Here is a 103,548-nt window from a genome sequence, read left to right as displayed (position 1 = left end):
ATCCATGGGGATCGTGGGCACGCTGTCTGCTTACTGTTGCTGGCAGCATTGGGGCCTAATATAATATCAGTACTTTGCACTTGAATGCACCTTTTGTCTAAGCCCATGTGGTTGTGGGTGAAGGGAGAATGTGAATGTGTCAAGATTGAAAAGTTGTATGCCAGGAAGATGTGATGTGAGCATCACAAGGAAGGGGGACTTTTCTGTGCGTGTGAGGGACAGAGCATGTGTGTGTACAAGCTGAGACCCCAGTATGCTTTCACAGATTTTGATCCCATTTCTTTTAAAGGAAAGGGAAGAACTAGGTAACTTATTTATTTAATGGCTCTGTGGTGTGATTTTTTTTTTTGACAGAAATGTCTTTTATTTTAAGTTCTTGGAAATACCATTCCAGATCACATTTCCAAATAACAGTAAGCAATCCTCCTGTACCCAGCTGACGTGCAGGGGAGTGTAAGCTCCAAAAGCTTTGGTATCTCTACGTCACACTAGCGCTCCTGGGACCTCTGATAGCTTCATTCCCAGTGTCCCTGTTGTGTGAGATGTGGCAGGGGCAGGTTCCCTGTTTTGTTTTTGTTTGTTTCTTTGCTGATTTTTTGGGTAATTGTTTTGTTTTCCTGAAGGGCAGAAAGGAAGACACTTCATCTTGAATCATAGAATCATCGAATTGCTCAGGTTGGAAAAGACCTTAAAGATCACCAAGTCCAACCACAGCCTAACCATACTACCCTAACTCTAACAACCCATGGCTAAATGATGTCTCTGAGCACCACGTCCAAGTGGTTTTTAAACGCATCCAGGGATGGTGACTCAACCACCTCCTGGGGGAGCCTATTCCAGTGCTTAACAACCCTTTCTGTAAAGGAGTTTTTCCTGATATCCAAACTAAATCTTCCCTGGTGCAACTTAAGGCCATTTCCCCTCGTCCTGTCACCTGTCACCAGTGAGAAGAGACCAACCCCACTCTCAGATATTGGAAGAGAGCAATAATGTCTCCCCTCAGCCTCCTGTTCCCCAGACTAAACAGCCCCAGTTCCTTCGGTCTCTCCTTGTAGAACATGTTCTCCAAGCCCTTCACAAGCCTTGTTGCTGTTCTTTGGACCTGCTCCAGCACCTCCATGTCCTTTCTGTACTGAGGTGCCCCAAACTGAACACAGTACTCGAGGTGAGGCCTCACCAGTGCTGAGTACAGGGCAGGATTACTTCCCTAGTCCTACTCACCACTCCATTCCTGATACAAGCCAGGATGCCATTGGCCTTCTTGGCCACCTGGTCATACTGCTGGCTCATATTCAATACTCATAATACTCATATTGAAGAATAGGAGGCCCAAAGAGGTAGCTGAAAGTTTATTCAAAGCTGGACTGCCGAGGCCCCATTTTTGCCAAGTCCTTTTTTTTTCAGGAAAGAAAAGAACCTTTAGCATAAAACAGAATTGGGCTGTCTGTAGTTAGCTGGTAATGTCTCATTCTTGTAACCCAGGGTCTGGTGTTTTCCCACAAAGCCAACTAAAATGGTTCTGTTTCAAATGGGGTATCACCACCTAATTCAGATGGGGCTTATCTTTAGGACACTAAATGTGGGTGGTGGTGCTTCATTTTTTTTTTGTGTTTAGTGCAAATATTTGATGGAATATTTATTTCACTTCAAAGCAAGCCTGCTTTTCTTCCAAACAGCAGTGATTGCAGTTGCATTAGCAACAACCACTGGTCCTTGACTCTGACCGAGCAAAATGTGACCCTGATTTTTGTCTGGTTGGACTCTTGGGCCGTGCTGGTCTCCTTGATGCTGTAGATCCCAAATAGGGTGCCATAAGGGAGCGCAAGGATATCCATAATGCTGAGTGGCTCCAGGGGTTACGGATGATTATGTCAGGAGGACTGAATCAGCAGCTGCATGTTGTATTATGTGGTCTTCTGTACAGAGGAATGTAGAAGTGCCATTCTTACTCCTCACTCATTTGTTACTTGCATTGGTTTCCTTTGCTGGGAAGGCTCCAGCACTTTGGGCTGTTTGTCAAAGCTGCAGGGAGCCTGTAAGGTTGCATGGGTATATTTATTCCTTCTGTTTGGTTTGACTATAAATTTCACCGGTGTTATATTAAGGTAAATGTGATCTTGAGCATTCACAACAGAACATGTTGGAAGTGTTGGCTTTTTTGTATTTATTTTTTATGTTGTAAATCGATTTTTGAACAGGCAGTAAGTTTCATATTCCCCTTTTCTGTTTACAAAGGTGACCAAAAAGCAATTGTACTCATAGGATAGCTTTAGTGCAGGCAGTTACCATTCAGTCATGTTAGTGACACAAAGACTGTGTGATTTTGCAGGAGCTGCACAGTTTTGAGGTGTATGGCTCGAAGTTCATTACCACGTGACCATTCTCCTCCAGAGGAATGTACCTTACATTGTTTTTATGGGGTGTGGTAGTTCCTATGTAATCACTGTGCCTCTCTGGACTTTTGATGGAAACTACCAAGACCAGGATGGACACCACTCCATCACCCCAACTGAATAGGACAGTTGCTGTTGAAGTTCAACCACAGGCCAATGTGAGTCTTTTTATATGCCATAAATGATGCTAAGTGTTCTCGATGGCATTTGTTTAGGATGAAAGGAAATGTAGGAAGACCTAGCTGCAAGAGATTCACATGAAGGCATTTGTCAAATTCTATTTATTCCCCAATTCTATTATTCTCACAGCTGACTGGCATTTAAATCAATTAATTAAAAGAAAAATTGGCTCTAGTATGTAGTCTATCTCGTGGCATCGTTCACAGTTCAAGATTGTCCTTGCTGAGCCTGGCCAGGTGCCCCGGTTTGGGGTGATTATGCTTTTACCAGATTGTTTCTCACATGCTGGTGCTCTTGAACAGCTGATGGAATGGGTATTTTGCATTAAAAGAGAAGAAGTGAGATGTCAGGTACTTTCTGTTGTTTTTTAATTATGGAATTGCTTTTGTTTTCTTCTTCACTGCAAGCTAATTACCCCTGTCTCTTCATTCTACAAGTAGAACTGCATTTTCTTTGGCAAAATTCTGCAATGCAACAAGAATTCCTCGTCAATCTTTTAAAGATGTATTTGGAAAAGATTTAATTGCCATTTGTTATCCTGAGAGTGGAATTGTCTCTTCCGTAACGGTTTCATAGTATCTTTCTGGAAGGTTTGCTTTGTGTTTGAAGAGACATGAGCTCCACGCTGCTTCATTTAGCAAAAGAAGTAGCAAAAGGGAGTGGTTCAGAACTACCTCTGGGGTGGGACTGCTGCAGTCAATGAGCACTGGGGAGCTGTGGCCTCCAGCTTGTCTTAAACGTGTGCAGCAAACAATTGCAAATGGCCTAGGGATGAATTGCATGTACTTCAACGTAAAGTAATCAATTAATCCCTTATGAAAACTAGGAGAATGTGAGCAGAATCAGACTGAGTTGACAGCAGGCAACAAACTGGTTCTGTATGAGCATTCTCACTGGTTTCACTGAGAGCAAGGGGCTCATCAAAGTGCAGCTCCCAGGAATGGTTTAAGCCACACTGGGATGTGTTTGACAGCCCGGCTGCCGTCAGGGGAGCGCCTCCGAATTAAAGATGCAGTGCTAGCACAGGGCCTCTGACATTTTGCACAGGTTTCCTACGCACTTTAAAGCTGCACTGCCACTGTGGTTAGTGACTGGTTTTTGGTGCAGAAAACACATCATTTGGCAGGGCAAAGTGCAGGGCAAAATGCAAAGGTGTTTCCAGTAACAAGCATCATTTCGTTACTTCTCCTCAGAGAAGTAGGTACTCACACAGCCCTGCTCACAAACCCGTGCTGCCCTCTGCTTCTGGATGGCCATAGTCAGATGCATGGAGAGATGTGATCATGCCTTATTTCCCACACAATTATAATGCTTGTCACTTCAGTAATAATCCCACCTTGACTTGGAAAGAAAGAGTAGAACTGAATTTATTCATACTGAAATGATCAAATTTGCGTTGTTGGGTTTTCCTGTGTGTTTGCTTTTGAACAGAGCAGTGTAAGCAGCTCCATCTACTTCCATCAGCCAGTCTGCATTCACTTCTGCTCCTTTTCCCTTCTGCCCAGTCCAGCAGTGCTCCACGGCTGAGCACACATAGGAGGAGGATGGCACTGTCAACCCTTAAGAGCACCGCCACTGCTGTCCTTACAGTACAGCTCAGTTAAAGCACCCACACTTTACCTCCACATGTTGTACTGCTAGCCAATTATTCTGTGAATGGTGAAAGACTTCCAGAAATGTTTGGTCGTGATGGTAAAGAACCATTTTCTCTTTGCTGACGGTCCTCACTTGGTTACACAAAAGCCATTCTTAAGTTGCAAGATAATTTCCAAAAAACAGCATATTCTTCTTTAAAGTTGCTGACCCTTACCTTAGCAGCAAATTTTTGTATTACAAAAAGCATTTCCTGCTTTCTCATCAAACTGCATTTTTACAAGCAGGTTTCAAGTCTGCGATATGATTTGCTGTTTCAGCAATCAGAAATGCAAAATGAGACAGCAGTAGGCTGTCCCCACATTCCTGCCTGCTCACTGTGAGAAGGAAAGCAAAGATGGATTTTGCCACGGGAGATTATTCAGAGATGCTGTTGCCCTCCACAATGTAAATTATTTATATTCAGCCCAGAATCAGCTGCTGTGCTCCTGTTTTATCCAGCTGTCAATTACTTGGATACAGCCCCAGTGTAAAGCCCTTCTTATTTTGTAATGAAGAAAGGAAATCTGCAGTAGAAGAATATAATGAACGAAGAGGAACATCGTCTTGCAACTGTAAATAAGATCTTGTTCTGTTTATTTTGACATCTTTTTACAAATGTGTCGTATTCAGGTGTAAATATCTCAACCCACGATCTTGTTCAGAGCTCTGAGATTTCTATTGTTATATGTAATACTTTGTTTAATAGTTGTAATAATTATTTGTATAGATATGAACACAATAGTATTTTATTAAAAAAAGGAAAATGTTCTTCAAAGTCTGTGTTCTGTTCAGTACAGCTTCTTTCCCTGTGTGAAAGAAAAGGGAGGTGTGGGGCTCTCTATATATAAAGCTGAAGAATCATAGAAGGTTTTGGGCTGGAAGGGACCTCAAAGATCATCGAGCTCCAAGCCCCCTGTCGCAGGCAGGGCCGCCCACTTCCACATTTAATACTACATCAGGCTGCCCATCCAACCTGGTCTCAAACCCCTCCAGGGATGGAACCTCCTGCCGCTTTCAAGAGGAGAAACTGCAGCTTTCCAAAGGCTGAGGAATGACACCACTCTGCAGCCCTCACCGCTCCTGCAGATCCCAGTTCCAGCACAGCACCACGGTGCTGAGGCCATGGGCTCAGGGCTGCCACGTGGTGCCAGTGGGCAGGGGATGTGTGAGCAATGCAACATCTGTCAGCAGAAACATTCATATCCATTCCTAACTGAAGTTATACTTGTAATATAAACACAAATGAAGCTGATTCAGGCTGCTTCCCCACACTGTTACCCAGTCACCTGACTCAGTGACAGCACTGCATAGTTTTTCTCACTCAGGTTGAAGGTAAGGCAGATGCAGCACTAGGGAAGGAGGTAAAAAACACCAGTTAGATTAAGCCCAGTGTTAGCACTCCTGCTTATAAAAAACAGCAAGTACACCTCTCATGACCTGGGAAATACCTGCAAGTATTTAGTGACCAATTGCTGAAATCTGTATCTGTGCATGCAGGGTTTCACACCACACAGAGAGCAGCTCCTACTTCCATTACACTCCTCAGCCCCTAGGAAGTCACGTAAGCTCACAGAGGGGAAAAAATAAATGGGAAAGGATGCAGCAGGAAACTGAACTGTTTGTTCCCCTTTTCAGAAGCAGGCTGTACTGAACATAGGAGGGATGAGCACATGCTGGGGAAGCAGGGACCATGCCACCAGCCCAGCACAGCCAAGCCAGAGGCACCTCTGCCAGCATACGGCTGGGCTGAGCCCTGCAGTGCCAACAGAAACCAGACAGGTCAAAGCCAAGAGAGAATCTTCAACACTGCTGCATCAGCAGGAGGCTCGAAAGCAGCAAGAAGATGATTCCAGCTCTGCCTCCATCCATTTCTCCTTACATTTAATTCTCTCACGTGTTTTTCTGCTTGCTCTGTGCCAGTCTCCCACTCCACTAGTGCAGTGCCATGCACACTGTGCGGTTCTGCTCAGCACAGTGAGCCCATCTGCTGCTCTCCTACCTCCTACACTGCCCCTGCCTGCTGCTGCTCAACATTACTGTTCCTTCTCACATTCACACACAGAGAAGATCTCCAGCTTTGCAATGAGAAACAAATTCAGGCTTGGAACAAGCTCCACGAGTACAGCAGATGTGGAGAAGAATATTTTTCATTAAAACATTGGATAGCTGTAACAAATCCAGACAAAGCCTGAGAAGACAGGGTCTTCTTCAGTCAGGCAAGTAAATGATACTGCTGGTACTTTCTGATACATCTTTGACTTCTGCACAAAGAAGAGGAGCTGCTGCTCTTTCTCCACAGCCACGCACAGGTTAAGGGCGACCCTGCAAGGCAAAAGCCCATTCTGCACCAGGCTGAGAGGGACTGAACGCAGCACAGTGAGCAAACACAGCTTTGGATTCAAGCCTACAAACTCCAGGATCCTGGCAGCTTGCTGAGAGCAACAGGTTTGTAAAGGGATGCTGCCTCCTTTGCCACTTCTGCATCTCACAGCCTGCGGAAGGCAGCATCTGCCAGTTCCTGTAAGTGACTGCACCTAGCAGAAACAGTGCAGGGCCCCTGGTGGTGAGGGCTCCATCAGAAGCTTTCTCCTGTCCTGCTGCTGCCTCTCCAGTGCTGCCCCTGGAGGACTGTCCCACTTGATCTCTAGCTCACTTCACCACCAAGTGACACACTGTCATCCTCCCAGCAGATCCACAGCTGCAGCTCCTCATAGAGCCCTCAGGTGCCTCCATGCAGCCCTGTCTCAGCCTTCTGCTCCTGCTTTTGGGAACAGGAACACAGAGAAAAGAGAGAGCAGATGGTCCTGGCAGCAGGACTACCTAAGCATCCCTGCATGACCTCACAGGCAAGCTCCACATCTTGAACTCCTTCATGGCACAGACATTACCACAGTGTGTGGTTTCACTGTTCACATAATTGTAAGTACAGAGCTCAGACTCCTGCAACAGCCCTCACATTTGCAGGTGGGGGGAGACAGAAGAGCACACAATGCATGCAGCAGAAGATTCACATGGGTACTAAAGCCCACGAGGCTCCATCTGCACAGCAAGCTGCCAGGCAAGGCAGAATTCTGCAGCCCCACTGATCAAAGCAGCTTAGCCTCACCACACTCAGCAGCAAGGAGTTGAAGGTTTTGCACCTCAGGCTTTCCTGCAGTCTCTTCCTTTGGGAAGAATAAAGAAGCTGCAGGCAAGCCTGTGTCACTGGTATTGGATCCTGACACTTCAGAGAGACCAAGAACAGATGGCAGGGTTGCAGGGGGGGGGGCAGAATAAAAAAAATGGGCTCTCCTCAGCCTGATCCTCCTCCAAGCATCCTCTTCTTCCCTGCAGCCCATGGTGGCACCTCCAAGAAAGACTGGTGCATGCTTAGCAACAGGTGTGACAGACCTGCCCTGCTCCTAGCATACTGACAGCTCACAGCTCTACCTGCACAACAAACCTGCAAGTCAAGCCCAAAGCACATAACCCAACCCAGCACATCAGGACCACTGCTGCCTTCTGTACACCCTGCCCAAAACGCAGCCATGTCTCATGCAGCTCTCTGAGGTGGGACAGAAGCCTGGCTAACAGCCTCTCATGCCATTCCTGCTCCAGCCCTCTGCCAAACAGGAGCTTCTGTTCTGGCCAGACTGCCCTCACAGGGCTGACTGGAGCCAACAGAACAAGCTGACTGCTGGTACCTGCACTCTGGAAACAGTCTGCAAGAGTGATGGGTTGCTCCTAGTGAAGCTTAAGGATTGCAGTGACTGGCAAATATGATCATGCAGCCCCTTTTCCCAAGAACTCTCCACACCGCTGCTCAGAGCCGTAGCAGGAAGAATTCAGGCTGACCTGCAGAACAGGGAACCAGGAACATTCCCTTTTTGACCATCTTGGAAAAACTTCATCTTAAAAAAAAAAAAAAAATTAAAGTAAGAAATAGATACTGCAAAACCTTCCTGGCAAATGCAGACTTCTCAGAGTAGAAAGTTATCAATGTAAAAAGTTGGTAAACAGAACTGGAACAGAGCCTCTCTACAACACTGGATACATGCACGTACATTGAGGGGAAAACGGTCAGATAATAAAAAACAAGGACAACAAAGGCCTCAAAGAATACTTTTTAATTCAAAATTAGCAAAGCAGGTCACACTGTAAATGCAACACCTGCAATAATTCATACCTTACTCTTGTTTTTTAAATAATTGAGAATTCAGAAAGAATGCAAAGACATTTAAAAACCTCAGATGCAGAAAATTTGAAGAGGTGGGGGAAGAAGTTTCGTCCACACCTCTGAAGAGCTCAACCCCAATGACTCCAAGACCTCCTCCACACTCCCCATCCAAAGTAAACTTGTGGGAGGAGAAAGTCAGGAGCTGCTGGACAGCTTCCCCACTCTCCAACCCTTCCAAGAGGCTCCCAGACTGGGGCACACTGCAGGAGCCCATGAGGTGCCCAGCACGAGACTGAGGCCTCATCACTCCATCTCTCTTATGGTCTCGCTGCTTCTGGTGCTGTAGAGGAGAACTCTGCACTGACAAGCAGCTGCACAGGAGCTGCTGGAGAGGAGTGGGGGGGGGCTGTTAAGTTTGTACCGGTGAGAGGAGCTACAATAGCAAGGCAGGAAGCTCTGCCTCTGGCAGTGCAGCACTAGTCCCTGTATCCCTGAAACACTGCAGCCCCTTGGATATGTTCCTGCAGTTACAGGAGGAGCTCCTCCAACAAAGAAACATAGTTCCCCACTACCACCTCTGTCTGGAGCCTGTTACTCACTTGGCAGCTGCTCTGCATGCTGGGATCGTGGTGGGACAGAAACCAAATTCTCCCTCCATGCTGCCCAAGGGGCTCTCCAAGGGCAGCAGTATGCAGGGTCTGGACACTGGCTGCTGACACAGGAGGAGCTGCAATGCATTCTCAAACTCACTCACTACAGAGAAAGCAGAGCACGTCAACCTAGAGGAAAGGAAGCAAAGGTCTTAAATATGCTTCCTGTCCTCTCCCTCTTCACAAGCTCCAGCACCCGCTGTCCTAACAAGCCAGAGGGCTGCAAATGCTAGGTCATGCCTGCCCCAGGGGGTGTGGTGGCAGGGGAGCCAATGTCATCTTCCCTCCTGGTTCTGCCCCAGTTCCCGTGGCACCCAGTCACGCTCACTGTGGGTCCAGCTCCTCCGCTCCCACAGGGCTGCAGGCCACTGAAACAGGCTCATTCCCACGGACACCGGTAGCCTGGTGCCTTCAGCCAAGTGGCTTGGCACACCCCCATGCCTCTGTCCATCCGAGGCTCAGAACACTGGGATCTTGTCCCTGCGCACCGTGTCCAGATCATCATCCAGGGTCAGCAGGACCTGGGGAGAAGCTCAAGGTTGCAGGTCTCGCTAGTCACCTCACAGTTAAAGGAAAACAAGGAAGAGAAGGAGAGGTTGAGGCCCCACAGCAGAGCAGGACTCACCAGAAAGGAAAAGAACAAAGCAGCTGCAGAAAGGAAGTGCCAGACATCATGGTCATCAAAGAAGCCCAGCAGGATGCATGACCGGTTCTTCTCTCGGGACTCTGCTGGAGTCTCCTAGAAGGGAGAGCAGGCAGTCAGGACTCGACACCAGCACACAAAGAACCCTGGCCACATACACAGAGCCCTCTGGAGGATTTCCTGCCTTAACCCTCTATGAAGGAGCCAAGAGAAACAGCAGACATGAGACGAGGACATGGCAATATGCAGTGCAATACTGCACAGCTAGGGATGGGTCTGAGATCGTGGCACAGAGCTCAGGAGAACCCCCTCTGGTCACCACATCTGATGTGCAGCATAGCACAAGCTGCAAAACCTCCACTGGATACTTCTGCAGCAAGCCCCTCATTGTCACGGTGATAGAGAATGCATCCAGTCCAAATTTAAAAGCCTCCCAGGCCATATGGGGTCCCCACAGCCCATGTTATTTCCCATTACTCATCTCTCCAGGGACAATTTTGCCAGCTACTGTTGGTCAGGATCTGCTCCATTGTCTTCAGATCACCAGGTCACCCTATCTCCCATAAGGAGGGCCTCAAGATCACCACTCCACAGTGGTGGCTATGGTGGTGATGGGTTGACATTGGACTTGACGACCTTAAAGGTCTTTTTCAACCTTCATGATACCACACGTACAGTTATTTTGGCCTCAGCACAGTTTCCTGCACTCCCTTCCTGACCTGAGAAGGAAGGTAGACCAAGGCTCTCCCCCACAGTATTGTGGTTTGTTTTCTTTGGTTTTTTTGGTTTTTACAGAAAAAGAACAACAGGAAGGGAAGACAAGAGACAGACATGGACAGAAGGATAGCAAAAGGGAAACATTACCTCCCAGCTGCTGAGGGTCTGGAAAAAGAAGTAGAGGGCAGCCGCCCACACCACTGCTGTGGCCACAATGCAGAACAAGGGAATAGGCAGGAGCTTCTCAGAGCTGCGGATCTGCAGGGAGGGATGTAGCCTCACAACAAGTGCTTCCCAGGGGCCAGAGCAATGCACAGTGGCAAATAAGCCTGGCCTGACCACCTCCACCAAGTGTTGCCCACCCCAGGAAGATGCAGTCCAGCCACCAAGATCACTGCACAGCATCCCCTCCCGAACAACCAGTGCTTCATCCCACCCCAAGTCCCACAAGGGCCTCTCCATGCCCTTCTGCATGGAACCCAGATTGCAGCTGAGAGGAGGCTCATACCATCCTCTTTGGAGATGGGCAGAGGCATGACAGCCACAGCCACCTCTTTTACCTTCATGATGATGTAGAAAGCCAGGTACAGCAACAGGTTACAGATGAAGATGCCCAGTATGTAGGAGGCAAAGTCTCTGGGCCGATACACCAGCCCAAAGATAGCACTGAGGGTAGAAAAGGAACAAGAGACATTAGACAGCTTCTTTCATTGGGGACAGGATACATCCCCAAACTGACAAACACCTGCTGCTCCGCTCAGACCACAGGACATTGCAAAACGGCTGCAGCCCTCCCAGTTTCCTGAAGGAAATAGTGTTCACCTCAGCTCCTTGCTAAGAAACAAAGCAAAGCAAAACAGCCTCAGATCTGCTCATCCACTGAGAGCAGCCAGATATTCCAGAAGGCTAGAAGTGTTCAGCAAGTCTGGACACTCCTCAAGAAGGAAATCTTGAAAGCACAGGAGCAGACTGTCTCCCTGTAAGATGAGCCAGTGGGGAAGAAGGCTGGCATGGACAAACAAGGAGCTTTTTCCTGAGGCTCCAGGAAAAAAAAGACAATCTACCTCGTATAGAAGAAGAGACGGGCAACCTGGGAGAAAGTACAAGTTGGGAGGAAGCATCAATCTGCCTGGGGGTAGGAAGGCCCTACAGAGGGATCTGGACAGGCTGGATAGCTTGTCCTAGACCAGTGAAAAGGTCAACATGACCAAGAGTCAGGTCCTGTACTCTGGCCACTACAACCCCAGGCAACACTATAGGCTTGAGATGGAGTGGATGGAAGACAGTGTAAAGCAAACAGACCTGGGGATATTGATTGATGCTTGGCTGAACATGAGCCAGCAGTGTGCCAAGGTGGCCAAGAAGGCCAATGACCTCCTGGCTGGTACCAGGAATAATGTTGCCAGCAGGAGCAAAGGAAGTGTTCATCTCCCTGTACTCAGCCCAGGTGAGGCCACATGTTGAGTACTGCATTCAGTTTTGGGCCCCTCACTACAAGTGAGACATCGAGGCCCTGGAGTGTGCTGAGAGAAGGACAATGAAGCCAGTGAGGGGTCAGGAGCACAAGCCTTATGAACAGCAGCTGAGGGAACTGGGTTGTTCTGTCTGGAGAAGAGACTCATGGGAGACCTTATCACTCTCTACAATTCCCTGAGAAGAGGTTTTGGTGAGGTAGGAGTTGGTAGGTGGCTGGTGGATGATTGGACTGTATGATTTTGGAGGTCTTTCCCAACCTTGGTGATTCTATGATTCTATTATATGGGCAGGAGCACTGCGTTGCTTCCACCCTATGGCCAAACACACTGCACTCAGTAGGGCTTGGCCCCAGACCTCTGTATTTAGTAGAAGGCATATCCTTGAGAAGCAGCTTTTGAGAAAAGCAGGAGTTAAGGGCAGTTATTTCAGGTCTTATCCAAAAGCTTGTCACTCCAACCATGCAGCTACTGCTGGGCTCTGCAACTGTGTCAAATGTCTCTGTCAAGCCTCCCGCAGCTGAGCTGGGCTGGAGCTCCCACTACAGAGGATGGGTTTGCACAGCAGAACATAGCACAGTTGTATCAGGCCAACCCTGGGCAAGCTTGGTCCAACAAGCCAATGGACAGCACCAGCAAAACACTCAGAGATGCCTCAGGTATCTCTGGAGCACGCTGCAATCCAAACTGTCTCAGAAGAGCCCCAGCACAGAACAATCACAATGACACCGTTGCATTTCCTCCCCACCCAAGGCCACCTGTATCAAACTGAAGCCCATGTATACAAGTAGGCAAAACACCACAGCCCACTACTTACAAGGACCAGTTGACTAGGTTTCCAACGATGAGCAGCACCATCCTGTCCTGAGGAAAAGACACCAATGATTACATGAAAGCAGAAGGAAACAAGTGGACTTTGCCTCAGAAATTCAAGCTATCATTGCCTGAGAGTTTGGAGTCTGGTTCCCATAACTGCACATGTACCTGGCTCTTATATTTACTCCATGCGAAAGAGTATTCGTGAGATGGATGCTGCTCTGGCCCTCACAGATTTGAAGAGAACATTGCATAGAAAAGATTAAGCATCTAAATAGAAGAGTCAACCCCTCAAGAATCATTCTCTGAAGATTCACTTGCCTGCAAGTCATTTGGCTAAGTTTCCACTGTTTTCCTAGTTAACTTCCTTACACATAAAAACATACTGCACAGAAAAATGGCATGTTTGAAAGAGAACACAGGGTGCTTTGGACAGCCTCCTGCACATATCCATGGAGCCCTCCCCCCCCTTTTTTTTTTCTTTAAAACCAGTTTTACCATTAACAAGGTAAGAATTCCAACTATAGAGGGCAAAATAGATACATCTGTGTTTCTTACGTGTTTGTGCTTACACAGCTACTTTCATGGAGTAGCTATTTCAAGCCAGTCAGGCTTATTTTATGCCTGCATGCACCAACTTTGCTTGCAAAATACAGTCTGACTGAAGAATAAAAACAATGAAGTAGAATTCATAAAGATCTAATTTGGCTTCAAGCATTAATTAGTGCTCTTTGCTGAGAAGAAAGCAATCACTAGGATGCAAGGTAACAGCTATTGTTTCTTTTTTCCCCTCCTGTCTGCCCCAAGACACTGTAAAAACCGTGGCAGTCACTGCATTCCTTAGAAGGGATGCACTGCACTGAGCCCTACACCAACTCCTTTGAGCTGATATCCCTAGAAAGAAAGAGCAATGGCAAATTCTATCATACTTGTGTCACATTTGTTCTTATGTTCTATCCACCAGGCCATAGATCAAGGAAGCTCTGGTGCAAATAAAAAGCTCCAGCAGAGAACTGCACACTGGTGAGACGTAGAGGGAGAGAAGGGAAGCAGGCAGCACTGCTTTTTTTAAAATAGCCACAACCCTCTCTTCTGCACACTACCTAGAAAGCAAACAGATGCTGAAGGAGGTGCAGAAGAGTGAGAAATCACCTACCATGTACATTGGTCGACTGCACTGCTGGATACAGTCTGTGTACAGCACCATTGCTGCCCGCCGAAATATCCCCAAGTCTGACAAAGGAGAGAACAGAAGTCAGTATAGCTAGAGTGAACTCCATAACACCTGCTAAGTAAAGATGCAGGCACACACTGGCTGAGGACCCAGGCTATGAAGGTCAGGGTGTTCACAGATTCATTTCTAGCCCTCTGGAAGTAGTCCATGCTGAGCAGGACAGCAGGTAGACAGTGTTCGCTCAGAACAACAGGTTAAAAACCAAACATTCTTGACCCTGGTGCTGCTCAGAAGTCAGATAGGCCCTGTCTGAATGCAAATATGTTGGCTTTGCCACCACTCCTCTTTAGGGAAGATGTTCATAGAGGAAGAGGAAAAGTGCTTCCCATGGAACAACGTGGAGGGAGACACAGGAGACCCTCATCTCTGTTGAGAGTGGTATAGAGAGGCAAAACACACAATGCCCCTGCTACAGAAAATAAATAAAAACCACTGCAGAATCTCCTCTGGAGAGTCATCAATAGCAGTGAAGACAAACAGACACGCATGCATGCAAAGGTCTCTCTTTAGTCACAAATGTGGAGCTCGAATAGACTCCTGTGTTGAGATCTGTGCTACACCATCCCCTTCCTAGGAAGGAGCAGGCCCTAGCAGAGCTGCTGGCAAATAAACTTCAATTCTCAAGAGCCAACCCCAGGGTGGCACACAAGCCCACCTTCCACATGCATCCATGCACCCCCAGCTTCTCCACCACTGCTCAGTCATTTCAAAGAATGGGAGCTGCTGCCAGTTACCTGAGTCAGGGCCATCTGAGGCAGACAGGAGCAGAAGAGGAAGGAGAAACATGTTTGTAAGCAGAGCGCACAAGCCAGGCTCCCCACCAGACCTTCTCTTTCCTCCCCACCTAGCACACCCTTCTGGAGCACAGCTCAAGAGACAGCAAATTGGTCCTGCTGATTCCTATTGTCTGGGAAGCCACAGCAGGAAAACTTCAGAGACCAGGAAAAGCTTCAGGTGAGGGAGAGGAAAGGATAACCCCAAACACAAGTGCAGGCCACAGGACTGGCCTTACAGTTCTACACAAGGCCACAGAGGTGATTTGCAAAGATTCCATCAAGAAGCACCCACAAAACAGTTTGGATGTGACACTTACCCATCTTGAAGCGGCCCATGTAGTAGATCTGGGTGCTGAGGGCCAGCGAGGCCAAAACATGGATCAATGAGAAAATGACCCAAAACCACATGTCGTTTTTCCCGAACACCTGAAAGCAGAGATGTATTGGAGAAAGAAAAAAAAAGGAAAAACCCGGGGCATGTTACCAGCAGGCTGCTCCTTTTCTTTCCTGTATCACCACAGAGCATTAGACAATCCTACTAAACACTGAAGAGAAACCCTTATTATCTTTCAAGTCAAAAATCAAGTCTACATATCCAAACAGAGACGAGGAAAGCAAGAGGAGCTTAGCACTTCTGGAGAATAAGCCACTACTTCTGCATGTCCCCTCGGATAAGGCTGATGACCTTGAAGGACCGCAGCTGGCTCAAGAAGCAAAAACACTGGGACCCCTAAGCCAGGCAAGCTCTCCCTGCAGAGCTAGGCAGCAGCCCCCCTGGCCAAGAGAGAAATTTTACACAGGCAGTCAGGGAGCCAACCATTGCTTCAGCAAGTGCACTGTGGCAAACCCAGAAGTACAAAGTGTTTCTATTATAACCTTTCTATTTATTTAAGGACTGGAAGCGAATTACCAACCCAAGTTAATGCTGTGTTAAAACTTTAGTATTTCCATGATACATTGAAGAGTTCAAAAACTCTAGTCTGCTGACAGGCTACAACTATGCACTCCCCTCCTCTGGGGCCACAGAAGGTGCTTGAACTTCTCAATTTGCATGGGGGAAAAAGTAAGCAGAGAAGCCTTCTCTTTATGAATGGAGAAAGAGGCACATACAGCTTAGAATCCCCACTCTACAACCTGAAAACGTCTCTCAACAAAATATTCACCATCCCATAATAGAAGTCTAGCAGTTTGAACCTAGGCATGCAAATCTAGGATCACAGAAGGACTTGGGGTGGAAAGAACCTTAAAGCCCACCTAGTTCCAATCCCCTGCTGATAGCAGAGCTGCCACCACTACATCAGGCTGCCCACAGGCCCATCCAACCTGGCCTTGAACACCTTCAGGGATTGGAAGTGCCCATCAAGCAGAGTAACAAGAAATTCTTGGAAATTCTCAAGTTTACCAGCTATTCCTTTATGCCTTATCCCACAGTCTCCTATCTGCAAGAGATCAGTTGCTATTCAGTGCTACTGTAGGACAGAGAGGGGCTAACAGTCTGCTGAGGCCTAGCCAGTAGTTCAAAGCAAGAATTCAACAGATTTTGCCTGGTTACTGCTGAATGTAACAGTCCTCCAACTGGAGAGAAGCAAATTGTAGAAAGAGGCACAAGCAACCAGGCTGTGAGGATAGCTGTCTTGGAAAGGAGAAAAAAAAAAAAAAAAAAATAGAGAAAATAGAGTACTAGGAATGCAAGTACAAGTAGCTGCTTAACAGCTTATTGAGCTCTGACACTTTCCCTGGTCTCCCCACGCATTTCCTCCCCAGAGAAAAAGGCAGATAAGAGGAAGCCATACCACTCCAAGGACAGCGAGGCAGATGACCACAGCAAACGAGGCATAGGCAGAGTAGGCACTAGCATTGATGTCTGGGTGGCGGGTCTGGTAGAGCTTAAGCATGCAAAGTCCTGCAATCATGTACATGAAGGAGGTGTCTGTGGAAGGAGCACAACAGAAATAGTGAAGACAGGTGCCAGCAGGCTGAGAAAGCTGCTCAAAGCACATACAGTGAAGCTATGCTACATCGTACAGCAGCTTGCGCTTTGCTACCTTGCAGTACATCTGTGCTCCTGGGCAACAAAGACAATAAAAAGGCATCAGGGCACAGAAACAGGCAGGAAATTACAGAATGATTGAGACTGGATGGGACCTCTTGAGATGATCTGATTCAGTTCCTCTGCTCAAGCAAGGTCAGCTGTGACAGGGCTGTCAAGGGCCATGCCCTGTCAGGCTTTCAATATGTCTCCACAGGAAACCGCAAACTCCAAGCAATCCATTTCAATCTCTGCCCACCCTTCCAGTTAAAAAAAAAAAAATAAAAAAATTCTCCTGTCTTTGAATGGAGCTTCCTTTTTTCATCCAAAGATTCACTGTCTTCTGACCAAGCCTGGAAGCTTTTCAAGAGTAGAAAGGTGAGAAATACTTGTAACTCTGCAGAAGATAGAGATGGCAAATCCTTCTTCAAGCACAAAAGACGGCAACTTGGCTTACCAAACTGGAAATTAGAGTAATTGGGGCAGACATGATAGCAGGCACTGAGCACCCCTTCCATCATCAGAGCAATGCCCATAGCATAGAAGAGCCCAAAATGCTTTGGGATCCCATAATCCTAGAAGAGAACAGAGGCAGACAGAAGGCACCCTCACTCTTCTGATCACAAGAGAGCTTCCACTCTTTGTTACCTCAACCCTCCTAAGCCCCACACTTGTCCTTCAGCCCACATGTAATTGTATCATACTGCAGAGCTGGCTGAATCCACTAGCAACAAATCCAAAATAATTACACAGAAACTTCTGGTCTGAAGACCTCAGTATCTTGGAACTGATGTCTTAAGACCAAAAAATCCCACTGCAACACCACATTTAGAAGGATGTTAACTAACCAGGCCGCACTTTTCACAAGCCCCGTTAGAAACATGTTCAGCTTTTAGTACAAAGGAGCCTTCTCCTCTGTAGAAAGCAGATGGTCCTTTCCACTGCCTGCTTCATCATCACAGGACAAAGCAAGGGTCCAGGCGTGCTCCCATCCAGCTCATCTGCACCAGTTCTTCCACAGTGAACAATGGAAGAAGAGCTACAGGAGTCACTCCTCAGCTCATCTCTCTGTCTTTGTGAGACCAGACTGGGCAACAACAGCAACACAGACACACCACAAGCAGCAAAGTGGTGGAGTAGTACGTGAGAATGTGTTCCACCTCCATCTTTTGTCAGGGGAAAAAAAAAAAAGAGGATTTCATCCTCCAGCAAGGAGTGCAAACTGAAAACCACTGTGCGTTACCCTTGTTCCCATGCCGCCCTCCCTCCCACCACTGGTTCCATGCAACCATGTACCCACTAGGGTATAGACATCTTTCATCTCCATGGCCCGACGGTGGAGAATGTCTCTGCGCAACACAATGAGGAGAAAGAGAAAGCCCAGCAGCATGTGGCCCACATTGCTAAGGATATTGTTGAAGGCACTGCAGGGAGAAAGAGGGTTTAAGACAAGAGCATCACAGAAGCAGGAAGGTGAACCCCAGGCCACAGTAAACTGAATTCATCTAGTTCCCCACCACCATCCTCCACTTCAGCAGCTGCCAAACACCTGCCAGTTTTACACAATGGAGGACAATTGCAGGCTGAGTACTTCTTCATCCGCTTCAACTGATTTAACACTTTCTCTGTGAGATTCCCAACTCTGGATTCTCTTTGCATTCCAATGTTATAGTAGAAAAATGCTGCACTGAAAGGACTATTCTGAATTGCTTTTCAGAGCTGCTTCTCTTTGAATACATGCAAAAGCATCCAAAGAGTACATAAGCCCACTACTGGTGGCAAGCAGTTTTGCTGGGGCAAACCTGGTGCCACATAGGCCTGGATGCACATCTTACTGCAACAGAAAGCCACTGCTGAGCTCAACTGAAAGCTCGGGGAGACTCTGCTCAGAGCCCTAAACTCTCAGTATTCTTTTCAGTGTGGTTGCTGTGAACCCAGTAAGGAAAAAACCCTGCCTAGGCACAGCATGAGGCACAAGGCAATAATGCAGTGACTGCAGGACTCACCTCAGCACCCCAAGTGGATGAGCACACAGAAAGTTGTAGTAGCAGATGTCCTGATTGCCTGTCACATTCACTACCTGGACAGAGTGGAGATGGGAGAGCTGATGTTAGCGAATCCTCTCTGTTTGAATGTCACAGTGCATGCACTGTGTTTAGACAAGTTTGATGTGCCATACTGCAGATACAGCACCTGAGGGCTGCAACTCTGCAGGCACTACAGCCTGCAAACAGCTTTTCAGAAACCACTGCAGCTTAGAGCCCACAGGGTCCTGAAAAGCAGCAAAGCTAGCAACAGCAGCTTAGGGTGCTTCAAACAGGACATGTGGCTGAGCCCTTGACTGCTTTGAAAGTCAGCTGGTCTTTTTGTTCTCTTTGCCTAGTTTAAGTGCTCAGGGCAGAGCAGGGACCACTTGCCACTGTTCCAGAAGAAAGTCAATGTGTAGAAGTGAAATCGGTTTGGAAGGATGGAAAGATGTATGTAGGGACCTGGAGGCAGCCCAGCAGTAGGACTGCCATAAGGGAGTACTGACATCTGAAAATGAAGATTTTATGAGTAAGAGCCAAGATGTTGCCACAGGCCACAGACCTGGCAGCACTCCTTACAGAAAACATACTTTGAGTTTGCATCCTGCAACAAAACAACACGGGTGAAAAGTAGGTCTGCTTGCAAATCTCTGAGTAACAGCTCAGGGCTATGGAAAACAAAACAGAAAAGAACACTCATATAATAGCAAACTGCGTTTGCTTTCAGCAGATCCCCAGAGAGGATAGCAGGTTCCTCCTGACTGCAAAATAAAACAGGCCCCAAATGAGGATTAGGAAAACAGAGGAGAGGGAATCTGCAGTCTCTGCTTTCCAGGCAGAAGCAGCAGAAACAAGCTCAGAAAGCTGAGCCAAGCTAGCAGAGTGATCAGAATCTGGTACAGAGAACAGCTAAAGTAATCTGCCCTTCAGAGACACAGCAGGATCCCCAAGTCATCCCGATTTTACTGCAACTGTCATTCCTGTTCCAGAGTAGGTTCAAAGGCAAGATGACACCAAATGCTGGTGACAGCCACAGGTTGACGCACCGTCTGGTAGGTGATGACAAGCTGGATGACTGGCAGGGCATAAAACACTGCAATGGTGATGATGTTCCTGTAGAGAGAAGGTAAGAGCAGCAGTTACAGCATTATTAGCACACACCCATCTCAGAGCCTTACAGTGCAAGTGGAGAAGTTTGTACACCCTGTTGCCTAAGGGCATACACCCTTCTCTCCCAGCCGCAGCTTTATAGCAGCTCAGATTACGATCCTCCTGAAGTAGAAGAAAAATGCACTTATGCAAACAGGAGGCAAATAGCAAGAACACAAGAAGAGTCAGGATGCTAACCACAAGCTTTTATATTTGAGTAGCCAAAAAAAAGAAAATTATTTGTGTCGGAAGGACCTTAAAGATAACCTCATTCCATACCCTTTGCCAGAGGCAGGGACATCTCCTTCTAGATCAGGCCGCCCAAGGCCCCATTCATCCTGGCCCTGAACACCTCCAGAGATGGAGCATCCACAGCTTCTCTGGGCAACCTGTGCCAGTGCCTCACCACCCTCTGAGTTAAGAGCTTCTACCCAGTGTCTAATCTAAACTTAAATCTACCCTTAGTACAAAGGGTAACTGTTTTAAACTATCACTACACTCCTGACAGAGCCCCTCTCCAGCTTTCCTGCAGTCCTCCTTTAGGTACTAGGAGGCCACAATAAAGTCTCCCTGGACTCCTGCTTCTTCGCACTGAACACCAACCTCTTTTGCTCCAGCCCTCTGACCACCTTCATGGCCCTTCTCTGGACCAACTCAAACAGATTCAGAGTCACATTTCTTGTGCTGGGAACCCCTCCCTGCAATACTCCAGCTGAGGTGTCACTAGAGCAGAGTAGAGGAGGACAATCATCTTCCTCAAACTGCTGTCCACACTTAAATTCCTCCTTCCCCAGTATGTTTCAGCACACTGCTTGTTACCACACTTTAAAAAGCTAATGAAAACCAGTAACTATTGCCAGGATCACATATGTATCAGCCCACAAATATCCTCATTTGAGGTACGTGGGATCTGCAGTGACTGCTTAGAACAGAGTGTAACAGGACAGCTGAAAGAATATCCTTCAAACTAAACTGTGGTTCAAAAGAAGAGCATGTGGACATCGCTAGAGAGCTTACAACTAGAGACTAGGTCCCAAGATCAGGCCTTACCAGTTTGTCTTCTTACCAAAAATAGATTTTGTATTTTTTGCTGACAATTCTTCTGTCCTTCCTGGACAAGTCTGACAGATACAGGAACACCTAAAACATTAATGGGAAAAGAAAGAGGGAAGAAAACAAACAAACAATAAAAAACACCAGAAAAGAACTAGTGAAAAAGCCAGGAGAAAAATCTCAATGTACTTATAAGACATGCATCTTGAGTCACTACTCCTACTGAATATCCAGTTACCATTGCACATAATTTTCTCCCTAGGCTGTCCCACCTCCTTATACTATCTTGGACACACTTGGATTCCTCCTCCTTTCTCAACTGTTTCTAACACATTCTGATTTTCCACATGAAGTCACTCACTTCAGCAGTATGCTTAGCACATCAGGAAAACTTCTTAGACTCTGAAAGAACACTAAGAAGCACATTCATCTCTATTAGATGAAATCCAGCGGAGCTAAGTGGAAAGTTAAAACCCACAGAGAGTGACTGGTGTTGGTCCTGGCCATGTGCCAGCCATACCTTTGTGCGGATGACATTTTTGTCACTTTCAATCTCTGGCATGGTGTCGAAGTCGCTCTCTTCCTCCACAGAGCTGTCTGTGTCAGAGCCTCCTGGTGGCCCATGCTCAGGGGAAGAAAACTGCCGTCCACCACTGGAGCTAGACTCATCTGGAGCAGGGCAAGAAGAAGGAAAAAAACAAACAAAACAGGCAGGGTAAAGGCTAAATCCCTCCAAACACAATAAGAAAGGTGCCCAGATATCAGCAACAATACACTGGGAAAAGCTGATATGGTCATTTCAAGGAAGAAACTTCTTCCTAGTCACAAACCACACAGTTTTGCTCTACTACTTTTCATCTCTAGCGTTTTCTGCTCTTTACTGGCCTCGGCTCTGAAAACCAGAAGTCTGAGACCAGCCATACAGCTCTAGAAAAAGCAGCAGGCTGTTCAGAGATCAGGAACACACTGACCTAGTTAATCTCCAGATTTTACATAAGCTTTAGGTCTCAGCCTTTCTAAACATACTGTAGAACAAAGACAAAAAAGGAAGAAAGTTGAATTTTCACAGGAAGCAAAGCATCAGCTTTACTCCCACTGCACACACAGTATTGGTCACCTGCAGGCTAGAGGGATATACTCACATTTCCAACTCGTTGGCTGAGCTTCCAGCCACTCCTTGCCCAGACTAGAATGAGCAGAACACAATCTTCCTCCTCATCTCCCAAATGCTTTTAAAGCATTTCAGGGGTTGAGGGAAGAGAAAATTAACCCTCAACTCTTTTCCATGACTTAGTTCCTCCTGAATTTTTCCCCAAACCCCATGAAGCTTCAGTTTTGTGTTTCTTCATTGAGTGTTCAGAGACATCCCACCTTCACAGCCCAATATCTGGGTCCCCAAGCTGTCAAATCCAAAAGATTACAACTCAAAAATCCACAGCATTGAACTGTTCAATACCAGTCCCTCCACAGTAGGGGAAATAGTTCCAAGGAGACTAAGAAATACTCTGGCAAAGGAAGGGATTTACCATCATCCCAGATTAGCAGGGATTTTTTTTTCCGCCCCCTCTTCTGCCAATGCAGAGTTCACCTATTAAACAGCATGATATTATCTCCCTGCTAATGAAAACGCTGGACCACAAGGAACTCTTGTCACTGTCCTGTCTACCTGCACACAAGCATTAAGCCTTCCAGTGAAGAAGCATGCTTGGGTCTAAAAACAGGCTCCATGAACTCATTACCAGGTCTGAGAAACTTGCTTGGAAGAAACCTTTCTCAAGTCCCTAGTCAGCCTGCCTGAAGCAGGACTACCATCAACACTTGTCTGATGACTGTGGCTTTGTCTAGCTGAGTCTCAGTGATGGAGTCTCTCTGAAAAGCTATTCCAGATATCTGCCATTTTTTGGTGGACATTTCCCTACCTTTTCCCCTACTCTTGAAGTGCAAAATCCCCAAACTGCTTCCTCCCGTGCCACCCATTTTAAAACACTTGCAAGCAGCTACTGAAGTAGCTTGTAACTTTATTCCCTTCTGGCCTTAAAGCACCAAATAATTGCAAATCTGTGCCTTCCCCTGTCCCAGACAGGGCCCTCCCTCTGTCTCCAGTTCTAGAAGACACAGTACCAATAGCACCATAGCTGCTTCCTTCAGGTGTGCTGGCTGTGATGGGATGCGAAGATGTCATAATCCCAGATCCTGCAACAGAAACAGACCCAGAAGAGCCAGTTAGCTTCACTGTAGTGCTTCAAAACATCTCTTAGGTGAACGCAAATAATTTGAAGAGCTCGAGAGGCTTGGAAAAAGCAGCATTTCTCCAAGCAGACTACACTGTCTCCCTCTAGAGTACACCATATGAAGGGGAAACCCTTACTTTGCAATATGAAAGACTCATTTCTTCCAGTCTCCTCCCAGAGACTGTCAGTCTGATTCACAAAAGCATAAGTATCCAGCACACAGCAGAGATCACATTACAGGGCTGCAAAACTTGGCAGATTATACAGCAAGTCCCATGGTATTCAGAGCACCCTTACGAGTTTCCTATTCTTCTCTTCCTTGTGTATTGGCCTACTCAAGTAACATTACCTCCAGTTAGACCTGCAAAAATCAGTCTTTGGCAAGACAGCTGCTACACAGTTTTAACTGAGTAAGGAGAAAGAAAAATGTTCCACGCTAAAAGTGCTTGTGATCTTGTGTTGGTGACAAGAGAAACATGTCTTTGAGGACTGACAAATCTCCACCTCCCTCCCACACACCTGAAGCCAGACAGGTTACACTGGGACTTCTCTCTCTTGGCCCTACACTCCTTTTTGTCTGGTGCCTGTTTGATCCTTGTGACAGGGCTTAGCTGCTGAATTAACAGCAAACAGTACAAACACAGCATGCTGAACACCCTCACACAGGGATCAAACCTCTCTCTTTCCAGAAGGAAAGGAGCAAGAGCAGTGACAACAGGACTGCACCTTCCTCTGGTGGTAAGCAGCAAGACTGGACCTGTTCCTTGTAAAGCGTCACAACAGCATTGTGCCAGTCAGCAGCAAAGTGGTACAGGACACAGCTCAGTTTTAAATTACTGCAGCCTTCCTCAGCCTGGCATTCCCAAACCATGTCTCCAGCTTCCTAGTATCTGACTTCTTCTACACTGACAGGCACATCAGACTCCTCTCTCCAGGTGCCAGCTCCAGGCACTTCTGTAACATCTCACATGGGTTTTCATAACACTTCAATTAACAACATAACAAATTAGCCCCAAAACCTGCTGCTGCTCAAGCCTTATTCCTCAGCAGGTGAGCTCCCACGCAGCAATGACATTAAAGTTTTAAGTCTAAATCACTCCTTTCCTTCAGCACGTTTTCTGCTCATTGTGCTGAGGGCAAGCACTTGATCACCATTTCAACTTTTTTTTAATCAATGCAACAAACAGCTAAGAGGATCATCTAAAGTGGGCAATGTGGCACAGACTAAGCACCCAAGAAAACAATAGGATATGCTGCAGTCACCCCACAATACATCCATTCACTTCTGAGCTGGGACATACTCATTGGAGGCAAAAGAAGGTATACCTTCTGCTCCTATTCTGCTGTGCAACACTCCATCTCTTGCAACACAGCTACCCTGCTGCTTTGAAGTCATTTCGAAATACAGATTACTGGGAAGAGTGCAAGAAAAGCATTTTTCCAGTGTTCACAGCGCTGAGACACATGCAAACTTCCTACTCTGATCATTCCTGTTCCACAAAGATGCTCCATTCTTACACTGGAGCAAGCTTTTTCCTCTCAAATGATGCATCAATCTTCTCTCCTGAATATCTCAGAATGGCTTGGTTTGGAAGGGACCTCAAAGCTCACAGAGTTCTAAACCCCAGCCATGGGCAGGGTCGCCACCCACTAAATCAGGCTGCCCAGCACCTACCCAACCTGGCATTGACTACCTCCTGTATGGAGGCATCCACAACTTCTCTGGACAACTCATTCCAGTGCCTCGCTGCTCTCTCAGTGAAAAAGTTTCCCCCTGACATCAATCTCCCAATAAAAGACCCGAATCTGGACACAGCAAGCACACCAGGGAGAAAATGCAGCCTGCCGTGTCCCTGCCAGTCACTTCAGACTCCACTCACCCTGTAATTTCAGTCCCACTTCCCAGAAGGAAAGTGAGTCAGCAAAGTAAATGCAGCACACTAGGTGCGGTTCCTCCAGCTATTGTCTCCATCTGGTAGTGATGATGGGGAAGGAGACAGAAGGTATCTCACCAAATTAAAAAAAAATAAAAAAGTTAACCACAAATGCCAGGCATTGGACTGGTGGCAGGAGCAAAAGGGACACACTGAGTCCCAGAGTATTCAAAGACATTAGGTAGATTAAGAATTCTCAGTTTCTTGGTGGGGGAAGAAAAAGGAAAAGGGACTGATGGAAAAGACAGGAACTAGGGCTACCATGGAGGAAAATGAATTCCAGTGGTTGGAAGAGAAGAAAATATAGAGCAAGCCAGCATGTCATGGACGACCTGAAGGACAGGGCAAATATGAGTTATCAGTCTACATGCATCAGTTAGACATGCTCTGAAAGGACACAGCTGAGAAAGAAAGAGCTTCCCCAGACTCCTCAGCAAATGCCCTTCACGCTGTTCCATGGCCCCAAGACCTGCTGTTGTGTCACAACAGGATCCATCCCCATGACATTCAAATGTTTTTAAAGCACTAATGCTAAGTAATGCTAAGTAGAAGATACGGGAGACTGAAGAAGCTTCAAGCTCTTGCTGCCAGATCATAAAGTCCTTCCATTCCCCAGGAGAGAAGTACAAGTGTTGATGCTTCTTTACCTCCAGACTTTGAATACTTTGAACTATTTTTAAGGCACAAAATATTTAAACAAAATGAAACAACCGGCCTCCCACACCTTGCCAGGAAGCAGAAGCCCCTAGTGCCCCCCATCCACATGACAGAAATTACCATCTTTCACCAGCAGCCTCTCAGATGCAGCCATGGTTTTGCAACACAGAAATCCACAGGATGTAGAAATGTGGGTGCAGCATAAAGCAAACAGAATCCAATACCAAAGTAAATAACACAGACAACACTAACAGTATTAATCATTCATTTACTGTTCTCTGCAAATCCCAATTAAAAACAAATTTAAATGAAAAAGTGAAGAGAAAGAGAGACTCTATACTTATTCCAGGCAGAGGAAATCCTAAGGAATAAGAGCTGGGGAAAAAACAAACAAACAAAAAAACACCAGAAAAGCAGAAATTGAAGTGCAAGTATCCAGACCATTATTTGGTGCAGCCTGCTTCAAATGACTTTCCTTGTAAGGGCAGAGAGGAATCTAATATCTCAGCAGCACCAGAGATTGTATGGTACATGACCAAGGAAGGAAGAAGAGTTGAAAGGAGAAAATACTTGACAGACTGCCTGTTTCTTGCTATGCCTAAGATCTATCTTGCTCACCTAACACAGAAAAGAGAGCTTACCATTCTCAGGACTCAATCTCTCAGCTGAAGCCTTCCTCCAAACCCTGAAAATAAGCAGACAGCACTCATGAGACAGGCAACAAATGCCATTGCCAGTCAGCCAGATTATCAGGATCATCAGCCAAAATGGTGTAAGCATTAAAACCAGAGGATAACAACAAAAACCCAAAAAAGAAGAAGAAAAAAGCAAAGACTAGACTAGACATGATTGCCATGACTGCTCACTGTCTAACTCTCCAAATTCTAAAGTAACAGAATTTTCCTTCTTTGGATATGCACCACAGGTAGGACAATTAGCTACAGGATCACTTCATCCTACACTGTTCACTATACTGAGAGAGACTCTCAGGCCACCTTCCCAAACCCAACTGTCCCACTCAAGGGACTGAACACATGAGAAACCACTGAAGTGAAAGGTGGCAGGAGCTAGAGCCATGCTTGATGTTGAAAAAATCAACACCATCTCTTTCAGCACAGATTGCCAAGATGCAGAAGGCAAGAAAGAAAAAAAAAATTACTTGCAGTAAGGAAAAAAAACCAACAAAAGTATGCATGTGTGCATGCACAAGCACATACACACCACTTCACTGAACTGCTGCAATGCAAAGTTAATTGAAGCAAAGTTTAGCCAAATATTCCATCTTGAATTTTTTTTCCCAAAACACAATACTTTTTAAGATCCCTTCTTTGAAGCAGTTGAAAACCTCTGCCATTCTGATTCTGAACATCTCCCTGAAAAATCAGTTCACACAAAACCAACCTGCTATTTGCCAAAGGCTTTTCTTAGCTCTTCTCACATCAACCTTTGTCCAGAAGGCCAGGGAAAAAGGTAGAAGAGATTCCCTCCCTCTTGAGCCTCCACGCTTTGGATGAAGGATTTGTTTAACTGCTAATACTCTCTACACAGGCAGCTGTGGCTGATCCCCAAAAACTCCACCATAATCCTCAACCTCAAGAGCACCTGCAGTTCCACAAAAATTTATCATCTGCTACTGGTTACTTCACCTGCAGGGGCAAATCTTACTTCCCAAGTGGGTTGCTGTCCCCTTTCTGCTCCTCTAGTCTAGATTTCATTGCAAGCAAACTTCAAGGTCACCACAAGCAAGTAACAATGGCTGGAATAGCCAGGAAGAGTTTTACTCTTCCCCCACTCCCAGGAGCAACCTGTCATGGCAGCTGTTCAGCTCAGTTATGGATATTCACAACAAAATTCCACAACAAAAGCCTAGGCATCAAGCTCTGGGACAGGGTATGCAGGTCAGGCAGGAAACTTTGAGACTCCAAGGCCACATTTTGGTCATTAACGCCTTTTAGTACTCAGTTCAGCATTTCAGAAAGTGCTCTGGTTCCCCAACGCCCTGGCACCTCTGAGGATAAAAAGAAACAAAAAGGCTGCTCTTGTAAATAGCCTTGACTTACCTGATATAGTGTATAAAAGCAACAACCACTGAGCCCACGTAAAAAGAGAGGAAGCTCAGGAAGCTGAACAACATGGCCTGAATGTAAACAGACTCTGAGGAAAGAGGAGGCAGCAGTTAGTTCACAGAGCAGGGACAGCCCTTCGCAGAGTCTGTGATCCTGCCCTAGTCTTCCCAACACCACTTGGTGGCAACGTGCAGGCCAAAGAGTAATTAAGACCCATCTGCTTTCTTCAAGAGGAGGTGCAAAAACCTTTTGCAAGGTTTGCCTCCAATTTCTCTGTCCCTCGTGTAGCTAGTGTGTCTATAACACAGAAGATCTTTTCAGGAGCTGAGATCTCTAAGTTAGCAACAGTTTCAGCTCCTCTGCTGGTGCTCTCTGCACCAACCCACCACTGGGCTGCCACCCAAGCCACATCCTCCTCCACAGAAGTGCCAGGTCCCCACCATAGAGCTGCAAAGAAATACTAACTTTTAATAGACGGCACAATTGTCACTTGAAGGTTCTTTGTCCGCTGTAGGTTCCAAGTACGGTTGACATTTCCTGTGAGATGCAAAGGTACAGTAAACAAAGACAATCAAGCCTTAAAGATCTCTGGCCCTGATCTCAGTTCTCTGTATTTGCAAAAACACCAGGGTCTGGCTTTTCAGTAAAAGCTTTGCATGGTTTTGCACCTTCCCCAGACTTGCCAGCTTTTTCCACGTTTTACCCCCCCTACTCCCTCCATCCACAACTTATTTTTCATACTAAAAAAACATGGTTGAGCTTTCCATAAGTTGCTCAAGTCTGAATGCTTAAATTCAAAAGTGCATCTCTTCTGCTCTTTGACTAGTTCCCAAAGAGCAGTTTCTCTCATTAAAGTAGCTCACATGCCATTTTTGCCTTGGACAAAAGGCTACAGGCAACACAGTTGTGAACAGGGAGCTGCTTCTTGTCCTTCAGCAGAGCTCAGCACACTCCACCAGTAGAGTTCTGCTGACAGCTTAGAATAAGAAAAAGACATCTGAAAAGTGACAGTTTGGGGAATAGTGTGTGGTGGTAGAATTGCAGGAGCCCAGAATATCTGTTGTCTGTCAGTTTGCTTTTTCAGAAGGAAGGAAACTACCAGGCTTTGAGGACAGGAAAGTCCCTGACCTAAAAAATATATATATAAAAATAAAACTCCAGCTTCTTGTGAGGACAGCTGTGCAACCACTCCAGTTTCAGCCATCACAAGAGTAACAGTGACCACAGGCAAGGAGGTGAATACATTTATCTTCTGCCTGGAGAAGGCACTAGAATCAATCTCTCAAAATTATTTCAACAAAATTATAACTATTTCCTGCTGCCAGAGGTATAGAGCTGCCACAGATTTCAAGATAGTAGTGGGAGTAAACGCCTTCTGCAAGACTGTTATCTGGGCTTCCATGCAGGCAGGAGAACATAAAAAAAAAAAAAAAACAGTGGGCAGGGGGAAGGAAGGAGAAGAACAAGAAAAAAAGCCATGACTAGCACTGCCTAGGTACCTCCATACCTTCCAAGATATTAGCGACTGTAACAATTGGACAGATTAACGCAGTGGAAGGGTGAAACGGGAATATAACAGCAAGGGGACCAGCACAGAAAGGATGGTATTTTACAGGAAAAGTAAATGCAATCACCCATCTCCAAAGACCTAAGCTCACAGAAAGGACTCCACAGGGGACAGATCTCCACACTGAGATCCTTCCATGGTGCCAGTCAGCCCTTAAATGGGGTCTAAGTGCAGCCAGGCTCCACTCCTTCCAGTCACACAGGGGAATTGCTTTCACCTGCGCTCCTAGGGATGACAGTCCTTTCCCCAGGTGATCAATCAGTGGTTCAGGCTGTGACTCAACAGCTCCCATACAGTGACCCCTCACAAAAATGCATAATCCCAGCAAGTCAAGTGCTGTACAATATGCAGACATTCCCTGCATGATAAAGACTTGTCAAGCTGCCTGTCAGCGTGTTTTTATTTCATCCTTCCTCACAGTTATCTGGATAGAGCTACCTGGTCAACCTGCACCCTCCCACAGTAAGGTTCCAAAGGTTTCCTGCTGCTCCATAACCCAGACAGACCAACAAAATCTGTCTCCCAGCACAACTTACCATGGATAGAGGAAGGCACAGAACCCCCACAGGCATAATCCTCTGGCTTGATGACAAACACAACAAAGAACTGCTCACCTGGAAAGTCTTTTCTCTGCACAGAGAAGACAAATCCATGAGAAGTGAAGAAGCCTCTCCCTCTGTACAATGCAGAGGTGGTGCTCCAAAAAGCAAGAGGTCAGGTTTTAATTGCTACACATACAGCAGCTCTACAGAGACCTGCCTGGTCTGAACAGAGACTGGTTTCTTGAGATGCTCACCTCATCCTTGATGACAAGCTGAGTTCACCTGTATTCAGTACAAGCAGTGGCCCAATGTAAGCAAACCAATGTTAATGCATTTCTTTTAATTAGTGGAAACAATCTACTGAAGCTTTGCTTATTAAAAGGCCATATCATCACTACTCAGTGGAAAAGACAAAGCTTCAACAGAAGATCCTTGATCATGGAGGTTGCAGCCATGCTGACCAATGGTCCCAACACCTAAGATGTCTACCCAACCAATCATAAGCAAAGTTTCATAATCTGGAGAAAATCTCTTCTTTAAAAAAAAGTAAATTAAAAAAAAAAAAAAAAGAGAGAGAGAGAACAGGACAAGACACTGAAAAGCATCACTGGGACAAAAAATATACATATATTAAAAAAAAAAAAAAAATCAGCCTCACCTGCACCGTTATGGCTGCCTGCTTTGTCATAGACTGGTAAACACCATTGAATTCCACATTATGGTCCAAATCATACACTGGGCACTGAAACAGACACAACTAAGGGTCAAGCTAAGCGTCAAGATAGGCACATAGGTGGATATGAGGTGACAAAAAGAACAGGTCAGCCAGGACTCATTCAGGAGTTAGAAAGGCTGCTCTGAAGACACCATTTGCTTGCACTCTTTCATCATCCTTACAGGAGAGCTGCAATTTAATCCTGATCAATCACTCTGCCATTCCCACAGAGCAATTTGTTAACTCAACTGTACATTACGTGCATTGCATGCTCTGTGGTCTGCACCATTTGCAGAGTGCTTGTTCTCATTTCAATCGTTTTCACTATAGCTCTTAGTTCTGTACCAGCCAGACTAAGAAAATCACCTGCTACTGTTTCCTCCTCTGCCCTTCTACCACTAAAGTACAGAAAAGTACAGCAGGAGTTGATGTTAGCCATTTATCTCCTAACTACAGGTCTTAAAGGCATATGCTGGGACAACAGAGCTGGTAGCCAGGGCATTTTGCACTTCTCACTGTTTTGCTCCTCCTTACATCATTCAGGGAGATAGGAAGTGAGGAGAAATGGGGGGGCTACTTCCCAGCTGTGAGCTACAACCAACCTCCCAGGAAGGGTACAGCTGTTACCCCCTTTCTAGGAAAGAGAACAAACAATTGTGAGAGAGAATAAGATGAAATGGAAAGGAGGATAGACCTCATGGCTAGAAATTGGAAGTCCTCCATGCTGTCTTGAGCAGGGAGAGAATTAAGGGAACAGCACTGTCTTCTTCCTTCGCTGCCAGCATCCCATCCAGTGTCACCCCACAGAGAAACAGATGTGTGGGCTGTTAAGCCTCACGAAAAGAGCATGATAACAAGTGCTCTGTGGACAGGCTGCAAAGGTACAGCTTATTCACTTATTTGCAATAAATATTTCAGGATGAGCTGCTAGAACTCAGTATCTGTCTTTGCCTCCTTCCCACAGGATTTTCACTCCTCCTTCAGAAACCACAATCATCACAGAAGGGCAAAGCCTTCCATAGGGTTTTTCCTCTCTGATGGGGCACAGAACTTCTCACTGATGGGAGCAGAGCTAGGCAGACAGCTCTTCGCCCTCCCCCTCCTCAGACTTACCACAATATCCTGAACAGAGACAACTGAGCATGGGTAGACTGCATCAGACACCACTTTAATGATGACTGAATCAACATCTTGAGGAAACTTGTACAGAAAATACTGAGGAGGAAACAGAATACTGAGAGTTACAGTCCAGAAATGACCCCTGCCAGTAGCTTCAAAGCTTCCCTAAGGCAAATCCATGGCCACATCTCTGCTTTGGGTTGGATGTAGCACGCTTGAACAAAAATTCAGATTTCAAATATTAGCACCTGATACTACAGAAGAGCAGATTAAACAGATACAGATAATTCTTATCTCCCTTTGGAGCATACCATTAATCACAGACATCTTCAACATGCAAGATGCAGCATAGCCTACAGACCCCTTAAGCTTTTTTCCACCTGATCAAGTTAAAGCAACTTCATTTTTATAGCCTGTTCCTTTCTACATCACAAAGAGCAATTTGCAGATGTTTCTATACTACTGTCTGGACTTTACATATGGAACATATCATGGAGTTCTATCTCAGATGGGTTGCCTCAAAGAGTGACGATGGAAAGTATTAAGTCAAACAGCTGAACTCAGTCAAGACTCCCATAAGTAAATGCTTGATACAAGACTACAGGATTTTGGTTTGTCTGGCTGGATGGTTTCAAGTGCAGCTGGGAAGGCAACAGAAGAGTTCTCTACTCACTTCAGCTTGGAAAATAATTCAGCTATAGCTCTGAAAAAAATTCAAGAGAGAATAGCATCTGGAAATATTCTTACTTTTCCTTCAGGCAGGGAATGCATGCTTACAAGCTTTGATCAGGTCCACAGGACAATCTTGTTGCATCAGGAGATGCCTTTCTTCCCCAGTCCCTGCAGGGGCCTTTTCAAATTTGGGCAAAAAATGTCCCAGGGAACATGGCTATTTGCAAATTTACCCAATAAAATACAATAACTGCTGGAGAATCAGAGTTTCATTGCTCACATCAGTGGGCAGGCTTTCTGCAAGGGCTCCTACTGTCTTGCCCTGAGAGCTCAGTCTCACAGGCATGACGACCTCAAGGGCCTGATGGGGTATCTCATGGGGGATGCAAGGCAGATAACTGTCAGCAACTACCTTCCCATCCTTCCTTATGGTCACTTGCAGTTGCAAGATCTGTTACTTCTGCAGCCAAGGCATGCACAGCCTACAGGGAAGGGAGCTACTGTGGCCAGGTAGCTCCTATCATGTAATAGGCATTGCCACTTGGCAAAGACCCTTTATGTAATACAAAACTGGATTATATAAAGCAGAATTTCCCTGCTCCCTTCCCAGGAAGTAAGAAGGGACTGCAAGGATAGTGGTAAGTCAGAAATCATTCAAGCTTTCCCTAGTTTGTCTATTTCTACTAAAGCATTTATTCCCACCACCGTACTCCAAGCACTGCTAAAGGAGCTCTGGCACTGAGATCACAAGTCCTCACAAAATGAAATAAGATTCCTTGAGCAGACAACAGTTTATCTTTGCGAAGCAACTATGCTAAATCCTAGGTTAGATCCTCAATACTCAGCATTCAAGTTACAAAATGTTAATTTAAAAGAGATTTTATAAAAGAACCAGTATTCTCTACATCTCTACAGAATAAAATGCTGTATTCATAGGCCACACAACATAAGATATTTGAGAACAGATTAACTGGGATGCTTGATAATAGGAGACTTAAAAATAAGTGGCATTACTACCAGTGATTGCAACAGCAAAAACAGAGTACCAGATAGTCTGGGTAAATTACATAACCTCCCATCTCTGCAACCTCCTGTATAACTATAGCTACTGTCAACAGCATTTTCATTCAACGGAGGACATGTACTTTCTGCAGGGCATTAAACAAGGTTGTTTAGCTGAATGTGCTGTAAATGTGAGCTTTCTCTACTGAGCTAATAACCAGATTTATCAGCCACTTCATTTACCACCTCACATCTTGACTTGCTACCCTGAACAAGAAATAGCACTTTGAGCTCCGCTGTACCTTTACAGCAAATTTGTTTTTTTCTGATGAAGGATTGCATCTTAACAAGTCCTGCCAGAGCAACTGAACCACTGCTGCCTGGAATTAAACATTAGTGCACACCATCTCACTTCCCAAGAAAGCACAGTAGGCCTATGGTCTCTGGAATTTCCTGAACTACAGATACCATTCATTTGCTCTCATCATAGTTCTTAGTTCACTTAATGGTTTTGCAAGAGGACCCAAACATGCTGCTACCTCTTCACCATGTCCACAGAAACAGTTCAATAGGAAGGAAACTCCCCTGCATCCTAGGAGGGAAAGAACCTAGTCTGATAAGGCTTTCATCATCTCTAACAAAGGATGATGTGAATCATTTAGATATGGAAAGACATAAGAAACACTAAGCAAGACTCCTTACCTGGGGCTGGGAAGGGCTGGCAGTGAAGTTAAATGGCTTGTTGGTCCTAAAAAAGAAATACCAGCATATTTCAGAGATGGAAAGTAACACAGAGAACCTTTAGAGTAAGGAAGGGAAGGTTAGGTAGAAGGACCAAATCCCTGTATGACAGATACATGAAGCAATTACACTTGTATTCATACATCCCAGCTTACTCGAGTTGGAAGCTCTCAAGTCTGGTCACTAGCAGTTCATATGCAATGTTAAATGGTGCCATAGAAGCAACATCCACAAATATGATCTGGTCAGATGGTCCTGTCTCAGGTGCTGGCTCAGACGGACAGAGAGTCCGACTCACTTCTTGGTAATTGTAGGTCCTCTGATAGCTGTAACAGCCAGGAGAAGGAGGGAGGGATGGAAAGCAAGAGTCAGCAGTTAAGACATTGCTTCATTGTACTGCAAATGATATGATTTTTCCCTGCTTGCATAAATTAAATACAGGTCTTAGCCTTTCAGCTTGTTCTGTCTTTCATTCAAACTCCACCTCTGTTGCCTTTTGTGGTCTGCACATAGGACTGGCCACTCTCAGTATCTTACTTTCCCCAAGACTGCCTGTGCCATCTGCTGGTTTAGCATTTCTGCCACTTGCTGGGTTCACAAAGAACACCCCAAGAGAGATGTTGTTGTAACTATTCCCTAAATCAGACAAGACGCTGCAGACTTCCTGCTACTTAGTGCCTGTATTTCGCTTTCAGGCTGAAGCTTTACATCTCACATGGTCTAAGGTGCCCTCAGAGTTTCCATACTTACAGCCCCACTAGCACTGAGGTTGCTGAGGCAACACAAAAGGATCACAAAAACAAAGAAAATATCCCCAAAACAAATCACCAACCTCAACCGTGCATGAAAAACAGAGGAGAGACCACACTCCCCAAATGCACTGCAATCCAGTAGTTAGGGGGCTCTGACAGTTTTTTTTCCTCCAAGGCCTGGTCCAAACTAAAGAATAAGAACTACCTGCATTCAGCATAAGCAACTGTGGAAATAACAACAATGGCATTTGTAAACTCTTCTGAACAATGGCATAGGCAGATCCACAGCAGACATACTCCTGGTACTCTACATGTAGCTGAGAAACCAAAGCAGACTGCCAAATTAGAGGTTATATACCAAATTTCTGTGTTCAACTGACAGTGATCAATCATGGTTTGCAACCAAACTACTCCCACATGCAGCAAGAGCTAGCACCAAAAAGAGGCTGGTGCTGGATATAAACGGTAGCCCGACACATTACAAGGCAGAGGTCCTAGTACTCACAGGCCTCGAAAAATTAGTGGGACCTGCCATGACAGTACTCCCTTCTGCTGACGTACTACAAACAGGACAGGGTACTGGAGATTCTCCGAACTGCTGTTCACGTAGACACGCACTGCATCTACCTGTGAAAAGAGAGAGTACAGGTAGGTATCAGCAGATGCAAACAAAGACAGCTCCAAACCCAGGTGAGAAGAGTCCACCTCTTCCTCGGGGTGACCTAGATGCTGGCAACATCCACAGGGGAATGAGCAGTTTGCCACTGGCCCAGTTACTCAGAACCAGAAGTCACTTAAGAAGCACCTCATTGCTGCTGCTCTTATCAGGGTCCTGCCCCAGCCCACAGCTGACTTTCAGATAAGACACAGTGGACAAATGCAGCAAATAAGAGAAAAAGAGGCCTACTTACCTGATTAGGGTATATAACCAAAATAACTTCTGTTATAAAATTAAAGAAATACCCAAGGCTATAACTAGAGTTTCCTTGCTTGAACTCTTACATTCCCAACCTCAATCAACAGTACTGGGGAAGTCACAAAGATGACTTCATAATGAATTCAAAAACAATGATGAAAAAAGCAGGTTAGGATTACTGTAAACAACACTGAGATGACATTACTCCTATTTTATTAACTGATGTAAATATGGGTAAGTGCCCTCAACAGGCCAAGAGAAGCTGCCTGGGTTTCTGAGCAAGATTTCTGGCATGGCCTACTGCACCAGCAACTGACATATTGCCTTCCACTCTCTAGCCACCACATGGCTGCAGATACGGGACAGCAGTGGAAAAGGCAGTCTTCACTTCACTATTTGCTTTGAGAAGTAAGCAAGCAGTCTGCATAGGCTCCGTTTTTATTTCAGAAGGAACATCTTGTTCAGCTTGCTCTCCAGTGCTGCATGCATTGGTCATGAAAACAAGGTATAAACTTGTATGGTTCATCAGAAGACACATCTTGATGAGACGTTATCAGTTGGTAAAAAGCGTATCAGGTAGATAATATCCACACATTTTAAACCCACCACAACTTGTCTAGTGACAATATTTTAACTTGTGAAGAGAAGGATTCATCAGATAACTTTCTGTTCTCCATACATAGGGAAATGCCACCTTCTGAAATGAACAGAGGTGGCCGGGCACAAGAAGGGCAGCTATGCTTACAATGAGGATGCTAGAAAGGTTCAGCGTAAGGGTTTTGCATATACTCTCAAGTCTGAAGGAAGAAAATTTCCTATTTATTCCTGTTTAGTGATTCTAAGATTGTGTGGGAGTTTTGTTTACTGGAATAAAATACTTCTTTCTTGAAAGCCATAATCATTATCAATTTTCCTGCCATCATCACCATATTTCAGCATCTATAGCAACCAACTCCTAAAATAATAAAACATCATCAGAGATCTTTTAATTAAAAAGCTTCTGAGATTGAAGGACATTGGACTCTTTTGCCTTTGCCTTACAGTTTTCTAAATCTTTGCAATACTCTTTTGCTGCACCTCTGAGCTTTTCCTTCTGTCCACAAGAACTACAGTTGCAACTTCATTTCCAAGTAAAGTGAATTTCACACAAGGGTGCTAAAATCAAGTGAAGAAAAACTACCACAAAGCAAGACTCACAGGTAACACTTGACGGGCCAACAAAATGGGCCACTGTCAGTTGGCACAACTGGAAGATCAGTCTGCAACTTCCTTGGTCTCTACCCTGCTCAGCCTGGGGAAGCAAGCCAGTTTGTGTCAGTATAACTGGGAACTCACATCAGACACCTGGAAAATAGTACTACGGTGTAATATGTCCTTAACCATCACAAACACATGAGAAACATTGGGAAATGGTCTTCTGCACTGACTTTAACAACATAGATTATGCTTATGCTACAGTTAATTGAGTTTAGTTCAGTTGTGTAACTGGAAAAATTTAACAGTTGAATCTCTACTTCCATATTCTCAATTTAAGAACTAAGTAGCTGTTTGAAATATAGTAGTATTAAGAACAGGGAGTACTACTTTCACACAGAAGTGAAGGTAACGTATGAGTAAGAATGTTGTTACTTCTCACCTCACACCTTCTCTCAGTAAACTAAGTACTTTCAATACTGATTCTAAAATAAAATGAGGTACATAAACCAATTTACTGGCTGTTTAGAAAATGTCAGCCAAAAGGAAAAAAAAGACTTCTTCTGAGGTGTCTACGGCATAAAGCTCTATCTTTGTCATTAGAAAGAATAGCTTTTGAGATCCATTAAAATATTTTGGGGATAATCCTATGACTTAGGCTCAAACCCCTTGGAAATCCCAGTTCTTCCCACTGTCACACCGCAGTGCAAATACTGAAAGGCACTTATTTTCAGTGATGCAATATTTCTCAACTTTCTTACATGATTTGGCTTGCACAGGTTAAGAATACACACTACCTGCATTTTGTCCTGTATAGTCTGATGAGCTGTGGCCATGTAACCAAATACTGTTCCATAATCAGAGAGGTACAGCAGTGCCAATGCAAGACTGAAGAACTAATTTAATATCAGTATTTCATAATTTGAGACCTTCACTAGACATTTGATGTGATCTTGAAATTCTGTTTGTCCAGTTTGTAGAATGCCTAGATATTAACAAGTGGTGGGAATACCGCACTAAGACACAGCCCTGAACATTTCTACATATGGTATAAAAAAAAAGTCTGTAAAATATTAAGAAACCAAACAAAGCAGGGCTCTCAGAGTCCTATCCAAAAAGGAAGGTATTTCTCCTCAAGCACAGTTTGCAGTGCATGTATATCTTCACCAGATACTTCTCTGTGTATCCCCATCAGATGTAGGGAACACTCTCTGCTTCACAGACAATCCAAGTATCACATAGGCTGGCAAGAGTGACCAGAGCATACCCCTTTTACCTAACTCATCTTTCATTCCAGACAGCCTAGAAATAAGTCTTGTTTCCACAGCCATAAACTAATTGTGGTTGAAAGGGATCTCTGGAGATCACGTAGTCCAACCTCTCAGCTCAAGTAGGTTTAGCTGGAGCTGGCTGCTCAGGACTCAGCAAGTTCTGGGTATCTCCACATATGGAGACTTCACAAAGTCCCAGGCAACTTGCTTGTGTCTCTGACCGTTCCCATTATAAAATAAATAACCTGGGCACTAGACCTAGTCTTCCAGATGTGAAAGCTATGCAGCTTTCTAACTGCCAAAAGTTGCTCTGTAGAGCATACTCTGTAATTAGAAGATAGAATCAGATCTGATAAGAGCTTCCTGGAAAAGCCCAACAGCAAAGCTTCTCGTCCAGTGACTTAATAGCAGTCCACTCACTTTTACCCTGATACCTTCCTCCTAACCTCAACATCTGTTACTGAGTCTAAGCATTTTAGTTTCCTGGGAAAAGAAAGCTAATTAAAACTATAGCTCCAGGTGTAATAATACAGCTGAAAAATATTTTAAACTGGATCCACATTGCAGTTCAAGCCTCTAATCCTCCTTGCAGGGCAACTGTAATGTCCCTGGGCATGAGTTCCTGTCCTTATATGCCCAGGGTTACACACTGCCTTCTCTTTGCTGTTGACACAGATTTCTCTCCTTACCCTGTAAGCAAGCACACTAAGCACAACCTTTTTTCAGGTCTCATGGCACTTCCAGGTTAGACATCCTATCAGTCTGAAGAGAGAGAATCCAAGGCTGAATCCAAGATGTTTACTTAACTAAGAATAATATTAATTCATTCTGTTAAGGACAGCCCTTCTGTTTTGGCAACAGCCATCCCAGATGCCTGCACCGCCTTCTCAGGCCACCAAAGGCTTTTTCAAGTTTTATCTTTCACCAACATCCAACTTCTGAAAGGCTTCTGATATTGCAATGGCACGCTATGTGCCCACAGCAGAAATCCCCATTTTAATGATGCAGAGGTTCAAGTGTGCAAAAAGAGGTAGAGGGCAACAGGCAGTGAGTTCAGAGCTGAATTGTGTATGAACTGAGATATTCAAAGCTTAAGGTCTGCTCACTGTACATTTTCTCCTGCATGACATTCAAAAGCATCAGGCCAAGAGAGACTGGGCTATAAACCTGCAGCTCACAGCTCAGTCACTCTCCTGCTGCAGAACTGCACAGCCAAGAAGCTACCTCAGCTGCAAGCACCTAGTGATGCATTTTCCACTCCAAGTTGCATCCACCAGACTCTTTTCAGAAGTTGTCCAACTATTCTTCCTTCCACATGACAGACCTGCAGCCCTCTGCTGGTCAGGACTCGAGCATCCCCCTCTCCCGTATTGACGCTCTGCTGATATTTCACCTTGAGGGAAACCAAGCCTACCCAGCCTCTTTTTTCAAATGCTGGCAGTCATCAAAGGTTCGGTCTTTGCAATCAGACCTGGAAGCAATTTTGCTTACATTTACGGTTGCATGAATTACTGATCTGAAGATTTTTTACAAAATTAGTGGAGCTGATCTCCCACAGATGATACTAGAGCTTTGGTGATTGGCCCTTTGAGGAGAAGAAAGAAGGTCAATTTCCTATGCAGAGATCCAGCAGTCAGATCCATCGTTCAGCTTTGCTCTCTCCATGTAACTAAGCCGAGCATACACCTCTGTTTTGCTCCTATTTCCATTTTCTTGCATTATTGCTAGCACTAAACTAGTGAGAAACAGGATTGCCAGGAGGCAGGATTCTCAGGACTCAATGTTCTTTAAAATCTAAACGTTTAATCTCACTTTTTACCCACGTGAAAATTGGTATATGCTATATAAAACAGTTTCCAAGCCCAGGACACAGTCTGCTCTCCCACTAAGTCTCAGGGATACAGCAGCAGCCCCAGCAGCGCAAAGCCTGACATAACACCTACTCCTCCAAAATGATGCAATACAGCAGATGGGATGTGTAGGTTTGGCCCACAGGTATAATAAGGTCCTAGTCAATGATTCCCTTGAGATCCCCCCCATCATTTATATCTAAGGCTGGGGATACCAAAGCAAAGAGCTCAGCAGAATTTAGGTACAATTATGAGGAAGCTTGGGAAAGTAGAGAAAGAATCAGCATTAAACTTCAATATTATGGCTTCTCTCATTTACTGTCAGCCACTGTCTGAGTCTGTGCTACAGAATGTAAAGAACCCTAACTAGCATCTTGAAAGAAGACATTTTGCTTGGCAGGTGAACTGTAACAAAAGCATCACAAGAGACAGGGATAACAATGTAGTACCTATGACCTGACATTTGCATTTTCAGGCCTTGTGCCAATTAATTGTCTTAAACATTTAGTCCACATTTTGCTTCTGGTTTCTATTGCCTGAGTATCTTCTGAATACAGATGATAAACACATTTGCATGCAACACATTTAAGAACCTTACCACTGAGCCAGTGCATTTGGCATTTGCCTCAAGGATATTATCTCCAGAAAAGCATTTTAGAAGAGTGGGAAAAAGGCAGGAAGGAAGGAAAACAAAGTGATTTATTAAGTTCAAATATTTAGCCTCCTTCTATACCTCTCCAAAGATCATTTATTTTCAAGAATTAGCAGTTCTGACACAAGAACCAACAAGGATCACTGCTTCTATTATATACATGTTTCTCTCAGGACACAGAAATAAGACTCTATGTATGTCAAAACAAGGAGAAATCCAGACAGAAAGCAGAAGTTTTGCCTCTTGCAGTAATAATTCCTCATCGCAGAACAAAAGACTGTGAGATTCCTCTGCATCCATCCCTTCTTACTTAGCACTGGTGAGGTGAAGCTTTGCATAGACAGCCACAGAATCACAGAATGGCTTGGATTGGAAGGGACCTTAAAACCTGACCATGCCACTAGCAGAGTTTTCACTCATTAGATCAGGCTGCCCAGAGCCCCATTTGAATCAGCCTTGAGCACCCCCAGGGACTGGGTAATGTTCCAGTGTCTCACCACCCTTTGAGTAAAAAAATTCCTTGCAATTTATAACCTCAATTTCCCCAATTTTAGTCTAAAGCCATTCTCCCTTGCCCTATCACTATCAGACATGCAAAAAATTGGTCTTCCTCCCATTTATAAGCTCCCTTCAAGTACTAAGAGGCTACAATGAGGTCTCATCAGAGCTTTCTCTCCTCCAAGCTTAACAAGTCCATCTGTCCTCCATCATACCACTGCTGAAGGACTTGCCTTAGGACCAGACATCCACTAGTACCACAGAAAAACAGTCACCTTTCCCTTCCCCACATACAAGCAAAGAGGCTGTCACAGTATTTCATTTATACTCTCCCAGGTAAAATCCACACCTCCTGCAGATGCCTGCAGTTGGTTCAAGGAGGAACAGGCCACGCTGCATCCTGAGAAATAACTTCACAGTGCTACCCTTTGCGCTGCAGACTTCCCTCCATGCATCCCTTCTCATTGCTGAGCCCCTGCCATGCACATCCCCATTTACCAATCAGATTAGCTGAAGTTCTGTTTCTCAGATGACTGTACATGAACTTTTTTTTCTTCCCCCCCTCCCGCCATCCTCTCAAGGTTTCAAGGTGGACAGAGCAGTTGGCTGAATAGAGACAAGTTCTCAGCACTACATTAAAATGTGTTAGACCAGGAAAGACAAATATTTGCGTTTTCGCTCTATCACCTTGGAGATAGGGGGAGAAAAAATAAAAGGGAGAAATTAAAAAAAAAAAAAAAAAGAAAAGAAAAAACCCATACATCTGAATTCCTTTCTCTGGATGGGAACAGGCAGAAAGAGCTGGTTCCAAACTCTCACAGCTGAGCAGGACCAACATGGCTGCAAACATTAAGCAAAATAAACTGAGCTCTTGTTGACATGAAAGAGTCCTTGGATTGATTATTAAGCCTGCATTTCCCACAGAGATTACACATCAGCTTAAGACTGACTGCACGGCTGTGAATTTATGGGCAGGCGGGAGGCTGCAACAACAGTTTCTGCTGCAAGCAAAGGTTTTTGAGAACACCAGATTCCTTCCCACCACCTCACACTACGCGACACTTCTGGATCATGCCTGGGCTTTGCCACATTCCTCAAGGCACCCGCACACAAACTGCTCCATGCAGCACCTTTGGGAATTTTCTGTCCACGTTGCACCAGCACCTGATTGTGGGCCTGGTGAGGCACTGAGCCAAACCAGTGGGCAGGGAACACGGACAGCAAGCAAACACAGCCTGCTGGTTACAGAGGGAGGTCTCAGGCCAGGATACATGCACAGAAGGGTTTGAACTGCTGCATTCTGCTGGTACAGAAGGAAGTAGTGCTCTGCTTTTGATACAGATTGTGGAATTGAGTAGGGTGCAGCCAGGGAGGCTAGACAACTGAGGTGGTGAATGAAGCACGTACCCGTAAGTGTCCAACTTGTCTGCTCTTCTCACAGCCAGCCCAACCAAAGGAAACAGAGACCCCAACAGAAAATAACTACAGGTGTGACTGCAGATCCAGAACCCCTTCCTGCTCCCTTGCAAGATCTGAGCATTACTACTCCCGAAGGCAAAAACATGTGGAGCACAAAGACGACTCTGGATATTTCAGTCATACTCATGTAATTGTTCCAGGATGAATACTTTCATTTGGAAGTTCTACTTGGTGTAAATATGCTCAGTGCAGATTTATGGTCTGACACAGACATTCTCATGAGTTCACTTGTTTGCAAAACTATCTGTGAGCATAAATGGAAGAAAGACAAATAGTAAACATGCTAATATTTATTATTTTCCTTTTTTTTTTTTTTTTAATTATATTCTCAAACCAATGTTACTAGGGAAACTCTAGGACAAGCAGAAGGAAAAAAAAAAAACCAACTAGCAGTTGCCACGCTGTGTGAAATAGCTACCTACTTCAGATTACCCTTAGATTTCAGGGAGGAGAAAGAAAGAAATCCTTCTTTGAGCAAACTATTCTCTAATAAACAGCATCTTCCCAGCCCACAGAAGCTGAAACTCGGAGCTAGAACAACCCTTTAAACAAAGGAGATTTATAACCTTTCTTGATCTCCCCCCAGCACAAACTCAGTGGTAACTGCAGATTACCATCACAATACAAACATCTTGTTCTGATCCTAAATTCACTACCTCAGTCACACTGATATGGATTATATCTCCTCCATGTTTTTTCTTATTTAACCACTCTAATTTGTTCTAAGCCTCATTGGAATAGCTTTTTTCTACATCCAAACAAAAACATCAGCATAGATAGAGCTAAGAGGGCTGTTCACGAAATCCTCCGTGTTTCTATAAGAGCACACAGCAGGAAATAATGTTCACTTATGCAAGCATGCTAAACTGTATTCTCCAACTAAGCAGATGGCAGACCCTTGCAATACAGCTTTCACAGACTGCACTTTCATTCCCTGAATATCCCCTGAAATAGCAGATGAGGTCTGCATGGGAAAAGAAATACCTTCCTACCCAACAACTTCTGCACAAGTTATCTAAGGACATTTCAGCCTTCACTTACAGAGCAAATGTTTGTGTTATAAATCATTACACTGTTCTTGGAAGGAATTCAAACCAGGAGATGAGTTTTGATTAAGTTACTCTTTTTCAGAGCTTTTTTTTTTTTTCCTTAATCTAAACACCAGGGAAATAGAGATGAAAAAAAACCAATCCACTTTGATTCTAAGTAACAGAACAGCCCTACGAAAGAAAAAAAATAATAATTTAAAGACTGAAAGACTTGAGTCATCCCGTTTTTGCCAGTGCTAGAGCCTTAAAGACCAGGTTTTCTGTTGCAGAAAACAGTCAAGCTTGCATTTTCAGCAGATTCCTGCATCATTTCTCCCAGTTTACTTTTGCTGATTTTTGTAAGCAAGAGCTTTTGGCATGACTCCATACAGAGAGAGACCCCAGTGGAAAGTAATCCCTGTCCTGGGGTGGAACAGAGATTGTTTGTTTTCTTTCATGCAAACAAGTTACACAGCAAAAATTGTTTCAAAGGGATTCTGTCAAACCTCGCTGGGTTTCAGACACCACAAATTATAATTCTTTGATTTTCTTGGTTTTAGGTGCCTTGTTTATGCCTCGCAAGGCATTTAATTTAACATTAGACTCCAAAAAAACGATGAGCTGAGGTTCTTCCAGTATCCTACAGTGAACATGGTAGATGCAGCAACCAAAATGCAACAGTGCTCATATCCTGGGTAACCTGAAAAACAGGAGCTCTGTTAGCCTTTAGAGATCTCCTTCTCACTCAAAAGCTTGCAGTCTTCCCAGTTTATTTGATTTTTACCTGCATCTCAAGAGCTTCCACTCAGCATTAGGGAAAAGACAGCACCTAACCTATTCCCCTCCCTATAGCCCAGGTTCTGTCTCCGAACAGGAAACTAAAGTTTTACTGCATGCATAGTAGAGCTGTGGGTTGAAACTTGGGCTGTAGCCAAGACTAACATCGCAAAGAAGACAAGCAGGAATGCAAGAGAATACTTCAAGCCCAAATAGTCCTAAACATGCAGCCTAAAAGCAGCTCAGAACCTGCACCAGGATTCTACCAGAAGATCACAGAACTTAAGGCATCCACTTGAAAAGAATTCTGTCCTTCTTGCTGGTGTTGCTTCCCATTTTGTGTTGGGTTGGTCAACTTTTTCCCTATCCGCAGTCATGAAAGAAGGAAGGTTAATGATTGTTAGCATGTCTCACAGCAACATACAGCTCCTCTCCCTCATTCACTGAGAGGTTTTAATTCAGCACCCGAGACAGACTCCACATAAGAAAGAATAATTCCAGCACATCCTCACGTGGCATAACTGTTAAGCAGAGAAGCCATAGCTGAGCTTGTTGCCAACGGCAGCTTACAGCAAGGCTGGGCCATATGGGAACCAAGGCTGGGGCTCTGTTCCTACTCCTGGCAAGGGAGGAGTAGGAAAAAAATATCACCCACTCATTCCCTTAGAATAGGTACAGCCTACTGCTCAGCTTTTGGGCTCATCACAGCCAAGATGCAACGCATGAATGTCCGTGTGCTCTGTCTAGATTGCAGCAGTTTTGCCTAAAAAAGGAGAGCTGGAAACTTGTTCTCTCAAGAGATTCTTGGTTTTCTAAACGCAGGTATCCACCTAAAGATGCACTCAGCTGACTGGCCAACTAGGAAACCGCATTGTCTCTAACAGTCTTCTTCCTCAAGATGCTCCCCTACATCACTTCAGACCTGGTACAGGAATTACCCATACCTGCAGTAAGAACGCTGCTCGCGTTTCCAGCAAGTTATCCAGCAGTAACTGTCAGAGTTTACAGCAGTGGAGGGAACAGCTCACCTTGAGTTCTCTCAGTACTCCAACCCTTCTTTGGGTTTTTGGAAGCCTTTGTATTATTGCAATTGTAAAACTAAGCAGGTTGTCTCACTTGTCACATAAATCCTTCTCTAGTCAACAGCAAACCCAGCAGAAAACCTCTGCAGCTGTTTTTCACCTTTCCAGGCACGCACACTGCACAGATAGCTTCAGCATATCAACCCTCATCCCCTTCAAGAAGGGACATGTTGAATACATGGAATTTGAGATGCTCCTAAGTGTACACTTTCATTTTTTCCTATCTTGGATGTCTCCAGTTTAAACAACCCTAAGATAAACACACTTGCCCAACTAGTTGTCCGCTATTATAGCGTCTTTCCTGTTAGAGCATGGGCACATAGTGGCAGGAACAACAGCTGGTTTTATTATTATTATTACACTTGCAGTTAAACATTAAATGAACAGCTGTGCAGAGGCAAAATTTTCACAGTGTAGCTAGGAGGAAGAAAAGAACTAGAAAAGCAATTAAAAGACCCCATAATAAATGAAGACTTTCCATCAGGGCAGAGTGAGGAAGGACACATCCCTGTTCATAGGCCAATGCTAGGAGTCTCTTGCAGCAGAGTTGGCTGTGCTCTTCCTCTTTCAGCGCGGCCTTACTCATACAGCTCCACTTCAGGAATTAAGGCCTAAACCACAGCTGCCAAGTACAGAAAAGCTTGACAGCTCTCCTAATTCTAGTCACAAGGTAAAGTATACCTGCACAGCACCTAGGAGGTTCTTACAATTCATACATGCATAAGTTCCATCAAGGTGACAAGGTCAGCATATAAATACCCTGATTCTCATTTTTCACACTCAGGGAAGGAGACGCACAGAAGGAAGTTACTTGCCTGCCTCAAAACAAGCCTTCTCTGGAGCGCTGAGCAGCACATTACTCACGAGTAGTTGTATACAAAGTGAACAATGTGACAGGATTTACTTTTCCCCCTCCCTACTGCACCATACCTGCATCCCAGGAATAACGAGGACCACGCTGATAAAGAACATCCTTTGAAATCAGGCAAACACAACTTCTCAGAAAGTGACAGGTCTCTGAAACACTAAAACAGGAGCAGTGGTCTTGTTTCCTCCTTTCCTTCATCCATTGCAATCAAGCATTGCTCTATCCAGCTGTATTTTCAGACATGCCTTGGCAGCTACAGCACGTGAGCAGAGCATTTGGAACGGACTTATGGGACACAAACCAGCCCTCATGACTTGTCCTTGGCTCAAAGTTGTCCCCTGCCTTGAAGGCCTGCCCTCACAAGAGAGAGCAGCAGAGGGGAACAGCAGAACCCACAGCATCAGCAAAACAAATTCCCATTTCAAAGCCAGATCTGTCTTTGTTTCAGAGGGAAAGCAATTAAACTCAAGCACTGCAGCCCTTATGCACGAAACAACACTCTTTTCATTCAATTAAATTTCCTGTAACTAAGGTTAATGTTCCATGTGGTATCTGCCTCAAGGTATAAGAGGCTTCTGGATGAATTGCCAACAGCACAGTGACAGGAGGAGCCTGAAAGGATCAGGAAGAGCAGAGACCTTGCAAGAGGCAGGCAGCTAGTTAACAATGCCTCTACTTGCTAGAAGTTGGAGGGTAAAGACTGCAGTGGAAGGGAAGGACCACTACACTGAGGTTTTTGTAGGATTTGTCAACCTCCAGAAGGAACAAGTACTGAGTGGGCAGCACGGCCCTAAGTACCTTCACAACTCTTGCACAAGAAAGCCTGCCCACAAGAGAACAATTCCTGATTAAACTCAGGATTTCCACCATTCAGCTTCCAAACTTTGAGCAATCACCACCAGCAAGATGCAGGAGCACCAAGAGAGACCCGCCTCCAGCTCTGAACAGGTCAGATTTGCCACACATTGGTTCAGGGCCATAGCTGCACACTGCTGCTGGCTATCCTGATTAAGCCAGGCACATTCCTGCAGGCTTCTACTGGTTCAGCTCAAGAGCAATGTTTGCAGGTCTTCTCACTAAGTCAGGCAACCCTTACTAGAAAGCCTCTTAGGACAGCCCACTGTTAAGTGGTTCTTCCTCTCAAACTAGCAGGAACTGCTGCATGATCCTCTTTGAACACATCCACAGCAGTGTTGAACAGTTCTGCATTAAAGAAAACATCAGGCCTCAGGCCTGATGCTTCCTTTCTTAGATATCTCAGTATCACTTAGATATATCAGTATCACTGTGGAGATTTCAGAGTCCAGCATACAGGAACATGGAGATTTAGTGCCCTGAAATTTCCACTTAAATGGGGCAATGGTTGTTGTATGCTGTCTCCGTTAACAAGCCCCAGACATTATCTGGTCTGCTAACAGGTCTTAGTAGTAGCACCCGTAACAGTGGAAAACACTAACATAGTTCACACCATGAGCTTCTACAGGAGGGCTCATGCTCAAAGCCGGCATTTGGTCATTTGTGTCCAGTGGTGAGACTCAATGGTTAAGTAAAGCAGGGCTGGATCTCTTGCATCAGTCCCAAAACAAAATGCCTGCTCCATAAATACCAGGTGCATTTTATTACATGGTAACACACAGAGGACAGGTCTTTAAATGGATCCATGGTCTTGCAGAGTAAAGCAAAGCCTTATCAGAAGCGCACACCCCTCCCCCCAAGCCCTCTCCCCCTCCTTATCATGTTCTCTACCAACTCCTTTCATGCTAAAAAAATATATATATATATATATATATATATCAGAAAGACAGTATGGATAAAGGGATGTTTTCCATTTTACACAACAAGGGCAGGAGGGCAGGTTAACTTGTATGGCTCACTATCTTTTGGATAAAAATCAAAGCATTTTACCCAGTCATTAGTGCCCAATCCCAAGGGGGCAGAGTTTCCAAGGTACCCCTTGGCTACTTAATATAAACACAAAACGTAAAAAGAAAAAAAAAAAAATGGAGGCAGGGGAAGAAGTAGAGAGCTGCAATATCTAGGCACACACGAGTGCCATGCTTTCTTCCCCCCACAGCAAGCAGGGGTGCAAGTAGCAGCGCAAGCAGTAGCAGCACAAGTAGCAGCACAAGCAGCGGCAGTGCCTCCAGCAGCAGTGCTTGCAGCAGTGCCTCCAGCAGCAGTGCCTCGCAGCTCCCTACATGCCGGCTCACCTGCGCAACCCCGGCTCACCTCCCAGGGGAGAGAGCACCCTGATCCTACAGAAGCACTCAAGTGTGAAAAACGGTATTTTAAAAAGCTTATTAAACAACTCCTCCCCCCCCGCCCCCCCTTTCTTTCTTAAGCTCGTGCTCTTACCCTCCTGATTCCCACCCGGACTTTAAGCTTACGCCCAGCCCACTACCTCAAGGCGGCTCCCCCCGGCCAAGGGGATTGGAACGGGCAGGGGGAAGGCAGCGGGGCCGCCTCCCAGCTCCTACCTGCCCAGGCTCGCTGCTGTAGGCGAAGGCGTAGAGCCGCTCCGAGCTGATGTTCACGGCTCCCCGGTAGACGCGGCCGAAGGCTCCGGGAGCGGGGCCGCCCCCGGGGGCCGCTGCCGTTACCGCCCAGAGCAAAGCGCAGAGCAGCGCACCGGGGGCTGCGGCCGCCCCCCCGGCCATGGCCCCGCGTGTGCCGCCGGAGCGGGCTCCCGGTCCGCCTCTCCCCGGCGGTGCGGGCGTCCGGGTACTTTATTTGCGGTGAGAATCACTAGCGCGGCCACACGCACCGGCGAGGGGGAGGCGGGAGGCAGCGAGGCCCGGACGCGCCCCCGCCCCCCCACCGCCCGGGGGTGCCGAGCAACTTGCCCCGGGAAAGGACCCTCCGCCAACCGGCTGCCGGGAGGAGAGAAGGGAGGAGAAAGGGAGGGAAGGGAGGCAGGCGGCTGGCCCCTGGAGGAGGGTCTCCGTGTGCCCGGCCCCAAATTCTGAGCCGGCCCTCGCCGTCAGTTGTCAGGGAGCTTTTCACCTTTGGGACGTGTGCTGTGAGTTTAGGGCCACAAGGGTACGAGGGAACAGTGCCACGGCAGTGGAGCTGCGGGGCTTCAACACCCCCAGCCCACTATGTTCTCACCTTGTCCTCTGCCAGCTTGCTGGAGTGATGATGGGTGCTTGGAATATGTTTCGCACAAAGCCATCCCAGACTTCTCAGCTGGTAACAGCTCTAAAGGTGTGAAAGGCTGCAGAAAGATGTCATTCCGTTAGTTCAAGAATGCCTCGTTCCATTCTATGTTATTTAAGCAGTTCGTGAAACTGCTACAAAAATCACCATGATAATCAACCTTTTCAGCCAGATGAGAGTGATACTGTTAGGCCAGGGGTCTCTCTCCCCCTGCTTTCCCCTCTTATGTTCTGTTGAAAACGTGTCTGAGAAATGTGTCAGACCCCAAAGTGGAGGGATGGACTTTTAAGTCAAAGAGCATTACCAGAAAGCAACCTGAAAGCTTCTTCAGGCTGAAGGCAAATTCATAGAAGATGTGATTTTATAAAGCCAGCCTGCATTCTCTAGTTATGTTGTCTTTGGCCACAGAGGCTGTCCGAGCAATGGGGTTTCTTGACAAGAGTGAGTGATTTCCTGAGGGTCGCTCTTCAGAGGAAGAGGAGAATTTGTAAAGCTCAGCAGAACGGCTCAGCTTACATTATGCTGTTATTTTGATCTTTGGGCATTCGTGCAGTTTCTGCCAAGAGCAAACAAATACAAAAATTGTCAGTGATTTATTTTGGTCTTGAAGTGGGCTGCCATTAAGCCACCCTGCCTTCCGTCAGAGTTCTAAGAAATAGTGGCATGAAGGCAAGTCCCCCACACGAGAGATGTACAGAAAGATGGCCATTCTAACACCAAGAGTGCCTTTAGGCCTGCAATGTTGTGCTGTGCCGACCAGAACCTGTGCAGTGCCACAGACAAAAGCCTCAGAGAGCAGAAAGAGTTAAGGCAAAGCAAAAGCATGCCTTTGCCATGCCAGGATGCTCAGGGCAATGTGACAGGTGGTATGAGGCCAGTATTCTGAATACCAAGAGAGCATTGGCACCTACTGATAGTTTTGGGGTCATTTAGTGTTGTGTATATTTCAGATCAGTAGATCAGTAGGGAATCAGTGTACTGTCTTCTGTGTTGCACTGACCATATGATAAATAAGTGGTCTCTATAGAGTCGACACTTCCAGTGCCGAATTACAGATTTCTTCAATTACTTCCCATGAATGGATGTATGTTTTGATATCCTACAGAGGACTACACATTTATTCTTCTCCCTGGGGCTGCCCAGGGAAATGGTGGACTCACCATCCCTGAAGGTGTTGAAGAAATATGTAGATGAGGCACTAAGCGACATGATTTATGGGGCATGGTGGGGATGGGTCTTTTCCAACCTTAATGATACTATGATTCTAAGTTTAAAGACAGGTCAATTCCATCATCCAATTCACTAATTAAAATAATCAATCTTAGCAGACAGATCAGATCTTTTAATTTGTTATATCTTCCTATTGTCTGGAAAATACCAATTTACCAAAATTACATTTTGGGAGTTGCTGTTTAATCACGCACTCCTTTCGTGTTAATTCCAATTGGAACCTTACTTGCTTTTGTGAGGATGGTGTTCAGTGCAATGACAAAAGCCTTACTAAAGTCCAAACGTTTCATCTGTTTCTTTCAGCACTTCCTAAGTCAGTTATCTCTGCAAAGCAATAAATTAGGTTACTCTGACATGATTTGTTCTGGACAAATGCGCACTGCCTGTTTCTCATCACTTTATTGTTATTTGGTTGCTCGCCTGCTGATTACTGAACAGGTTGTTTCATTATCTTTCCAGATAACATGGAGCCTGGCTGATTTATATCTCTTCCCTCAGCCCTGTTGCTAAAGTAGCCTATTTGCCCTTTTCATGTCCACCTAGATCTTGCTCTTGAATGACAGCATGTGTTTTGGAAGAAATAATGTGTACATATAGAGACAAGAGGCTGATCCAGACAGATCATGGCGTAGGATTGGTGGGAGAGTTCTTACATGTGCCACAGCACACTAGCATCAGAGGACAGGGTGGCCTGAAGATGACAGCTGGGCTCAATATAATGAGTCCAGATTGCCTGGCAAACCATGGCAACGAGGCAGGTCTTTGGTCAGGCCAGGAACTCCATCACGGGTGTCACACAGCTGTAGCTGGAGGACACGCAGTGCCCAGCACCAGAGCCATGGTGTAAGTACAGCACCCATGGGAAGGCAGAGGCCAGCCCTCTCTGAAGCCTTCCTGCAGCACTGCCTCCAGGGTCATTAGAGCAAAGCAGGGTAGCCCTAGGCTGCACTGTGTCTGCTTTGGCACCAAGCCTGGGGTGTCAGACCTCCAGGAGAGGGCATGCTCTCAGGGTCATTTCCTCTGGAGGTGTGCTGGGCCACATATCTCCTCACATGACCCTTTCTCCCAACTTAGCAAAGACCAAAGAAGGAGGTACTACAGTGAAGCAGAGGCTCACAAGAGAGTCATTGCTGGTTGGTGTGCTTTTTGTTTCTTTGTTTGTTTTGCTGTAGCAAAACAGCAAAAGTAGAAAGTCTCAATGCTTTGGGAGAAAACAACAAAACAAAACTGTAAGGAAGCAGTATTTCTCCTAGTAACGAGTGCTGCCAAACAGCCAGGATAGGGGAAAGATCTCAATTCCAAAAGAATTTTCCCAAACTACACCATTTTGGAAAGAGAAAGATTTTAAATATATAACCAACCAAACTGGTTGGAAACTTGAGGGTCTTAAATCACTGCTTTCTGTGTATGTAGTCTCTGTTTCATAAGCTTCATTATGAGCAAATAGATGTAGGTATTCAGCTGGCTTCTGCGGAGATAATGGATCATTTTCAGACACTGTTGTAAATGCAGTGTGAAATAAAACAAGGAAGGGTAGACGGGCTTCTAGGACATCTGATAGAATATCATAGAATATCGCAAGTTGGATGGGATGTACAAAGATCTTTGAGTCCAAAGCACACGAGGAGCACAGAGACCTGCTCTCCATTCTTACATAGGTGGCTGAACGAGGAGTGTCTCTGCAAGCTTACATGAGGTATTTAGCAGTTACACTTACATGTAATTAATAATAGCAGAGAGACTTACGAGCTTTCAGAGTACATGCTACGTTGATCTAATTGTGCTGTGATCTCTTTCTCTCTTTTCAATACTACTTGTTCTTTCTAAGCCACACTAGGACAGAATTCCAGATGTGTCTTTAATTTACATTTTTGTGTTACAGATTTTCAAATAAACAAAGAGTAACCAACCCAATACATTGCCTTACACGTATGCCTAGGATTAGAGGTTTCTTTTACTACAGACTGAAGTCTGATATTCAGCCTCAGGTTGCATATGGAAATTGAATTTCAGGTGCAACCTCCTGCGTAAAGAACGCCCCGGGCACATTTGCAGCACTTCAGCAAAGGCAATCGCTGCTAGCATTTTGCTATCACCCTTTTTCTCCCTTTGTAATTCCCCTCTTCTTCTTGTGTTGCATGTCAAGCAATTCCTTTCCTCAGCTCGTTCAACGCTGCCATCTGCATCTTCACAGCAGGATTGATGAAGCTGGAATTAGATCCATGAGGATTCGACACCATCAGATCTTGGTGAAAGGAAATTTATTTTTAATTAAGGAAGGATTTTTGACTGAAAAGCTGATAAACCCTACATCTTCTCTTTCCACACGCAACAGACACAGTATTAAGCTCACACTGTAACACAGAATGTTAACTCCGAGCCTTCAAAATAATTTATGTCTCTACCTACGTGACCCAGTGAAGCAGATCACAGAATCACAAAATGCCTTAGGTTGGAAGGGACCTTAAAGATCCTCTTGTTCCAACCCCCTGTCGTGGCATATTTGTGGGGCAAGTCTAAAGGAAATGCTCTGCACTTGGTCATAAGGTAAATAAATGAGTGTTAACAGCCGGTTACTTTGTGGGAGTTGGACATTCCTTGGGTAGGGAGGTGCACGCTTCCTTGGTGGCACCACTAGTGAGTTCTGTTTGTTAAAACACAACCCGCTGCCACTCCTTAACGTTACGTTTCCTTCATTTAAGAGCTTGTGTGAAGTTCTGCTCTTAATTGCTTCTTAATTATCTTAATTAAGATTTGAAATACATCTGGAAACTTCCAAATCTCTCTGACAGGGGCACCACAAGTTGTCCTGGGGTGGTGTTTGCAGTGAAGAAAGATGGTAATTGGCATAAATGAGCAGGATTGGCGTGAGAGAGGGAAGAAGTGGCCCAGCCGCTCGCTCAGGGGCATCTCCTCGTGCTACGAGGCGCCCGTCAGGGGCTTTCCTCATAGAAAACCCAGAGCATAGGGAGGCGGCGGCATGAGGTGCGGGTGAGCCAGAACGTGAAGAAGCGCGACCGGGGGTAACGAAGATGACTTTTCGGCGGAGGTCGCCGAGCGTCAAGGCGCCGCCCTAAGGGGAGCCGGCGGTGGCGCAAGGCGGGGCCAGCCGCCGCCACGTTCCACCCCTCGGGGCGCGGCGAACAGCTCCGTCCCTGTGGCAACGGAGAGAGGGTGCGCGCGCGGCCCGCTCGAGCCGCCGGCGGGGCGGCCATGTCGCTGCTGAGCGGGCCCCGACCGCGGCTCCGCGGCGCTGCCAGGAAGGGACCGAGGAAAGCGACGGCGGCCAAGCGGGATTGGGACGTAAGTGCTGTCTGCGACGGGAGCGGCCTGCTCGGCGCCGGGCAGGGCGGGCTCCGTGCGGGGCTAGGGGAGCCTTGTGTGGCGGCTCGTGGGCGCCGAGCCGCCCGATCCGGCCGTGAGCGGTTGGGGAAAACCTGGGGGGGGCTCTGGGCGGGAGCGAGCCAGCCACCATCAGTACTTGCACAGCCAGCTCCCCTCCTCGTTCCCCTTCCCTGCGGAGGCTTAGTTGTGTGGGGTGGTTTTCCCGTCCAATCTTTTTCACCGGCCTGGATTGAGCAGGGCGAATTAGGAGTTCCTGAAAGTTTAGATATTGATGCATACGGTTGTGTTATTTTTATCCTTTTTCTCCTCTTTAATTGCTTTTGTTGTCTTCTCTTGTTCCTTTGTGCAGAGTACTGTCCATGATTTGACGGTTCACCGTGCAACTCCTGAGGACATCGTAAGTGTAACGTCTGAGCTGGTTCTACAAGTGGTTGTTTTGATGGCCTCCAGGCAGCTACATTAGCAAGCACTTTCGTGTTTGTATTTAAACTATATACATATATCAGCGTTAGAAGAAGAGTGAGAATTTCACTGATGATTGACACGAGCATTAAATGGGGAAAATGCAACGGCTTTCTACGTGGGAATGTTTGTGCGTTTGTTCTCTGTTGAGAAAACTCTTGATTTAGTGGTGGTGGGCGGATGGAAGCTGTGAGGCTTCCTCCATTCACCTTTGAAACTACTTTAAACATGGCTAGTGTTGGTAGCATTTGACACTTGAGGATGTTTATGAGTTTTTTGTTTGTACTACCATGAAATAAAACAACCACCATGTTGTAAAATCAAGATAGAAGAGTTGTCATCATGGTCTTACTGGTTTTTCTTTTACATTGTGCTTTCATTTTAAACTAGTTTCTTTCATGCTTACATAGCTGCGTCGCCATGAAATACACAAATCAAAAAACAAAGCACTGGCACATCTGGAACTGCAAGAGAAGGCACTGAGAAGAAAATGGAAGAAGCACAAACAGTTGGCCCCTGATTCGTTGGAGAAAAGGAAATTGGCCCTGATGCATGAGGTAAGAGCAAAATCTGTGCTTTCAGCCTGCTGCAAATGATTTGCAGTAGTAGTAGAAAACTGCTTTTGCACATCAGTGAAAATCAGTTCCTCTTTTTGTATAGTTGGCCTTCATGCGTGCATACTTTCTTTCTCCTCTACATGCGGTAGCTTGACATAGACTGTGTAACATCTTACCTGTACAGTTAGAGTATCTGTATGGACTGTCTACACCCTCTGTAACCTGCAGGTCTCTTTGCATCTGCACAGGAACTGTTTGCAGAGTTAAACTCTGTGCTGTGAAAAGGATGCGCATTCTTTGTGTCCTCAGTTCTATCTTGCCTCCTTTTCTCCCTACCTAGTATTTTTCTTTGTTTGATGAACACATGAACATTTATAGTTTTGAGAAGGACATCCTTGTCTGCCATTCCTTATTGACACGGGAAATGCAGGGGACCAAAAGGTGAAAGGCAAGAAGTGGAGAACGAAGAGCTTGTCTGGAAGGAAAGATGATGAAACAAAGGTTGAGTTGGCTGGCAGACAGATCTGTCAACTGAGAGTATAAATGTTTGTTTACTAGGCAGTCTGAATTATTCTCACTGAAAATACTGTTTAAATTGCTTTTGAACTTTCTACAATAGCAGCAAAACTAAGTTTAGCTTGCAGAGAAAGAGGCTTTCAGCGGCTGACAATAGATGTCTCTGTTAAATACCATCTTTCTGTTTCACACAGCAGGATACTACTTGCCAAATGTCATGAAAACTAGTCTCAAAATATAATAGCTTTGAAACTTCATCAGCACTTGGACAAACCCAAAGTTAGTCTTGTTCATTATCGTTCAGTGTCAACAGTGTTCTGGCAGATAAAGCAATGATGTACTAATTCAGCAGTCCTGCATATGCACAGTAGGTTAACCGTCAAAGACTTCTATTTCTCATCTTGTTTTTGTACATTTTCAGAAATCTTGCTGTGAACTTTGAGAACACTGAAGCATAGACAAAAACAAATGAAAGTATTAGGTTTTAAAAATCACCTACTAGATTGATATTTAATACCTTTTTTGTCTCCAGCCACAACAAAATTTATGTTAGGGGTATTTGTAGCCAAGAATTACTTTGATTTAAACATTTGTTATTTTCATGCTTTTATACCAAGTCCATTTCAGGGTAGTATTCTAGGAAAAAACCTATAGGCTTTTATACATGATTCCCTGGTGCAGGCTAGATCCAAGAAAAATTCCTTCAAGAGATACATATACCAAATACAGGTAGGACCACAAGCTCTTAAGTGTGTTTGGACTACTTAATATACGACTTGGTTGTTTCACACATTTGGAATGGTTTTCTGTATTTCTTGCCATTTGTAATGATATTGCACTAATTTTAATTCCTCCTGAGCAGATTTCTCCCTTGTATTTAAAAGAGTACTTACTTTTAATCAGCATATTCTGTGTCTACTTTTGAATCTGAGAAAAAACTGTTCTAAATAGGAAGACGTAAGATGATTCCAGACAAAATGAAACACATGCTGCTGTTGCTTCTTGCTGTACTGGCATCTTCTTGAATGTGAATTATAAATATGGAGAAGAGTCACTATTTTCCTCTATCCCCAAGTTAAATTCTGTTAGTCACTGGTCCTGTTGTTCAGAGTAATTGAAGAACTTCTTCAACTTGCATTTTCCAGTGCAGCATAAGCACTGTGGGTTATCTCCTTGCTTCTGTTATTCAGTGATTTTTGTTTACTTTTGCAAGATCTCAAGCCCCTTTAATCTTAATCAACTGGAGGCAAAATTTAGGAAGATGCTGCCTGTAGCATATCTTTTCTTGTATCTATATGTTGAAGGGAGAGTAAAAGTTACCAAATGGATGAGCTTAACTTTCAGCTTTTGAGGGAGGGACTTGCTAAAATTCTGAAGGAAAAATTATATGACTTTCATTTCAATTACTGAATTGTGAGTGGTCCTGCAGCCTGTTTCTAAAATAATGTCAGTGCATTACACTGAAGGGTACATAGTGAATTTATTAGTGTAGTTGAGAAGGTTAGGATTAGTCCTGTTTAATTATCTTCAGTAACATTCTGAATTTTAATGAAATTTGTGAGTGCTATTAAAGTGGGAGAAGGTACAGCACACAGTGAGTGTGTTGAGGGAGTGTAAATGGGCCTGGATCTGCTGATCGCAAACAAATGTAAGCTAACTTACCTTAGGAACCACGGTCTAAATAAATGTTCTTAAATGTGAGCAGAAGAGCAAAGCTTTGGAACCTAATAATGCTGAGCTAGTAGGGAGCACGAAAACAAATTAGTCAAGATCAGTTTTGTTGGAGTAAGTGTGTCACTGTAGTTTTCATTTCTTTGGGCAAAGGAGTCATGTTTTGGAATAGGTAAGCATTCTTACTTTTTTTCCTGTTTGGCCTTGCGTGACATTATCTAAAAACGTGCTTGATTTTAACATTAGATGGCTAAATGCAAAGTTAGTATCGAGGGTAAAAAGTAAATGGTGATTTGGGGATTTAAATACATGATTACAAGAGGTGAATGTTCATTGGTTTGCTAAATTGATGATGAGGAAAAGTGATACGTTGCAGTGTAATTCAGTCTCAAAAGACTAGACAAATGTGTAAATGAGCCTTGCGGACATCCAGGTCGGTACAGAAGGAGGGCAGGAGATGCACCGCGTGAGGAGCACAAGTTACATGCAGCCTCAGGAGAGGCCTATGGTGGAGCAGGCTGTTCCCCCTGCTGCCCATTGGGTGCTACGTCAGGCAGGTCTCCATGTGCAGCTGATGGAGGAGCCCATGGTACAGCAAGTGGATGTGGCCTGAGGGAGGCTGAGGCTGTAGTGAGCCCCTGTAGGAGCAGGCACCAGGCCAGAGCTGCTGCCCATGAAGAGGTGCCCACAGTGGAGCAGGAGGTCTGGGCTTGCTGCCACCTGTAGAGACATGTATGGAGCAGTTCCTGAAGGGATGGCCCTGTGGTATGGAGCTGTGCTGGAGCAGTGCTTGAAGAGCTAAAGCTTGAGGGAAGGCCACGCAGGATCAGTTTGGGAAGGATGGTGTCCTCTGGAAAGGACCTTGAGTGGAATAGGAGGACGCTGGAATGTGAAGATGAAAGAGCAGCAGATATGAGTGATGCTATGGACTGACACAACCCACACTCACCATCTGCTTTGGCTGCTCAGGGAGAAGAAATTGAAGAAGGTGGATGAGGGGAAGGTGTTTTTTCTTTGCTTTTAGTTCTCACTGCTCTCCATTTCTAGCTTAATGAATGAAACTACTAGTTGGTGAGTTTAGAATTGTGTTCTGCCCACAGGAGACATTTTTCCATCAACTTCTGTTCAGTTAGCAGTAGCTGAATGTCCTTTTAAACTCAAGAAACTTCCCTCCCTAGGAGGCAGCTTTCATGGTTGCAGTAATGGACTTCAGATAGTGGGAGAGGGAGATACCTTGAATATAGAAGCTGTATCTTTGAGAAATGTGTGGACATGGCCAAAGCATTTTGTATTGCCAGATGCAGCCACCTGTATTTATGTCTGCTGAAGTTTGTATGAAGGTATGAAGCTTAATTTGAGGCAGGATTTCCAGTAATCAAGACTGAATGAAACAGTCTGAAATCATTTGGATCTAATCAACTAGTTCAGTTCTTGGTTGTCTGTCAGATGAGTCAGTGTTGACACTTCTGGAGAGATAACAGTTTAACTTTTCAGAAAAATGAGGTGAATTCTAGTCATTTGGAACAGATTACAGTTTTCTTATCTCTCTTAATTAGGACCTAGCCACACAGTATCTACTTTGTAAACACTACCACCTTAGCTGGTCTTTTGCTAGCTGTTTTGAAGAGCAGTACTCAAAAACAAAGGAAAAATCATTCTGCACAGTGTGAAATATTTCCTTGTATGCTATACTTTCAGATTCTCTCTGATCAATACGATTTGCAAGATGTACTGAAACGGTCTGATCAGGTTATGGCTGTGGTAAAAGACTTGTTTGGGAATGCCCCTCGCATGCGAACAGGTAAGCTATCTCATTTGTATGTGACAGTGCATTCAAGACTAACTTCTTGCTTCTCATAATCTTGAGTTACAAAGTATTCTTTGTAACTGTTTTTGCCTGATGTGATATGACTGATCCTGTTTATGTTGGATGAAACACAAATAAGGATAATATCTAATGTGGCAGGAGAGAGTGAACTGTGGCTGGTTGTTCCACTGTACCACTCCATAGTGGAATTTCTGATCACTTATTCTAAAATACCTGATGCTGATTTCTGCAACCAAGTTACCAACCAATACAGAGTACCAGTTTTTGCCAGGGTAGTAGTTCTGATTCTTGTTGCTACCCAGTTTGCCTCGTTGTTCTTAGGTATTGTTGAAGATATATCAGCAACGTGTGAATAAATCTTTTCCATTTCTTATCCTGGTTTATGAATCCTTACACTTCTGAAAAGGATTGGCCATTTGCATGTGAGATGTTAAGCTTATCTTTTGTCTTCAGGCTGCATTTCTCTTTTGCATTTAATGACTATTCCGAATGACGTGCTTTTTCTGCACTAGTTTATTTACACAGCTGAGAAGTACAGGAGCCTGATGGTGGTGGAGCAGCCTAGGTGGTTGAATGTACTGAGATAATTCTACAGTCTTTGTCAGTTATTCTGAACAACGCCCATCATTGTGACCACTTCTGTGCAAAATGCAGGAATTTACATTTTGGTACTTAGTCCTATCATGTACTGACTCAGCCCTTTCTGTTCTTCCCTGTTTTGTCTGATTCCTCTAGGTTTCCCTAATGTAACAGTGGCTCCTAACTGTGACTTAGAATCATCTCAGGGACCCATCATACAAAAATGGGAACCTCCCACTCAGCTTTCCATCCTTAGTGAATCTGTCATGGATTCCCAGGTAATTAATTTATATGTATGGTTCCATGTTTCTTGTTTGCACAAAATAGGGATATTCAAAGGTAAGTGTTTCTAAAGCAGACCTAAACATTTCTTCTGTGTACTGTATACAGTGCTAATAACAAGCAGAGAAAACTGCATTAAATTGACATGAATTTGTTTTGAGAGTCTGGGAATCATTAACTTTTTTATTTCTTAACCTTTGAGTAGAAGAAACTTTTTAAATCTCACAATAGCAAGCTCTCCCTTTTAAATTCTGGAATTTCCAGTATGAGAGTGAAGTAAGTGCAGGCTTAAAAAAAATCCAACAGCCCAACTCTGGTATCACTTAGACTTAATTGGTATCCATTCAAATATGCCTATGACTTTTTCTACTTGTGTCTACATATATGGATGTGTAGCCAACTGGGCTGCAGTTTATATCTGATCACGCACATGTTTATGTATCCCAGGTAATTCCAAAACGTTGATCAGTCCTATAGGTTTTATTTTTAATACCTCACGTTATTGTGCAATTATTTAGTTTGTGTAAAAGCTTAATGCTTGTTTAAATTTATTCAGAATTTTATTTAGAGTGCCTGAAGTGTTCTCATAGCATGACTTACAGCAGGAATGCATACTTTGGTTTGAGAAGTGTAATGTGACACTACTGAAAAGTAGCTCAATCTGATGAATAACAAAAGAGCTGTGGAACTAAAAGTGCTGGTGTCATATTTTCATGTTTCCCTATTCCTGTATTTTATTATCTTGCACAAATGTCTGCATTCAGAATTGTAGCAGTGTTCATGTAGTCAGATAATTTCAGTGTGTGCAGTTTTTGTTTTGTTTTGCTTTGCTTTTATAATGAAAAAATAACTGTAGCATCACTGAGTTGTATCACTGGATGCATGCAGTGGGACAGGCATAGATTTTTAGAAGAAAATAGTACTGATAGATGTCTGCCTGAGTGTCTCTGAGATTTTCTTTTCCTTATATTCCTGTGAAAATCCCAGTTAAATGCTATCTGGTGAGGCGCACCCAGAAGGGCAGAAACCTGGTAGTTTGAGGAACACTAATTCCAAATTTGATTTGCTTTATGTGAATATGGTATGTGGGACTGTATTTGTTGTTTGTGTTTTACACATAGAATATAGACGTATAATTATGCAAATCTCATGATAAGGTTGTTTAGTTTGTAGTATCAAGTGACTGAAATTTTAGAAATACATAGCCTTATATATATATATATTATTATATATAATTTTTTTTTTTATTATATATAATTTTTTTTCCATCTTACTCCTACTATTGAGCAAGGACTTGCTGGACAAACTGAGGGATAAAAACAGAAAGTATAGGCAACGGAAGCAAGGATGGGTGACCTGTGAAGAATATGGGGTTGCTGTCCAGTTGTGCAGAGATGAGATCAGGAAAGCCAAGGTGCAGATGTAATTAAACATTGTGAGATATGTAAAATAACAAGGGTTTCTTTAGATGCATTAGTCAGAAGAGACAGGCAAAGGAGACTGTACCCCCTCTGGTAAATGAGAAGGAAGAACTGGCTTCAGTTGATGTGGAAGAGGCTGAGGTGAGGTAAAGATGAGTTCTTTACTTCGATCTTTGCTGCCAGTCAAGCTTTCAATGCCTGTCATGTTTCTGAACCTCCAGAGGGGTTTAGGTGTGTCACGGAGTTGTCTAGATCAATCCATGCCCATGAGAGGGGGCAGCAGGCCCATGGGTCCCTCAGCCCAAAAATGGGAAGGGAAAAGGGAAGGTTAGGGAGATCGGAGCTGGGCCCAAAAACAGAACAGCAGCAATGATCTAAGGAGGAAACCTAATTTTACTAAACATATCAGAATGCAAGATAATACAGTACAATACAATATGATTGGAATTGAAGCTAATAAATAAAATAAGAGAGAGAGTATCAGAAACTGAAAGCCTTACTTTGAAGTGAAGGTGCACGGCTTGGGAGCACACCCACACACTGCCAGGCAGTGAACGAGAGTAAGAGATCCCATGACTTACCTTCCTCTCTGAATGTGAAGTCCTCTGAGATAAGTAGTTCTTCTCTTTTGAGAACCAGGAATCTGAAAGGTTGTCAGTACATGGAACTGGAGTATTAACTCTTTAATTCCCCATGCTTTACATGATGTTATGATGTGGAATACCAATAACAAAATTATAAAACCATGACAAGGGGAGTGAAATCCCTCCTGTGTTAAGAACAGAGCAAGTCTGAGATTGCCTATTGAGGCTGAATGTATGACTGTGTCAGCAGCAAGGGAAGAGCTACTGTCTGGAATTCAGTAAGGCCTTTGACATGGTTCCCCATAGCATCCTTCTTTCTGAATTAGGAAAGTATGGATTTGATGGGTGGACTGGTTGATAGACAAATAGTTGTAAGATCGTACCCAGAGAGAAGTGGTCAACGGCACAATGGAAATACAGGCCATTAAGCCTCATATGTGTGTATAGAAAGATATTGGAGCAGATCCTCCTCGAAGAGAAGATAAGGCACATGTAAGATCAGCAGGTGGTCTGAGCCAGACAGCATGACTTCACCAAGGGCAGATTGGACTGATCAACCTCATGGCCTTCAGTGAAGGACTGACAGCATCAGTGGACAGAGGAAGAGCAAATGAGGTAATCCACCTGGACTTCTGCAAGGCCTTTGACATAGTCCCACACTACATCCTTATTTCCATATTGGAGAGATACGGATTTGAAGGGCAGACTATCCAGTGGATAAGGAGTTGGCTGGCTGGTTGCAGCCAGAGGGTTGTAGTCAATGGCCCTACATCCAGGTGGAGAACGGTCATAAGTGCTGTGCCCCAGGAGTCCATCTTGGGACTGGTACTCTTCAACATCTTTATCAACAACACAGACAGTAGGATTGAATGCACCCTCAGCAAGCTTGCTGATGACACCAAGCGAAGTAGCGTAGTTGATGCTGCAGCCGGCAGAGATGCCGCCCTGTGAAACCTGCACAGGCTAGAGAAGTGGGCCGACATCAACCTAGTGAGGTTCCACAAGGCAAGAGCAATGTGTTGCACCTGGTTTGTTACAGTCCCAGATTAGGTTTACGCACTGGGAGAACTCATTAAAAGCAGACCTGTGGAGAAGAGCCTGGGGATTAAGATTAAAAGCTTAACGTGAGCTAGGAACGTGCTCTTGCAGCCCAGAAGGCCAAACGCATCCAGGGCTACAAAAAGAGGATTGGACAGCAGGGAGGGGAGGTGACTGTTCACCTCTGTTCTGCCCTCAGGAGGACCCAGCCCAAGAAGGATGCAGAGTTTCTGGAGCAGGTCCAAAAGGAGGGCCACAAAGACGATCGGAGGACTAGAGAACGTCTCCTAGGAAGACAGGTTGGGGGAGATGGGTTTGTTTAGCCTGGGGAAGAGAAAGCTCCAAGGAGAGCTCTTGGCATGCTTTCACTGCCTGGAGGGAGCTTATAAAAAGGGATATCCAAGCCACAAGCCATGAATTTCTCCAGGAAAAAGGAGCAGCCCGTAGTCGGCAGGATTCGAACCTGCGCGGGCAGAACCCAATGGATTTCTAGTCCATCGCCTTAACCACTCGGCCACGACTACTGCATGTCATGGGTGTGCACCGTCTGCCTCGAGGAACGCTATGAAATTGAGAGCAATTTGTGGATTGAGTGACTGGATGACACCGTGGTCAACCTCACCTCGTGGGAGGCACCCTGGCCCATAGCCACAGGGTTGGAGCGAGGTGGTATCTAAGGTCATTTCTGCTATGAAGGAGAGCATTGGGATTTAGCTAACGTACTCTGCTGCATCTGTTGAGGGTGCAAGAACTGCCTTAATCTTTTTCACAGTTTCTCAAAGGCCCTCTGAATCCATGAGTCACTCCTTCATCTCAAATAGCTTTGGGTTAGAGATAATTTTTTTTTTAATTAAAAATTCCACACAGCTTGCAGGTATTGTCTTTGTGGGATTGCATTCATCTGCAGCTCTGCATTGCTGTTGTCAGCACTACACGTTGTTCTTGCTTAAGATGAAGTTGTTGGTATAAATGGAAGAAGAAAGCCAAGGAATCTCTCAAAGAAAAAAAAAAAAAGTAGGATTTGGGTACACTTTTGTAGACCCAATCGTATCATTTTGAGTGAAAGAAGAAAATAAATTTGTCAACAAAGCTGTAGTTATTATCCTGCTACAATTCTGAACATACGTAAAAAATTAAATTCAAAAATATTCCCATTAATATTTTTTGTGAATAGTCACCAGGAGTCTTTCACTGTAGTCATCTCCTCCCTTTTCATTAGGGATTCCTGTTTCTAACAAGCTGAGCTTTACCTGCTAGTTGCATACAATTCAAGTAAGTAATAATAATTAGACTTCAAAGTAAAATAACAAGGAGCCAGGGAAGATCAATGTTGATTACTCTACAGTAATTTTATATCCTTCTACATTCATTATATGGAAGGAACTCAAAGTCTTCTCACCTCTTTGAGGTAGCGCATCAAACGACAGAGAGCATTCACCAGTGACGAGGTAAATCCGGTGATGCCTTCACTTTTCTGCAGTTTTCTAACCTCACGGCCTGTACATCGCTCATATTCCTCTAATTCATGCTCCACTTCATGTATCATGCAGCTGAGAACATCTAGGCTGGATTTACTGTCCCTCTGAAGGTCCATGGGGATGGAATAAGCAGGAGAATCATCTCTCCTCTGCCTTGTAGAGTTCTGTGCAGTTTGTTTCCTTTTCACTAGGGAAAAAAAAAAAGTCATTGAAATTTCAATTTATATAGAAAGCTTTGCAAGTAAGAATGAAATTATATTGTTTACTGAAATATATCAAAGGAGCTGCACTGAGCTGTAATGGACCGTCAAAGAGTGCCCCCAGACATTCCAGTTATTTTCAATAATCCAAAAATACACTTTACGCCACCACGTCGATTCCACTCAAGTTTCACTGGTGCATTTATCTTAGACATCTATTTTTGCTTTTCTTCTTTCAAATTAGAAGCACAGAAACAGTTTGCTAGTGATCATCCAGTGAAAAACATCAGCTGCTTTCAGGTCTTGTATTTACTAACTTTTACAACAATCTTTTCATGATAGTAGTTGTATATAGGGATTGGCAACAGGTATAAATGATGTGCAGAATAAGGAGATGAAAATTTGTAATATATCTGTGCAACATAGAACAGAAAGTTGTAAAAGAAATAGAAAAGCACCACAAAGGAGAGAACTCTACGCCCAGCAAGAAAACGGGTTGCATCACAGAATTGTATTTATGGTTTCCTCCTTCCTATGGACTTTGCTTTGTCACTGGAATATACTACATAAGGGTTGCAGAATGTCAACCTTTACAAATTCTCAAAACCTCGGTAGTTGAGCCCCCCCAGAACCTTTGAGTTAGCTCTCCTCTGAGCAGGGAGCATGAGTAGATGACCTCCAAAGATCCCCTTTCAAGACACATTTTCCCATGATAGTAAGGACCTTGGTCAAAGCAAGAATGCTGTTTTTGAAAGTACTAAACTTTTTGCTGAAATTTGCTTTTCTTTGCTTGAGTTTGGGTTCAGCACTTGTCTCACAGTATAAGCAGTGTCTACGGTCTCTTCTTCATCTTGATTCTGATGTCTTGAATGGATTCTCTTGACTACACTGGAAGCATTGAGGGCTGATTTAAATACAAAGCAAAAAAAAACACACATAAAATTTCAGTTATGTTCTCAATAGTGCTACGTTATAAAGACATTATAAATACTAGAAAATTAGGCTTCTTAGTGTGAAAATTCATCTAAGCCAAATTAACACATCTCTATTTCTCATCTCAACCCAGATAAGGAACTTGAGACAGGGTCCTGTAAACAGCTTAACAACCCTTGAGAGGCTGTGATTAAGCAAATCCAACCTGAATGTTCCAATGATGAAGATGGAATTGTTGGAGTCAAAGGTATTTCCTGTGGTACAGTAGTTTTTCTCAAATCTCTTTCAGCCCACAACGCAGAATTTTCTGAGGAATTTTCTTCTCTCAATATACGAAGTAGCCTATATTCAAAACAAGCATAACAATTAATCACGATATAGTAGCATGACTTGAGATTACTTCTGCAATCTACAAGAAGTTTTTTCTCCGTGACTACTCAGGGGAGCTCTCCATTCAAGCTCATTCACAGGTTTAAGATTAGCACAAAGGCTTCCTTAGAATTCTGAGATCAATAAAGTAGTGTGGGGGGAACAAAAACAAAAATCACGCAAACAGGAAACAAACCACGCAAAACTGAGTTAACTATTCTCATACAACATCTTCTAACACCGTTATAACTCAGCCTATTTAACACTAACTTCCAGTATTAAAAGGGTAAAAACTTAAATGGACATACTTGCACTGACCTGTCACAATTGATACTGGACTTGAAATTCAGAGATTCGTGCTGTCCATTTTCTGATTGCCATATGGACAATGCCTCCTCTTCTTCCCCCTCATTAAGAGCCTTTTTTGAGACAATGAGATAAAAAAGACCTCAGAGTAACTTCAAACAGTCTCTAGGAAGAAGTTAGATATCAGATGCAGTGCTGACAACAGCAATGCAGAGCTGCAGATGAAAGCAATCCCACAAAGACAATACCTGCAAGCTGTGTGGAATTTTTCATTAAAAAAAAAAATTATCTCTAACCCAAAGATATTCAAGATGCAGGAGTGACTCATGGAGGGGAGGACTCATTCAGAGGGCCTTTGAGAAACTGTGAAAAAGATTAAGGCAGTTCTTGCACCCTCAACAGATGCAGCAGAGTACGTTAGCTAAATCCCAATGCTCTCCTTCATAGCAGAAATGACCTTAGATACCACCTCGCTCCAACCCTGTGGCTATGGGCCAGGGTGCCTCCCACGAGGTGAGGTTGACCACGGTGTCATCCAGTCACTCAATCCACAAATTGCTCTCAATTTCATAGCGTTCCTCGAGGCAGACGGTGCACACCCATGACATGCAGTAGTCGTGGCCGAGTGGTTAAGGCGATGGACTAGAAATCCATTGGGTTCTGCCCGCGCAGGTTCGAATCCTGCCGACTACGGGCTGCTCCTTTTTCCTGGAGAAATTCATGGCTTGTGGCTTGGATATCCCTTTTTATAAGCTCCCTCCAGGCAGTGAAAGCATGCCAAGAGCTCTCCTTGGAGCTTTCTCTTCCCCAGGCTAAACAAACCCATCTCCCCCAACCTGTCTTCCTAGGAGACGTTCTCTAGTCCTCCGATCGTCTTTGTGGCCCTCCTTTTGGACCTGCTCCAGAAACTCTGCATCCTTCTTGGGCTGGGTCCTCCTGAGGGCAGAACAGAGGTGAACAGTCACCTCCCCTCCCTGCTGTCCAGTCCTCTTTTTGTAGTCCTGGATGCATTTGGCCTTCTGGGCTGCAAGAGCACGTTCCTAGCTCACGTTAAGCTTTTAATCTACCTGGATCCCCAGGCTCTTCTCCACAGGGCTGTTTTTAATGAGTTCTCCCAGTGAGTAAACCTAATCTGGGACTGTAACAAACCAGGTGCAACACATTGCTCTTGCCTTGTGGAACCTCACTAGGTTGATGTCGGCCCACTTCTCTAGCCTGTGCAGGTTTCACAGGGCGGCATCTCTGCCGGCTGCAGCATCAACTACGCTACTTCGCTTGGTGTCATCAGCAAGCTTGCTGAGGGTGCGTTCAATCCTACTGTCTGTGTTGTTGATAAAGATGTTGAAGAGTACCAGTCCCAAGATGGACTCCTGGGGCACAGCACTTATGACCGTTCTCCACCTGGATGTAGGGCCATTGACTACAACCCTCTGGCTGCAACCAGCCAGCCAACTCCTTATCCACTGGATAGTCTGCCCTTCAAATCTGTATCTCTCCAATATGGAGATAAGGATGTAGTGTGGGACTATGTCAAAGGCCTTGCAGTAGTCCAGGTAGATGACATGGACCTGTCTCCTCTTCCTTGGTAATGCAGTCACTCCTTCATGGTAGGCCACCGGTTTGATCAGATACCATCTGCCTTTAGTGAAGCTGTGCTGGCTACTTTGGGTCAACTCCTCTTTCTGCGTGTACTTTAACATAGCTTACTGAAGGATCTGAGGTAAGGCTCACTAGATCTCTCCTCTTTGGCTTCCTTTTTCAGGTTGAATAGTCACTGGAAAAAAGTGAAAAGTGTTTTTGTATTAAATGTAGCTCATAACACTTGTTCTGTGTTAAAATTGCACTTTGGAAGCAGAGTATGAAATTTGTTGAGGTTTTTTTTTTCTTTTTTTTTTTTTTGTGCAGTTACAGGGAAGGATCTTTTTATACCACCAGTGATGTGTTTTCTGTTTAGTAGGAAAGCATCAACTTAATAGTATCTAATTCATGTTATAATTATAATATAATTTTCATCCTTGTTCCTCGAGGCAGACGGTGCACACCCATGACGTGCAGTAGTCGTGGCCGAGTGGTTAAGGCGATGGACTAGAAATCCATTGGGTTCTGCCCGCGCAGGTTCGAATCCTGCCGACTACGGGCTGCTCCTTTTTCCTGGGGAAACTCATGGCTTGTAGCTTAGATAGGTGTGCAGTTCTCTGGGTAAAAAGCTGCCTGGATGCCTGGGCCCGAGGAATTGTGGCGAATGGATTTATATCCAGCTGGAGGCTGGTCAGAGGTGGTGTCCCATAGGACTTGATACAAAGAGTGGCAAAACTGATGAGTTGTCTAAAGAGGAAGTCTTTATGAGGAGCAGCTGAGGGAACTGGGGTTGTTTAGCCTTGGGAAAAGGAGACCTTGTTGTCCTCCTCATCTACCTCAAAGGAAGTTGTAGTGAGATGGGGTTTGTTTTCAGTTCCATGCAGTGAGTGAGAGGACAAGAGGTAATGGTTTCAGGTTGCATGAGGGAGGTTTAGGTTGGATACTAGGAAAAATTTCTTCACTGAGAGGGTTGTGAAGCACCTGGACAGGCTGCTCAGTGAAATAGTTGAGTCCCCATCCTTAGAGATGTCTGAAAAATGTGCTGACTAGGGATGTAGTGTAATAATACAGTTGACAGTACTAAGTTAGCGCTGAGTTAAGTCATAGGTCTTTTCCAAACTAAATGATTCTATGAGTCTGTTATCTTCACTGTCTATTCCTCTTCTCGTGTGGCTTTAAATTATGTTTAGCGTTTGCAAATTCGCTGGGAAGATGTATAGCTTCTCTGGTTTTTTTTGTTTTGTTTTGTTTTGTTTTTTTTTTGTTTTTAACCCAGTGCCTGCGATGCTAGGAATAAAAGTGTTTGTGTGCACCATCTTGCCTCCACAATAGTATTAGTAAATATCCAAGGTCAGCATTAGGTAGGTGGCAATATGTTTCAAGATAACAAATCGGTATTGGCTATTTAAGATGTCTCTGATTTCAGGTAAGCAACCAGTCTTCAAGACATACTGAAGCCTATCAGAAAATTCCCCTTTCTGAGGAGAAAAAGATTTCCCAGTTTTGCTGCAGAAAAGCCAAACACAGTTGATGATAAAACTTGTTGCTTGATTTATTCTCAAAATGATAATAAAAATTAGGAGGAAAACCTTGAATTAGTGAATCTTGCATGAAAATTGTATTAATGATTTTAAGATATCAACTACTAAAAGAAGAGAATAGTGAATATGAAAGAAGCTAGGGGAAAAAAAAAAAGCGCCTGCTGAAATGTTTGACTACAGATAGGAAATTCTTAAAGCAAAGCAGATAAACCTGACTTAAATTACAAGTCTTGGGTTGGAAGGAACCTCAAAGTCCATCCAGTTCAAACCCTGTGCCATGTGTGGGGTTGTCAGCCATTAGATAAGCGCCCAGGGCTCCATCCAAACTAGCCTTGAACAGCTTCAGAAATGAGACATCCACAACTTCTTATTCAGCAGCGGTGAAACTTCACCCTGAGTACTGTACTCAGTTTTGGGCCCCTCATAGACATCAAGGCCATGGAGCATGCCCAGAGAAGGGCTGCAAAATGGGTGGGGACTGGATCACAAGTCTTACAATGAGCAGCTTAGGGAACTGGGATTGTTTGGAGGAGAGGAGGCTCAAGAGACATTATAGCTCTGTAGAAGCACCTGGAAAGAGGTGGTGGCAAGGAGGGGGTCAGCCTCTTCTCCTGTTTAACTAGTGACAGAACTAGAGGGAATGGCCTCAGGTTGTGACAAGAGATTTAGGTTGGACTTTAGGAAAGATTTCCTCTAAAGAGTAGTTAGGCATTGGAATGGGCTGCCCAGGAAGGTGGCTGAGTCACCATCCATGGAGGCTTTCAAGTAACATTTAGATGGTGCTGTAAGGGACGTGGTTTAGTGGGGAAATATTGGTGGTATGTGGGCAGTTGAACTGCATCATCTTGGAGGTCTTTTCCAACCTTGGTGATTTTGATTCTCTGATCAGTCTGTTCCAATGCTTCACCCTCTGAGTAAAGAGTATCCTCCAAACCATCTAATCTAAATCTCTTTTTTTAATTTAAAACTATTCCCCCTTGTCCTATCACTACCTGCCCATGTAAAAAGTCCTCTTCCAGTTCCTCTTCAAACTGTATAACTGTTGGAAAAAAATGTTTTAAAATCTTTCTCAGGGTGTTTAATGATACAAAAAAAAAAAAAAAATTGAAATTCTATTTCTTTGTTTATTTCCTGTAGGGACGTGCAGTAACTTACTCCTGTGCCACGCGGTATTCAATTTACATGCAAGAAATTACTTTGATTAAGACCTGTGTTGTAAGCAAACAGTAAATATTCAATTCGGGAGTGAGAAGCCACTATTTCCAGAAGATGGGCCTTGGCTGAGAAGAGCTTATGTTTTAAATGCAGCTCTTAACACTCATTCTTTGTTAAAGTTGCAGTGCTTGAGCAGGATAATAAATTTAGAGTTTGTGCAGTTACAGGGAAGGACATTTTTGGACTATAGAGGGAGAGATCCCAATTTAGTAGGAAAACATCAAATTCATGCTATAATTGCATTTATAACACTATTTAGTTTCTCCTTATGTTCTATAGAAGTTAGTTAATGCCAATCTTCATAATTCTTTCAAAACTGCTTATGAATTTTAAATGTAGCAGCTAAGAAAGAAAGATAGGACATCTACAAAGTAATCATCCAATACATCTTAAAGGCCAAGGAATCTGTTTTTGTAGAGGCTACTGTGTTGTGAAAGACGTATCCTGACTCTGTGTTTCTAATTTTTACTAAGTACCTCTTTTTTAATCTGATGTTGTCATTTCTTCCTTCCAGGAGTTGATTGATTGCATGCAAAATCATCTTCAGCTTGTAAAAGTGTACTGTCCAAATTCATAAGTAGAAATGGGCAGCAGTTACTCAAGCTACAAAGTGCGCTTGATTGTCTTTGTTGTTCCTCGAGGCAGACGGTGCACACCCATGACGTGCAGTAGTCGTGGCCGAGTGGTTAAGGCGATGGACTAGAAATCCATTGGGTTCTGCCCGCGCAGGTTCGAATCCTGCCGACTACGGGCTGCTCCTTTTTCCTGGAGAAACTCATGGCTTGTAGCTTAGATAGGTGTGCAGTTCTCTGGGTAAAAAGCTGCCTGGGTGCCTGGGCCCGAGGAATTGTGGCGAATGGATTTATATCCACTTGGAGGCTGGTCACGAGAGATGTGTCCAGGGATTCAATACCTGGAACAGTTCTTCTAAATATCTTCATTAAAGATCTGAACATGGGTTCCTAATTAAGTCTAAATGTCATCTGCTGTCCTGGCTGAACAAGGAGGTTTTGCTGATAGTCTGGGGGAAAAACGAGTTTACCATCTTTGGAAGAAAGGTCAGTCTACTCAGAAAGAGTATGAGGATGTTGCTGTGGTATGCATGGGGAAAATTAGAAAGGCCCAGCAAGAACTTAATCTGGCCATGATCGTTGAAGATAACAAAAAATATTTTTATGAATATATAAACAGCAAGAGGAGGACCAAGGAGAGTCTCCCACCTTTATTTGGTGCAGCAGGGAACATTATCACTGAAGACAAGGAAAAGGTTTATGTTCTCAGTGGTTTCTGCTGTCTTTCATAGTCAGGCCAGTTATCTTCAGAGTACTCAGCTTTCTGAGCTGGAAGACAGGGATGGGGAACTGAATAAGCTTTCCGTAATTCAGAAGGGGAAACAGTTTAGCAACGTGCTACTTGATCTGGACTGTCACAAATCCATAGGACCAGATAGGATCCATCTGAGGGTACTGAGGGAGCTGGTGGAAGTGATTGCTAAGCTGTTTTCATCATTTATGAGCAGTCCTGGTCAACTGGGGAGGTCCCAGATAGTGGGAGACTTGCAAATGTGATGCCCATCTACAGAAGGGGTCAGAAGGAGGATCAGGGCAACTGCAGTCCTGTCAGCTTGACCTCAGTATTCGGAAAGCTTGTGGAGAAGACCATCTTGACTGTGATCATGTGGCAAGCGCAGAACAACCAAGGGATCAGTTGTAGCCAGCATGAAAGGCAGGTCCTACTTGACCAGCCTCATCTTTTATGACTAGATTACCTGCCTAGTGGATGAGGCTGTGGACATAGTCTACCTGGACTTCAGTAAAGCATTTGACACTATCTCCCACAGCATCCTTCTGGAGGTGCTGGCAGCTCATGGCTAGAGCTGGACAAATGTATTCTTTGCTAGGTAAAAAACTGGCTGGATGTCTGGGCCCAGAGAGTGGTGATGAATGGAGTTAAATCCAGCTGGTGAGTGGTCACTAGTGGTATTCCTCAAAGGTCAGTATTGGGGTCAGCCCTGTTTATTATTTTTATTGATGATGTGAACAAGAGGATTGAGTATAGACGCAGAAGTTTGCAGATGATGTGAAGCTGGGAGCAAGTGTTGATCTTCCTGAGGGTAGAAAGGCTCTGCAGGGGGATCTGGATTGTCTGAATCGATGGGCTGAGGCCGATTGTATGACCTTTTAACAAAGTCAGTTACAGGGTCCTGTGTTTTGGTTAGAACAGCAGGCTGGCCCAGGCGTCATTACAGGCTTGGAGCAGAAAGCTGTGTAGGAGGAAAAGGATCTGCGTATGTTAGTTGACAGCAAACTGAGTATGAGCCAGCAGTGTGCCCAGTTGGCCAAGAAAGCCAGTGGGCATCCTGGCTGGTATTAGAAATAGTGTAGACAGCAGACCAGGGAGGTGATTGTCTCCCCTGTACTCAAGTGCACCTTGTATACTGCATTCAGTTCTGGGCCCCTCACTACCAGAAAGACATTGAGGCCCTGAGAGCGTGTCCAGAGAAGGGCAGCTAAGTTAGTGGAGGGTCTGGAGCACAAGTCTGATGGGGGGTGGCTGAAGGAAGTGGGACTGAAGAAGAGGAGGCTCAGGGGATATCTTATTGCTCTCTACAATTCCCTGTAAGGAGGTTTTAGCAAGGTGAGAGTCGGTCTCTTTTCTCAGGTAACAACGATAGGATGAGAAGTAATGGCTTTAAGTTGCAGTGGGGGAGCTTCCATTTTGATATTAGGAAAAAATGTCTTCTCAGAAAGAAGAGTGAAGCGTTGGAACAGGCTGCCCAGGGAGATGGTTAATCCACCGTTCCCACAACAGGGTGAATGTGGCACTGAGTAATGTGGTTTAGTGGGCATGATGGTAATGAGTTGATGGTTGGACTAAGATGATCTTAAAGGTCTTTTCCAACCTAACAAGTCTATAAAATGTTAGAATTTTACTTTTTTTTTTTCCTTGCCATTCTTCAAGACATTATTCCTTCACAAGACACAGGGGATGAATACATAGCAAGATGCATTCATGTAATGTGTGCATACTCATATGTTCTCTGTCTCTGCTTCTGTGTATTCTGCTGCAGTGTTAAAACAAGTTTATGTGATTGGGGTACTCCTGGCAGTAGGCTGGAATGAAGACAGTTCTTTCAGGATATAGCAGACTTACATTCTGTCTGATGATAGGAATTTCAGTAGTTATGATGATATATATAGTAGTTAGCTGACAGTGTCCCCATACATAAATGTAAGATGCGTATCTGTGTGGAATCTTTTCCTCTTAGACTAATTTGACTAAATTAACTAAATAAGATTCATTATCATTGTATTGTTAGAAGTTGCAGTAGCTCTTCCACTCACTTGGAGGCATCCATATAGGCTTCATCACTGCTGCCAGGGTTGGAGTTCTTATTTTGTGCTTTCTCTGGTTTCTGAAAAGGTAGGGTTTTGTTTGTTTACATTTGCTACGTCAGTTTGCTGCACTTGCGTCAGTGTGAAAAATCTGTTCTGTCAACCTGGAAGAGAACTAGAAAATGGTTAGACCATCTGATTGGCTTAGGTGGGACGTATCTGGGTGTCTCTAGTAACAATTACTCTGGTTTATTCTCAAAAATACCTACTCCTTCATTCATTCTTTGTAGCTGCAGAGCTGTTTTGCCCTCATGCTTGGTGTTTTTCCACATCCGATACCGATGCTAATAATAAATAATCTACAGTCCATGACAGGCAGCTCTTGTAATTCTGCCTGCACAGAGAAGAGGACCCAAACTGCTTTTCAGGATCCTTTTGGAGATGGGATGTATGTCTTTTATTCAAGAATTTCTTTGAGTAAATGCAGGCTACCGTTTGTGGTATGGGCTCATTTCCTAATTCTGATGTATCTGATGCTCTGTAAAACATCTGCTCTGCTAGCTGGGGTAAAAATGGCAGTCGTGTGGTTTGTGTACTCAGTATGGGTGGGAGGGAGTCTCGGGTGTTTTGTCATGTACAGGAAGCCTGTCTGCTGCTGTACCTACCTTAAAAAATTGTAGATCAGCTGTGTCTTTTGAGGGTGAATGATTCTTTACAGTGAGGTCTTTTTGCCTTGTGTTCCAGAAGATTCCTCAACACTTATCTTTTTAAAAAAAAACAAACCATACAAAAAAAGGAAACTTAGAACTTTTTCTCTCTATGAGAGCAAACACTGAGCTAGTGCTTTCTCTTTTGTTTAGTCAAATCTGTCTTTATTAGTGCATTAAGAAAGACAAAGATAAGGAACAGGGTAGCAAAGGATAGTGACAAGCATTGGTGTACCCAGAATTATTTCATTTCTACATGGAGAAGATTCAGTGCCTTAAAAAATGATGTCCATTCGGGGAGGAAGATGCTTTTTTCTGCCTTTGTTGTTTCAGCCTATAAAAGTTGCAAGGATTTAAAGGATTCCCTCTGGTGTTGTGGAGTAACAAACAACAGTAAGGTCACTGAGGGTTCTCAAACACTGAAAATCGGATTTTGTAGTGAAGGTACTGCAGTCAGTCAAACAACAGTGGGAAGAGCTGTTACAGAATAATGTGTGTGAGTCATTCCTGTTTTCAAATATTAATTTCTATCATAGGCTTTTAACTTTTTCTCCCTGTTTAGAGTGAAATGCAACTGCATGAGAAAGAGATGATGAGGCAACATCATGAAGAGATGTTGAATGAGCACAGAGAACTAATTGACGCTCTGACTGCTGAAATACTTCTAGTAAGGGAAGAAAACATTGCTATGCAGGTACTAAGCCCCTTTCTCTAACTTGCTAGAATAGTGAGTTTTGCTGCAAGCATATAGACTGAGATGCATTGTCTGTATGTTCAGGAAATAAAATGATAAAATTAAATAAGGAGTCTGAGAATGTCAGCTATGGGACAGGGATGTTTGTAAACATTTTATCTTTATAATGTTTAACTTTAATTCCTGAGAAAATGCTCATTCCCTGCAGCTGACCTTTTTTTTTTTTTATTACATACAATCTAATGATCCGCATCTGCAGCTACTAGAGCTGTGAAATAGAATAAACATAATACTACATTCTCATTTTTTTTCAGTTTGCACTGATGGTAGATTATTGTTTACGTCTGGAATTGAAGCAATAAATCAACTTTGGAGAAGAAATGAGATGATAAGGAGAAGGAAAAATGAGAATTTCTTTGATCCAAGAAAAAAAAATAAAGGATAAATGTAGAGGCATGGATAATTCATACCTCACTGCAATCTCACAAATTCATGCAGAGATATTAAGAGGCCAGATCTCTTCTCAGTGCTGCTTGTGATCTACAGTTCTCTGATTCGTATTGCTAGAATAAAAATCTGTCTCTTTTTTTCCTTAGAAAAAGCTTCAGCAGTACATGATCGAAACAGATGAAAAGATGACCTCTCTCACACAAGCATTTAAAGGCCTCCCTTTGATAGAACCTAGGAGAGAAGACTTAAGTCCAAGCCATTTTGGAATTGCACACAGAAGTCCATCATGCACCCAAGGTAATGTGTATGCATGTGTGAAGGAAATGAGAGGCTACTTTTATTCTTACAGTGGAAAACGTGGTAGTTAACAGATGTCTGTTTGAATAAATGCGTCTTGTGAACTTGAATCTCACTTCTGGAAAGTCATATGCTGTGGGTTCTGCTGCAAGCATAAGCAGTTATCTACAGATTTATTTATTTTTTTAGATTTATTTATTTATTATTGTATGCTGAACTCCATCTATCTCAGTCTGGACTTGAAAGTTATCCATATAAACAACTCCGGACGTTCTAGTGACAAGTCATGTACTTCTTTTGTACAGACGGGGAGTAACCTTTCCCAACAAATGAGGGGCATCCTTTTCCTTACCCCAATAAGATGTAAGGTCAGGTTTGTCCTGAGGGTCTTACAAAAAAAAAAAAATTAAAAAAAAATCCATCTGAAGCAGCATCCTGGATTCCACCTTTCTGTTGCTGAGGCATACTAATAGTTTGAGATAGGTTCTTCCATTAAACGCTGGAGGTCGCTGCTGACCAGAAACAGCAGTTGCTTTGATTTGTGAAGCAATCAAGCACAAGGCTGTTGTTTGATGTTGGTGGATTATATTGGAGGTGAATGACCACTTGAGAGATATGTAATGTATACAGGAAAAGTTAACCTAGTGGCATCCATGGCCGAACTAACCAAATTTATACTTCTAATATTCCTTTACGACTGTGTTTTTTCCCGTTCATCTTTTCTGATCACTTATTTAAATCTATCATTTTTGCTCTCAAGGTCAGTACCTTCTTGTGAATCTGTGATTGCTTGGAGCGTTTTGTGTTCCTTAGTTAAATGCTGTTCATGTGGTGTAAACATCACAGTCAAAAACATTCTTTCTGACTATTTCTGTAGTGTTCTCAAGGAGAAGCCACACACAAGATCATGTCTTTGTGTGACTTCCCTCAGCTTTGTAATAATTAATAACAGAAAAATTCTAAAAACCACCATTAATTCATATTTAACAAGTTTGCAAAAATTCTTCCTTACTGATCTCTCTTCTCAGAAAGTGGCATCTTCCTGAGGGGGAAGCTTCCTGAATTTGGAACAGTATTTCTTCCTTTTGAGTGGCTGAACTCTTCATTCTTCTACCCTTAAGGCTTCTATCTGGTTGCAGAATATTAAAGAGAGTTTATGCACAGTTTCTGCAGTAAAAAAAAAAAGCTAACAACAAACTTCCCTGGAGTGAGGAAGAATGGCTGAAGGAAGAATTAGGAGAAATATTGTGATGAAAAGGAGCTTATGAGGAGGATGCTTTGGAAATGCAGTTCTGTATGGTAAAGCAGAGGAGGAACATCTTTCTTATCGCCTGCCAGGGTCATTATGTAGCGAGTGGAAGATCTTAGATTCCATCTCAGTAATATGAACCATAAACAGTATCTTAGGCAAACAGCTCCTTTCGGCTCTTTGCTTTACAGAGTGCTTTTTGTCTCTTGTATTTTGGGATCACGTGTGTTCTCCCTGAATTTCCAGTAACTTTACTGCTGGGAACAAATATCCTGAGCAAAATCATGAAGGGATAATTCAAATGTAGCACTAAAGAAGCAGTGCATACAAGTATATTAAAATTACTGTGGTCTCACAGCTAGCTGCAGCTTTGAGTTTGTGCATTTCATGCCTTCCTGGTATGTTCAGTGTAGATGATACACAAACTAGTTTTAGTTAAGTACTGAGGAATAGCTCATCTCTTTACTGGAGAGATGTTTTGATTTGAATTAAGTCATAATAAGAGCACCAGAGAATTCGAAAAAGCTTTGAATTTTTCTCCACTCTGCCATGAACAGGGATAGTGTATATTTACTCTCCTGAGCATATTATCAAATGCAGCTTACTTACATACCTGTGCCTCACAAGTCATGTGTCTTTATATCTCATGCATGGGCTACAAACAGATCTCTATCTAATATCCTGAAGTGGGGAGGTTATGTACATAGATTGCTTTGAAAGTAATGCCTCCTACTTATTCCTGTGGAAATGCTACAGATATGAAGAGCTCAATAATGCTGCTTGATAGAGCCAGTTCTCAGCTACAAAATACTACTTGTCAGCATAGTCACCACCATTAGCTGTGCATTTTTGCCAGCAATGAACAAGAGCCTGTATGCCATGCTTGTCAAAATCTGCACTGGCACAATGACCACTGTTGAAACGCACCACTCACCGCCTCACTGTGCTCATATCCACTGTTTGGTCTCCATAAATGTTCAGCAAATTCAGTGAATGTCAGTGTGTGCCTTTGCTTCTGCATGGAGGAATTAACGACACCCCTTTGCTTCGTTTGCACTTCTATGTCAGGCACCATTTTGTCAGGCTGCCCCTCTTGCTGCTATCTGTTACATGGCAATAACACGTAACAGTGTTGGCGAGAAGGTTCAGCCTCTGCTGCTATACCACCAACATCTATCTCTGGCACTGTGGGCCAACAGAAGAAAATAGGAAGCATAACTTTCTGAGCAGAATTTGTATAATAGCAGTATTGGTTTTTTTTCTCCCCACTCTCCTAAACCCAGTGAAAGTTTTGTACCTGGGAATCAGAAGAAAGCTGGGATTGTGTCGGGAACGTGCTCTAGTGTGTCTTTCCAGATACCTAAATGTAAGAATTGTCACTGAGATTTTTCTTTACACAGGTTTTGCACTAACGCTAATTCTGCTGTTCTTTAAATTCTACTCCTGCTTCATCTCTTCCTTTAGAAAAACCTGATCTGAGCTATTTTGAATCCAGGACTGATGAAGGTGAAAGGAAGAATATGCTGAAATTCCCACAGGAAGAACACCCTGTCAGGACTCCTCAGAGGCCATGTGCCCCAGGTGATGCGGCAGCAGGTAGAAGCTGGCCAGCTCAGGTCTTCCAGCCAGCTGTACTGTTGTCACCACCCCGACAGAAGGACAGTCCGGAATTGTCTCCCCTCCACAACAGTGAGATCTCTCTGGCTAAAGTAGATTTGGAAGTCTGTGTAGTGTGTTACTATTTCAATGTCTGAGGCTCATATTACCTTTGGAGTTATTTTCTCTTATTTTATTCTGCCCAGACACCTTGGCCCTATAGCTGGAATATCTTGCTTCTGCACCCAGGGCTTTTCTTTCTGTGCCTGCTAGATTTCCTTCAGACTTTCTGTGTCCTACAGTTCTCCATTTATAGGCTTATCAGTGGCAGTGCAGACTGACATTTTTATCTCGTACTGATTTTTTGATTTGCTGTAGTTCTCTGTCTGTGATTTACAGCACACTGTCTCTGATCTCCATCTGCTGATGGAGTAATACTTTCTCTGTCACCTATGGAACCATGGAGTACTAGAAATCAGCCTGTTCTGCAGACGAAGCAGGATGTCCATAGGTTGCATGGTAGTCATGTGTGTGGTGTGTTCAGAATTTGCTAATGATGACCACAAAAATATCCAACTATTTTTGTTGGCCAGTGTGCTTAGTGGGTTGGTAAATAGTTTGTTGTTATTATAGAAGCCTTGTATTATTGTATTGTACTATTCCAAAAGCTTTGTTACCAGCCCAAATAACTAGCAGAAGGAAAATGCAGATTTGTAGTTTATTGGGTAAGATAATTGGATTGTGGAAAATGGAGGGCTAATTCAGAACTATTCCTTTACTTCTTGTCTGTAGTATTTACAACTGTTTCTCAGCCTGCTGAAAACACTGTGAGAGAGCCATGCAAGGAGAGGAGCTCACCTTCCCCCCTGAAAACGTGGAGCGTGACTGAAGAAAACTATCTCATGTCTCAAAGGCAACCAATTCCTCCTGCAGACAAAGACTTGCAGAGTTCTCAAGAGAAAATCAGTTTGTCCTGCCCTGCTGTCACTACCAAAAATGACATAGTTGGAGAGTTCTCTCAAAGCAGTGATCTGCTGGGACAGATAGCTGAGCTCACACGGCAGAACTCACTAATTAAAGCTCAGCTGAGCAAATTCAGAAGCTTCTCTGAAGACATAAGTGACTGTCTGCCTCAGCCAGACCCAATACAAAATGCAGATTCTTGTCCAGACTCTTCACAAGGGCAGGTGAGAATTAAAAAAAGAAGAAAAAAAAAAAAAAAGGAAGGCTGGATTCCCTTTTTTGTGCATCTGCTTTCCCTTAGCTTACTGGTGTTATAAGTGTTTCTTCCTTGTTTCTTCTTTAAGAAGAGTAGCAGAACAAATGTTCATTCATTCACTTGGAGACTTTGATTTTACTGTTCCCTGAGGTCAACAGTAATTTCTAATATTGGGCCTATGTTATATATGAATGCTTAAAATCTCCAAGTGTGGGGCGGGTTTATAAGTGTTTAAATAAGGTTCTGCTGCACAGAGAGAGATTACTGCATGTCTCTTGTAGCTTGGATAATATTAACAATGAAAAGACAGCAGATAATATTAACAGTGCAAACACTGCATCAACCCACAGATCCCACACCATGTGTCCTTTCTGCTACTGTGATGTAAAAGCTCTTGAAATTTATTTTGCTTAATATCTTGTGAATACATGAAACTAGTAGATATATCTGTTTGGGTCTGTCTTGTCCTGTTGTGCAGTGAAAATCCCAACATTTTTGGGAAAGAATTTCAAGGCTTCAGTTCACACAGGATATATTTAATCTGCAGCTAAATTCAGTGGCACCCCAGTGAGTGGAGTTAACAGCACAAAAACGCCCAATCCCTGTACTTGTTATTGTCTGTTCTTCCTTCATCTGAATTGCTGTTCAGTTAAAGATCCTAAAGATATAAAATTTCCTCATTTTAAATGTAGGCTGAGAATGTGGTCACTTTCTGCATTGTGTTATGTTGTGTAACGTTCAGTAATTCAGTTGTACGAGGATGCAAACTTTTAAAATGTTTTTGTGAAAATAATTACTGGAGGGGAAGGGGTCACATGGATGAAAACCTGATTTAAAGATGAGTTGTAAGATAGTTCTGCTAGAAATCTGCTTTTCTTCCACATTTGCTCTTGAATGCATGGCTTTCTGGTTAAATATTTTCTTAACTGTAGTTAATTGCTGGAGGGTTGTAGGTTTTCTGTCTTTGCTTTGTTATTTGGAATGATACAGATGAGCTCTTCTTCCTATTTGTAGGAAGAGCTGTTTTAAAACGTTGTGTTTAGTCATCTTAAGTTTTTAATTAGAAGTAATTATCCATTTATCTAAGTAGGCTCATGTTGTGGTACCGAAGAGCTTGGAGGAAAGAATAGCAGAGCTGAATCGTCAGAGCACAGAAGCACGTGATAAACTGCTGCAGCTAATAGATCAGCAGAAATTAGCTGCTGCTGATACAGTCTCTCAGAGAATATCTCCAGTTCTGCCCGCATCCCGAAATTGTACTGGTAAGTACCCAGCTTCAGGAGGAACAAAAACCTACTAAAATGTTTTTTCCCTTTTGTGGGAGGTCTCTTCCTTAACTGATTGGATCAGCAGACACAGTCAGCAACGTGCTTTCTATCAGTGTTTGCATGCTACAATCACCCCTCATTTTAGAGGTGATGGATTTCAGACAGTTATGCAAGATACACCAGCTGAACTTCTCCTGAAGTTAGTTTCCTAGCAACTAGTTCAGTGCAAATGTTATGTTTCATGGTCAGTTTGTTCTTTGTTTTGCCCTTGTCTGCAGAACAGTTCTGCTGTGCAGTGACTGAAGGGCAGAACTGTGTGTTGTTGCCAACAGCCAGGAGGGCAGTTCTCAGTGTCTCACATTCTCAATATTTTAATTCTTCTTGCAGCATTTCCATCAATATTTTCTGATAGGCAATCTTTTTTTTTTTTTAAAATACTAAGTATTTACATCAAGCTTCTAAAAGTGATGACAGAGTGATTATCTGTATCTCAACCATGTTTTGGTCTTTTGGGTGCTGTTTCACTTTGCTAAGTTACTGCCTGTGCTAAAAGAAAGAAATAACTGATGTTTCTAGTCATGTGAATAGATGAATTAGTGAAGGGGATGTTTTTGCTGATTCAAGAGCCCTGGATGAGCTGCCATATGTAACTACAAAGAAAAATACCTTCCAGTAGATTAAGTCGTCTTAATCATTTTTTGTGGAGTTACTGTAATTACAGGCAGAACTGTGTCAGCATGTTCACATGTGCTCTGTGTAGGACCCAGACTTTCCTGCTTCCTAAACCTAGAGGATGTATAAAGGATGTATTCCAGGGAAGGACTTGAGGGTGGAGAAGAAGGAGGAGGAGGGGAAACCCTGTGTGTGCACGTGCATGTAGGTGCATATGTAATGGCATGCACAACACTTTTAATGCTTCTGTGGCCGTTGTAACGTAAATCAGCATGGGGAGCAGAATGTAAAGGACAAGAAGTAGAGAAATCTCAAGTCTTAAAGCTGCTGACTAATGCACTGTCTTTTTCAGAGAGCGGATGAGGGTTTGAAAGGACCTTCAGCCTGATGTTGTATGTTTGCTCTGTGTATTCCATGGAATTTTGAAATGGTCTCATCAAAATCAAGCTATTACTTCTTTGCCTAGAAAATGCAAGGAGGACAACTGAAGTGTCTGTTCCTGTGGCAGCTTCTGTGGACAGCTCCAAAGAAGACAGTGTTTCCCCTGGCAGTGTGACCACTATGAGAAGGTAGATGTTGACCTTTTACTGCTTTATATTCACTTGATTACGTACACGGAGAACTCTTATGAAATATAATCATATGTATTTTTTGGCTTCGTGGACTTTCTGGTCCACTTTCATGGACTTATCAAACTCTACTCTTTAGAAGTGGCACAAACATCCCATATCATCTTCAACTTTCATTGTCTGTATTTAAAATACCTGTAGAGTCATGTAAGACTTAATCCATGGGTTGTTGGCTATTGATGAGGGATCCTAAATCAGCATCCTAGACGTGATTCTGATAGTCACTTCCATGTTTTTAATATTTCAATCTCATTTTTAACATCTGCAGGTCTGTAGGAGGCTCTAGCAAACCTTCTTCACCCCTAAGTACCACATCAGAAAGTGTGACGTTAAATCCTGTCAGTCAGAGGCCAAAGGTAAGACAGAAGAATCTTCAGCTAGAAGGCTTGATTGCTGTGCTACATAGGTAGAATGTAAGACAGATAGAGAGGAGGGAGGAACTCAGTCCTACTTTGGATGCACTGATGCTAATGGTAATTGATTCATAGCAGTCTGGATTCTGGATAACTGATAAAGGGAGGCCTGAGTGCTAGTGACGTGAGTTGTTTGCTACCACAGAGCTGTTACTTACAAGTGAGTATTCCTGTAACTGTTTTTTCTGCTGTGGCATCTATTTGTGTTAGAACTGGGAACCTCTGTCAGACTTTGTCAGACTTATGGCTCCAGAGAATTTCAAGTAGTCTTTATAATGTACTGATGGAGCTACATTTAAGAGTCGAGCAAACTCTTACCTAGCAAGTCTGAAAGTTAAATAAATCCAACCTGAAAGAAGATAACGAGTATGGATTTCTAATTCCTGATTTCCAAGAAGAGTAGACTACAGGGAGGTGCTTTCACATGGAAATCCAGACAGTAGTATAGTCTGGTAAAACATTCACAGCTCTGTTAGTAGCAACCATGAGGGGATATTAATACTGGCTTTCCTGATGTCCAAAGTAACCTAAATTAGGAGTCCTAAACTTTATATCCTAATAGAGAAGTAAACATAAAGGTGCTTCAGAATACTGAAGGTGATAAGTGTGACTTAAGCAAGGTCTCTAAAGGTGGTGGTGTGACCATCCCTGCGGTGTCTGTGGCAGAAAATTGCTTCCTATCAGGGAAACAGTGCTAACTAGCAAATCTGTGGGAAGTTTATGATCTATAAATTTCAACTTGTTTCCTCTTTTGCAGGCAGAAAAGCAAAAAGAAGAAGGCTGGTTTGCATTGTCAATGCACATTATGTAAAGGAAGCTGCGCTCAAGTACTATTATTTATTTATTTTATAAACTTTCTTACAAATCACATTTATATCACTGTAGTCTCCCTCTCCGGATGTACGCTTTAACTCTGAAGTGCTTTCCTGTGAATTTAAAAAGGTCAGTAGTGCTTACTGTATTTGTGCCATACAGAATACCGTAGGAAGTCCTGGGGATGAGTTTCCAGAACAGACACACTGCTGTAACGCAACTCCTTTTCGCTCAATAGGTCTTCCGTAAGTTTGTAAACCGGGGCTGGTGTAGCAATGAGCTGTTATTGTATCTGTGGGTTGCATTACATGTACAGGTTGTATTACCTATGCTGAAGAAAAATGATTCAAGAAAACATTTGAGAAACTTGAAATTTCTGCAGCATGTATCTCTACAAGATAAGGGATTGGAAAAAAAAAGAAAAAAAGAAAGGGAAACTGAGATGAGGGACTGCACATACATGTTCAAAAGCAACGTGGGGATCAGGAAGCCAGTCTGTTCCTGCTGGATAAGAATTTGCTTCAGAAATTACTTGCTCCTTCTATGCGTTATAGTTGCCCCCCAAAAAGGTGTTTTCAGTGCAGTTAACATACCAAGGACTGCTTCTGAACTTGAGGATTGCTTTTTTAAAAAAATTAAGTATTTTTTTATAACAAGCATAACTTGACTTGTGGAAGTTGAATTAAAAGTTTCTATTTGTAACATACTGAAGCATCATCTCTGATGCAACAGAAAACTGATGAGAGTGCAATTGTATTAAGGTATTCTGGTGTGTGTGTGTGTGTGTGTGCATACGTATATGTTGTTTGTATGTTGTTTTTATTTGACTTTTTAAAATGGCCATCATTTTAGTATTAATGTTAACCAATAAAATCTAGGATTATCACAAAGTGCTTGTATGCTTAATCCTTACATTGTAGTAATCTCAGGCAAAAACCTTGATAATCTAGATAAAAAATGAAAAAGTCAGCAAGTCTGGATTTGATGAGTAAAGTTGTTTCAATCTTTTTAAAAGTATTACTTTTTTTTTTTTTTTTTTTTAATTGGTGTAATGCCTCTAAGGATATTGGTGGATTGTGGCTTACAGAGAGCACAGTCCATATTCTTTCAATCAGTTCAGTTTTAGAAGGAAGGAAACAATTTCCAGGATACCCAGCCCCGTATTGGACCTTTGCTTTCACAGCTTGAGCAATATGCTGGGGCTGAGGAGAGGCCTCTGATGGGGGAGCAAGGGTTGCAACCAGCACTGCTGACTGTTGCCATGATACCTGCAATATAGGGTTGTGATTCTGCTTGGTATTCTGTTCTAGCCACATGAGGTCCTGAACTCCATCACCTCATAGTTGCTGCAACCGAGGCTGCCCTGGACGTTCACTGCTTCAACCATACCCTCCTTATTAGTGAGAACAAGATCCAGCAGCACTCCTCCCCTAGTTGGTTCATCCACCTTTTGCATCAGGAAGTTATCACCAACACAGTAGAGGAACCTCCTGGTCTGTGGATGGCTGGCTGAGCATGCCTTCCAGCAGATGTCGGGGTAGTTAAAAACCCCCCGTAATCACCAGGGCCTGTAATTGTGAGACTGCTGTCAGCTGCCTGTAGAAGGCCTTGTCAACTTCCTTGTCCTGATCTGGTGGCCTGTAATAGACACCCACAAGAATATCACCTATGCCAGCCTGCCCCTTAATTCTCACCCACAAACTCAACTCGTTCCTCATCTGTCGCCCAAAAATGGAAGAAGAGAAAAATAACTTGCACCTCAGACTCTTTCACCGACCAACCCAAGGCCTTGAAGTCTTATTATATTCCCCTCAGACCATGGGATGCATCTTCCTACCCACTCCTATGGAAAATCAGTAGCGGGTAGCAGTCTGTCGAATGCTGGGGAGCACCTTGGTGATATCCCTGATCTGGGCACCAGGTAGGCTGTAGACTTCCCTATGGTGAGAGTCAACTCTTCATATTGGGCCCTCTGTTCCTCTCAGCAAGGAATTGCCTACTACAATTACCTTCTTGCTTTCTTCTTGGAGGCTGTCTTGAAACATCGTGTCAATTGCCTCTTCCCATCTGACCTGATAGGTGGGCCTTCCACCACATCCTCACCTACCTCTCCTCGTTATCCAGGGCCTCAAACCTATTATGGAGGGACACCTGGGGAAGGGAGGGAGGTAGGTAGGGAGGGGGGTTGCCCACACTGCTCCATGATCTTCCCAGGCACAGAGGTAAGACTCACCAGCCTGTAGTTCCCTAGGTCTTCCTTTCTGCCTTTCTTAAAAATGGGAGTAATGTTTCCCTTTTTCCAGTCACCAGGGACTTCACAGGACAGCCATGATTTTTCAGATATGATGGAGGGCAGCTCAGCAACAGCATCAGTTGTCTCTCTCAGAATCCTAGCATGGATATTACTTGGCCCCATGGACTTATATACTGTACATATTAGATGGAAGTCCATGTGACAGCATAAAGCCGAAGACTTGTTGCTAAGGGATTGTTGGTGTTACTGTTTGTTGGTTGTCTTTTGCTTGTTCTGGACTGCACAACACACAGCAGTTGTAACTGCTAGTAACACATCTGATTTTTCATATGTAGTGAAGGAAGAAGATTGGGGCTCCGTTTCATTTGTTTTTCAGTTGTGTTAAATAATAGGCTGGTATCATCCAGACCCAGTGTGTTGTTATTGCCAATGACTAAGATTTTGCATGAGAAACATCTTACTGCCTCACTTCCTCTTTTCCAGGCCTTTCGTGTTCTTCCTTTTTGTCTTAAATGTCATCAGATGGACATCTGGCAACATTAAGCACAAATGTAAAAGGCAGGTACAGAGAAGCGCTGTACCTTTTACTTTTCTCTTGTCCTCCTCTTTTAATAAATGTGCAAAATAGGGAGAGGTTTCCCTCTGAAAATGTTTCAAGGGAAAAGCATGGGAAAGTTTCCTATGAATGTTTTGATTACAAAATTCTAAACGAAAAGCTTAATACCATAAAGTGGCACAATTTCAGTTTTGGAAATGGGAAGCCTAAGAGATTTTCTTGAGTTTTCAACTATTTCTTCTTTCATAGTCATCAGTCTTTTTGTAGGCACATGAAAGCAATGTTTTGCCTTGTTTAGCTTTTGTTTTGGAATATTAAATAGTTGATAAATAGCTGAGGGCAAGAAGCAGAGAAGTGGAAAGAAATCTCACTTTTTCAACTTTTACCTGCTTAATCCTGTTTATATAGGAAAACTGGAAAGTTTTAGGACCGATACTTTGATCTTTGTTTTACATTACGCCTTAGGAGGACATACAATGTCTGTAAGCCTTTTTTAAGCAGAAAAATCTCAAGTGAGACTATTTCCCTCTGAAATCTTTAGCTACAGCAAAGTGCCAATGCCATTAAGAAGGCAATCTGGCACTGCTGATGCACGTTGTGTAGGTGCACATTAAGATCGGCCTTTACAATAGTGATGTAGCCCTGTAGGTCCAGGGTGACAAACTGTTGCTGAGATGCCTTGTCCTTTTTAGCTGCAGAAGTAAGGAGGTCTCACTTACAAGCTGAAGAACTTTTGTGATGACAGAGAAGGGAAGGCTGCGGTGACAAAATGAAGTCTAAAGATGCTTTTAGAGCTGCTGTGTTTCCAAAAGGGAGATAAAAGTGCCAAGCTCTGTAGGCCCAGGACATTGGAATAGTATTTTACTGCTGAAAGATGCTTATTCAGCTTAATTTGTTAATAGGAAAAGTTGCTTTATTCATCTTCAAAAAAGAAGCTGTATGGAGAAAAAGAAAAAAAAAAAAAAGGATTGAAATTTTTGTTATATAATGGGTTTAAATGTGTGATGCAAATTAGACCTTAGGGGATCTGAGTGCCTTGCTTTTCCAAAGTTTGGAATGTTTTATCTGTGACTAGTTTCTCTAAGAATGCGAGACAAAAGGAGTTCTATGTAAGAAGAGAACTCTCTCGCACGCACTTGTGGAGATGCCCCTTTTGTGAACTGTAGTGTTAGGACGTTCTGATCAGCTGTGATGCAGAGCAGCTATAGTATAAGATCCGATGATTAAATTTTAATACCTACAAGTTACCATACTGAGGGCTATCAAAGTTATTCTTCAGAGGTTTCTCTACATATTTCTGCAGGCACTTCTTATTTCGTGCCTTTGAATGAAAATGCTGACATAACTGTCAGAGCTATCTTAGGAATTCAGTGCAGCAGCACCACTCCCATCTTTCTAAGCCTACTCCATGCACAACCAATATTGAACCCTGTAGGCTACTGGCAAAACTCTGTTCAGGCTTGCACTTTGAGCCTGCCGCAGAGGTGAAGCTATGCCTCCAGTGATGCAGACGGAGAGACAAAATTTAAGAAAGAGATCTACTGGGTGGAGGAATGTTTGTCTTAATGTAAGAGTTATCCTGAATGGGTGCAGTCTGCATTGGGCAAATTCAAGTCTGGCAGCTCATTCTGTGGGGCTGTTCTGGGTCTGCAAAATCCTAAATTTTTAATGAGAAAGTTAGATACAGATACAGCTAAATGTGGTGCTTGATTAGCATTTGACTTAGTGGTTGTTATCTAGAGCAAGCTGTAGAAAACTCCATGTTTTCCAGTCCTCCCACAGTGCTATCACATCTTTGGGTTGGTCTCCCCCAGCACTGCGACAGCTGTGCTCTGAGCAGGTGCAAGACTCAGAATACAATTTATCATCCTAATAACAGGCAGGTAGATGCATTAATATGTATATACTTTTTATATTTCAGTTCTTAGACATTTAAGTAAGTACAGTGCCTCGAGAACGTACCTTCAAGGTGCAGGAAGCACAAGTCATTCACCTCAAAGCTACCAATTCTCTGAGCCAGAGGAGCAAGAAGGCACAAGGCAGGTGTGGAAAGGCAGCTTGGAGAAAAGTTTGTGACTGCAGGAATAATTTGCAACACCTTCACTAGCTGCAGAGAAGTGGACTTCCAGACCTCCAGCACAGAACGGGGAAGAGCTGAAGGGAGAACCTGCCAGGCCTGGGCCTCCTCCCCCTCCCTGAGGCTGTGCAGTACAGTTAATTCACAATTAATAGCAATTTGTCACAAGTTTCAGCTCAGCCCTGCCCTCTTGAAAACTGCAGGGTGCAAGATAGCAACAAAGAGGAAAAGGGAGAGTGCCTTTTTTCATGACAGCAAGCTTGCCAGCTCAGGTTATCAAGTATTGTCTCAGAAGAAGCTTAGACAGAAAAAAAAACCCTGCATTTCCTACTTTTCTTACAAAGGCTGTTTTTCCTCCTTTGCAGTCTCCTGGACAACATGTTGGATTACTGTCCAAGGTAAGAATGATGAGTGAGGTGCTTAAGAAAAGCTATTGCAAAGTAGAGATCCCAAAATTCTTCCTGGGATATCTGAGTGAAAGCCTTTATACTCACTTTCTTGCTCTTGTGTGTCTGTGTTTGTATATATATACACATACACACATATTTATTTTATTTTTTTTAAATGCAGCAGAAGGTCTGAGTAGCAACACAAGGAGGAAAATAGAGTTTGGGACACATCTGCCCCATACAGGTGTGCTTTCTGGCCAAATCTAAACAGGAGTGGATGCAATGTCTCAGCCACAGGGAAGAGAGGAGTAAAGGGGGCAAGTGAAGCAAGTAGAGGAGCTGTCACCCTGTAATAGCTATACCCCCATTCAATAGTCTCCACTGTATGTAACATGTCTGTGTCCCCCATGGGCAGTGAAGGGAAAGGAGAACAGTTGTGTTGTCATCTTGGTGTGAGCACTCTTATCAATCTTCTTTAGCTTATAGGAACTTACCATCATTAAGATCACATTCCCTGTCTCAACTATGGCTTATGAGCAGGTTAAAAAGCCATGGGCAGGACCTAGAGATATCACACACAAATTGCTTCCTTAGAAAACCTGACTTGAAAAAAATCCAGTTTCATCTTTCTTTCCAAAAATATAGGCAGGACTCAGGGAAGATTAAAAAGAGTATAAATAGCAGACAGAAAGCAGGTGGTTGGCTGCAGGGTGCAGGAATGCCTGCTCAAGGACAAGCCAGAGCACAGCCAGCATGACTGGGGACTTTCACTGCAGCTGCCTTTGTCTTTACAGAGCTGCTGCCCTTTGAAGAGAGTTCCACTTGACCAGCCTGAAACCTCTTGCAAATCAGGTAGATGAGAGATCAAGCTTTCTCTTTTTGCTGCCTGTTTCTTGCCGGCCCCCCCCCCCCGCCCTCCCATCTGCTTCCAGTTTGCTCTTTCAGGATCCAGTCAAGAACCTGCATATGAAGCTGGTGCCTCTTTCACAGGTGTTGCCTACCATGCGTGCAGTTTGCGTATGTGTGAAGGGAGGTGCTTGGTAGTGAAGGTGATTCTCAGAAGAGCAAGCACACCCAGAAATGCCCTGCAGAAAGTCCATGGGAGATTCTAGGGCAGATGGCCTCCCTCTCTACCCAGTCAGAGACCCAAGCAGGGGATCAGTGTGAGCACCCTGCTGCAGCTGTCGCATTCCCTGGGCCTCAGCATGTAGAAAATGTGTCATGTGAGATTTGGCATGGGGCAATGTGCTCCTCTGCCTTCCAGGCCCAGCACAGGCAAAAGCCAAGCGGCACCTCCTTCTCAGAAGGCAGATTTTGCCATTTTAGAGACCAGCCCTACTCCTTCATTGCTGGTTGAAGTCACCTCTGTCACTGAGAGAGAAGGAAAGAAAAAGGCAATTATGTGGCTCCATAAGAAACATGGCACTGGCCATTAGCTAGACTGACGCAGTGTTAGAGGACATATAAAGCCCAGAAGCTTGGCCCAAGATGCGTAGGTGAATTCACCCTCTCTCATTTTCCCATCAGCCTTATGACATCACTTGCCCCATTTTCCTCTTGACTTCTGTTTCTCAGTCTGTAGCCTGGGTTACAAGCAGCTATGCCACAAGCAGAGAGTTCAGTGCAGCTTCAGCTTGCACACCCTGATGGACTTTCTGCCAGCCCATAGCAAATATTCTGGAACCAGAAGCCCAATGAACAGTACAGAAACACTGCTTTCCCCTAGTTGAGTGCCTCTTGCTGTTAAGCACACATTTTGCTAAATGAGAAAGAGATTCAGCCCAGGCTGGGAGACAGTGTTGATTCCTTGCTGAACTGGGGATTTGGATTTTCTAGGTAAGGTTGATATAAACAGGAAGAGTTGTTAGCTGCACAGCTAGGGGATAGACAATAAAGAACAGTTTGCGCAGAAACAAGCAATGGTGCTTCAAAAGCATTTCCAGAAGATGAGTGTGACTTCTCAGAATCGTCTACACCACGGTAGCTCCCTAGGGCTGGCAGACCTACAGTGGAGCTGGAGCTGTTGGAAAGCAGCAATGGTCTTTTCACTTTGACTTTTCTGGAAGCTCAAGGTCAGCTGCCCTGTTCTTTACTGTCATGTTCACTATTCCTGGCAAGATATTCAGGAAGAGCTTCCTAAAAGTAACAGTATATAGGATCAAAGAAGCTTGAGACATCCTTTTCCACATTTAATCATTGATTTATGCCCACGCTACTCACTAGGAAGGAGTCTAGGAAGGAAACAGGGCTTTTAAGACTTTCTGGTACATGTACAAAGTGTTACCAGTATTTCATCAGGAAAAATATTAACGGGAAGGCAGCATAAAGTTCTTGTACAGATAGACTAATGAGCAAATACAATGGAAATATTATACAAATCTCTTGAGAGGTAGAGGGAAGGAAACCTAATTTTCCATGTCTCCGCATGATGATCCTGTGCTTGATGTTAGGAAACAGGAAGCAGATAAACAGGAAAAAGAAGAAGGAGCTGGCAAAGGAAGTGCAATAGGGAGAGTAGGTCACCCAGTGCACATGTACTGAGTGGTTCCGATAGACATTTTTAACAATAGCAGGAAAAAGTCTGAAGAGGGTTCCACTTCAAGTAAATCTCGGGTCAAATGATGGGGATATTTAGCCATCCATCAACTTTTGTGAAATGTGGCAAAAGGAAATGTTTATTGCTTAGTGTATTGTTTTAATGAGATGTTTGCATTGTTTTGTTTTTGTAACTGTGCTACTCTATCGCCTGTCAGTGTTTATCACAGAATCACAGAATGGCTTAGGTTGAAGGGAGCCTTAAAGATCATCTAGTTCCAACCTCCATGCAAAGGGCAGGGTTGCCAACCGCTAGATTAGGCTGCCCAGAGCCCCATCCAACCTGACCTTGAACACCTCCAGAAATGGGTCATCCACAAACTCTCTGGGCAACCTGTTTCAGTGCCTCTGCACTCTCTGAGTAAAAAATTTCTTTCTAACATCTAACCTAAATCTACCCTCTTTTAGGTTAAAGCTATTCCTCCTTGTCCAATCACTGTCAGATAGTGTAAAAAGTTGGGCTCCCTCCTGCTTGTAGCTCCGTTCATGTACTGGAAGGCCACTATTTGGCTTCCCTGGAGCCTTCTCCAAGCTAAACAAGCCCAAATCCCTCTCTCTTTGATCATCTTTGTGGCCCTCCTTTGGACCCGCTCCAACAGCTCAGCATCCTTTCTTTACTGGGAGCCTTGGGCCTGGACACACTACTCCAGATGGGGCCTCATAAGGGCAGAGTAGAGCCAACCACATCTCTCTCATTTGCTGGCCACTCTCCTGATACAGCCCAGAATACCATTGGCCTTCCAAGCTTTCTTGGGCCTCTCTTCCCTCCAGGGCTTTCTCCCATGTCTCCCTGCCAAGCAGTTCCCTGAAGACTTCCAAGTCTGCTCTCCTGAAGTCCAGAGTAGCAAGCTTGCTGCGCACCCTCTTTAATACCCTGAGGATATTGAACTCTGTCATTCCGTAGTCACAGCAACCAAAGCTCTGTCCTTGAGCTTCACATTACTCACCAGCCCCTCCTCAGTGGTGAGGACAAGGTCCAGCATAGCACCTTTTCTCATGGGTTCCTGTATCGCTTGGAAGAGGAAGTTATCAACACATTCTGGGAACCTCTTTGATTTCTGGTGCCCTGCTGAATTGTCCTGCCAACAGATATCGGGGTGGTTGAAGTCCCCTATGAGGACCATGTTTTGTGAATTTGAGGCTGCTCCTATCTGTTTATAGAGGGCCTCATCCACTTGGTCTTCCTCATCAGGTGGCCTCACTATGATGTCACCTTCCTCTGCCTTCCCTTTAACCCTAACCTATAAACTCTCTGTCAGCTCCTCGTCTGTCAGCAGGTGGAGCTCCATAGACTCCAGGTGGTCAATGATGTAGAGGGCATACCACTCCCCTTCTCCCTGCCTGTCTTTCCTAAAGAGCTTATAACCTATGCCATTGTAGAAGGCCACTGGGTTGGTCAAGCATGATCTGTCCTTGGTGAAGTCACGCTGGCCGTTTCGGATCACTCTCCACATCTCATGGATCTGCTCCACAGTCTTCTCGGACACAGATGTGAAGCTCAATGGCCTGTAGTTTCCCAGGTCTTCCTTTCTCCCTTTCTTAAAAATGGGAGTCATGTTTCCCTTTTTCCAGTCACTGGGGTCTTCACCTGACAGCCAGAGTTTTTCAAATATGATGGAGTGACTTGGCAACCAAGATCCAGATCCTTCACGTCCCTGGGATGCATGTCATCTGGCCCCATGGACTTGTACACATTCAGCCTCATGAGGTGGTCTTGGACTTGCTCTGCTCTTATACTGGGAGTGATTTTGCTCCCCCAATACCCGCTTAGAAGTTTGGGGACATGAGAAGCATGAGAAGCCTGACTAGCTGTGAAGACCAAGGCAAAGAATTCATGAAGTACCTCAACCGTCTCCACGTCTGAGGAGGCCAGCTCTCCCTTTTCAATTTTATTAGGGCAGATATACTCTCCTTTGCCTTGTCTTCTGCCAAATGTACCTAAAGAATCCTCTCTGGTTGTTTTTCACATCCTTTGCCAAATTCAATTCCATCTGTGCCTTGGTTTTCCTGGCTCCATCCCTGCACATCCAGACAGCATCCCTATATTCTTCCCAGGCCACCCATCCTTGCTTCCACAGCTTACACTTTTTCTTTCTTTCCCTCAGCCTGATCAGCAGGTCTTTGCTCAGCCATGCTGGTTTCCTGCCTCATCTGCCTGATTTCTTATTCTGGATGATGAAGAGCTCTTGTGCTCTCAGAAGGGCATCCTTAAAGTACTGCCAGCTCTGTACGTTAACGTGTTCTCTTTTTACCCTTCCATTTTGTCCAGCTATAAAGCAAACCGAACAGGGATGGAGAAGGGTGTTCCTGTCTAGTTCTTGGAATGCTTTGCAGCCTATTATGTTTCTTGAAGATATTCACAGGGCACCAACATACCTATCCCTTGAATTGCCTACCACAATTGGTAGGTGACATAGGGGTAAGAGCAAAATTACTATTATGAGCAATTGATGTAACTGAAACCAAAGCATCATTGAAGTTAATAATGAAAGTGGTCGCTGGAGGTCCTCGGAAGACGCCTTACGGTTGGGCCTGCCCCCTCTTTCACACAGAAAGACCGCGGATCGCCGTGAGACGCCCCCGCCCCCAACCGCCGTCGCCCGGAGCAACGGGGCGGCCCGCGCCAGCCGGCGGGAGAGACCCTTAGCGGCCGGGCGGGAGGCGGGATGGCCGCGTCGCGCTGCCCGGCGTGCGCCGAGCCCTGCGTGGAGCCGCGGCTCCTGCCCTGCCTGCACTCGCTGTGCGCGCCCTGCCTGCGGCGCCTGGGGACGCTGGGAGAGCCGGGCCGAGCCGCCGCCCTCAGCGTGCTGTGCCCGCTGTGCGACGCCGAGGTGGCGCTGCCGTCGGGCGGCCTCGGGCAGCTCATCCCGGACTACACGGCGCTGGGGCGCGGCGGGGCCGCCGGCGCGGCGGGGTGCGACCTGTGCGCCGACGGAGCGGCTGCGAGGCGTTGCCAGACCTGCGGGGCGCGCCTCTGCCTCTTCTGCTGCCAGGCACACAGGTGAGGGCGGCGGGGCTGCCGGGAGTCGGCCGCGGCGCTGTAGCCTGCTTGGAGGTGGGCTGGGGAGGCTGCCCTCACGGGGAGCGGAGGGGCAGCGCTGAGCCGTACGGTTCAGCGACGGGGCCCGAGGGAATGGCGTGGAGCTGTGTCAGGAGAGGGGCAGCTGGGGGTTAGGGACAGGGTCTGCACCACAGGGCGCTGGGCATGGAACAGCCCGCCCAGGGCTGTGGCGGGAGGTTAAGATGCTGTGGGGTCATTTCACTCCAGAAACGTGAGTATGTACAAAGGCAGTTTTAGGTGGAATGGCAGGCCTGACACTGACCTGACCTGACTGCTATGGTTGCCACCTCCCAATGCTCCTAACTGTTGTGCCCACGCATCCTGCATGCACTCTCAGCATGTATGTGAGGCCAGGATCCTACAGCAATAGTGCTATAGCTTTGCCGCGTGCAAGTCATTGTGGAGTTTAGTTCTGTTGGAATGTAGTTTCTGTTGGAAACTAAAGAAAACGCAGGGGAGAGATTTTCACCTCAAAGAGAGTTGTGTCACTTGAGCAAGAAGAAGAGGTGGGGTTCTGGTAATGTACGAGCAGAAGAGGAGGGCAGTGCTGCAGAGGAGAAATGACCAGAAGCCTGAATAGCCTTCTGAAGCAAAGAGGCAACAGGCAGGGTCAGGAAAACCTTCAGTAATGCTGTCCCAGGAAGTTACAGCCAGGGTTAATCAGCTTGGCCTACTCGCTCCATGTTTTCTGCCTTTTTCCATTTAATAGCAAAGTCTTTCCACAGAAAGAATTGAGGCAAATTCCTCACCTCCCTTCTCCCTGCAGATATCAGTGCCTGTGAGGTGGCTCTGATTCTCAGTTACCTTTCCACAGGGCTGCAATTTTCAGCATGCCATTCTGATGAGCTAATGCCTTATAGCCCATGCAAGCTGCTGAAGAATAATGAACAGAGATGTTGAATAGCAGCCTACTGCATTGACAGAAATAGCTGTGCAAGGTATAAAGCAGTGGGAGGACTGTCCCAATGACACACTTCTGGCCATATTTCTTGATATCATTTTTTCACCCCATTAGCATCTGCAGACTAACACTTGCTTTCTCTTGATGGCAGAGCAGAACCAGGGCCAAGAAAAGCAATTTTGAAATGATTTCCTGCTGCACAAGAAAGATATCTAAGGATCTGAGTGACACTGTTGTGCCTCTTGGAATAAGTGAGATAATCTTAGGTGAAGTCTGGGAAGTGTAAATGTGGAGGATGTAAGCAAATACTGCTAGAAAGCACTGAAAATGTGCTGTACCTGAGGGAAATTGTTGGGAAGCAAAATAGTGTAATGGGCCATGTCTTGCCATATGTCGAGATTGCCAGCACAACACTAGAGCTTCGTCTTCACAGACTTTTTCATTGTTTGTGGCTCAGAGTTCCCTCTGCAACTGCCAACAAACAGCTTATTTATGTACAGTCATCAGTCCAGAAGACAGAAAAGAGAGATGGTTTTCATTCCCAGTCAGTAACTGGCTACCAGTGTCCAAACTAACAGAAAATGGAAACATTCCAGTGGAACTATGTGTCATGGTGGCTATCTGGTTAAAATACGCTTTGTGTCCAACCCCTCATATCCTCTTAGTGGCACCTAACCGAAAGGAAAAGGGGGTTGACTTTCAGAACAAACATTTTACCACAGACTGTTGCCTATTCCCTGAACTAGATTTTCCCTTGGAGGGTCATTTTGAGCTTCTTTGCCTCTGCAGATCTAACACTGGTGAAAATCATTGGGTTGACACCACCTGTTTCTATCTAAAAGTAACTGTCAGTGAGCAGTTCTGTTTGAGACACCTTCTGCCAGCTCTCACTTGGCAGCGTACGCCTTCCTCCTGCTGGCTTTGTCACAGTGGGCTCTGGAGGTGATTGCAACCATCCCGCTCCTGACAGGCTCCATGGAGGGGCTGCTGGCAGTAGCAGCCTGGCAGCCTGTTCCCTGGGGTGTGTGGCAGTGGTGGGGCACACAGTTCTTGCATCTGAAAATAGTGCTGACGGCATCTGGGGGGCCTGAGAGCAGCTTCTAATGAGGTCTTTGCAGATGGTGTCCTCTTTTGTGTGGAGCCTTGTTCTCAAGAGATGCAAGTCCTTCATGCAGTATGAATTTCAGGGAAGACAGGAGGGAGCAGTGCACTTTGACTTGCAGACTGGCATTTGTAAGCGTTCTTGGATGTTAGCATTTCATATCCAACGTGCATAAAGTTCTGTGGTTGCTCCCTTCTAGGAGACAGAAGAAGACTGCCTCCCATGTTGTGATGGAGCTGGAGAGCACCAGGGATTGCAGCCAGGCTGAGAAGCCTTTCTTCTGCCCTTCCCATCCCTCAGAGGAGCTGTGGCTGTTCTGCGAGCAGTGTGACCAGCCTGTATGCCAGGATTGCGTTGCACAAAGGCACCAGCAGCACCCCTATGACTTCACCAGCAATGCTGTGCACCGGCACAGGGACTCCCTGCAGAAGCTGCTGAGAAGCACCCAGCAGCGCATGAGCACGTTAGAAGATGTGCTGAGCCAGACTGATGATGTGGGCAGTGCCATCAGTGCTCGTGCAGAGGCCGTGGCCGCGGAGATCAGTCTGTTTGCCAGAGGATATGTGAAAGCGATTGAAGAGCACCGGGACCGGCTGCTGAAGCAGCTGGAGGACCTGAAGGTGCAGAAGGAAAACCTGCTGCACTTGCAGAAGGCCCAGCTGCAGCAGCTCTTGCTGGACATGAGGACAGGCGTGGAGTTCACAGAGCGCTTGCTGACAAGTGGCTCAGACCTGGGAATCCTCGTCACCAAAGGGGTGGTGGCAAATCGGCTGGCAAAGCTGAACAGTACTGCTTACAGCACCCACCCCAGAGAGGATGACAGCATTCAGTTCTCTCCCCAGGAGAGGGCAGGGCAATGTCAAGGCTATGAGGTTTTTGGGGCCATTATCTGCAAAACTGTTGATCCAGCCAAATGTACCCTGCATGGGGAAGGTAACAGGGTGCCATACCACTTGTTACTCCCTGAAGTCACGTTTCCATTCTCTGTGTCTGGGTGGGATGCAGCTGAAGGCTGTATTGGCTTCTTGTCTTTACAGTTTCTGAGAATGTCCAGGGAATAATTGGCATAGGTGGTTTCATGGATGTTTGCTTTCTAAAGACTTGGGGCAGAGCCAGCAAACAGATAATGCTCAGACTAGCTCTCAGGGTGAAGCGACCTCTGGCCTGCGCAGCACAGGTGGGCAGACCCAGGGCTCACTCAGTCTTTTCTGTGTCACAGTGCAAGTGCTGAGGTCTCTAGGGCTCTGCACTGTATGGTGGTGTGCTCCTTCCTGGGTGTGTGGGGCACCTTGAAGCCCATAGGGAGGACACCTGCTGGGCTCAGAAGTGTAGGCAGGTGGCCACCTGATTTGTGCAGACCTCTAGGAAGCAGACCTCTAGGTAGTATATTTACATTTTCCTGTGGGTGGAGGGAGCCATATACCCTATCGGTGGAGTCCTAGGTGTGCTCTAGCAGGATTAAAATACTACCACATGGGTGGGAGATAGCAGTTGTGGTTGTTGAGTCCTTTCTTGACTTTTTCTCCACCTTCCAGATCTCTGCAGTGCCCATCAGAATGAGCTGACAGGCTTTACCCTACTCTGCAATGACACCATGGGAGAGCAGATGGGGAGAGGAGGAGAAGCCGTGATGGTCACCATCACCCACAAGGACAAGAAGGACTGGTGGGTATTTCACTAGACAACTCCCCAGTCGCTGAGTTTGCTTCTCTGTCCCCCTTATCCCGACTCCCTCCTTGTTTGGACAGGTTTAAAGAAGTCCTTCAACATCTGAAGAAGTAAAGGCACAGTGGTTTTTCGCACCAGTGTAGCAGTGGTTTCTAGCAGTTGTATACAGTGTGGAGCTTGACATTGTTGGCTCATGCTTGTATTGAATCTCTTAGTGGTCTGAGGCTTCTTAAAGGATTCAGCTTACAGTGAGTATTGCATAGCGAGCTGTTGCTGCTTCCCACCCCTACCAGCAGCCACCTAGAGCTCCTGCTTTTGTTAAAACCTAATGAGCATACAACATTGCAATGCCAAGAACGATCACTGTGAGCCATCAAGCCCCAGAACCTCTGGCAGCTGATGGAGGTGCCTAAACTTCTGTTCTGGAGAAAAAAGCATTGCTAATACTTCATCACACTTTCTCCTGTTGTTGCAAGTGTTGAGCACTCTCACATCCTTGGGGTTTTTCGGGTGCATACGCTGCAGCTGAGTCAAGATGCGAGCACAATTGTTGCAGGCTTTCTTCTTGGTGGGATGACCTGAAAAGAGACAGGATGCTAAACTTCTCTCATATGAGAAAGTATTGATGTGCTCATACAGAAACAGAGCTGGGTACACAGATGCTTGCCAGTGAAGGATCATTGTTCAAGAATATTGCTCCTTTGTACCTTCATTAGGTGTACAGATGGTACGAGGAGGTGTACATGTAAGGTTTATGTGGCTTTTGCTTGGTAGGGTAGAGGTTGCTGTGGCCACATTAACTCAGTTTCCTGTTCATATGCCTAGGCAGTTTCTACATCTGTTGCTGAAAGCTGTCTGGCTTCAGGGTGAGGCACAGCAGCTGCTGAAGAGCCTGAAGTATCAGCACGCAGTTCATGGCAGGAAGTGATGCAGGCAGTCATATTTGATGTAATATAGTGGGGGATGGAGAATACAACCTATTAATCTGTGAGGCTATAAATGGCCATGTTGTGGGGCACATGAGACTAAATAGTAAAGAGTAGGAAGATTACCTCCCTCTTTAAAGAGCTGCCTGCTATTTTTTTTGTGGAAGGCTCTTTCTGTAAAGTAGGCAATCAGCTCCCAAGTAACTGGATTATGGTTTTTCCTGTCACTGTCCACAAGTAGTGTGACACCCATTGAGCTTCATTTTGGGAAGGGGAATTGGCCAGCAGGGACCTAGAGCTCCTCAGAGTGTCACAGAAGAGTTGAGGTCAGTGTGTTTGGGGCAGTAGTTGAAGTGATTCAAACCTACCCTGTTTATGTCCTGTCTTCCTCATGGGCTCCTCAAAAAGTAAATTGTTCTACAAGACTATGTGTTTACCCCCTTTTGGAGGGCTCTTATCAGATGGGATGATCTGACCTGCAAGTGTTCTGTCAGTCATCTGCTCCTTCAGAGCTCTTGGTTACTGCAGATCCTTGCAGCACAGCTAGCTTTGTGCGACTTCCTCTGTATGGGTACTGCAGCTCCCTGTAGCAGGTGTGTGTGAAAGCTACTCAGTGCCTGAGCATTGCTTATGCATTCTGTCAGGCTCACTCAAGAACCACAGCTGTTGAACAGGGGTGAGGATGAGGACTTGACCAGAAATCTAGGGCCAAACAGTAGTTCACAGGTACAGCAATTTGCTGTCAATCACTGATCTCTTGGGCTTCTCTTTTTCTGTTCATAGTGCAGTCAAACCAACAGTGTGTGATAATGGTGATGGTACCTACCATATTTCCTACAGCCCTGAGGAGCCAGGCTTGTATGCTGTCTGCGTCTATGTGAAAGGGCAGCATGTACAGGTAGCAGTTCTTGTTTGTTATGCATTGCTTCTTTACATACTTCTCCTTTCTAAGTATTTGCTTTAATTCTCTCTAAGAGTTGGTTCTATCACTTGGCAGTTAAGACATGTCAATGATCTGTGACTGACAGGATCACCCAGCTTCTTTTTAGAAATGCAGACGCAACGTTGGGTAGCATGCACTGCAGCAGCTTCTCTGCTTGCTTGTCCTCTGCAGGGCTCTCCATTCATTGTGATGGTGAAAAGCAAGTTCCGCAAGCACCAAGGCATGTTCCACTGCTGCACGTTTTGCTCCAGTGGAGGAAAGAAAGCTGCTCGCTGTGCCTGTGGAGGGACTATGCCAGGTGAGTGTGCAGCTTTCCCTCTGCTACTGCTATCAGAAGGGTTTGTTGCATTCAGACTCACAATGTAGATAGGTGTGAATAATTCTAGCTCAGCTCCTCCCTTGCTTGTGCACCAGGACTGTGATAACTTAGGCACGTACCTTCTGGTAGGAAGGGACTGCAGCTGTGAGAAACGCTGCAAGATGTGTTGAAGGTTTTTGAAGGACATTCCCTGTAAGAGACCTGAGTCAGCTCTGTGGGAGATGTGGCAGGGCAGCTTCATGATCATCTGTCAGCCCTTCTCAGTGAGGCTGAGCGTGACTGTTCTGCTGTAGTGCTGCCAACATGGCAGCTTCCTGGCTGTGCCACACAGCGTCCAATGTTTGTTGGAGAAGTCTCGTTCCTTGTTTAGGATGAGAGCTCAATTGCCGTATTTGTTTAATCCCAACCAGCTTCCTTGACCTTGGCCTGCATGTTTCATTGTGCATCCTGCATGTTTTTATTACACAATTTATTACACAGCCTCTTCTCTGTTGTTGTTTTTTTTTTTTGTGCTTGCTCTGTATCCAGCTCTGGCCATAGCAGCTGGCAGGAGGATCTGAAGGCCCATGTCTTGTATTACTTGGCAGGGAAGAAGACAGAAGTCTTCAGCTTTCCCCAGTGATTGGAAGGGGGAAATCCCTCATGGTTGTTCCCTTTTCTTTATGGGACTCTGTCAATTTTGGTTGTAAATACACGTGTGCTTTCCTTTCTTAGACAAATCCTGGAGCTGAAGCACCCTCTGAAAGCCACTGGTGCTGGAATTTTCTGGCCTTTTAGTTCAAGTTGACGGTGCCACTTCTCTTGCAGGTGGGTACCAAGGTTGTGGCCATGGACACAAAGGTCACCCTGGATGTCCCCATTGGTCATGCTGTGGACAAGTCAAAATGAGCTCGGAATGTCTGACTGCGTTGCCCAGCGACAGATCACAGAGGAGTTTGCTCAGGACAGTGGAACTCTGAGCAGCCAGTTGAGCCTCCCTGAGTTTAGGGTCCTTCTACTGGCTGCTGAATGAGCACGTCGCAAGGATCCCCACAACTGCTGAAGAGCCATGTTGCCAGAAAACAACACGGTGATGGGTATGAACTGAGAAAGGAGGGTGAGGGAAAATAAAACTGTGCCTTATATTCTACCTGGGGTGTGTATGCAAGGTTGTTTTGTGCCTAAACAAGAGCAAATTCCAGGAATTGTACCAGTGCCTGCACTTTTGACAACTCAAGACCTGTGGGTTCATGCTCTGAGAGGAAATTTGGAGCTACCTCATAAGAGGGTCAATATGTGCCTCATTCTGCATGACAGACAGTCTGCTGTCCTTCTCAAAATGGCCAAAGCTGCTTGTTGGGGCACATTCCAGAAAGTTTGTGTTCATGCTTTGGAGAGGTCTGGCAGCCTCAGAATGGCTTCTGCCTTTACCTCAGGTACCCAGCTGGATTTTGGCATTGTGTGTGTGCTCATAGTACAGTTCACTTCCCTGGAAGCCACTGTTTGCAGCTCTCTCCTATTTTTTCCAGGTGAGCTGGAGTCTCATTACACTCTCCCCACAAAGTAGGAGGAAGGCAGGTTAGTAGTTTCAATGAAAGAAATTTGAAGAAAACCCATGGCAGTGATGGGAACAGGAACTGCAAAGCCACCTTTTGTCCACAGAGATAGTGTGGGGCGCAGCGTTGCTGGGGGTGATACGGGATCCAGGAAAGCACTCAGCTCAGTCAGACTATCTGTAGGAGTCATAGGTACAAGATTGCAGTTATCTGTCCCAAGCAGGAAGACCAGCATGCATTTGAAGCAGAACTTCTGGATTTGTCTTTCATGGCCCTGGCAATGCTCTCTCTTTAGAATGAGAGCTTGTTGTAATTTCTGCATGGAAGGGAGGGCTTATTCTCCTGGATTTGTATGATTGCTGCCAACCCATGGTTGGGAAAGTAACATCTGTGATAGGAAGAAGAGGCACTTAGTGCCTGCTACTTGCCTGGGTGAAGCAGATCCTGCGTGTACCTTCTGGAACAAAACACGTTCATGGCATTGATGCTGGGAATGCTACTGCCCTGGAGGTAACCTCAGTCACAGCTATCTCTTTCTAGGAGCTTGTAATGCTGCCTGGGGAGCTGGGGTGGGGACAAAGGTCTGACTGTTGGTCATTCTGTGAGAGGAATGCTGCTCTACTGTCAACATGAGGACTGGTTCTTGATTTCTGATGAATAGTAGCTAGGTTGTAAATAGTAGAAATCTGCACTGTTTGTTTGCTTAGACCTTAGAAGACTGATGTATTGTTCTTTAGTCTTACAAAGCCAGTTTTGGAACCTCTTCCTCCCAGCAAAGGAGACAGATACTCTTATGCAAATGGTGTTTATAACTTTCCATTAATCATCCAGAAAGGGCTGTCAAACATGGGAAGGTTAGGCAGTTTAAATCTCCAAGTTAGGTAATTTAAGTCTCCAAATTGCTGACTCTGAAAATACAAAGTGAAAGTTTAACTTGAAGTAACCTTTAATGGAACAAAGTGTAACCCATTCTTGTCCTTGCTCTGTGCTCAGTACCAGAAAGCAACATGAAAAGAAATGTCTCATCTGTCTGGTTTTTTGCCTTCCC

At 44.5% G+C, this 103,548-nt stretch overlaps 3 protein-coding genes, 1 long non-coding RNA gene and 4 other non-coding genes across 8 annotated transcripts; 5 read left to right on the top strand and 3 right to left on the bottom strand.

Moving 5' to 3' along the window:
• Positions 1-8,299: 8,299 nt before the first annotated feature.
• SIDT1 (SID1 transmembrane family member 1) lies at positions 8,300-49,154 on the bottom strand. Its single transcript, XM_042867348.1, has 25 exons — positions 49,021-49,154; positions 35,434-35,555; positions 34,332-34,502; positions 34,138-34,183; positions 31,756-31,857; positions 30,586-30,669; positions 29,922-30,015; positions 28,284-28,355; positions 27,813-27,906; positions 26,394-26,437; positions 23,052-23,123; positions 21,451-21,599; positions 20,944-21,017; positions 19,775-19,841; positions 18,708-18,781; positions 18,002-18,125; positions 17,159-17,276; positions 16,466-16,602; positions 14,990-15,098; positions 13,819-13,895; positions 12,664-12,710; positions 10,935-11,040; positions 10,522-10,632; positions 9,640-9,753; positions 8,300-9,535 (listed from the first exon to the last, which is right to left on the bottom strand). The coding sequence occupies exons 3-25, from the start codon at positions 34,391-34,393 to the stop codon at positions 9,473-9,475; spliced, it is 2,040 nt and encodes a 679-aa protein (XP_042723282.1). The 5' UTR covers positions 34,394-34,502; positions 35,434-35,555; positions 49,021-49,154; the 3' UTR covers positions 8,300-9,472.
• Positions 49,155-54,137: 4,983 nt separating this feature from the next.
• Positions 54,138-85,064, top strand: SPICE1 (spindle and centriole associated protein 1). The gene is made up of 13 exons (XM_042867526.1): positions 54,138-54,232; positions 54,624-54,671; positions 55,147-55,293; positions 59,179-59,281; positions 60,044-60,165; positions 75,437-75,568; positions 76,165-76,315; positions 79,029-79,145; positions 79,953-80,347; positions 81,470-81,641; positions 82,786-82,888; positions 83,217-83,304; positions 84,119-85,064. Exons 1-13 carry the CDS (start codon positions 54,143-54,145, stop codon positions 84,170-84,172), a joined length of 1,722 nt encoding a protein of 573 aa, XP_042723460.1. The 5' UTR covers positions 54,138-54,142; the 3' UTR covers positions 84,173-85,064.
• On the bottom strand, positions 63,655-63,736 carry TRNAS-AGA. The gene has a single exon. It is a non-coding gene; the product is annotated as a tRNA-Ser (tRNA).
• Positions 64,885-67,461, bottom strand: LOC122177805. The gene is made up of 3 exons (XR_006178163.1): positions 66,511-67,461; positions 66,029-66,165; positions 64,885-65,794 (listed from the first exon to the last, which is right to left on the bottom strand). It is a non-coding gene; the product is annotated as an uncharacterized LOC122177805 (long non-coding RNA).
• On the top strand, positions 67,110-67,191 carry TRNAS-AGA. Its single transcript has one exon. It is a non-coding gene; the product is annotated as a tRNA-Ser (tRNA).
• TRNAS-AGA lies at positions 68,553-68,634 on the top strand. The gene has a single exon. It is a non-coding gene; the product is annotated as a tRNA-Ser (tRNA).
• On the top strand, positions 71,501-71,582 carry TRNAS-AGA. Its single transcript has one exon. It is a non-coding gene; the product is annotated as a tRNA-Ser (tRNA).
• A 9,647-nt stretch (positions 85,065-94,711) lies between the features above and the next one.
• Positions 94,712-102,319, top strand: TRIM45 (tripartite motif containing 45). The gene is made up of 6 exons (XM_042867232.1): positions 94,712-95,046; positions 97,309-98,042; positions 98,645-98,774; positions 100,487-100,601; positions 100,818-100,944; positions 101,773-102,319. Exons 1-6 carry the CDS (start codon positions 94,712-94,714, stop codon positions 101,922-101,924), a joined length of 1,593 nt encoding a protein of 530 aa, XP_042723166.1. The 3' UTR covers positions 101,925-102,319.
• Positions 102,320-103,548: the final 1,229 nt, after the last annotated feature.

This window comes from Lagopus leucura, unplaced genomic scaffold (genome assembly GCF_019238085.1).
Source record: "Lagopus leucura isolate 7727_CA_CO unplaced genomic scaffold, USGS_WTPT01 Super-Scaffold_100001, whole genome shotgun sequence".
NCBI classification, from domain to species: Eukaryota; Metazoa; Chordata; class Aves; order Galliformes; family Phasianidae; genus Lagopus; species Lagopus leucura.
The sequence above is the reverse complement of the archived record's forward strand: the minus strand, read 5'-3'. Positions and strand labels throughout refer to the sequence as shown.

Coding starts and splice junctions, on each gene's coding strand:
- TRIM45 (XM_042867232.1), top strand. CDS start 94,712: ATGGCCGCGTCGCGCTGCCCGGCGTGCGCCGAGCCCTGCGTGGAGCCG. Junction 98,043..98,644: donor ATGTACCCTGCATGGGGAAG/GTAACAGGGTGC, acceptor TCCACCTTCCAG/ATCTCTGCAGTGCCCATCAG. Junction 100,602..100,817: donor TGAAAGGGCAGCATGTACAG/GTAGCAGTTCTT, acceptor TGTCCTCTGCAG/GGCTCTCCATTCATTGTGAT.
- SIDT1 (XM_042867348.1), bottom strand. CDS start 34,393: ATGGCACCATTTAACATTGCATATGAACTGCTAGTGACCAGACTTGAG. Junction 31,858..34,137: donor CCAGCCCTTCCCAGCCCCAG/GTAAGGAGTCTT, acceptor TTTCCTCCTCAG/TATTTTCTGTACAAGTTTCC. Junction 26,438..27,812: donor GCTTTTATACACTATATCAG/GTAAGTCAAGGC, acceptor GCTTATTTTCAG/GGTTTGGAGGAAGGCTTCAG.
- SPICE1 (XM_042867526.1), top strand. CDS start 54,143: ATGTCGCTGCTGAGCGGGCCCCGACCGCGGCTCCGCGGCGCTGCCAGG. Junction 55,294..59,178: donor AATTGGCCCTGATGCATGAG/GTAAGAGCAAAA, acceptor CTATACTTTCAG/ATTCTCTCTGATCAATACGA. Junction 79,146..79,952: donor TCAGAGGCCATGTGCCCCAG/GTGATGCGGCAG, acceptor TCTTGTCTGTAG/TATTTACAACTGTTTCTCAG.